Source organism: Ammospiza caudacuta, chromosome Z (genome assembly GCF_027887145.1).
Source record: "Ammospiza caudacuta isolate bAmmCau1 chromosome Z, bAmmCau1.pri, whole genome shotgun sequence".
Lineage (NCBI taxonomy): Eukaryota > Metazoa > Chordata > Aves > Passeriformes > Passerellidae > Ammospiza > Ammospiza caudacuta.
The window spans coordinates 74,056,787-74,171,310 of record NC_080632.1 but is presented as its reverse complement, the minus strand read 5'-3'; the positions used below and the strand labels follow the sequence as shown (position 1 = coordinate 74,171,310).

General features: G+C 41.3%; 1 protein-coding gene across 1 annotated transcript; it reads right to left on the bottom strand.

Annotated features, from left to right (window-relative positions):
- Nucleotides 1-923: 923 nt before the first annotated feature.
- On the bottom strand, nt 924-74,362 carry PLCXD3 (phosphatidylinositol specific phospholipase C X domain containing 3). The gene is made up of 3 exons (XM_058824211.1): nt 74,260-74,362; nt 26,575-27,283; nt 924-1,080 (listed from the first exon to the last, which is right to left on the bottom strand). Exons 1-3 carry the CDS (start codon nt 74,360-74,362, stop codon nt 924-926), a joined length of 969 nt encoding a protein of 322 aa, XP_058680194.1.
- Nucleotides 74,363-114,524: the final 40,162 nt, after the last annotated feature.

The following is a 114,524-nucleotide window of genomic DNA, read 5'->3' as shown; positions in this document are numbered from 1 at the left end:
GGAAAAAATTCTTTGCTGTGAGGGTGATGAGGCACTAGAACTTGTTGCCAAGAGAAGCTGTGGATGCCCATGCCTGAAAATGTGTAAAGCAAGGCTTTGGATGGAGCTCGGAGCAACCTGGTCTAGTGAAAAGTGTCCTGCCAATGGCCAGAGTGTTAGAACTAAATAATCTTTAAGGTTCCAACCCAGGCCTATCTGTGATTACAGAGTTAGGCCAGTATCACATACCTGCTGGCTTGACCTGAGGCAGAGACATTGGAAAACCCCCTTTTGAGAATGAAAAACAAGCAGGATTCCATCTGTGCTTTGTGCAAGCTACACAGTACATGATGTCTACTGTCCACTGATTCTGGTACATAGCATGTCATGTTTACTGTCACTGATTATGCATGTGTTAGAAGCATGACTTTGGATTTACATCACAAAGGCGTTTAAACCTGCAGCTCATTGATAAATATGATCAGTTAAACCACCTAACAGATGAAATGTAGCAGCTTAAAATTTTTGTGCCAGATATACTGTCCTCAGTCTCCTGGTGCAATGCTCACACCATTGGGAATCCTGCTGTGAGCAGGAAGAGGACAATATATACATCCCCTTGCTCTGAAAACAACAAATTTCTTGGCACTGTTCATAACCACAGAAGACACATGAATCACATTTGGTACCTCATGGAGAACCAGTAAATGGCCTTCTTTTATCAAACACTGTAAACATGTTTAGTTTTGCTCTTCACACTAAACACAAATATGAAAAATGATCCTAAATGATGAAAACATTTCCCTTATGCCCACCCACTAAAGCCCTAAACACCTCAGTGTGTTACAAGAAGATGAGTGTTTTACAATAGAATCCTTTTAGAATACAATCTTTCTTTTTTTTCAAATTCTGAATAACACAACAACACACATATCACAGTACTATCAAGTAGTGTCATCTTCACCTTCATCCAGAGAATAGTTGAGCTTTATGACTGTGCTGATAAAGTCACCAAGTTCTACAAAATCTGCAGTGATAATATTCACACCACTCTCTCCTGCCTTCTGAGTTCGGACCCACTCCATCATTGCAGGAAGAGCCCTGAGGAGAAAAGAGGAACAATAATTACTCATAAATGACTGAGACAAATGCATCAAGGCAGGTTCTACTGACGGTGTCTCCCATCAATCTTACTTGGTTCCTAAGGGAAAGAAACCAAGTGAGACAGGACACAGGTGACTGCTCAAGCTTTTTGAAAATTCTTTTTAATTTTCATTCTCTGGGGAAATAATATGTTCACTGCACTTCAACTTCGCAGTGGAAAAGAATGGAAGGAAGATAATGCAGACTTAGAGTAATTATTGATTTTGCCTAGGCACAAGGCAAAATTGGACCATGGATAAGATACTTTTTGATATCATCAAAATATGACTCCAAGGGATTTGCTTATGGAAAAAACAGTAACAGAGAACTCAAGCCATTTGCAAAGCATGCTTGACACGCACAAGGAAATGCTGAAAATAGTACTTTGAGGAACACAGAAACAACCATGATTCCTACTGTATAAGTACAGCATATACCAAAAACCCTTTCTTCACCAGTACTGATACCCAAGCCATGAATTAATTAGACTTAATCATAAACCAGTGGTTGGTAACTGAAACAGAAAGCACCATAGTCATATCAACTCTTTTCTAAGATGGCAGATTTTAATTATGTCAGATCCTTAGCACAGGAATACTGGGGTCTAAAGGATATCTGCCTAACTGTGCTTCTGAATATAAAGAAATTTTTCTGACATTTTTCTGCACAAATACAAACTAACAATCACAAGAAACATCTTTGAGAAAAATAAAAGGCTCCTTAGTCCTGCTGAGGCTGTCAAGCAGCAAAATCCAGGATTTAGGAGAAAGAAGTTAACAGAGTTCCAAAAAATAAGGTACACATTTTTCAGGGAAAGTGTATTTTTCAGAGAAAGGGCATTTTTCAGAGAAAGGGTAATTGACCATTGGTACAAAATCCCAATGACTGTGACAAACTCTGCAGCAGTCTTTAAATCAAGCCTGGGTATCGTTCCAAAATTATACTTTTGGTCAACCCCAAGCTGCTGAGTTAAATAAAAGAACCTAAAGTCTGGGCAGGACTGCAGTCAGTTTAGATGAACATTGTGTTCTCCCTTCGCTCTAAGATCTATAAATCTGTGGTTTCCCCTAAAACAGCATGTTGTGCAGCCTTTTTCACAGACATGGAAAATTTTGGTCTGAGAGTAATTTAAATGAAGGTGAACATGTTGAATCTATATCTTTTCTCACAAGCTTTAGGAAAACTGGTCTAAAGAAAAGAGAACTATTAGCAGACAGAGATTGTACTTGTCAGTGGCTACTAGAATCAGTCAGTTTTAAAAATAATTTAATACAGAATAAAACCCAAGCAGCTAAAATTATTCCTCTATGTGATTTCACAGAAGAATACCAAGGTTTTCTTTCACCAAAATGTACTTGAATCTACTGTAAGACCCACATATCAGCAATACATTTTATTTCAGTCATTGATTCAGTATGACTGAAGCGCTTATATGTACGCACACAGCTCATAAAACCAGACTCAAGCATTCTGCTGCGTATGAGCCGAGCCAGCACCTTCAGATGTAAGTTTATGTAATGCTGAAAAGCTGCACTCTGCACAACTGTAACGGGACACAGGTCAGGTGTTAAATACCTGGCAATGCCTGGACTGCTTGGAAAGATCTGCAATCAACCAGAACCAAGACAGATCTCAGCGGAACAGCACAGACCACCAAGGTGACAAAAGACAGCTCACAGCAGCTGTAAACTCCACTGAACTCTGCTCAAAGATACAAGGACAAACCTACGAGAATGGCAATATCCATTCCTTCCTTCCTTCCTTCCTTCCTTCCTTCCTTCCTTCCTTCCTTCCTTCCTTCCTTCCTTCCTTCCTTCCTTCCTTCCTTCCTTCCTTCCTTCCTTCCTTCCTTCCTTCCTTCCTTCCTTCCTTCCTTCCTTCCTTCCTTCCTTCCTTCCTTCCTTCCTTCCTTCCTTCCTTCCTTCCTTCCTTCCTTCCTTCCTTCCTTCCTTCCTTCCTTCCTTCCTTCCTTCCTTCCTTCCTTCCTTCCTTCCTTCCTTCCTTCCTTCCTTCCTTCCTTCCTTCCTTCCTTCCTTCCTTCCTTCCTTCCTTCCTTCCTTCCTTCCTTCCTTCCTCCCTCCCTCCCTCCCTCCCTCCCTCCCTCCCTCCCTCCCTCCCTCCCTCCCTCCCTCATAACCTTGCTATTTTACTCCCCATTGAGGCATAATTAACTCCTTTTGGTGTCTTTTACTTGTTCTGAAGCTGGTTCTGATATCATTCTTTCTTCACAGCTTACAGTTTGCTGTCCATACACTTACCCATATCGACCAAAATACTGATTTCCTTTTCCTGATGTGTTCTTAGTAAGTCAGACTCCACCAAAAAGCCATGCCTCCTTTTGATCAGTGCTTTATCCTACAGTCAGCCTGCCTTGCCCTTTCATCCACAGCTGGCTTTGTTAGTTGAACGGGTTATTTTTGTTTTACTGATATTTCATACAGGACACAGTTGCATGACCCTCTGCTTGTACATAAATTGCTAGATAAAGTCACAGAAATCTTTTGTTCATGAGACTAGAAAGCATTTAAAGATAAGTCAGAAATGAATCACATTATCAAACAAAAAGCTTATTTGCATAGCAATGCCAAATAACACAATCCTATTAAAAAAAAAAGATAGCTGAAGAAAACATTCCACTGACCTTAAAGATTTGATGTCGGCTCTATAGCTCTCTTTATGACAAAAGTTAATGCAAAAACCATACAGATAATCTCTTCCCCATGTGCCATCCTGAGAGTGGATTACACCAATGACTCTAAAAACCACATGTTGCTCAGTTTCAGTGTTTATCTGAAATGCTCACAATAATTATTAGAATAAGCCTGCTTTAATATTCCTCGGGGTGCCTTTGTGGTAGCAGTACAAACCTTGCTCACCCTGCCTTGTAATTTCCAAATTGTGCCTCAAACTAGTGATTGTTTTCACCAAGGGTTTTACTCAGGCGAACAAACCACCTATATGACTGAGCTCACAAAAGACCAGTACCTACCATAGTCCTCATAAATATTCTTATGTGGTTCTCTGTCAGACATGGGGGAAGCTTCTAGAAGCTTCTCACAGAAGCCATCCGTGTAGCATCCCCCTCTACCAAAACCATACTACTCAAACTCAACCCATCCTGCTGGGACTCTAAGAAATTATTTTATGCATGAGCATATAGGCAGAAGCCTCTCAGCCTGCAAACCCTAGGAGCATCACTGCCTCTATGTTAGGCAGGTCCTGGCTCTCCTGTGGAGGATGTCTTTAGTGTGCCTCCCACAGCTGGTACAGTCCAGCTCTTATGGCCATTCCCAGTTCTCACAAGGAATAATTTCTAACCTCTCTGGGTTCCAAAGCCACCATGTCACCCAGAGCCACATGTACAGAAGGTGCTTCTTGTCTTTGCACAGAGCCAGGGAGGAGAGCAGGCATGCTCCTCCACAAGAGCTGTGCCAGGAGAAAGAGAGGAGTCCTCTCCTCTTACCTCTCCTCCTGTTTTCATTCTGCTGCAGTTCCTCTGACCTGGGCTGGAGTTGGCCAGATCTGATCCTGCCAGGCCAGTGCAGCACTGCTCCACAGACCAGCATTTGAAGTCAATTAGTTTTTCCACATCCCTGGTGGAAGCAGAGGGGTAGTCTAGGGAGGGCAAAGACACAAGGCTGGGGGGCTTGAGTACTGGCAGGGAAGGAGGTGAATGGCATGTTACCTTGATTTGACTATGAATGGAGATCAGAAATCTTGGTGATAAATTTTCTGGCCTGAATGAATGTGTGGAGTATCTCATTTCCTTTCACAAACTGGAAACGAGGAGGTGCCAGACAGCTGCCCCTCACTGCCAGGATGGTGGGAGTGAAGCCAGTGACTGACTGATGTGGAAGGACCTCATGGCAAGGGCTGTGGGCCAGCCCCAGCCACCACCACTACACCTCCACAGAAGCAGACAGATCCACCACCAGTGGTGCCCAGCAGTGCTCTGGAGCAGCATTTCCATCTGCCAAAGTCTGCATGAGAAGGGGGAGAGTAGAGGAGATCTGGGTGGTAGGGACCTATCTGTGCTGGACAATCAAAGTCACACAGAGGTGCTTGATGTGGCTGCATTTCTTCTGAGATCTAAGTTTATATCTCAGGTGGCACCTCACTAGCTTAGTCAGGTACTCATAACTTGGGCATGACCTGGGTATCAAGATGGTTCACACCATGACTTCAAGCATGCCCTACATCACCACTCTCAGCTGTTTTGTTATTTTTGAAGGGCCATATACTTTCTCATACAGCATAGCTACAGCAGTTTTCACTTACAATCCAGTAAAATCTAGGCTCAGCTTTGACACTTATTTTATTACCTCTATTTTCCCTGTTCTGCTTGCTTGCTTGTATAAACAGAAATATGCACATATTTAAGTTTTTCTCATTTTTCAGGAACCATTTTCTGATGCATTAGAGATCTGCTGAGAAATACTGACCTCAACTACAAAACAGGCATAGCCCTTTTTAACGTTACTGAATATTCAAGACCTCTTTCTTCTTTTTTTTTTTAATCTATCAAAGCTCTCAAGTGACTTCAATGGCATTGAATTTTGTTCAAAAATAATAATTAAGCATTCAAGTTGCTTCAGTTCAAGCAGTAAAATCATTACTCCCATTAAAATCTTTCAGAAAGAAAATATGACCTAATTATTTGTATTAAGATTTGCTTTTAAAAAACTGTTCTTAGGCTATTTTAGTTCCGAAAGAGGGTTGGTTATTTGGTATTTTTAATGCCTGAGTCATGAAAGCCTGACAGTGTGACAGAAGACTAATAACAGCAGTGCTGTAAGACAGGACCTCCCATGGCGGAACAGCCGCTCGTCTCTGCAGAGTTTTCACAGGAGAGGAGAAGGAAAAGCAACTTCACAAACACAAAACAGAATGGCCATTCACTATTTAATGAGAGTTTGATCACTAAAGGCAGAGAACACGTTTTCTTCTGGAGTGCAGGGAGTCAGTACAACCTAATCCACAGTGAGAAATTGGTCCCATTCACGTGGTGTGATGCTGCTGAGCATTAAGTGCCCATTCCCAGTAACACCAGTGAGAACTGCAGCAGGTCTCCATGCCCAGGGCAAAGTGACATGTGGCATTTCTTCCCTCTCCAGTGAAGCACACACCCTGTTCCCTGCAGCCTTTTGCAAATAGGTGTTATGGCTGAACAAAACCAGCACTCCTTTGCAGGAGGCTGTGCTTACTCGAGCCTGACTGAGAGTTCCTATATTCCTTGATTTCCCTGCTCTCCATTCAATTTTACTGTCTGCAGCAATACTGAATTCTAGAGCCATAATTCAGCATATGGTCACCTTGGCTTTTCAAGGATACTGAGAATTCATTGCTCCAGTGGGAGCAGTGGATTTCCTGTGTGTCACTGAAGCATGAAATCACAACTGGAAAGAACTTTGCAAAGTCATCCAAGTTCATGCAGCCCACCTTGAACAGGATCAGCTACACTAAGATCAGTGATACAAACCACTCCTGGTTCACTTTAATCTATTTACAAGCCCTCAGTGAGGGAGAATACCTTTCTATGTATTCAGAGCACCCCCATACAGAAATCCTTATACATCCTCATTTGTTTCACCTGGAGCACCCAGAAATAATGGCAATGTGGCATGCTGCTCAAGAGTGTTCACCATGCCCTCACTCTGCTCCTGCTGAAGATTTACTCTGCATCTGTAAATAAGATTCCCTGCAAAGGATGAGCCTGAGGTACCATTCCACAGTACACCATTCTACCATAATTTTCTCTGTGGCAAAACTACTTTAAAAGGTCCTCCTCTTTTATATGCTAGCCGTTTGTTTTCACTCTCTGATCAAAATTTACAATTCTCTCAGTTATGCTAATAGACCTGTAGAGACAAAATTAACACAGCACATGGAAATAGTCTGAATTAACAGAAACAGAACAAGTGGTTTTGCTCTCCCTCTGTACCTGACTCATTGACAGGTTTTGGTTTGTAACATGTCCTCACTAATTGTTGAAATGTGACAAACAAGGAACAAATGAACTGAAGCACAGAGATTTACACGAGCCCAGCACAAAAAGGCTGGAAAGGAACTCCTCAGATGCACTTCCACAACTCTTGGATCCTCTTTAGGCAGCAGTCACACTGCCATAAAATTGGCACCACCAAGGTCAGGTTGACTCAAACCAGAAAATTTGGGCAACATTGCGTGGGAATTGCTTTCCCTGGATCTTGAGTGGTCATTATATAATGTAGGTTGTTCTTGCAACGTGAGCTGCCATGTTGCAAGAACAACCTACATTATTATCTAACAACCTTTAATTTATTCTTCTGAAAAACTTGTCTTAATTTAGTCATCCTCAATTGCTTTATACAATTTGGAAATGCATCCATTCAAATGACACAGACAAGCATGCTGGGGTCACATGCATCTTTTAATGTAATTATTTTAGCAGCATATTCCTTAGAGTTGTCAAGGGCCAGATGTCTTCCTTCTTAGATTGAACTGGTGTTGGCTTTCTGGGTTCATTTGTAAAATGAATTTGTTAAACCTACATCTTGTACAAAAATGTAATGGGATAGTTAATAGCAGCAAATGGTGGTTTCTGGAGATAATTAATGTTCAACATCCCATTCTTCCCTTTTCCCCCCTTTTTGGCCATTGCATCTAGAGCATTAACTAATAGCATTAGGAATACAGGCAGGAGGAAAAAGACTCATTGGACACTGTAATACAAGAGCTCTCTTTAAGGAGATAACTCTAGTATTTTGGCTACTCTTGGTTAATGCAGTAGGGAACTGAAGCAGCAAAGACAGAGCTAAAAGTTTGAGCTGCTGCCATACAAACCATGGTGTTTGGCTTTTACGTTATGACTGAAAAAGGCTGTAAAACATGTAGTTACCCTTGCATGGAAAATACACACTAGCCAAAGGATTTAAAGGAAAAGTACTACTTGCTATGAGGATGTCTCTGTTCAAAGGCTGGTTTTTCTCAGTGATTCAGCAGATCAAATTAGACAATCTCATCAACTGCTTCTCTAACCTGGAGCTGTGCAAAGCATTTGACATGGTCATGGCATCCTTGTGTCTAAATTGAAGAGACATGGATTTGGTGGATGGATCACTTGGTGGACTGGAATTGGCTGGATAGTCACACTTAAAGAGTTGTAGTCAGTGGCTTAATGTCCACATGGAAAGCTGTGTCAAGTGGTGCTCCCTGAGGGCTGGCATTGGGACTGGTGCTATTTAACATCTTTGCTGGTCACATGGACAGTGGGATTGAGGATTCCCTCAGCAAGTTTGCTGATGACACTGAGCTGTGTGGGGCAATCAACACACGGGACGGAAGGGATGGCATCCGGGGGACCTCGACAGGCTTGAGACAGGCCTGTGCAAACTTCATGAAGTTTAAGGTCAAATGCAAGGTTCTGCACATGGGTCAGGGCAAACTCCAGGCTGGGGACTGATGGGATTGAGAGCAGTCCTGCAGGGATGCATTTTGGAGTGTTGGTGGATGAGAAGTTCAACATGGCTTAGCAAGGTGCACCTGCGTCCCAGAAAGCCAAGCTGGGCTGCACCCAGAGCACTGTGGCCAGGAGGCTGGAGTAGGGGATTCTGCCCCTCAGTTCCACTGGGGTGAAACCCCACCTGGGCTGCTGCATCCAGGTCTGGAGCCCCCAAAATAATAAGAAGAAAATGGAACCTTGGAGTAAGTCCAGAGGAGGCCATGAAGATGATGGACTGAAGCAGAAGGCTGGAGTACCTCTCCTGTGAACACATCTGAGAGAATAGTTCAGCATCAAGAGAAGGCTTTAGGGAGACCATAGAGCTCATTCCAGTACCTAAATGAGGCCTATAGGAAAGCTAAATAGGGATTCTTCACAAGGGCATGGAGTGACAAGACAAGAGGAATGGCATCAAACTGAAAAATAGCAGGTTTAGATTAGATGTTAGGAAGCAATTTTTTACCATAAGGGTGGTGAAGCAGGGAAGTCACAGCTGCCCCATACCTGGAAGTGTTCAAGTCCAGCTTGGATGGGGCTTTGAGCAACCAAATCTAGCGGAAGGTGTCCCTGCCCATGGCAGGATCTGGACTAGGATGACCTTTAAAAAGCTTCTTACAACACAAACCATTCTATGATTCTATGTTAATCAGTTATCTCTTGCAGATCACAGAGTGGTGATCAGGGAGGTCAGAGCAGTGTTCAGTCATTACCCCTTTTAACCTCTTGTAGCCCAAACACAAAGCCTGAACAGTCATTAACACAGGTGTGTGGATGAGGCATATTTTATCTGTGTGAGACAGCTGGTCCTGCTCCCAGTTCCACATAGAAATCTGAGTGTTCAAGAAACATTAAAAAATTCACATAAATGACAATATGCCTGGAATATGGAAACTGGAATTGGAACTTATTCCACTGTCTGTGAAACAGAAAACCGCTGCTTTACAGAAGAAAATATCTGTCACCAATTAAAGGAACAGCTACAGGTTTGGGGTTTTTTTCCTCCCCCATGTTTTAGTTCTTTAAAAAAATAGATATGATTTATTCATACACCCATTACACTTGAATCACTGCATTAAAGCATTCAAGTCAAGTGTTAGAATCTGACAGCAGAGCTGGAACTCCTTTGACACAGATGTATTGTAGTCAGTACCAGACCATTCACAACCAAGGTTTCCTCCACAAGACTCTGCCAAGGGCTTTGTTTTCTCCAGGAGCCACCGTGTGTTATCTGGGATCTTTCAATGAGCTCTCCTGCTGAGGAACTTATTTGGGTACTCGAGGCATAGAACTGTTCAGCTACCCCCCACTCTGGAGTTTCACTTGCTACTGGTGGCTCATTTCCTTGTTACAAAACTCACATTCTTGAAAACGTAAAATTTGAATGATTCAAGAAAGAAGACAGAGATTTAGAGAGGAAAAAAAATAGAAGGTAGTGCATGGAGGAAATACTTTGAAATTTAATGTGGAGAACAATAAAAGAAAATCTGCCGCATCAATGTAGAAGAAGTGATTTTTACAAGCATTTAGCCCTGCCCAGAACCTTAAAACACAGAAGAATTAGCAGAGTGATTATGAAAATCCCACTTTTGAGTAACAGGAAAAGTTAGTAAAACAGGTATGTAACACTAGCAGAGAAAGCAGAGCAGTTAGATGGAGGGCAAGGTTTAGTAAGAAACTTCTGGCTGCCAGCACTATTTCTCTGCTGTACGACTTGTAACAGAATTTCATACATCATTTCAGTTTCCACTGACATCATTGCTGCAACAAATCTAAATTACTTAAGTAAATAGATAAAACACACATTTTTTTCAGACTAATGGTGTAGTCTGGAAAACTGTTTCTTCCTGCAGATACCTTAAATGAAAGTGAATCTCGCCAATATTTTAATTCTTTGCTATTGAATATAGAGACAACCAAAAAGGAAAAATGTGCAGGTGACTGTTTGCCGTAGTATCTTATTCAGTATATTCCACAATATGTTATTCAGAAAGACATATGGAGAATAATTCATTTGGAAGGCAAAGTTGAAAAATGCAAGGAAAATAACCATATTCAAATAATAGAAAGTTACAGTAAAGAGATGCATCTTATGGTTTCCTGGAGTTTAATACTTTCTTACTGTTTAGAATAAAGGTGAAAATGTGTTTTGTTCATGAAACATTCAGCAAACAGATTATGATGAAGCAATCCACCTAATAAAGTTGAAAGGGAAAATTATAAGAGAAAGAATTACCTCCAAAGAAGGGAAATGGAAGTTTTTCATCCCTAGTGCTATTTGGACAGCAAGAAGCAAAGAATATAGTAAGGGTTTCAGGCAGCACATCCAAGTAACAGAAATTGGGCATAATTACAGCTCTGATTTGAATGATGTTGTGATTAAAACAAGTCAGAAAATTAGATGGTGGAAACAAAATGACATAGGAACATACAGTTTTTCAGTTAATTAAAAATATATTAAATGTGTAGCTCATGTTCAGCATAGCAAATTAAACATTCTTTTCTCACTCTTTGGTCTCTTAAAATTGTCAAAACACTTCAATATTTCTAAAACACTAAGGTTGAAACCATCACATGTAAATGTTTTCTTACATATTTTTCTCATATACAACTAGTCTTCAAGTTTGTTCCCATTTCACAAACAGAATCGACAACATTCACAATTCTGTTTTCCAGTACATTTAATTTAGCCCACAAACTCCTCTCTGCTGTACCTCTCCACACCTGAGGCATCACTTCTTCTGCCAGCCTGGTGCCTGGACCACAGGCACACACCTATTAACTCTTCCACAAAACATGCTTCACCTCACCACAGAGAAGGATCAAGCTGCTTATTATAATTTATACATCTTCTGGCTTCTAGCTCTGGACTCCCACAGCTAAACCATCTTTGTTAATCAGCTGGATCCCAGAGGCACTATCCTCCTAAACAGCATCCTGGGCATTGCTGTGAATCATTTACCAGGAGCAGCCTTCCCAGAGCTATTCCTCATTCCTTCTACTTTCCTCACAACCTAGAATTAACAAGCCCAAAGCATTCATATGATAAACCCTTTACTATGCCAATTATAATTATGTAAAATATAGTACCCAGGAGATATTACAAAATAGTCACTGCTCTTTTACAGTGAGAAATGTTTGTCCTGGATACAGCTGGTGGAGACAGGCTCACCAGGTTATCTTTCTGCTGAGGTGGGAACTGTGCCCCTAACACAGACTTCTCTGACTTCTCAATAATCACTGGGATCATGAAAGAATACTGCAAGAGCACCTCTTTCCCCACCCCCCTGGGGGAGTCCCCATCCTCTGTCTCAAGACCAGAGTTCCCCCAGGGCTCCCACAAGCAGGCCAGCGGGGAGCAGAGCACAGTGAGTGATGTTCTCCCATCTCCATAAGTGCCACGGTAAGGCAGGTTAGCAGCCACAACATTCTCTTGTAGAATGGTGTCCGGGAGGAACTTGTTAACTAGTGATCTCTGTTCCTTTTTCAAAAGTTGATGAAGGTCATCTTAAAAGCAATCACTTTTCTCACTCCCGCTTTTCCAGCTGGAAAACTTCACTGTAGGGAGCCCTTCTCGCACTTCCAGCTTAAATTTATTTAGTCAGTGTTGCTCTTCTAAGAATGCTGGCCCTTAGCCTAAACTGTTTTCCCTCACTGGTATTTATTCCCATGATATTTACAGCGAGTAGGTAATCATAGAATCTCTCAGGATTCACTGTGCCAGGATAAACAAGACAAGCTTTCTCAATGCCTTCAGCAATTCACTCCCTGCTTATCCTAGTTGTAGTCCCTCTCTGCAGCTGTGCCAGTATCTACTCAGAACAAGGATGACCAAAATTGCATTGAACATCCAAAAAGATATCCTATCATACCTCAGCATCTTTCTGTGCATGCTGTAAATGTCTAGGTGCATAACACAAGGATACCACCCTTTCTTCTACACCGTTTCCACCAAGGGCTAAGATTTAGCCAACCATGGGTGACACTACAGCAGCTACTTTGCCTGGCAATCCCAGCTGATGAGATCCTGCCTTAACAGAGCATGGTCCCATCATCATGACATTACATTTTATACCACTGGATTTCATCTCACTTCTCCTGCAGGCATCCAGGTCTTGCTATATGTCACCCCTCAGCTTTCCTCAGTTACAATGACAGACTCTTACTTTGTGTTAGCAGCAAACTCCCTTATTTACTGCAGAATTCAAAGTCCTTACTGGCAAAATTAAAGACAACCAGGGTCTTTGAGGACAGCTACCATTTCTACAGTCTGGTACTTCTAACAAGTCCAACTTAATTTCTGATTTTCAAACTCCATTTCAGTTGATAATACACTACTTTACACTTTACCAACTGCATTATGCATTATTTACCAGCTGCACCAGGCCATCCCAGGGGTGACAAACAGGTCAAGGGAGGTAATTATGGCCCTCTGCCCTCATGACACCTCACCTGGAGCACTGTGTCCAGCTCTCAGGTCCTCAGCACAGGAAAGACATGTACCTGTTGGAGTGGATCCAGAGGAGGCCACAAAGACGATTGGTATGATCAGTATGAGAGAGGTGGGGTTATTCTGCCTAGAGGAGAGAAGGCTTTGGGGAGGCATTGGAGGAAATAATATCTGCTTCTTTCATTCTGTTAGATAGTTCTGCTGACCTCTGAGCAACCCTTTCTAGCATTCATTACTGGCATATTTTGTAATCAAACAATAATACTCATCCTTTCTTTTAACTCAAACTTATAGCAACCAGTCTTGAAAAGTCAGATGTTACCATCAATAGCGTCACAACATGACAGACTGCAGTCAGTCAAAAAGCTAAGTCAGACTCTTCCACATTTCATAGTCCTGAATCACTACCTCTAGACTACATCTGCCAATATGCTGTCTGCCTTGAGTTCAAATAATCTTCAATTTTAGAGAAGGTAGTTGGGTCATCCAAAATAAAGCAGTTGGATAATTTAACTTCTATCCAAAATAAAGCAGTTGAACTTTCTCAGAGAAAAATTAAGGACAGATTCTGACTTATTTCTCCCGCAAAACAGTAAAGCATCCTGAAATGTGCCACAGTATTACTTAAACAATAGAGTCTCCCTGAAGAATTATATCATTCCACACTGTTTATGATTGTGCATACCATGTTAATTAATATTGTGAATAGTACTGCTGCTTTGCTGGGCTGGTGGTATTCACCTTCCAGACAGCAGAAAAAACTGTAAGTTCTAATAGTCATGAGCAAGGTTAAAATGGATATGGAGAATGGGACATAAAGACTGCCACTTGATCAACCGTGATACCAAGGGGCAGGCAAAAGCTGGATGCTTCAGGGCTAGACATCCACTGTGGTACTAAAGAGATGTGAAACCAAAATTCTGAAACCAAGAACTGCTGTTCCGTGAAACTCCAGCATTTCAAAATGTGATTTTGTTTCATATTAGAAAGCAAAACAAAAATTTTGGCCTTTCCACAAAACAACGTCCAAGAACTATTTCTGAATAAAAAAATGAAAAGCTGTAAATATAGAAACAGCATTAAATATTGCAATTAAGAGTGTAACATAAATCTAAAGACAAGACAGAACTAATAGGAGTGAAAATTGAAATACTTTGACGTGTTTTTCTAAAATAGACTTTTCCCTGGGGAAAAACACTGAAAGGAACATTCTTGGGACAAAAAAAAGTAAAAAGAGTAGACTTTTAAATACCTGTAGTTGTCAATAAAAAGTGGCATTGATGGGAAAAAGAAAAAATGCCTTTGTAATCTTTGGGTTGAAAAAAGTCACAGAAACGTGCACTTGATGTCACATCTAAAAACTAACAACTGGAGACCAAATTCTTTACAAAGGAAATAAAATATTAAACAATATACCACTGATTCGATCTCAAATTAGCATTAAAGACAAAAATTATTTGTTGATTTGGAGCACTCTTACTGGTTCTGATCAGCACTAAAAATAGGCAGACATTGTGAGAACTTCCAGTAATACTGATAACTTTTGAATTGATCTCATATTTTATTTAACAAGAACTCCACAGCAATGAACCATGGTTACCAACCACAGGGAAAGGTAGACTAAAAAATACATTATGTATCTTGTAAAAATTTACCAAGGGACTACAGAGGATGCATCAGCAATAAAGTAAAATCCCCATGGAGAGAAGAAAAGAGAGGTACTTGGTTGAGAAACACTTCAGCAAAGAGGTCATAGAATAACTGAACTGTTTGGGTTAAAATGGATGTTTAAAAGTCATCTGAGGGACACAACTTGTCACTGATGTCCATCAGGAGGACTCTGAGCTGTTAACAACTCTCCTCTGGATATCTATCCAAGCCATTCCTCATTCACCAAAGTCTACTCATCAAATCCATCTCTGATTTAGAGAGAAAGATGTTGTGGGGAACCATGTAAAAGATTTTACACAAGCCCACACAGATGACATCCCCTGCCCACTGTTTTGGTCATTCCATCACAGAAGCCTAGCAGGCTGGCCAGGCAATACCTGCCCTCAGTGAAGCTGTGATGGCTGTCTTGAATCACCTCCCTGTCCTCCCAGTGACTTAGTGTAACTTCCATGAGGAACTCTTTCATCATATTCCGTGGCACAGATGGGAGGCTGACAGGACAGAGTTCCCAGGGTCGTCCCTTCTACCCTTCTTAACAATGGGCACAATATTTCCCTTTTTCCAATTACCTGGGACTTCCCCGGACAGCCATGAATTTTCAAACACCATGGACAGCAGCTTGGCAGCTCCAACAGCCAATTCCCTCAGGACTTTAGGATGCATCTCATCAGGTCCCATACACTTACATACTACCAAGTTCCTGAAAAGAACACAGATCTGATCTCCCTCTTATAGTGATTTTCCTCCCTGCTTTAATGCCAGTTTGCTCGAGATACCTGGGAAGAAAGGCTGCCAAGAGAAGCCATTCCCTTCTCCATCATCATAGCATTGAGCCATGCTGCTTCATCAGCTCAAGGAAAAGCAGACCTGCCACCTCAGCCACGCGTGGTGCCTGAGAGTCGTGCAGGGGCTCACGCTCATCTCGCGGGCTGCAGACCAGGCTGCACATCCATCACAGAGATGCTGCACTCCTCTTCCTCCAGTAAACCTCTCACACCAGAGGCTAACAGTGGTCAGTGTTGCCTACGAAGTTGCCTTGCATCAAAGACCAGCAGACAGACCTTGCACAGCTCTGCCTCAGCACAGACTGGGGTAGATCTGCACAACCTCTGTCACTGTCACCCAGTGCACTGGGGTAACGAGTGTCAACAGAGACATTACTTATGAGACAACACGAGTTCACAAAGCATGGCCTGGAGAAAAACACACACCACTTCAACAAGTAGATGTGAATGTATCTCCAGAGATACACCTCTCTTCTCACAAGAGCTGGGAGCAGGTATGGTCAGTGCTGGCTGTCAGCAGCAGAGGAATACAGAAAGTTACTGAGAAGAAATTACAGTAACTGACCCTGGATGTCAGTCCATCCAATGCATTATTTCATAGAATCATAGAATATCTTGACTTGGAAGGAACCCACAAGAATCATTGAAATCCAACTCCTGGCCTGCACAAGACAACCCCAAGAGTCACACCATGCGCCTGAGAGCATTGCCCAAACTTTCCCTGGACTCTGTCACATTTGGTGCTGTGATCAATGCCCTGAGGAGCTGTTCCAGTGTCTGACCACCCTCCAGGTAAAGAACCTTGTCCTGATATCTAACCTAAACCTTCCCTGACACAGCCTCATGCCATTCCCATGGTCCTGTCACTGGAGAACAGAGAGAAGAGACTGGTGCCTGCCTCTCCATTTCCCCTTGTGACAAAGCCCCAGTCTGCTATAAGGTCTTCTCTGAGACTCCTCCAGGCTGAACAAGCCAAGTGAACTCAGCCTCTCTTCATACAGTATCTCCTCTAGACTCTTCAGCATCTTTGTTGCTCTCCTTTGGATACTTATTCTTGCAGTTACTAAAGGAAAAACAATGTCCTTCCAGAGCTGAAAAGTATTTTTCAAACAGTCCACTTGTATTTCTTACGAGAAATAGCTTAGAAGAAAAAAAACCAAAACAAACAAAACCAAAACCAGGTGTTCATCATATGGATTAATACTTCCACAAATGTTCCTCAGACTGCTGAGCTCAAATGAGGGTGCTTTCCACCAAGAGAAAACCTATTACAGCGGCCTGAGTGGGTCGCTGCTGGTGAGAGAGAGACGGTGAATCTTGTATCTTGATCAGAAGGCTGAATTTATTAATATATGATATAATACATTATAATTATACTAAAAAGAATATAGAGAGAGGTTTTCAGAGCTGCTAGCTAAGCTAAGAATAGATAGAAAAGAATCCACAACAAAGTTGTGTCCAGGGACTCAGTCCCCTGGCTTGCACTGATGATTGGCCCTTAATTATAAACATAGAAAATGAGCCAATCAAGGTGAATCCTATTGCATTCCACAGCAGCTGATAATAATTGTTTACCTTCTCTTCGGGGGCCTCTGGCTCCCGAAGACACAGAAATATGAAAGAAAAGGATTTCTGTGGAGAAATGTCTGCGACAAAAACCATTCATCTGGATTTACGTCTCTCCTGTTCCAGCACAGCCAGACACTAACAGCAGTGAAACGCTGTCTGATGGAGAGAGGAAGCCAGCAGCAAATGCCACCAGGCAAGAAAGATCATTATCAGCCAAATGTTCTGAGCTGCAATTAGCAACAGGCTCAGAAGAACTCGTTGTGCCTGGTGTGAAAACAGGGCAAGAAGCAAGGCACTGCTCTTGTTTGCAGCGCCACTGCAGGGACCTTGCTGACATCTCTGAGCTGAGTCCTATCCTTTACCTCTAGCAGAAGGACGCTTAACAAACTGGGCACAGACACTCCCCGTGCCATGTGCTCGTAGTCTTCATGGACACAGCGCCAGTCCTGGACAACACACAAGCACCTTGATGACATTCCAGCAACGAGCTTCAGGACCACCTGCCTGGCACCTGACAACAGCCTGAAACAGCACCCCTGGGTATGAAACATCCTTTCCTAAATCTTTACCATCTTTAAAAGCTGTCAACATTCTGGCTTCAGGCTTATATTTTCACCCTGATTACCCAAACCCTAACCAGCATCTCACATGCAGCTGAAGTAGAAATTAAGATTGCTGGGGTGACTGCTTGCAATAGTTTAGAAGAAAAAAGCAAATCTAATTAAAAAGAGCATGTGAGAGGAGAGAGGTGAAGAAAGGGGCTAAGGAAAGGATGTGACAACAGTGCTCCTTTAGCAGAGGCAGAGCCTCCTCCTGACACAGGGTGGTTGGCACAAGACCAACATAGCTGGAGGTCAGCTGAGAGAGTATGGAAAGTCATGAGGAGCCAAGTCTTCACTGTTTCAGCATTTTCCTCAGCCAAAAGCAGGAAACAGAGAAATGGCCCTGTAGTTGTTTTCTCTGGTAAGACATGCAAATCCAAGACAAATCGTAATGACCTTAGCTCTGAGAAAAAAGCCTGCTCATAAGGAGGCAAGTTTCTTTTCAATATCCACTCAAACCCTGAGAAACAGCAGTGAACACTCTGGACAAAATGACCACTTTCCCATTATTTAAGCACTACCACAACTGCAGGAATCATTTGGGATTACAGCCTTGCCTCAGAGCTGTAATTTGAACAGGTCTCACTGGAAAAGCAAAGAAGCCAGTTTCAGACATCAGAGTGTGTAAATAGGTTGGGTTGGAGTGTTGATCTGCTGGAGGGCAGGAAGACTCTGCAGAGGGATTTGGACAGGCTGGATCGATGGCCTAAGGCCAGTGGTGTGAAGTCCAACAAGGCAAAGTGCTGAGTCCTGAGCGCTGCCCTTGGGTCACAGCAGCCCCAGGCAGTGCCACAGGTGGGGGCAGAGTGGCTGGAAAGGACCTGGGGGTGCTGGTGACAGCAGCTGAACATGAGCCAGGCTGTGCCCAGGTGGCCAAGAAGGCCAATGGCATCCTGGCCTGGATCAGCAATGGTGTGGCCAGCAGGGCCAGGCAGGGACTGTCCCCCTGTGCTGGGCACTGGTGAGGCTGCATCTCGAATCCTGTGCCCAGCTTTGGGCCTCTCACCTGGAAAAAGGCATGGAGATGCTGGACGGAGTCAGAGCTGAGAAAGGGTTTAGAGAGTAAGTCAAGTGAGGAGTGGCTGAGTGAGTGGGGTTGTTTTGCCTGCAGAAAAAGAGCCTCAGCAGGCAAAGTTTTGCTCTCTACAAAGCTGTACAGGTTGCAACATGGTGGGGTTAACCTGCTGTACCAGGCAACCAGTGACAGGACACGAGGAAATGGCCCCAAGGTGCACCAGAGGAGGTTCAGGTTGGACATCAGGAGGTTCAGGAAGAACATCTTCACTGATAGGTGATTAGGGATTGGAACCGGCTGCCCAAAGGGATGCTGGAATCACCATCCCTGGAAGTGTCCAGGAAACTACTGGGCATGGCACTTTATGGTGCAGTTTACTTGTCATGATGGTATTCGGTCAAAGGCTGGACTCGATCTTTGAGATCTCCTCCAAGCTTTTTGAGTCTTTGATTCTAAACCCAAGTAAGAAGAGAATAAAGATCCATGGCAGTCCCTCTTTGCTGTTCATCAGCAAAATTAATGTGTCCATTACTCAAGATCAAGTTTCATACTTGATTTACTACACAACAGTGTCTGCTCACAGAACTGAGAGTGCAGGGTGCAGGTTTCAATACCCCACCATGGAAGAAATCATGGTAAGGTTCATCCTTTGTGCTATAACTCTGAAAAAAAGAATGTTCAATAGGAAAGTGCCTGCATCTCACCATGGCTCCTATTTCACTCTAACTACTTCATCTCCTTCATATCTTAATACTCTTTTATGATATAATACATTCTGGATGACAGTTGCTTAGCTACAAAAACCCTCAGATCAACAGCTACAGTATTAAAATATTGCCAAAGGTCAAATCCCACTGTATGATCATTCAGCATCTTATAGATATGTCTTTTATTATTTTTTCTTAGTGTCTGAAATAAATACTGAAAGACATTTTAATATAACAGGCTGTGCTCTCTAGGACAACTGTACAACCCAGGACAATACATGCAATTATATCATTATAATTACAGTTAAATTCTTATTATAAACTTTGACTACATTAAGTTTGTGTACTAGACCTAGCTCTCCCCACCCCCTCCAAAAAAACCAATCATTCCTGGAGAAAAATATAATTATTAAAAATGTGCCTAAAAGTAAAGTTGTAAAGAAAAGATCAATAAAAGGAGGCTGGATATTTGAAGGATTTGTATTCATGAAACCAGCATCTTTCACAGTGACAGTGGCACTTAAAGAAAAAATTGCATTGCAGCCCACAGACATTACCAAATTCCTAGGGAAAAGACTGTATCATCCCTGCTTTAACAGAAGAAAAGCATGGGCATTTTTACAGCTTATGCAAATTCTGCATTATACAGAAGGTGGTACATCAACAAGACATTTGGCCTGCCTGCCTTCACTATTTCCAGCCCCCCTGTTGCAGTGATCTCTTTGTACGATTGTGGCAGCAGTGTGCCAGAATCCCTACTGCTTCCTCTGCAGGCTTTATCCAACACATCTCTGGCTGTAGCCTGCATGGCCAACTGCTCACTCAGCCCACAAGGGCTACTTGCTTGTAAGCGCAGGGAAATGTGTAAGTAAATTAATTGTAGGCTTGGTGTATCTGCTGAAAATGGATTTAAGGGGTTTCTGTCTCTAAGGCTCCTTTAACACCCTTCCTGTCTTAAATCTTTCCTACCAGCCAAGTGGAAATACCTGCTGGAGAAGCTGGGCATATGCAGGTGACTTCTCCAGAGACAGTGTGGATACATTCTCTCCAGATTGCATTTGAAAGCCCTCTAAGGTTTTAGAGACTGCTGAGAATTGCTCAAACCAATCAAAAATGATACAGCGTGTTCAACATGGTTTTACAAGCTGACAGGATTTTGTTTTGACATTTCTATTCACATCCTACCCCTCTAGGATCATGGAGCAGCAACAGAAGGTTAAAAATGGAAGGGGTTTTTTTTGGAAGTTTGATCCAAACATATAATGAGCATGTTAGTTCTTGGAGAACTGTCCAGTTCTCTGCTTAAACTGTGACAAGGATGTGCATATACATCTACTTATAAAACCCTATAAGTAAACTAGCATGGTTTGCAGCATGCAGAGCTAACACAACACAGAGACACGGATGTTGCCCTATCTGCTGAGTTTGTTTTTGCTTGTGTTTATGTGAAACATCTTTGCTTTACACAAAATTACTACCAACTTGAACACCACCCTGTGAATATAGCTGGAAAAGCTTGTTTGTGTAAATTTCTGTGCTCATTTTGTCCCTTATAACTGAAGAGCAGAAGGATCAACCCATCAAGGAACCATTTCCTTCACAATGAGGTGGAAGCAGCTACACAGACCCAGGCCCAACATTAGCAAATGTATTTTCCCTGGGGTCAGCATTTGTTAGCATCTATTAGCTTTTGAGTTTCCTTAGTGATCTGAGTAATGCAGAAAGATCAAAGAAAACCCAAGTGACTTAATGAGACATTTGCAATTTCACTACAGCAGCCATAAAGAGTGAAGTGTGAAATCTTTGAGACAAGTAGATGTTAGAGACAGCTTACAGCAGTGAGGCTGAGAGAATTAACATTTCCTTTTTTGTGATGAAAAGTACTTGCTGCTGTGTGTATGTGCAGGGCCACACTGTGCCCAGAGTGCAACGACAGGAAAACATAAATATATTTACAAGTAGTCACACAGCACACACAGTAACTGTAAGCAGGTGTTTTGATGCCCAACATTATAAAACTCATAAGCACACCAAGCAGAGGGAAAAACTGTGAGACACCAGTACCTGCCTCAAGAAAACATCAGAATAACTACCCCAAACAAACAACCAGAAGCCAAGCCACTGATCACAGATGTCACCGTGGTGGTCACGGCGCCAATCTTCTTCCTCCACCAAATCCCACAGGCTACTACTGGGTATGTTGACAAATACCATTAAAGCAAAGCCATTAAAAACCTGTGCTCCTGTATTTTGTGACAATTTAATACTGTTCCAAGTTCATGACCAGAGCCATCAGACACAACTACACAGCCCTTCCTGTGGGAATGCTGTACTGAAATTCTCATGCAGACAGATGGTCAGTGATGAAATGCCACTACCCATACACAGCCCATTGGGGGTTTCATTGTGCTGGCCTGTAGACGTGGTGGATAGATTCTTCCAAAGAAATCTCCCTGCGCTGTTCTGTATGCAAAGCACAGTGACTGCCTGTTGTGTAGAAAGACTGGAAAAGTAATTAAGCACAGTTTGAGGAAGAATACTAAGGGTTTGTCAGGATTGCCCAGAGTTCTTTTGAATAGCTTGCTAATATACCAGAATGCCATTGTGTGCCTTCTGTGGTCAGGAAATAATAACCAAAAAAAAAAAGGAAAAAAAGGAAAAGCCAGCTGCGTCCCAAGGCAAACATGTGTGGTCAGGCGTGCTTGTACCACACACATTAGCGAGGGACTGAGGCTCCCCTCACCTCCCAGCTAAAGAGCTGACACATCAGCTTCGAGTCCTAAAATTGGAACCAGCTCACTGGAGCCTGCTCCTCTCCTGCAAATCTATAGCGGAGACAGACATCAAGGTTACAGTCAAGAAGGATGCAGAAAATTAGAAAAACATAGTTGCCATTTCTGTTGTTTTTCTTTTTCATATAAAATAGTTTAAGAATGACATCAGTCAATATGGAGTGCAGATTAAAATATGATCAATTCCCACTCTTCCTGTCACACAGAAACTCAAAAATTCAGCTGACGGAGGTGTGGCACCATCAGCAACTGACTCAAAAAATCCTACTTCTGGCAACTTCAGGAATCATTTTCCACACAATATCCACCTAATCATCTAATATCCATACCCTAGCTAAATCTGACTCTCCTTAGTTCATGACTGTACCCAGAGATGGATTTTCTCCTGACAGTTACTGTGGCCTACTTACCACCCCTTCTGTTAATATTGTGAATTGGATGCTTTGCCTCCATTTCAAAAGGTTTTATTCTCATGTGCAGGATATTTTTTTTTAAATTTGGTTTGGTTGCTAAGGAGGAAGCTTTAGCAGGGTAGGCAAGGATTTAGTCATATGTGAGCCACAGGGAACATTATCCTTAGAGATTAATTTGGAAATCAAGTGACAATTGGCAGGATATGTGTTTACTTTCTATTTTTTGAAAGCTTTACAAGTACCATAGGATTTCTGCATCCTCTGAAGGAGATCTATTCTTCTGTGACATTAATAAACGACAGAGACAACAAAGAGAGTATCACACTTGTCTCAAGTGTCATAGATAAAATTAGCAATTTCACTGCAAATCAGAAAGCAAACTAGATTATTAGGAACAGCTCTACACTAATCAAAAGGGTGTCTCACAACCACCTTTCAGATATACTGAAGGCAGCTGCCTCACTATGAAGTTAATTCAATGAGCACAGCAAATGTAATTCATTTGGCATATATTGTTTGCTAATCAAAGAGCATTTCTTGGCATCTAAACTGCATGTGTGACAGAATGTTAAGCCTGGAAACACATTGATAGTCCTCAAAGTTTTTAATCAAATCCAAGAAACATAATGTGCACACATGCAAGCAATTCTCCTCATTCAAGTAGTGAAGGTGAAATCTGTATTACCAAGTGTTGTTACACTGAACTGTGGTCCTAGGAAGACCTTACAAAAAATAGCTTTGCCCTCACGTATTTGTGCAGGACAGAAAGCTTCAAAACTTTTAATTTCTCCTTCTTTCTAATTACCATAACACAGAATACTTACTACCTGTTATGACAGCAAACCTTTGAGCAAACATTATCAGTAGAAAACTCCTGGTATATCTTCACTGAATTGAGTCGTAGGAGCATGAAAATGTTTTGGGCTTTGGATATTTTTTTTTTAATTGAGGTTATTTTGGGCCTCATATCTTGCATACCTGAGCTCTAGGGAACAGGCTATAGAATAACATCTCTACCCTTTCTGAAATATATTGCCTTGGAAGGCTTCTCTACTACAGTGTGAGCGTGGACCTCTACCATCACAGGCAATCACGATGAAAAGCCATTAAGCCAACCATTTGGCTGAGAGGAATATTTCACTGTGTTCTTTCCCAAAGAAAGCTGCAAAACAGCAGAATGGAGTCCGGATGGGATTGCTGTATGGAGTCTGCTCACAGATTCCCTAGTCCAATGGATGCTATGACTGAGGGAAACCATGCTCTCCCTCTAAGGCAGCCACTGCTCTTCAAATCATAAACAATTTCATTATTAAAAACAACTTCAGAGATCAAAACCTGACATGTTTCATTGTATCTGAGGCGATCTACACTTTGCCCTATTTTCAAAACAAAGTCAATATGTAAAAGGCCACTGTGCAGGTGGAGAAATAAAACAAAATAAATTACTACATGTTTTATTCAAAATGCAAAAGGAACATTTCTTAAATGCAATACTTAATTTAGGAGAAAAACCAAACCAAACAACAAACCCTCACATCAGGATTATTTGAAAAATTCAACCTTATTCATTTGAATTCAGAACTTTTAAATTCAATGAGAGGGAAGAATCCCATCCAAGTATGGTTACAAAACTGCTTCCAAAATCAAGATAACTACATTCTTAATGTAAGGCTCTACACCACCATTTCTTAAAAAGGAGAAAACAGTGTAATGTATAAGTCTATGCAGTAACTGGCAACAAAAGCACATATGTTACCCACCTGGACACAAAGATGGGATTTGGTCTGGACATTTATTTTGAAAAGAACAAAATAATATTTTTACTGAGTGATGGTTCAAGGTGACAAACATAGCACAGCTGGAACGTATGTCTTGTTACCTTTGGTGTGGATATTTTTAAGCTACTGAAACATTAAGGCAGGGTAGACTGAAGACAACTGTGCAAATTCTACTGTGAAAATAGTACTTCATCTTTTAATTGCTTGCCTATTTATTTTTAACAGAATCTTCATAAAATGAGGAGCACTTCTGAATATATTTGATGTTTACTTTTAGAGCAGTTAACTCAAAATACAGGCTCAGTTTCTATCAATATTATCATAAATTTCAAACTTACATATTATCATATCAAACCAATATTATCATAAATTTCTTCCCACAGTCTATTTTTGTTTTAAAATAAAAATTAAAAATGAGATGCCATACTTAAGACTAAATATTGGCCTTGGAGATTATTTTAAAGATCCATTTCTCTCATAAGTGCTAAAAGAATTATACAAAAAAGGAAACAACTTTTCATGTAGAAATGTGACTACACACTCGGGGACCATGTGAAAAATATCAGTTAAAATCTGGCATAACAACATTTCCAGGTTTTTCTGCCCAATTACTTATTGGCTTTTGAAGGTAGTTATAATTTCAAGATTTGCTGTTGGGAAAGGCACACTGAGAGTTCAACGGCTCTGGATATTCAAAACTCAGTCAAACATTTTCAGCATCTATTTCAAGTCTTTGCTTTACAAACAGCTTCTAAGAAGCACATTAGAAGCCAAAGATGAAGAAAATGAGGTTTGATGGCTATTTTATTGATACAAAAAGCTTTAAGAACAACCTGTTAGCTTCCTGATTGTCCTACTTCATGTTCTAAAGAACAATCAGGAAGATGTTTACCAGAGGAAAAAGTTCCCTAACAACAAGGTGTTTATCGGTAAAATCCATCAACAAAGCAGTGTTTTAGTGCAGAGAAGTGCTCTTCAGACTCAGGAGAGAGGGAGACTCCCCAGCCTGATGGAGCCCCTAAAACAGAGATGAAGGATATACCAACAGCTGCAAGTGCAGTCACACAAGTGCTTCTAAATCCTGTTCCACTGCCTGTAAAACCTTCCAAGTCAGTGTTTTACCGTGTCAGGTGAGGTTTTTACCTATTTTTTCCAGTCAAGAGCTGCTTTGGAAAACTGCCGTAAAAACAGCTCAACCTTTCCCAAATATGAGGCATGTTTTCTTTGCAGACACTGCATTTTTCATAGAAGGGGTTATGCTCCCAACAGACCTTCCTGTCACAGGCACATCCCTGAAGAGACCAAAACATTAGCAGGACACTGACCCTCATTGTAATTTTTTTACACTCTGCAACCCTTCTTTATTTTCAAGGAGAAAAAGAAAATAGCTCTTGCATCCTGGCATTAAGTTTCAGTTTTCCTACCAAGTTGTCAAGAACATAGTCACACATATATGCCTTTAAGCTCAAAACTGGCTGTGATTTATCAAAGTCAGAATGGTATAAATAATGCATGTCTTGCACAGGTGGCTTTTTTTGTAATAGAACAACTAATGGCCTGTCAATAAGCTATTCCATATACAGAAGCTATATGATAGTCTGCCATCTCTTTCCTGTATGGTAAATGAAGAAAGACTTTAAGGAGTCAAATTCTCTCTAATGGTGTCCTGCTGTCTTTGATACGATGTGTGATGGTACAGAGACAGAGAAACCATGCATCTTTGCGTAATGGCAAATCCTGCAGCATCAGGCTTTGCTGATGAGCCAGGACAGGTTTTTTTTTAATCCAATATCTGAAGCCTGATGAACAAACAAAAGATTACCTAGATCATACAGATAGATTTGTCTAGATAATACAGATAAGATTTTCCAGTACAGAAATCCTAGACATGATATTCAGTGATTATGGTAAGAAACCACATTTGGAAAACAAAGCAAATAAGCAAAACCTGCATTCAGAAAAAAAGAGAAGGTTAAGCCAATAAGGCTTATTGGCAGATTTTCTTTCAAGATGCAAAAGTTTGTCCTTCAATGTGTTTCTCTTTAAATATTTTAGGATTATGCCAAGTTCTGACTGGCCCACAGTAGCATGGAAGAAATGCATCTGCTAGAGTGCCTTTAAAAGGAATTGGAAGAACAGCACTACCAACACACATTCAGCACAGTCAGCACACCTTACCAGCCACAAACTCACCTCTCTGTGATCGTTTCTCTGAGACCACTTGCAACCCCTTTCACCACTGTACTAGCCTTTGGTGTCAGCACTACTTGAGATATGAAAAAGGAGCCTTTCTTCCTTCTTTCAGTGATTGATGCCTGCAGGAACTGAATCAGCTTTTCCGTATCTGTTGTGTTTGCCCATGGAGCTGGCATCATCTGGCCTGGCCACAGGAAGGCCACCTCGACGGCCACAGGACTGTGGTAGAACACGAGCACTTGGTGCTCCTTTTCCCACAGGTACTGGAGGCTGACTTCATGGGCAAATATAGCAGGACACATTTTGTTTCCGTATGTGTCCTTGAGCATCTGGACAAGCTTTTCATGATGGCATTTCTGCATCCCGTAGAAATGATTGAAGTCCAAGAAGACCACTTCCTTTGGGTGCTCAGAGAGAAACGCGTTGATCTCCTCCAGACCTTCCTTGACTTTGGCACTGAATAAACCGTGGGCGAAGTAGAGTTCATTGTCTGGGTCTCTGGGCTTGGTGGAAATTCTGAGATCAAAATACCGTATACCTGCCCCCAGCTGGCTGGTGAAGTTCATGGTCTGTGTAGCCAGCCACTTCCTCATCAGCTTTTTAGCCACAGTCCCAAAAACTGACACAAAATTCTGGACCGTCTCTGGCTGTTCAGGCCCAACTGGAGAGGCTTCATCAATGTAGAAGCTAAAAGAGTCATGAGACCCTAAAATACAAGAGAGAAAAATTATAAAAAATATATTAAAAGCCTTTAGTGGTTTTTCTCAATGAAAATAATTTTCTGACCTCTACCAACACCCACCAACCAACCCTCACACCCGTTCCCTCAACAACAGTACATTTGTCTGGCAGCATTTGCCCCAACAACACTTTGTAGGAGCTTGAAAGAAAGTCTGTTTCACTGCTTGTCTGGATGCTCAGTCACTCTCTTCCAGCTCTTACTTATGCCTTTAGGATCAATGAACCCAGTGGCCTCTGAAGATCAAAGCAATTCTGGTAGCAAAGCAAAACAATAAATCCCTTGAGCCAAGGAGGAGAGTTTGGCCCTGCACACTGAATTGTGCACTGTTTAGTCTGTAGAACCAAAGGAAAAAACCAAAACAAACCAATATCCTTCCACACATACCTTTATAGCCAGATAAAATAGGAGTTGGAAAAATGTCAAGGAACATAAATATTTTATGTTCTATCTTAAATCAAGTCTCATCTGGTCATACACAAGGTTACTAAATGGTTTTCCTTCTTAAATTTACTTCTAAAATTCTTTACTTTCTTTTGCTAAATAAGTACAAGACGTAGAGCGAAGAACAGCATTGCATTCCACTGATAAAATTCAGAAACTCAGACAAAAGCCTCAGCATTCAGACAAAAACTCAGCATTCAGACATCAACATGAAAGCAGTTATATGGAGTTATAAGCTGACCCTAGGAGATGCTTATCATCTTCGTCAATCATTACCCTGCTGAACACCTGGTGTTTGCACCTGGCAGTTTGCACAGAAACACTGTCCAGCTGCGGGCAGAGCCACACTCCTGCCATTCCAGCCATAGATGGTTCTGGTCAGACTCGCAGCAGCAAGCAGGTCTGCTGCTCAGCCTGACACACACTGCTTGCAAAACTCCTTCAAAGTCAGCAGGACTTGTATTCTGGAAATGGACTCCAGTACTAGGTGCTCAGAGATCCAAACCCTACATCAAAATGAGTTCACAGCACTGGTCTTGTCTGTCACCAATGCTTTTGCAGGTGCTTTTCCAAATTGCTTTCCAAAGCACGCATGCTGTAGCAAGTAAGTATCACAGTAATGAAATTCTGCCAGTCAGTCATTTCTGAGAGTGATGCTACTTTACCTGAACTGGAATAAACCCTATAAACTGAAGCAGCAGCTATAACATTTTCTTCTTTAACAACAAATGGAGTCATGACAAATCATCCTAGACTCTGGCTTGGATTTGGCTTTGTTTAATCTGAGAAATATCTTGAAATTTTGTACACACCTACTTCTTCTGGTTGCCTCTTTGAACTGCATTTTGCTTTAAATATTAAATAACTTTTCCATTTTGATGAAGCTTTCTACTGCTAGGTGTTGAAGTGATAATGTATTTCTTGCAGCACCTGATTAGATCACGCAGTATCTGGTTACACATTGATATCCTTGGGGACTAGATCTGCATACAGAATTCTAATGGTAAAACAAATTATTAGAGCAATGGCCTGTGTATCAACAGTATTACAGGGAAAATCAATGAGATGCATTAAATGTTCTGCTCAGTGTAACCTGCACTAATCTAGAAATCAAAGTAAATCCAGTCTTGTTTAAAACAAGGCACAGCCACTGATATTAGGAAGGGATGGATTTTGCAAACCCCCCCTTTGCCCATTGAAGCCCATTTTATTTTTGTAGAGTTTTATGCCAGATTAAGTACCTGTGTAAACCTGATCAACTGATTAGAGCAGTAGGCTCAAAATGGTATTAAGACTAATTAAACCATTTGTCTCTGATCTTCTTGTCTGCAGACATGGGCAACCTGAAGTTGCAGAAAACGCAGTAGCTAAAGTTGACCCCAGCACTGCCAGTGGGCACATATTGGTTTAAAATTCTTCTTAAAACTACTTTAGTCAAGAAAAGCAGCACAATTCCAATTCTCACAGCAGAAACCAAGGTGAACAACCTGTCAACAGGTACCTTTTAGCTACTGGTGATGCAAAACACAGAGAAGTGTGTGTGTGTGTGTGTGTGTGTGTGTGTGAGTGTGCGTGAATGTGTGTGTGTGTGTGTGTGTGTGTGTGTGTGTGTGTGTGTGTGAACATCACAGCTAGAAATACCTGAACACTGCAAGTTGGACAGGTCAGAAAAATATTTTTTCCTCATTAAAGTCTTTGTGCACATATTTGAGCCTAAAAATAGGTGTTTCTATGTGGATGGTGATGAGAAAACTGCACAGTGTTCAGTGAATTTTCATGTTTTGTAACCCAAACAAGGAAGCCCTACAGGATAATACAAAAAGGAAATAAGGCTTAACTTGGTTGACGAAAAATGAAGCAGAGGTCAGCTGTTCAAAAGTATGTAGACATTCATCCTGAACAAAACATACAGCAAATATTTTGTCTTTTCATATGTATAACTACTTGGAACAGGTCAATTAAATATTAATTTTCATCATGCACTCATCTATATTTCCTTTTGCCTTAATCATGCCTTGTTGTCTCAGATAGCTTACTGGTGTAACTCACAGAAATTCAAAATCCTTACACTTAGCAGAGTAAATTAGGGTATAATCTTTTCCACTGTCATGCCCAAAATCACTATATTCCTGGTAATGAGGGAATCCTGTAAAAACATGCTTTTGGCAACCATGTTTCCTTCCAAATCTTTCTTTTGTGCACAGGGACATTCCCCTCCTACATTTTCACTGGAAAGTGTTTTTGCAGGTTCTCTCTACCACCAAAGTTCAGCCTCCATGAAGAGAGGACACAGGTTACACTGAGGAACACAAATGCTATGATGCCTGCAATCTTTGGAAGGTGGTGGCCCTTGCACATCATCTATCTCTGTTATGGCAGGTCTGTCCAACAGACTTCACAGTCTGAGACCTGGAGAAGCAAAAAGGGCAAATTACTCATCCCAAGTAATTCAGGGAGCAAAAGAAGATATTCCTCTTGTGTGCAGACATAGTTTCTCACCATGCACACTGTTTTCCCACTATTTCAACAACCCAGCCTATCCAAGAAGTCAAGGATAAAGGCTCATGGATCAGCATGATGGGGATAGCAAACAAGGGGTTAATGTGGAGTGCACATACTATAGACTGCCCAGTCAAGAAAAGAAAGTGGATGAAGCCTTTAAACAACTGGAAGAAGCTTCATAACTACATGTTTTCATGGGGGAATTTTGAGACATTTGCTGGCAGAGCAGAACAGCAAAGTGAAGGACATTCAGAGAGCACCAGAAACTTATTTTTTCTGCAGATACTCCTTTTAGTAGTGAAGTTGCACTGCTGGATGTTGTATGAATTAAGGAAGAAATTGATAGGGACATAAAGGCTGATGACAGCCTTAGACTGAGTGACTACAAGGAGAAATAAGAATTTGAAATACTCAGGAAAGCAATGAAGGCAAAAAGCAGAACAAATATCCTGGATTTCAGAGCAACTGTCTTGGCTTGTTCAGGAAATTGGTAAGTGGTAGCCTGGAAGAACTCAATTACCTTAAATGCCAAGGGACTCAGCAGAAAGGGCTGAACTTGGAAAGTAACTTCTCTAAAACATATGAATAGAGTGTGAAGAAACAAGGAGGTAATGCAGGAGGCAAGTTTGTCTGGAGGAGTAACTTCTGAGTGGCATCAAACTTAAGAAGCCATTACAGAAGGTTTTAGCAAGGACAGATTGCCAGGGAGGAACAGAGGACAAAGGCACAGAGGGAGTTAAGAAGGGCACAGCTGTGAAGGGAAACCTGCAAGGAATGGGAAAGGCAACATGCAGCTTCTGCTGATATATCAACAACAAAAAAAGCACAGAGAAAACAGGTCCACTACAGAACATGGCAGGAGACCTGAAGGATGGAATGCCATCCAGAGGGATCTGGACAGGTTTGAGAAGTAACCCATGAGAATATAATGAGGTTTAACAAGGCCAAGTGCTGGTGCTGCACCTGGGTAGGAACAACCTCACTATCAGCCCAGGCTGGGCATGAGCAGCCCCAGAGCAGCCGTGCCCAGAAGGGCTTGGGGGTGCTGTGGGTGAGAGGCTGCACATGGCCCAGCCATGGCACTCCCAGCACAGAGAGCCAAACGTGTCCTGGGCGGCACCCAGAGCCCCGTGGGCAGCAGGGCAGGGAGGGGATTCTGCCCCTCTGCTCTGCTCTGCTGAGACCCACCTGGAGCACTGCATCCAGAGCTGGGGTCCTCTGAACAGGAGGGACAGGGACCGGCTGGAGCAAGCCCAGAGCAGCACCTTTGATCATAAAGATGATGAAAGGGCTTCTTCTCTGAGAACAGCTTGAGAAAGCTGGGGTTGTTAAGCTTGGGAAACAGGAAGCTGCTGAATAGCAGCTTTCCAGTACCTAAAGGGGTCTTATTTAGAAGAGAGAGAGCAAGTTTTCAAATGGACAGCCACAGGACTAGGAAGAACAGTTTTAAATTAAAGAGGAGAAATTTAGATTAGATGTCAGGAAGAGGGCAGTGTTACTCAGAGAGCAGTGAGGCACTGCATCAGGTTGCCCAAGGAAGTTGTGGATACCCCATCCCTGGAAGTATTCAAGGCCAAGTGCTGGCTAGCATTTGTAATCTGGTCTAGTGAAACATGTACCTGACCTCAGCAAAGGGGTTGGAAAAAATGACCTTTAAGATTCTTTCCAAGTCAAACCATTCCATTATTCCATAAGAAATTACCAAGAGACACCTAAAGTGTCTACACCAGCCATGACTCAAAGAACAGAAGTGGTCTGTTTCAACCACTGAGACACTAAATTTTCATAAATGGGATATTAAAGAATAAATTGTGCAGTATCACTTAGATTGCTAGAAATCCCCTGCTAGTATTTTTACTAGGGAGAACTGTCTACTGTTTTCTTTCCTGGATTCCTGTAATAGGGCAATTGGGAATATTTAACCCACTACCACTCACTATGGACATATTTATGGTTTCCCTGGAGGGCTAACCCCCCCATTTAAAAAGTAATTGGGCTTCATGCTGAAAGAAGTCCCTAAGGGAGAATACATTTTAGTTCAGAATAGTTTCTTCAGTCTCTTGGAGATTTACATAGAGGCATGGCAAATCTATTTTTGGTGGCTAAGCTTAAATATATCATTCACAAAGCCAACAAGTATACGTGAACTTTGCCATGCCTTTCCTTGCTTCCCTGTCATCTCTGGCCATCCCTTGGCAAATACAGCCTTGTAAACAGCACCTAGAATTGAACAGCACCTAGAATTGAATGAGCAATATCCTTCCAACAGCAGCTATCACACCCTGATGATCCACAAGTACCAGAAAAAAAAAAAAAAAACACAAACAAAGAGAAGAAACAATTCACAGGTTTTAGGATGTTTTGGTCTTCCTTTTCTTCCATGGATCTCTTGTCTCTATGCTAGGAGTTATCCAATAGCTTTTGGAAGTGGAATTTTTACTAGTACTTTAAGTGTCACTAAAAGCTTTACCTGTGGTCTTTCTGTATTTAGGAGATGTCATCCCTTTGTGACTATTGCTGAAATGTCACATGCAGTGCCACATAATTCCTTTAAAGACATCCTTATCAAAGAGGGCTCTACAGTGACTGACAGCTGGTAACATGTTTCTTGGATGGTGTAGAGAATAGCTAGAACAAAGCCCATGACCTCTAGTACACAGGAGTTCAATGGAAATGTTCTTGCAGTCTCATTTGGTCTGTTCTACCTGTCTTTTTTGACCTTAAAAATCAATCAGCCAAGGGAGAAGCCTTATGAATTGTCAGCTAGTTGCACTGCCACTTCAAGGAACAGCAAAGCCTAGTCATGAACCCTACAGTTAATGCACCTCAGTACTGTGTTCTGCCTTCTTTTTGAGATGGCTGAGTGCTGCTCTCCTCATCAAAGCCACAGCACATCTCAGGAAGTCAAAAGGTGCTGCCAAGAGCAGTCCAGTCCCCTTTAGCTTGCAAACTGCTTGGGTGATATCAGCTTTGTTTGATAAAAACACTAAACAGGCAAACAAAACCAAAACTGGAAGAAACAGAGAGATTATAGATTGCCCAGTGTCCAAGTGTCCACACAGGTAACTGCCTCACTTTCCAGCTGTTCTTCCAGTGTTCATCACCAGCAGTGTGTCCCTGACCCCAATTGAAGGTCACAGCTTAGTCACATATTCACACTTAAGAGTCCACAATCTAAAGGCGTGGGAAGAAAGGTAGATATTACCTCTGATAAAGCAAAAATCCAGATACTGAACAAGTCCCAAGAACAGGAATACTGGCATGATATTAAAAATTGGCATACATGTACATGTATACAGCATATATAAATAAATATACTCCTGTCCTCCAAGAAATTGCACTCTTCTGGTACTTGTATCCCATTCTGCCTTGAAAACATTGGTTATAATGTGTGAAACAGTGAGGAAAGGAAATGTTTGCTTCCTTCTTGCCCCATAACTTCCCAGAAGTGACAGCTCCCCCTGCCTCCCCCCGCATATTCTCTCCACCACCAGGTGAGTTCTGGACCAGCCACTGGAATTGCATATAAAGGTAACTTGGACTCTGGTCCTGTGCATGGGAATACATCATTGGGAGTCTGGACTGTGCTGCTTTATTGAGACTGTCCTGCAGACAAAAGGGACAATCTGAGAAACCAGGCAGGAGCGCAGGCACCACCATGCAACCATTTTAATGTGGTTTGCTTGCACAGGTGAGCTGAACTACTTTGTATTGTATTTTGGAACCTCTGCCTGGGTTTCTAATGCTATTTCTGCCATGCATGGAACTCAGCATTACCCAGCCAAAGCCCCTCAGCTGGAGCCCCTCAGTCCATATCAAATGTCCAAGCACAACTTTAACAGACTCACCAGCTACTGGACTGATCTAGGACACAGCCTAGAACTGCATGTACAAAACATTCAAAACCCAGCACAAAGCATCTGCTTCTTGTTCAGTGTGATACAGAATAGAGAGTTTATTTTCAGGGATTCAAAGAACAGGTCAGTTTGGAAGAAAACTCTGGAGGTCATCTGGTCCAATCTTCCCTCCTCCTGAGTGAAATAAAGAAAAATATGCAGACTTGACCACAGATCATTGAAGACTTCTCAAAAACACCTTGCCGAAGCAGCTCCTTAGCCAGGAAGAAAGAAGAGCTGGTAGGCCATCAGTCAAGAAATGGCATTCCATATCTAATGACCAACTTTCATACCTGGAATGACTTTGTTTTGTCCTCCCTATAAAAAAAGAAAATTTTCATGCAACAAGAGAGGATTTTAAACAATTACTTGCTCTTGTTCCTCTTACATGTCCTTATCACCTGTGAAATACTCTTGAGAATCATTTTGGTTTGTACTTTTGAACATGTCTATACTTGCTTCCACGGGGAGAATACTACTGTTGATATTGCCAGTACCCCATGACCATGATGAACTGCTCCTCACTCAGGCCAAGGTTGTTACTTACCATTTGAAGCTGTTAAGAAACAGCTTATAAAATATGGCAGTGCCTGCACTGGGAAGTGTTTCTGGTCACTGGACTGAGCCAAGATCAGTGCCTTGCCTAAGCTCTGCTTCTTTCCCACAAAGAACTCACTTCTCAAAAATAAAACAGGTTGGGAGGTGGGGAGGGATCTGCTTGGTATTAAGGCCCTAGGTAGCTAGTAATTATCACAGTATGACAGACAAGCTTGGCTACAAATCTGATTAGATTACTCATTATTCAATTCATACTAATGTTTGGTGTATAGAAAAGTACCCACATGCAATTTCTCAAAACTTCCCTCCTGCCAACACAAAGACCAGCTCCCATTCCTTTTAGAACACTGTATCAGTCAACTCCACTTTTCATATTCTCAATACTGTGTTGAAAAGTAGAGAGAAAAAAAACCCCCAAGCTGTAATTATATTTCTAGCTCTCCAAACTGTGCGAGCACATTCACAATCACGGCCACCACAAGCTTAGTTTTGCTAAAGAAACTGTTCTTTAACAGAAGTTTAGCACATGCTGCCTTCCTGAGAGTTTTCCTTCTTACTTACTAACTTCTTTACTATCCTGAAATTGTTTGTGTAGGGTGAGATGAAATAACTTTTCCTGAGACACTGCCAAGTGCAGATAGCCTCCCACTTCTTCCCAGGCAAACCACCTCCTGACAGATTTCCTTGGAGGTTTCATGCAGCCAGCACTCAGAAGGCAGCATGGTGCAGCATCACATGGACAGCAGGGACTTTCTAAGAGTCCCAGATGGTGTATTCTAAAAGCTCACCTTTAAGTGAATAACTAGTTAATCAAATGCAGATCTAAACAAGGCAGATATTACACAGGCAAATGTAAGATTAACACAGCTGAGAATCAGTAAAAGGGCAGCGAGGCCAGGACACAGCACAGGGAGGAGAAGGCTCCGTCTCCTTTTTGCCCAGCGCAGCAGAGCCCTCGCCCAGGGCTGCAGGAGCAGCAGGGCAACTCAGGGCAGCAGGCAGGAGTGGGGCAGCAGTGTTGCAGTGTGTTGCAATTTCCTGTTTTAAACTTCCCAGTCCCTTCCCAGGTGTGGCAATACCTCTCTTCCCCTTCCCCTCACCCCCGGCTGGTTTGTCAGTCAGTCTTAAACATTCCAGCAAGGCCATTGTGGGGTCCCTCGAGTTCAAAGGATGCCCTTCAGGCCTGGGAGTCATTGGCCTGTCTATGTGTCCCTCGTCCCCTGAGACCCTCCTCCTCCCACCTGGTTGGTGCTCACCTGTCCCTTCCCCTCCCCCTGTCCCTGGGCTTAAATTGAGCCAGAACCATGTGCTCGGCATTCTGTTGGACCTGATACTAAGATTCAGACATCTGTGACCATGGAATAAAACTCTGGATATTAAACTTCCAGCAGAATTCGTCTCCTTTTCCTCTTCACCGTAGCCTGCAGCCTTTCCACCCAAGGTAAACTGAGTTTCTACAAGCCTGGACTTGTTTCAGTGCCCAGAAGCAACATCCAGCCAGCCAAAAGAGTTTCTGAGGTGAAATACCACAGTTCCGCCTTTGGCCCAGCAGCAAGGGTCAGACGAGCCCAGGCACAATCTACCTGGTAATATTGGGATCCTATTCCAAAACAGCAGGGCAGCTCAGGGCAGCAGCACTGCTCTCCATGCCCAGAGCACTCCCCACTGCTCATCCAGAGCGAGTCAGGCCACCAGAACTCCTGCCAGCACTCAAAGACAAACAGAAGTGTGGGGAACATTTTTGCATTATACATGTAAAAGTGGAAAGGATCATGCTGAGGGCTGAGAGATTCAGCTGGTGTGTCTTCTCCACTGTTTTTTTTCCAAATGTGGTCTAAACATCATATCTGTACGCAGAAGAAAAGGTGAAGGAGAAAGGCAGTGATACTACTTGTGCATATACCACATTAAAAAAACACCCTGTTGAACATTTGGGCACTGCATTGAAAATTTTAAAAAGTGCAAAAGGCTTTAAACTTTAAAAACCTGCCCACAACAAGCCACTAAAAAAGTTATTTTTATTTGTTCAGTCAAGCAAAACTGCAAACATGATTTCACAGTGTTTTGTGAGCAGACACAAAGCACAAATTCTGTAATAGAAGAAGGTTCCCTTCACCTATCAGGCTAAAACACAGCAGAATTCATGGAAATACTTCAACCCAAACTTAAAAAAATTAGTAAACCAGGTCCTCATTTTTGGCAGAGCAAGAGTGAAAAAAAAAAAAAATCTAAGTTTCTAAAAATAATCTTTACATTAGAAATGACCAAGCATCTAAAACATATGGTTTAAGGTCATCAGAATTTATAACTTCAGCAGCAGACTGGACATAGCACCACAGCTTGCATGGGGCAGGTCAAGTGCTGTAGCATGCAGAGTGGCATGGTCTTCTTGTTTATTTGTTTCCATATATGGAGATTGTACAGAATATTCTAGATCACATAAATTAGCATCACATATAACCTTGTATTTTATGCCCAACTATAATTTGAATACAAATTAACTACCTAATCCCTGGGAAATCAAATTCATTGGGGCAGAGCTGTAGCTGCTATCTATTACCCAAACCCCACAAATGAAAATTCTTTTAAGTCTTTGCTTTTCTGTGAACTGTGCAAACAAATCTGGTATTACATGTTTTCTTTTCACTCTGCAAGCTCACTGCTGCTCTGATGTATGAGATCTCTATCAGATCTCACATTTTAGTTAAAGACTAGTCTCAGAAATACCATAATAGCTATTTTTCATCTTAATTTAGGGACCAGCAGACAGGAATGTGAAAGAAGGAAGGAAAGAAAAAGGGAGGAAAAAATAGCAAGAGATATATCTGATTCTAAGCATAAAATTAATGTGCCAGGAATAGTTTGGGGCGTATTTTGTTCCAGCACCAGCTCAGTCTGTCTATGTCATCAGCATCCTAGTCATATCTCCTGGGGCAATCAGAAGCACTAGAATTGTGAGCCAATAGCTTTGGGACTAGTGAGAGGCTGTGATGATCCCAGGCAGCTTCGCTGAGCCTGCAAAATGGCATCTGCCAACAGTGAGCACCTTCTGACCATAATTCTGGTTCATGATCCAAATGCATTGGCAGAAAAGGCTTGAAGGACAGCATGCACCTAAGAAAGCTCCTAAAAGAGAGAACGCTCATATTTCTATCTCTCCGTGCACACGAAAAGCACAGGTAATTCAATGTTCACACTCTAAAATAGCATCAAATCAGACAACTTCTGCTTCTTGAGCTTTTATTTGATTTACTTTCATGAAAAACATTCTTTAGTACCTTGAAACATGAGAAATTTCCCTTAAAATAACTGCCTTTGATTACACTGATATATGTCTTGCCACCTATTGTTTCTTTTTGGCAATGTAGAAGGTTTTGGATACTTGATTTTGCCTTTCCCTCACCTCTTGCATATGCCCTCTTCTTTGATTTTTTTTATCTCTGAAATACACAGTGCAGCTTTTTCCTAACTCACGACTGCATTGACACATCTACTAGCCTCAGTATAGCTCTTACTTCACTAAGCTCTTCATTCTATTTAAAAATCAGTAACAGTAATTTAAAAAACCCAACAAAATGAAAAAGGTGCAGCATTTTCTACTGAATCTAAGCATCCCTTCTAAACAGTTCTAGTGATCTTGTAGGTAACAGAAACTACTTGCACAGCATATATGGTTTCTGCATATCTTTACCCATAATTTTAGCCAAGAAAATGGCAAGAGCTGTGTCTGGACAAAATGAAACCGCATTGCAAAGCCAGTGGAAAGAATGATCACTTCAGTTAGGTTGTCTGTTTATTTTAAGATCCCTACAAGACAAGCACTGTGATCTGAGATGGATCACCACAAGAAATTTAAAAGGTAAGATTTTTCAATTTTACAAATATCAAACTGTGCTGCAAGAACCTCTGCAATGCAGAGAAAAAAGACTCTTCCTGCACTGAATTGAGTGCACTGGCCATCAGTTCACCAGAACTCTAGAATGGGACGGCTTAAAGACAATATGGATAAAGTTTTCTATTACCACACAAGAAATCCAGACTAGCTTTCTTTGCTTTTTCTCAGTCACCAAGTTTGAAAAACTGAGGCAAATCTGAGCAGCTCACCTGATGCCTAGGGAGAAAAGCTGCAAAATATATACCGTGTGATAGGAGAAATATTTTACCTTTTTCTGAGTCCGTTTGCAAAGGCTTTCATGAAGAAACACTCTTAAAGCATCATTTCAAAAACCTGTACATAAAGACTTAGCTGACTGACCACATCATGCCTGAGAGACAGCAAAAGGATGTAAAATACTGCAAAGTAAGAAGAGTTAAGATGGAAGCTTGTCAGGTGTTTTATATTTTGACTACTGCCCTTGTTACATACCCTTCCTTGTCATTTCGTTGCCTCAAATGTTCACATTAGACATCGCTCTACTTTTGTGCACTGCTTGGCAGATTTGAGGAAGAGCTTTAAACAAAGTTACTCCCTAAGCCAATCTGTAGAATGCAAGACTCATCCTCTGAGACCAGGTGCTCTAAAAGAAGTCTCTCATCCAAGGTCCTCTCAACCATAAGCAAAGACATCGTAAAGTTCAACTTCATGTACCCTAGAGGAAAATACTGAAGCAATTTCCCTAGGACCCTGAGATACAGATAGAAAACACTATGTCCTTTCTGCCAAAGCATTTTTTTTCCTGCCAAACTCTAGAAAAATATCCTTAAGCACTTGAAGCCCAAACTTTAGGAATTCACCGGCTACACATGCTCAAATGGAGCATCCCTCCAGCCCAGGGGTCCCCACACGGTCAGGAACTGTAATTCAGGAGACTGGGCAGAGGAATGGGCAAGTGGAGCAGTCTCACCACAAGGAAGCACATGGGCTCATTCAGCTGGCCATAAATATAACCTCTCTGCCAAGTTACCACATCGTGGTGTCACCGGCCTTCTCAAGCCCAGAGGTCTGCAAATAACAGCACAGCTTCTGCTTTGTTACACACACCACTGCTTGTCTGTTAGAAAGTAACTACAGAGAAAAAAACCTTTCTAGGAGGCCTCACTGTCTCCTCCATGTAATCAGTATTTGTCTTTTACATCCAACTGCATAACAAGGAAAACAGCCTCATGAAAAAGTTTTTGTACATGAGCTGTCAAGTAGAGGCTTTCCTAATTTGCCAGCTGCAAGGCCTCATGAGCCATCAGGCAGGGACACATTCTGAGCTCGCTGGCACCCAGAGCCCACAGCAGGCGTCAGAGCACATCCTCCTCAGACAGTGCTGCCCTCACACCTTTCAGTCCTGTTCCACATTGTGCTTTGCTGCTCAGATTCTCACAGAAGTTCTCCAGTCATGTTTAGTCACTGTAGACTATCTTTTCTAGGAGCACGTGTGGAAACCAACTACAACACCTGTAAAACAGAGGATCATGCCAGAAAACAGCCTCCTTTGGTGTGGTGGTACCAAAACTGGAAGACAATGAGCCAAGAGGCTTTAGAAAGGGAAGCAGCAGAGACATGTACCTATTTGGAAAAGAAGGACCCCAAGAACACCTTTCAACAAAACTATTAATTTGGTCCTTGCTAAATGGAAATATAAGCAAAGGTGAGCTGTTTTTTTAGCCATGAAAATAAATCAAAAAGAACAGAAAACACAAGAAAACACCAGAGGTATCAATCTCAATCAACAGACAGGAAATGGGACACACTTGCATGCTATATTAGCCTGTAGGTTAAATAAAAAACAAACAATCAAAACAAACCACTACACTATGATACACTAAAGAATTAAAAGTGCCACTCTTGGAAGAATCTTAGCTAGGATTGCAAAATGTATCTATCTGCCTCATCCTTGGTCTATATCTCTGCCACCCCAGTAACATAAAACTGCTTTTAATTTCATTTTGCAAACAGAAAGTAAAGACAAGTAAGACAAGTAAAGACACATAGAATAGAGAGAACTTGAACTGTCAATACCTGTCTTCTACACATCTCTTCTAAGATCACTAAAGAGGCAATTTAAAGGTCTGCATGATCAATGAACCTAGACTCCTGTCAAACACCTTGTAACGCCTAGCAATCCAATTTCAACCAGCTCTTCTTGCATTATTTGCTGCTAACATTATCCCTGCTTGATTCAACACAGCAATCAAATAAGCCACTACACAATACGGAGGGCTGCAAGAAATGAATGAAACCAGTTATAAAACAGTATTGATGTTATTTCATTTCCTAAGTTTCCAGCCTACAATCCACACCAGATCCCCAGTTGGCATTTATCAGTATAGCCCTAATGACCCATTAGGCCAATTTAGACTGCTGCAGATCTGGCTGTTAGTGTTAGACTTTAGCATTAAGAAGTCAATGAAAAAGCACAGGTGGTACTATTGATTAACTGAAAAAAACAGACAGATGATCTGTCCTTTTTCCAGACTCAGGATACAACTAATTTACACTGGATATGCTTGTGTCTTCAAAAGCAATTATTAATTTAGCTGTTTCATACTAACACTAAGTAAAATATCATCATTTCATAGTATCTTCCTTACATGTAATTGCATACCTTTGGCATCCTTTAACTAATTTCATCTGTTTTCAAGGATTCAAAAACTAACTTCAATTCAGTAAAATTTAGAATTAGTAAACATATTGTAAGGACACTTGAAAACTGAAAATGGAATGTTTTCAGTCTTGCATATGCTCAAAAAAGAAGCCATGTCTCCTCTGAACATAACAGCAATGACTGCAGTCCACCCAGACTGACATTGTTTGGGCTTCAGTGTGACACACAGCTTAGAAGTCAAAATATTGTTATCTGCAGCAATTCCACAGCTGGTGATACTGGTAAAGTTGAGGGTATTAGTAAAGCTGACATTTACAGTGTGGTGATGATGCCAGCACATATTCTTCCATGCTTCCTTTAAATTCTCAAACAACCTATGTGTCATCCTTTACTTCTGGATAGAGATTGCCTTTATTACTTGGTCAGGAATATCACAGAATATACATGCTTAACGTCTTCTTTCTCTCCACTTTTTAGCTCTATGTCATTCTGAATATCTTCAAAGTACTTACAAGGACTTGTTAATTTCTGACCCAGTTGCATGAGAATGTGAGTGGCCTGGATGGAAGGAGACCCTTTTCCTTTTCCTTAAATCATTAAGTAATTCTTCAATAAAATTACACGGGCAGAGAGCATCTCTGTTCAACAGTTGCACCTCATAGCCAAACACGATGGCACATGTTTCACAATGTGAATGTGATACAGGTGCCATTGTGCTGTTTTTCAAGGAGACTGTCAAAGTTGCACCATGATCCGTGGCTTTTTTTTTTTATCTCTCTACCTTTTCTCCAGTTATATCTCTCTATCTTTCCTCCAGACACACACATTAATTCAGCAATTTGAAAAATTTTCAGTAACTGAGATATTTTGAAAAATAAAGTCCTGTTTACTCTTTTTGGGATCATCTCTACTGGGTAAAAAAAATACAGCAAGCAACTTGTAGTTACCTTAAAGAGGACCAACTGGCAAGAGACCCAGATCTTACATGTAACTGTGTAAAAAGCTTTTCCACAACTTTAAGCACTCTCTTGGATATAGAACTGCCCTCCTGCTGGGACACCACTGAAGCTGTGAGGCATGTGAAAGCAAAGTTCCCAGGACCTTTCATTCCTCCAACCCACAGCTGTGATCCAGAGGGAGGTGTGAAAGACAAATTCAGGATATAGCTTTGGTGAAAATCTCTTAATTGCTTAATAGTCATTTCTGCAATACTGAGCTAAAAATACACTCTCCCCCATTACAGTAATGTCCTAGTAAGAAGTGCCACATAGGAACTGGGTATTGCTGGATTTTGAGCTGGGGCAGTGTTTGTGCAGACAGACAGTGAATGTCTTCACAACGCTCTCACTATGCCAATCACGGACCACAAGAACATCCGCGCTGCCCACAGGAGAGCAGCTGCACTGCCACCCTTGAGCCTGCAAACCTGCACACCAGGGCAGCCAGGAGCCCTCAGCACTGCTGCCAGTTCATCCAGCCACAACCAGCCTCCACGGCAGCTGCAGAGCCTGTCCTCTGCCCTTACAGGCATATGGTGCTCCAGATGGTGCTGCAAGGACATTGCCCACCCCTCCTGCCCGGGAAGCGTCACGAGCCATCAGACAGATCCCACATACAACAGAGAAGGCCTTTCTTTTCGCCAAAGTTCAGTTTTGTCCTGGGCTCACGACAGTAAACCTCGTGTATGGTTAAAATGTTTCGTGTTTTAAAAAGTACGTATAAAAATAATTGCACAGCAAATTGTTTATCACCTACAAAAGCACCTAGTCTGTAAATCTTCTGTTATTAACAATATCACTGACATATAAACAAAAAATACATGCCTCTTATCAGAGTGCATGTTTTTAGATCTAAATATATTCATCAAAATTAAAATTTGTAGGAAGATCTACAATCTTTCCTACAACTGGCAACCAGCCATTTTCTGCATTAGGTTACTGCCATACTTTAATTAGCTCTAATTCACAAATTATAATCACTGTCTAGAAAAACTGTTACCTTATTCTTACAGAATTCACTAGTGCAAAAAAAGGTTTCTTTTCCCACCACGAATTATGACATACCTGTCTTCCACTTAAGTACTCTGGTTTTCTGAAAATCATGTACAAACTACTAGCTAAAAGCACGAAAATCTCTGTTCATTGGAAACAATTGGCAAAAATTGGCAAAAAGGAAAAAAAATCACTCCTTTACTACAGGGACTAGTACCTTTTTCAAATACATTTCAGGAGGACACAGAAACTAATCATCAGTTCTTTACAAAAAACCTCTTGGGTGTATCATTCTTTCTGTTCCCAAGGACCTTTGAGACCCTGACTTGTGGGATTCTGTCTATTGCTGTGAGTCAATGACATCTAGGTTCTTCCAAATGTGACAGTTTTAAGCCTGCTGGTGTATAACTAAATATGCAACAACACTCTTATTGAGGAAACACAATTTTAAAATTGAAATTAAAGATTTCAACCCTTTATAATAGTGATATAGCTGTTGGTGTTACTGAAGTTCAGGTCTCATACGGTTCTTCAACATTCAGAGTTGATTTCCCAGCATTATTCCAGGCAGTTTTATTTGAGCTCAGTTTTCAAGTGCAGAGCTTTATTCATTTGCTGGATCTGCTAGGTGAAATGTAATCTTCCTGAAGCACTAATAACAAAAACCAAACATGGTGCAGATAAGTGCAAGCCAAAAGAATAATCAGCACAAAATCTTGAGAAAAAAGGCTTTCAGATTGCAAATTCTATTGTCTGAGAAGAGACTGGCAATACAATGCCTTCTATATTTGTTGAAGTGTACTTGAAGCACAGGAACTTCTTGCTCCATGAGCTTAGCTACGCAGGAAAGCAGAAGACACATTCCACCTTTTGCCTTATTTCATCTTCCCTACCCATCTTTGACAAAGTACAAATATACATTAAACACTAATTGTTTCCTTTCACAACTCAGCATCCTTTGAAGAACTCCAGAAACAGGACAGTTCAATTATTTGCATACAAAGAGCCAGATTTCATGGCACTGACTGATTTTCACGAGACAAGCAGAAGAGAGGCACAAAAGGGCACTATGGTCTGGACAGTTAATGACATATTCAAGGATGACAAGCCAAGTGTGAATGTAAATGCTAGACATGGGTTTGTGCATGATGCCACACACAACAGTGCATGAGGAGGGAGAGCAGGCAATCTGTGCTGAAACCCACCCCTGCTGCATGCTCCTTTTAGTGGCTGCACACAGGCACATCACCCAAAAGGCTCCCCCATCCTGTGCAGCAAGAGCAGCTGCAATGGAAGCAGAATCTGGCCCTCAGAGTAGGAGGAAAAGGAACAGTGAGCAGAACAGCAGTTCCCACCCTCATGGCACCATTTAACAGTTTTGCTGGTATGTGACCTTTTGTTTGCCATCAAATCATCTCCCTAGCATTCAGATCATATGTTTGTCTATTCATCAAACCCCCTGAACATTCAAACCACATACACAAAGGCTGTTTGGATCCTTCTTGCCTCTATTGTGGCAGCTCAATAACTAAGACAGGGAGCTCCCAGCTGGGTATCAGCAGTAGAGAAATACAGCAGAGCCAGAGGGGAAAGACATGTCAGCAGAGCACACTTATATAGGGAGAAAATTATAGTCTGGAAACTCACCAAAAAGTCATCCCTTTTCTTCTCAGTGTCATAAAAAAGATGCTCAAAATAATTACTACACTAGCAGTGTTTAAATGTTAATTTGTACAGTACTCTGTGGAGCATACAGTTCTGATTGACATTTTGGCTAGAAAAGGAACCTTACTTAGGAATCTCTGCTGAATTAAAGCATTAATAGAGGCAGTTTGATAAAAACTATGTCACCCTGTTTGAAACTAAGCCAAAGGAAAGATATGCTTTTATGACTTGGCCCCGGCAATTGTAGTGATATTTAGACCTAGAGAGTTTTAGGATGGATTTGAATCCTCACCATAAAGAATTAGGGACTCAGAAATCACTACAAAATTATAGCACTAAAACTGCCCTCAGCTGAAGAAGTTCTGTGTGCAGAAGCAGCAATTTATTGGGTATTTAATTTCATCACACAGTAGCACATTCACTTAGCTGACCCATGCTTATCACATCAACTATTTCATCAAGTTGCAAACACTTAAAAATGAAGCTTCTTGTCTAAACTGATATGGGTTATCTAAATTCCTTCTGAGGTGAAAGAGAAAGACCTCTGGTGTCTATTTACCTTGTTCACATATCTGTGACTAATGTAAGTTAGGACACTTCATTAGTGAAAGTGATTCTTTTTCTCCCTCTTCAAATGAGGAAAAAACAGCTCACTTCAGTCAGCTAAAATTAGGTGAGATGTATCCCAGCATATATATCTCTGCTACTAATTAATGAGTCTTTAAGGGGAGGGAAATATTATCCCTTTGTTACTAATGGGCAAATTAGGGTCTGAGAGGCTGTAAATTGTACTTTCAAAGAATTTAAAGTCCATCTACACTGAATGTGGACATTTAAATTCTAAAAGTGTAACCCTGAAAACCCCTCTGTGGCAGGTAATGAATAGAAAGTCTTATCTCTTTTCTGTCTCACTGAGGTCCAATTATAGCAGTTACACCTGTACAGGGCAGCTTGAAGTGTTCAACAAGAAGCATGTCTGTTTTGCTGTGGGTAGGAGCTGGAGAAACTTCCACAGAGACATAACACAGGGATGCTTTTGTTATTGCTGGGCAGGGCTTATGCAGAACCAAGGGCTTTTCTGCTTTTCTGTTTTTCGTAGTGCCATGCTAGCAAGGATCCAGCATGGGAGGCTGGAGGCAGACACAGGCGGGACACATGATCCCAGCTGACCAAAAGGATGTTCCAGACCATATGACATCATGCTTAGGATATAAGGTAGGGGGAAAGACAAAGAAAGTGGGGGAGATATTTGGAGTGATGGCATTTGTCTTACAAAGTAAACATCCCATGTGATAGAGCCCTGCTTTCCTGGAGTTGGCTGAACACCTGACTGTCCATGGGAAGCGGTGGGTGAGTTCTTCATGTTGCTTTGTTTGTACATGTGGGTTTTTCTTTCTCTGACAAACTGTCTTTATCTCTGAATTTTCCAGCTTTTAGTCTTCCAATTCTCCCCCTGATTCTGCTAGTGGGGCAATGAGCAAGCAGCTGTGTGATACTTACTTAGTGGCTGCCTGAGGCTAAACCATGACAGACTCCCAGTACAAAACAGTGTACAGTGTACTCCACCACAGTAACACACAGAAGCATAAAAGATAAAAGATGATCATGTTTTGTGGGAAATGCTGACTCAGGTTCAAGAGCAGAGGCCATTACTAAAGGGATGCAGGCAAGAACCAACTCTCCACAGCTACCTGGACTCACCAGATGGACAGAGGCAAGCTGGGCTCTGAAACCAGGTGTGAGCACCCTGTGCTGGGTGTTGTGGGCAGGAAAGTGTGCAAAGAACAAAAGGAGGGAGAGTCTACAAGACCAGAGTTGCTGCTACAGGTCCTCCAGAGACACCTGTAGGGAAACAAACACCTCTGCATATTTGCTGTACGTGAGTGGTGTTGGGACAAATGTACACAGCTTCACATAGCCCAGAGAAATCCACCATAACCCTCAACTGTTCTCTGTAAGCTACAAGAGAGACAGAAATCCTATTGGGAGAAAGAGCGTACCATAACACTTTCTGCTTGACAAACTAAAATTACACAAGCCAATTTGGTATTTCTCCCAACATGACACCAGAACAATGCCCAGATGGTCATTCCTTGCTGTACTGAGGGAAAGCATTTTTTGGAACACAGTCAGCACAACCCAGGCTGGAATACACTCAATATCCAGACAGTAACACTTTCAGGTTTCACAGACAGAGCTATTCAGACTGCGTATATTCTTAGACAGCACTAGTATTAGTGTCAGGTTGTATTTTTGTATATAACTTGAAGTCTGCTGCTTCCATTTCAGGCCTCAAGAAAGCTTTCTGTATCCAAAAGTTTATCCAATTTTTTCCAATTATAGCTGCTGGTCGTCAAAAGTTATTACCTTTCCTACGTGCCTGGGACCATCACCATCATAAGGAAACTACTGCAATACGGGAAGATACTGAATTTAGTATTGAATGGAGATTGTGCAACATGAAGAAAAATGAAATCACATTACCTCTTAATTCTCAAATTTGCACACCATGCCCAGAAGACCTATACATCTAAACCTCTAAGTATTACTCATTTTTAACTATTACATACAACTAAGTAGAGAACTTCAAACAGAGTGAAATCATCTGTTTCACTCAGCGAACTCAACTCCTCAGGAAATAAAAGAAACAAGAAAAGTGCTCCCAAACACTTAAACATGCATGCAACAAAACTAAGCACTACATAGCAAAGTCTGTTACACTGCCAAAATAATCTGGTAACAGACAAAACAGAGAAAAAAAACTCATTAAGAGGAAAATACGTCACTGCCAGCAACAAATTAACCTGGAATCCCTACAAATGCATAAAGAAGCAACACCCTTGGACACAAACCTAAAGTCCTTAAAAAATTTCTTCAATAGAAGGAGACTAATAAAAACCCAAACCTCCTAAACCTTTAATATTTTTTGTTAACTCTAAATTATTCATTAAGCTAATCCCTGTAATGCCTGGTCAATAAACCCAACTGTCAGATTTTAACAATACAGGTAACAACAGTCAGTGCTAGAAGTTTACATTTTCCCTCTGCCAAGTAAATAACCTCTGAACTAAGACTGATCTGATATCAAAGGCTCCATTTTTCAGATGAGAAAGAAATGACAGAGGATGTGTGAACCGTCAGCATACAGAGGTTGCACTTTTTGGGAGGTAGAGCCCTTCTCCCTCAGTCACCTCCACCAGCCCTCCCTACTAACAATTCCAACTTTTTGCTTTGATATGCTACTGACACCTGGGGGGAGACACAGCCTCACAGGCAGCTCATGGTCCAACAGAAAAGAAATACATCTATAAATAAAAAGCGTTACACATTGGCAAATGTGCTGATATTTCGTCTGTGTGCATCTTCCCACCTGCATAGCACTGGAAATCAACATTTTCTCAATTTGCTTGAAGAAACACACAGAAGGTCCGCTCGATCTTGTGATTTCTATGGATTATATTACCTGACTTGAATGCCAAACACAGTTTGGTATTTCCAAATATAGACCTTGCATGTATTTTTCTGAACAGTCTCAGCAAAGGGCTGGACAAAATTTGATTTTCCTTCTTCCCAAAACTGATTATGCTCAGTGGCATATCCACTCCTATACACTCCCTCCCCATCCCTCTCAATTCTCTCAACCTTCTGTTTCCAGCAAAGAAACAAGAGGAAATTATAACCAACATCAGCTACATTTCCACTGAAGCCTGTAACAGCATTTTTCCACAAATCTATTGGTTATTTCCCATTAATTATTTATTCATGCATTTGTAGCCAAATAGACAATGGTTTATATCACAAAGGGTGCACAAAATGGACAGATAACTATACAGTTTCTTAATCTGGCCGCATTCCTCCTGCAAAAGGTGGCTGTAGCTTTTCAGAAAACACAATGCAAAGGTACAATGGTGACTTGAAAGGTCAATCTGACCTTCACTTTGACAGGTTTTAGACATTAAAGGTTAATACACCCAGAAGATGCTAGCTCTGTCTCAAAGCCCCTTTTCCAAGCACTCTTTTGTGTACAGAAACAATGTTTCTATATAGCACCACAGAATCATTTGCGTTGGAAAATACTTACAAGACCATCGAATCCAACCACATACACTGCTGGGTGCCGAGCCGACCAAAGAGAGGCACAAGCACAAGCAAGTGTGCCATTTTTAAGTGGCTTTGTGTAAATTAATGCAAGCGTGTCAGAGGACACCGACACCGGCAGATGCAGTTCAGACGGTGGAATGCTGCAGGACACTGTGGCCACACACGGCGCTCTCCTCCACCCACCCTGCGAGGGACCTGCATCCCACAGCACCTGCAGGGGATGCACCCAGGGCCTCCCAACCCTGCATGCTCCCTCCACGCCACAGAAACCCTTCCAGTAACGATACATCCTAACCTCATTTTTCCTGACCAGGTTTATCTTCTTGCCATTACAGACGCAATAATTAGTCAACAAGGAGGACCTGCCGTAGCTGAAAGGCTAAGTTGTAACACAAGAACCCAACTGGCATGAACTACATTTCAAAATCTGAGTGGAGCCATATCATCTGTTGTTTAATGGAAGACTTTGCAGCTCTGTCACACTGAAGTTTCTGCATTTGCATTTGATACTACAGATACACTTTCCACCCCGCACCTCCTCCCCAGAAATGTATACTTCTAAAGGAAAAGAGGGTATCAATTCAAAGATGGATGGAAATTTAATTCCACCAAAACTGGAAAATTTTGAATAGAATAGTTTTATCTAGGTAGTATTTGTGAGCCAGAATTCTGACAAGGACATATTGTAAACTCAAAAAAAATCCCTCATTCCTGTTCTAAAATAAAAGCAGTGCTATTTAATTACTTCACCATTTTCTCCTCTGGCAAAAGCATCAGCTAAGCAAACAAAATATTTTAGTACAGAGCTGTGATTCCGTATGGCTTTAGCCAGGTTGACAAATAAAACTAGCATAAACCTCAAAACCTGGGAGGGAAACAGTTATCTCATTAAAGTGCAGCACATTAACTTGCCATCAGCTCTGCTGCGTGCTGTGCTGTGAATAAATTAAATGTGAATTCAGAAGAATTCTGACTGTCTGTGTCTGACAAGCTTTATTACTGTGCATATACCAGCAATCATCTCTCCAGTTTTGCAGGGAAAAAAAACCACAAAAAAACATTAAGGAGGCAAGAGCAAAACAGTCCAAGTTTGTCTCTTGTGGCAGTGAAGGTTTATAAGCTAAGCTTACAATGCCAGAGATGGCCTCACATAAATGCTTTCATGGCAAATGTGTAAATGGAGCCAATCTTTTGGACCCACCTGTGAAGAAGATATTTTGGTGACCTACCCTTAGCAGTTCTCCTTGTGGCCAAACCTACTGAGAGTCCATGATTCATGCAAATGCAATCGAAGTTCTCTCAAACAGAAATGCAACCTGAGCACTGACTCTGATGGATTTTGGCTCAGTCAGGCACAGGGGAGGTCACTGAATAATATATTTTCCTGGGGCAGTAGGAAACATTTCCTTACCTTCTGAAGTTCTTTGTCCTTTTTTCTTGAACTGTTGCTTAATCTTGGAGCATGAAGAGGCTCCAATGCATTAACTGTGTGTCATGCATTTCAATAAGACAACATTTGACCATGAAAAGCAGGTAGTAGCATTTTTTTTTCCATTACATTTTCTTAAGTTATATCTCACAAATAAAAATCAGGATTTGTGACCATCTTCATGTATTTCAAAATACAAATATAATATAAATGAATGCATTTTAATCAGGCAAAACCATCAAAGAACCAAAACACAAATGAGGACAGAAATGAGACAACTATCACTCTAGCTGGCTCAGGTCTCCCAAGACACTACCAGAAATGCAAGTATTCAAGACTGGAAGCCATTGATCCAGCACAAAGAAGGAATGTGCAATTATGTACGTTTTGCATCTGTGCCTACATTATACTATTCTTCAGATATGCTCAATAATAATGCATTAATATATAATTTCTGGCATGAGCTTTTTAAGACCTTATGGCTGGTTTAGCTCAATGGGTGCAGCATTACGTGACGACCATCGAAGGGTAAGCAAGAGCAGAAAAAATCTGGGGCATGGGCACAACTACGCATAGTAGCACAGGGTAAGAAAGAGTTTGATGTCCTGGAGCATGTCCAGAGAGGGGCATCAAAGTGAAGGGTGTGGAGCATAGGTCTTGTCAGAAGTGGCTGAGGGAGTGGAGTGGTTTGTCTTGGAGAAGAGGAGGCTCAGGGGGAACTTCATTGCTCTCTACTACTCCCTGAAAGGAAGATGTAGCCAGGTGGGGGTCCACCTCTTCCTCCAAGTAACAAATTTAATGAAAAGGAGAAATGGCCTCGAATTGTGCCAGGGAAGGTTTAGATTGGGTACTGGGAAGAACTTCTTCACTGAAGGGATTGCAGGCATTGGAACCAGCTACCCAGGGAAGCAGCAGTCACCATCATTGGAGGTATTTGAAAGATGGGCAGATGTGGCATTAAGGGACATGGCTTTGTAGCGAATCTGGTAGTTTTAGGTTAATGGTTGACTTGACAATTATAGAGGTCTTTTCCAACTGAAATGATTCTATGATTTTCTTCTATTGCAAAAAGCACCTTGGTTTTTGGCAAAATAAAATCCTGTAGCTCCATGCTCATTTAACTTGCAGATGCATTAAACCATATAATGTCAGCAAGTCTCTTGGACAGAAGCACACTGAATTTCTAGCAGTTCAGACTGATGGGGAATTAAAAATTAACCTTTTACTCATCAATATTTCAATGCCCTATTAGGTTCCATTCAATAGAGAATGTCCTTAGCACATGTCCTTACAAAAGAATCACAGCAAAACTGGAGAGGATGACAAGCATTTAACTGAAGAAATTACAAGGACACAGAATTATGATCCATTTCATTGCTAAAAGTTACGTTGCTTCAGATAACACAAGTTAATCTACAGATAAAATCTGTGCGTTCCATAGAAGATTCCCTTTGAGGTTGGTGAGAAGTCCTGAAGGAGCTCACCCTTCTTTGCTGACCAAACAGAGACAGCACCTTCCCAGGGACGTTTTAGCTACTAAGGAGGCTTGGATGCAGAGAAATGGCATTTGATCTGTGGCCCTAAATCCTACAGTTTTATCACTGTAGAGACAAAGAGACAAAGAGACAAAGCATCAACTCCAAGTCACTCACAGGGAACATGTCTCTGACAGGGTTACTGAGCTGAATGCAATCTTACAAAAATGTAAATTCACAGTATGGGGATGCTGAAAGTGCCCGTACCTATCTGCAGCAGGAAAGTGGGTTGTACCTCTCACACAAAGGGCTTCTGGGAAATTAAAGCTCACGCACAGCAAAACGCAATTCCCTTATCTAGTTTTTTCCCCCCTACCAGATTTCTCCAGCCAAATCAGACAGGTATTGTACAGGTGTTGAGAGAAAGGAAACAACTATAATGTATCTTTTAAATGAGAGTTGTCCAGACACTATGTGATCTGGTGAGTTAAATTAACTTCTCTGGCATTTACAAGTGGTAAAGAGGTCAAAATATTAAATACCTAGTAAATAATTTGCCTTGACTGACTAATATGCTGGTTTTCTTTGGCAAACAGTACAGGAATCATCACTATAATGTACCTGAGCAGACACAACTTATCCATGTTCTCTGAGAGGTTCTACATGGGTTCTTGCTGCTCAACTGCTTCTGCACTACCTGGGGCAGGGCACCAATGCGTGCAACTGCCACACACACTGAAAACAGTGGAACAGAGAACTGCGAAAACAGTGGCAATGTTCACTCGGGAAAAGGATTGTTGAGATTGTCAGGGTTTCCTGCAGGAAACCCTGTTTCTAAACAGGTCCTCCTTTTCTAACTTGTTCATCTATCACTTGATTTGTCCCATATTCTTTGTGCAACTTGCAAAATAGAGTTTCATCCCTTATAAACTTCCAACAGGGAGTTGTCACCTGAAGGAAAAAAACACAGAAAAATACATGTGCACATATGCAAACACCCATACACACACACACATTGGAGTCAATGCAATGATTAAAACACACCCAAATTATTGTACCCACTAACCAAGTGACTACTGTACACCACGCAAAACCATACTCTTTACAAATTGACAGGGAAATCTCCGTTCTTGGGGAGGAAAAGCTTTCTCTTGTCTTCAAAAACACAGATTTTGAAAGAACCAGGATTTGGCCCAGGAATAGTTTTTCAGTTCCTGAGGTCTCTGCTCTCTCTCACTCAATCCAAAAAGCCCAGCAGCCAATCCAATACAAAGTGTGGCTCGTTATCCTGTTTGGTTTTGGAGTGGGGCTTTTCTGTTAGTTTGTTTGTGTTGTGAAGTTTTTGTGGTTTTGATCTGTTTTGTTGTTTAGAGGGTTTTTTATAAATAATTTTAAAATTTACTAAAATTACCCCTGTGTAGAACTGAAGTTTGCCAAGTCTGCTCTGGGTATCTTACAGTCTACAAGGAGAAGAAATGGACAGACAAAAAAAGTGCAGAGGAAGAGAAAGAAAACTACTGGTGGCAGTCAAAATGAAGAGAAATTTCAAATCCCTGCTCATGTTAATGTTGGCTTGGCCTGCTATATCCCACACAGGAAGAGGAACCCTCTTCAGCTCTCCTACATGAAAGGATGGTTTAACAAGGACCTGACTCAAAGTAAGACCATGTTCATCTCTGGCAAGTGTTCTCTTATGAAAATGCCCCTGCTTATTGCAGAGGGTTTGGATGAGATCAACTTCCAAGCTCCCTTCCACATGAAACTATTCTGTGACTCTACGATTCTAAGCAGCTTCACAAATTCAGCAAGACTTAAAAGAGCACTCCTTTCAGCACACAAGGCCTGTGCCCAAGTCCCGTGCAGATCTTTGATCTTCAAGCCCTCAAGTAGAACACCCAAGTGAGAACACTCAGGTTTGCAGAGGGGGCAGAGGGGCAGGTTGGTCCTGTGACTCCCTTTTTAACAATGTCTTTTAAAGAGCTGACTTCCATAATCAAAAAAAGAAAGCCCAGGGACTGAAGCATCTCTGTAGTAAAGTGAGTGAGTTGTCTTGAAGCCCAGGCATGACTGATATTAGTCCTCTCACTCAGATTCAAGGAGATAAATTAGCTACAAAGCTCTGTGTTCAGCTGGTTACAATACTTAAGGAAGAGAAGGTTTATCTTTCAGGTACTTTTAACAACCACCTCTCAAATCAGTGGCACAGATTGGTGCCTGACAAAAGTATGGACACCAAATACTGACAGCTCCAATGTATCAATTAAGTAGTGATAACTCTGAGAAGAAGAGCCATACTGTCTTTTAACCTCTGTACCCCAAAGAGCTATATCAGAGGATAATTAATTGCTCAGATCACTATAGGTGAAAGCCTAACTCAGCTGCTGGAAAAAGCCATGAATGAATGAATTACCTACAAATATATACGGATAGATATATACACACACACACATAAATATATATAGATATATATATACGTATATACACAAATTGTTAAAAAAATTCTGCCTACATACATATGTGTATATATATACATATACACACACACACATACATACACACACACACACACACACACACACACACATATATATATATATATGAATTAAAAAGTTCGCAAGACTCCTTTGAATGTGAGCCTAAAGAGTACACCTGCATGCAACATGTACAGACACCTTCAAAAGGCTGGGATGGATCCTTGCAATCATTTGTCACATTCTAATCCCACTCCCTGTCCTTTCCAGGAATTAGAAAATGCATGGTGAAATTAGCAAGACATACAGACTGAGACAGACTGTAGTCCGCCCTGCATTAGGAAGAGGGAAACACCCTGAACATGGTCACAAAATGGGGTCACTTTTAAAATGTCTTGAAAACATAAAAAATTCTGTCCACAGGGGAGCCCACATGTATTTGCTTAAGGTTCAAGTGGGTCAGCTTAGGGCAACATGTTCACGGACCTCAGCAGCGACCTAACTCTGACTTCTTGAAAGCATGGTTTCATGAATTCCAGATGCATTTAGAAATTCAAATTTGAACTTTTACCAGTTCCATGAAAGTTAAATCAGATATCCATATTACCTGAGCAAGTCAGCCAAAATCCCAAAGAGCACTTTTTAAAGACATCGTGTCACAGAAAAATATTTGCATTTTGTTAATCTTCACTTGATATTAAAAAAGTGGAAGTCTGAAAATACATACAGATATTTGTTTCTTCTGACACCAGTGCTAGTCATAAACAAGGAATTTAAAATGTTTTCATTAACTTTACTCTTCGGCTGATCACCTACTAAAAAGGTTCCCTGTCTTTATATGGCTTGTATGCATTTATTCATTATGTCAAAGCTCAGCTGTTCACATTCCAGGCATAGGATTCACTGTTCATATTATGTATCTTAGTCCACAGTTTGCTTTTAAATAGTGAATTTGGCTGGGATTAATAGTACTGTCTGAACTTTGCAGCCTATTAATCAGTCAGATTCATCAATTTATTCTCCTATGGGCAGTGGTAAGTAAACTCACAGTAATTGTTGTCCCACACAATTGTTTTGTATAAGAAATGTTAGGCAAGTGTTCAGGGAAGTTCACTTGGTCAGTGCATTCAAGAAGGACCTTTTTGTAATTTTAATTTAGTACCTCCCAAATTAAATGTTTGTAAGCTACTGAACCAGGGTCACAGTCACACTGCACCCTATTCACATTCTGACTTTTCCTGTTTTGAGCACATGGGTAAGCACTTAGAATTAAGCTTCTATAAAACATTTTGAGAACAAAGCTCAACCTAAGCAATCCTGATGACGAAAGGATCATACTTTAGACAGAAAAACTGAATAGAAAGTATTGCTGAGAACAATGTGTTTCCTTATTGCTATACCTTGCTCTGTCTAACCCCATCTACCCCACTGCAGTCTATGTTTATAAATTCATTCTAAACAGTCTCCATATTTGACATCTTACTCTGCTGCAGGGAATGTAAAAATCCAAAGAAAAACCCTGAACAAACATTACTTTTTTCTTCCAAAAAAGGATTAGAAGATAAAGCACCTAATTCCAACGCTATAAAATAAAAGTTTGATTTTTAAAATATTGAAGAGGAAAAAATATCACAACTAAGGTGAAAAGACAATAAGTTTACAGAAAACAAAAATTCTGCAAGTCAATGTGATTACACTATCTGTTATGCAAAGCAAATAATTAAGTCTAATAACTATGAAGGGAAGAAATAAAGTAAGAAAAAAAAAGTTATAAGAAATTGTTGAAGCCATGATTAAATGTCCTTGATTAACTGTTCCACAACTACTATTCCTTGTTCAGTCTGGAGAGCAATTTTATCCCGGCCTACATACTCTCTGTATAATGTCTAATTGAATATTTTCAGGTATCACTGCCTGCTTCTGGCTCCTAAAAACCCAATTTCTGCTCCTAAAGGCCAAAAAATGATTCAGTGCTTCAGGGCATGTACAGGTGAAGCAATTATTTAGTCATCTAGGTGATACTCTTCCTGAAGCAGACAGCAAAATTGGCATTGCAGTGAAATATCCTTTCATAACCCTGCCAGAAGTAGCCTCTGTCTCTTGAAGAATTTTTAAAAATTTTATTTATTTAATAAAAAGTAGTGAAAATGGTTTGGTTTCCAACAGAAATCTCTGCAAAGTGGTGAGACTACAATACAATATTTCCTGTATTATTTAAGTCACTAAGAAATAACATTAATTTTTTATGTGTGTTCAACTATCAATCTACACTTACACATTCTATTGTTCAAGAGTACCTGAAAGGTAGTATTTTAGAGAAAAGTAATTTTACATGGTTGGTTTACAGAACAGAATAACCCAAGGGGATTAACAGACAAAATCAATAGATTCACACCAAAATCATATTAGAATAGGTTGTTCAACAAACATAGATTGTAACAGCTAGCTCCACAAGAGAAGTAACTTTAAAACACTGGAGGCTGAAATACACTTTAATTCTTGAGTATTGAGTATTTCCAGCTCATCTTGGCTCTTCGCCAGGAGTTTCCGTCCCATGACTCCTGTTTCTGATCTAAGTCCATACTCATAAAAAACTGAAGTATGAAACATAAGCAGTTAAAAACAAAATTTAAAAAATAATTTCAGACATCACAGAAAGGAAGCTTTCAACAAGAAATTTTTCATTTTTGAATGAGAGAATGCCTACAATCCGTCCCAAATAGAATATTCCTTTTTTGCAGTTTTTCGCCAACTGTGGATGAAGAAACGCATTTGTTACTTTCCAAGTTCTTTTCCTCACAATACAGCATTTACTGGAAAACGGACAAAAACAGTAAGGGCATTTCAGATCAAGGTTGCTTCACCTCTAAGGCCACAAGAGGTAATGGTTATTGATGCTGGACTGTTGCCTTGCATGGAAGAAATCAGTTCAAGCCATGGAATAATTCAATTTAATAGACTCTACAGCAACCCTGAAACCTCATACTAAGATGGAGTGCTTTTTCTGGAAAGAACTCTGATGTCACTTTTAACAGATTTCTCTTCTCAATCTATCAGTTGTTCTAGCAGTCTCATTGGTAAAAACATTCAGTTTAATTTCAAGCTGAATATATATGGAGAAAAATGACATTTATATTTCACTTCTTGACTACCCCCAGAGTATGCTGTGATAGTTATAATCCTACCAGAAAGCCATTCTGAAAAATCATTGCTCATATTCTTTAATCAGACTCAGAAACATTTTCATACCCTGTAGGAAGAGACAGCCCCATCAAAAATATGACTCTCACAGGGTCTCTAACACCAACTTTCTTCATGGTCTTGATGTAGCAAATGGTCTCTTCAGGATTTCATAATTTCTAGTATCGGAATAAAATGTGTCATTAAAAGCTTTAAAAGGACAGCTCATGGAACAGCTTACAGGACATCATCTTCAACTGGCACCCAAGGATACAGACTGAAATGCACAGGCAGGGCAAAGATCTCAACATCTTCTCCTGGTATCCTCAGCCTCCTCCTCTTCCCTTTAGCTGAGATAAGCAATCCCTCATCATTTGCTCTTCCTGAGGCTTTCAAATTCAGCTTTGACATACTAAACAGCAATACCCTCTTTCCAGACAACCAGAGAACTATGATTATGGAGCACAGCATAGGCAGAAAACATACATTTATACAGAATTACAGTGTCACATACCTGGACCTCAAGCACACTTTGAAAGCCATAACACCTTTATGAGAGTAAAAAGAGGATTGCATTGAAGGTGAAAGGGCTGTTCAAGCAGAATGAACAGAGTAACAAATACTGTGGTGATTGTGGGGTTTTGGCTTGGTTCTTTCTTTCATTTGCAGATACAGGGACAGCTCAGAAAGTCAGCATCACTGCCTAAAAAAGAAGATGATAATTTGGTATCAAGTGGACTCCCCAATATGTATCCCAGCATTTTAACGCACATATTCAGAAACTGTGCAAATTTAAAGTAACAGGAATTCTTTTTCAGTGCATATTACAAGAAAAGCTTCAGAGAGGGAGACACTAGCCATTTTTTCCGCATCACCAGATTTTTCATTAATCTTATGGAAGTATTTCTACAACACAAAACATGACTAGCACCCCAGAACAATTCATGGAGAGATCAAATTTTCTGTCTGGATCTTGCAGGGCTTAAGGATGCTGCCAGAGAATAACAACAGTGTAGGTAGTACCCAAAAATAATAGTTGAGCCAGCCTAGCTGAGATCTGATGGGAAGTGAACTACAGACAACAGATAGGGAACTGCCTGATACAGTATGTGGTCAGGTGTGTCCCATGGGTCAGGGACAGCTAACCTCAAAGTACATCTGCATATTGAAAAGTAGCATTACTTTTAATTGTTAATATATTTTCTTGCGTCTTCCCTACTTTACATTTTCTTCTAGAATAGAATGTGCTTTGACTCCAGCAAATAACTAAAATATAAATTTACTTTTCACTGAGTTAAGGCAATGACTAATTAAGGCCCAACTGGAGGTTGTCATCCTCCAGTTATAGTATAAACATATACGACACCTCACTGGTAAGAGAAAAAGAATGCAAGATTTGCTGCTTGTTAAGTAGTGACTTCTGCATAATCGTCAGGCTGTAATTCCATTGGTTCAGATTCTGCCACACGCACAACAACCCAGACACAGGCTCCATGGTGACAGATGTTGTCTCTTTACCAGACAGAGATACTCATCACAAAACTTCACTATAAAAGAGTACTGCATTTTGATAGAGCTTAAGATGCCCCCTGCAAAGAAGAGCTCAGGGAATATATCAAGTCATGTACAAAAATTCAGTCTTCCAATGCCTGCCCAGAGTTCTCATATGGTATGGGAAAACCATTTACCAAGGCATTCACAGCATCAAGTTTTATACAGCAACAGCTGTGGCAAGTCACCCATAGTCTGGATTAGCAGCAAAGTCTCTAAATTTACAATATTCTTCCAAACGTGTCCCTGATAAAGAAATATAAATGCATCTTAATTGCTACTCTCTAAACTACTTCTAAATGCTTCCTGCTAGAAAGTAATCGCAACTCAAGAGAAATCAACAAAGCATGGATGAGCATTTTTCATCTCTTAAGAAGTTTCTGTGTTTGGTGGAGAGTTCCCTCATGAGTAAACTTCACCAACATGCTGCCAACATGCAGCAGACAGGTGCATCAGCTGCAACAGACGACGGCCAGTGCTCCTGGGATCCATCTGACATTATCCACATGCAGCGTAACATGTGATTCTTAGGGATGATCCTGTGCAGGGCCTTGCCAGACCCTCCTAACTCAGCTCATTCTGTGAATGCCACATCTCATTTGCAACCACACCAGACCCACCTCCTCTTCATTAACCATCACAGTTCTGAGCACATGGCTGTCTTAGGTTGCAAATGCAAGATATACCTAGGGGTGTGCATTCTATTGCCATCTGTTAGAGGTGGGGCAGTCGTCTTCTGTTAATTGGGCCACGTGCTAAAACCAGGTGGAGCAGTTTTCTTTATCTCTTCCACTACCAATTCTCCCTCCAGATATATCTTCTGTTCATGGGCCATTGAGTCTCACTGTGTGACTGATAAAATTACATCATCCCATTGGGAGACGCTCTGCCCAGGGGGAGGAGCCAAGCATTCCCACCTGGATATAATCTGAGCCTTGGAACACCACAGGCATCCTTTTCCCACTGGATTCCCAGAGGAAGACCAGGCCCATCTACACCACCACTCGACCTCCAGAGGAGAGCTACACCCTTCTACTGGATCAGTGCTTCAACAGAACCACACCTGTGACTGCAGGAGGGCTGCAGCCACCATTTAATTGGGCTACTACCACAGGGTGTCAGGTTGTATTCTCACTCTGTCAGTGTTGTTTCATATTACTGCATTTTTATTTTTCCTAATAAAGAACTGTTATTCCTACTCCCATATCTTTGCTTGAAAGCACTTTAATTTCAAAACTGTAATAATTCAGATGGAGGGGGTTTACATTTTCCATTTCAAGAGAGGCTCCTGCCCTCCTTAGCAGACACCTGTCTTTTCAAACCCCAACAGAGGATAACAATAGCAGTGGTGATTTCTTCCCCAGCTGCCTCACCTGCCATAATACCCACTTTTGCCACCCTCCAAGTCTCTTCCTGAATTTAACATGCTTAAAATCCCCTTAAAAAAAAAAAAACAACCCTGACTCTCCGTTATTTTTATCCAACTCAAGTCCATTTCCCTGTGATGCAAGACAGGCTGCTTTTTTCATGTGCTTCTTTACATTGGTATTCCTTGTATGCTTCAATAATGAGCTTGTTATCAGCTAGGTTGTTAGTGAAAAAAAAATTTAATTAAAACAGGACCCAAACATTGCAGCAATGAAGAAGCACCATGTTCAGTACTCAGTTTTAGCAGTTCAGTGCTGCCTTCACCAGCAGCCATTCAGACTGACTGCAAACACTGCTACCAAGATTTATTTTGGATATTTTAGGAAGTATCATGCACAACAGGACAACTGTAAAGAAATTTTAACCAATTGCTTTGACAAAGTCATTAATCAGCCTCACTCTTCATCCCCAAAGAAATTCCTTGAAGCTTATTTTTCTGAAATCATGAATTCATTGCCAAGAAGAGCAGCAGGAAGTGTCTAACAGTAGGCAAAGGCCTACTGGCAAAAATCCTTTTAGGGCTTCAGTAATTTGATATTCTGATTGAAATTAAAGTTATAAAAAATTAAAAGCTATAAAAAAAATTTGTCAACAGTTTTCACTTTATACATCGAAGCTTGGCATTCATAAAGTATTTCAAGACTGCAACATTGCTTGATCGCAGCACCAAATAATCAGAACACAGCCCCGTTCTGCTGTGAGCTTGCAGAAATCTTTCACCTGCATGGTTTACCATTCACTTTACTCAAACTTCACAGCAAATTCTCTCACACTCACATTTTTTTTAAATAAGGCCTGGGCTGCAATGGTATATAGATCGTTTTCTCCAAACAGGGGTCCTGAATACAAAATTTATTAGACAGGCTATCGCAGCAATGTGTATTTTTGGAACACACATAAGAACAGCAGAAGTAAAATAGTCTTTTCAGATCCCACAAAAAACTTAGCAGCTGGTGAAATGCCTGGGTATATCGTGTTATTTAGCAGTAAAATGTGGGCCTTGTTACTGTAAATTTCACTTATTTTCCCCAACAGTCGTGTAATTAATACCTGTGTCCCTCTTTCTGAGCACAAATTTTCCTTAACTTTGCTGAAGTCTTCAAAGCAAAATCAGCCAACAAAAGACTCCTGGGCTATGCTCTAGATGCTTTCTGAAGCAATGCTTTGCAAAGAGATGGAGCTAAATCTGGCAGTGCTCACCCCCTAATCTCCAGGCAAAGATTTAGGGTAGTAACCTAAACAGCTCATCTGCATCCCTCCAGCCCTCAGAATATTTATTTCTTTTTTTTTTTCACTTTATTCTCTCTTGCATCATTTTGGAGCATGGATGAAAATACTGGTGCCTTCATGCCTTCAGGCAATGCTTATGAGGCGTCCAAGTGCTCACACCCTGCCTCTCAACCCACTAGAATACACTAAAGATTACAGCAATATGCAACTTGCTTAACAACCTTCACATCAGGAAACAACTCCCCACGATGCAGATAAAACCACCTGTCTGTGGTTCCCAGACTGAAAGGGGAAGAAGTGCTGCCAGATGCCACTAGGGAACATCCAGTGCAGGGCTGAGGCGGTGCTTGTATATAACTCCAAGACAGCACATGCAACCTTAAATGTAACTCAGAATGTGCTGCTAACTGGCCTCCCTTGCTCTGTAGAGCTTGCAAGCCTCCAGTTCAGCTGCAGCTGCTGTAACCCTTTATTTGATTCTCAAGTGAGGCCAGAAACCTTATCTCCTGCAGCTCACCCTCCAATCCATGGAGATCTGCCAAACCACTTAGAGCCTGGTTTCACCTCTGACTGGTCCCTCTTTTCTGACACCACTGGAGAGGTGGGTGATGCAATGCAGTGCTCTGCATGCCATCAGATCTGATGCACATGTTCCTTTCCTGTGAAAAATGTTTCCTTTCCTTGCTGGTATGACATAGTGCAAAGCACACAAATCTCAGGTACAAAACATAAAAAACCTGATGTATCTGCTGTCAAAAGAAGCTTTTCTCCTCTATGTTTGGGAAAATGCATGGCTTAAAGGTCAAGTCACTAAATTAAGATCTATAAAACACAGATTCATTTTCTATTCCTGCCTCAGCATCCCTTATTTTAATCAAGTAATTTAGTTTTCCTGTCAACAAAACATAGAAAACATCCTGTCATGACAGAGAAAATGAGTCCTTTATAATTTGTGTTTAATACGAAGGCTATGGAGATGTATAAAACATGCACACACTTTCCATGTTCTGACCATTTTTTTCTGACAAGCTTTAAGCCTATGTCTTTGGCTCAAGCATCAGCAAAAGGCAGAAGTCAGAAGCCCCAGACCAGCCCCACCACTAGTCACCAGTGTTTTCACATGCTGGTATAGACCTGTATCAACTCGGCAGGACTAATGTCAAAGTCACCATGTCTGATCACTTGCACTGTGATGTCTCAAGGATCTCCAGCTCTACTATTCTTCTCAGTGCCCAGCCCAGGTATCAAAAACTCCATGAATCCTTATCTTCAATGCAATACAGAAATCCACGTAGTGTTTTTGACAGCTACTCTTCTATTCTCCCCACCATAATTTAAAATATGTATTTTCAAGCCATCACATAGCAATGCAACATGAAAATCCAGCCTAGATCAGAGACCAAAGGAATTGGTCTTTTGGAAGAAGCTGTTCAAAAAAGGTATGATGACCCTTGGTGTTCCAGGGCTTCAGAAAACAGAGCAATACTGCTGTTATGAAAGAACCGTATGCAGCCTCAAATAATCCAAATTTTAAAGCCCTTTCTTGAAGAGTATTTTCTGTTTCAATGCCTATCTCAATTCCATAGTAATTCCAGGAAAAAAATCACTACATCTTTGGGAGACAAAACCCAGAAATTTCAACCTTTACTTACTGTAGTTCCAAGAGTTCTCCAGACTTCAATTACATCAGCATCTTAAAAGATATGTTGAGACTTTGAAAATAAGTTACCTTGTCTTTGAAATACTTTGGTCTAAATATTAAAGCATGTTATTACAAATAAATGTTAATGCACCATATTTTCTACAATAAAAAGGAGCAAGTCTGTGAAAGGCCTGCTACCTCAAACACCATTACAATACAGATAAAATGCAAAATGTTACTTAGTGGTGTTTCAGCTTCAAAATAATCAATTAGACTATATGCTATTTCCTCCCTTTCTGTACATAAGGGTTTGATCTAGCACCATTAGTCATCACAATGCATGTGTCAGCTGATTTTGCCATGCAATAGGTAAAATCCCCAAACTTGCTTATCTCTTGCTGTTCCCTGATTTATATTTGGGTCATAAGCAAAGACAATGGAATTTTTGGATAAAGCTGAACTGTAAATCTTGTGATTTTTTTACACTCTGAAGATAGATTATTTTTTCTTTAATGTAGCCATTTAATAAAGGTTCACTTAAAGACTATAAGCAACATAAGCTAGTACTTTTCTTTCTGACACATGCATTACAGTGGGTATTTTAGAGGGCCATATTTAAGTTCATCATCTAGTCAGCATTGCTTTCTTCAGCTGTTCAGAGCAATTTATTCATCAAGAGCTAACTGAGGCAGACTCAGTTCCACCCTACATAGTGCACAAAGTAAAAATACAGTTACTGCTCTAATTTAGTGCCATTTCATACAGATCTGCATTTACACATGGTATAAGGCAGTGGAAAACCATACTCAGTTAGATTCATGTTAAAATTTCTCCTCTTGTGAGTGAATCCTGTTATCCAAAAAACTGCTGAAAATTAATCCGAAGGAAAAAAAGGCACCTGAACCATGAACTGAGTAGAACTTATGAAAAAAAGTTCACTTTAAACACAGTAGTTCTCTTCTTTTATCCTGGATCTTTCCTGGTATGTCTGTAAGTTGGTGCAAATTTTAAAAACACATTATTTTGTCATATATAGTGTCTTTTAAGCACTGTTTTAATCTAGCAGGCAGAAAAAACAGGCATGTTATCCTATCTCCATTTACTTTCAAGTGTCATTTCCAATTAGAATACTTCTCCATATCTCTATTGGTTTTACATATTCTCTAAGTATTTCTGCCCTGTATCCCACTCTTAAGGCAGAGCAGAAGTAACACCTGATGGAAAGTGAGATGTAAAAGGGATTGCATTTTGCTTCTTGGCTTCTGCACTGCAAGAACAGAATGCTCTTGTAGACAATAGCAATTCCAAAATGAAAAGGCATTATCTCTCACTTGACTTGGAGAAGCTGCTTTCAGGGAATTTAATTTATTTATCAGCACTTCTGTATACCTTTTGAAATACAAAACCAATTAATACACCCTAAAAATTACAACAAAACACCATCATCATCTTTCTCCATGGGAAAATTCAAGGTAATTCACAGCCTAAGATACCTGGCTTGAAGATTAAGAAACATTATCTCTCTTAACATATCTGAGAGAGCCATGCTGAAAAAAGGTAAAATCCAGTTTCGAAAAGTACACAGGCCAGAAGAGTAAAGGGATATTTATAGAGGGGAATATCTCCTTTTTCTCACCTGGTCGTTAAGCCTCTTTTGTGCTATAGATCAGAGATGATACCAGAGCCAAGGCACTGAACTTACTGCACCTTTGATGAACCTTCAACACAGCACTTCTCCCTGGTCCTAAACCTCCACCTTCACCCACTTTAACCCTTTTTCAATCCAGATACAAACAGGGCTCTCCTGCAAATCTGAAGTCACTTTCCAATAGCATCGATTACTCTTGGTTGCATGAAGGATGTGGCCTCAAAGGAAACAGTAAGAATTCTGTGGTGTACAAAGCATATTAATAAGCAGCTAGGAACTGAAATCCCAACACGGACCAGATCACCCAGCCTTACAGTGGCTTGTTCTGACCCCTGTAGAGCAGGAGGATGTGACAGAGCCAAATACATAATGGCACAAAAGCCAACCATTTCTCTGCAGCACCAGAAAAACGCCATCATCTTAAGCTCTCAAAGAAGTCAGTGTTAGTTTTATTGGTTTGTATACTGTTTTCAGCAAGGAGAGTCCGAAGCATTGCTGGCCAGTTCATTAAAATTCATCGTAGAAATCCCAGTTTTCTCCATATTCCACACTCTGATTTCTAAAGGAAATCCTGCCTCATGCACACCAGAAGCAACAGCATTCATTTGTTCAAGTGCAGTTCACGTCCTTCACAGTGTCCCTTGGCTTGTTTCCCCTATTATACATCCAAAAATTACTGAAGCTGGCTTGTTTTCTCCTTATGTATTGTCAACTTATAAAGTGTTTCTCAAAACACTCACTCGGCACACGGACTAAATAACACTCGGCTAACGGCAGGAGTCCAGATCCCGCTCACAGCAAGAGCCTGCACTCCTAGATAAGCCTTGAGCATGTCTAGACATGTGTTCCCCATTCCCATCATGGACAGCACCTGTTTTGAGGTGATCTCTCCTATTGGAAAGAAGAACAGCTGTCAATTTTGCACCAGAAGCAGAGGAAGGCAGAACTCCAACTGAGCAATGCTTTGCAGGTTACAATTCATCAAAACTGTGTATTTCCATACCACTGGCAAAGTTTCACTTCAACCATGGAAATGGTGAGATAACTGTACAAGGTGGATGAAAGATTAAAGCATTAAAAACAAAACAAAACAAACAAACTAACTAACTAACTAACTAACACATAAACATGGTCCAAAACAATTCCAGGTTTAGATTCACATGGTCTAAGTGTCCTGAATTTAAACATACCAAAATATATACCAAATACATACCAATCTATTAAAAAAAATACTGATGCAACCCCTTAAAAGTGATTTTATTAGTGCAAGGAGGATGCAGATGAATACAGACAAATACAGCATCTGCTACTCAGTGTCCAACCTAGATCTTTGCCTCTTCCAATTAATATCCTCCCCCTTTTTGTGGCTTAGGTTAACTGGGAATTTCTGTCCAAAACCAGTTTCATCCAGCCTGTTCACCCCAGTGAATTAATTACTCCTACCATTGTGCCATGCTGAGTGCCAACACAATCTTCATTGCTTTCCAGCAATGGAAAAAGTAACTGGCAACTGCCTCCTGCAGCAGCTTCAAAGTGATCTCCTGATCTGCCCACCACACACAGATGAGCTCCCTTGGAGATGCAGGCACTTCAAGTCTCAGGGAACCCATCCAAGTGTTTCCCATTTTTTGATCACATGATAGGAATACATGAAAATCATCCTCACACATGAAATACACTACCCCAACTTGCATGGCTTCTGATACAGTATTCGTGAACATGAGCTACACAATTAGAACAGTCTCACAAAATCTGAGAGTTTCAACAGAAAGAAAGAAGACTAAACCTAAAACAGCAATCTCTTGGGATTCCTGTGTTAGCACCTAGAATGAGCACCTGCTCAAACTTCTCCATTGACAAAGCGACTTTTGAGTAGTATGCACAATGGATGGAAAGCAGAACTCCACCAAAAGCTTTTGTGAGCTTTGCAGTAGAAAACAAAACAACTTTACTTCCAAAGTGCAGCCTAGGGGTCAATGAAATCTTCCATAACCCACTGAGCAGACTTCCTAACCCAGCTTACTATGAGCAAGGCCAGCCTCAGTATCAGTGGGCTCCTTGAGATTAGAGCAGGATTTAGCAAAGCTAGCAAACTAATAACCTTTGAGGCTCTAAAGCATCAATTTGATTGCACAGCACTACATGTAACTCACCTTTTCTACATTTTTCTTACTCTCACTTAAATCCCAGTTTAGAAACCTTTCATAATTATAAAACCAAGCTGCCAATATATAAAGAAAAGGGTTTAATAGGATTTAAAAAAAATTTCTATTCAAACACAAAACTACTATGGATGACAGCATGACAACAATGTAAAGCATGAAGTATACTATTCATCTCACTGGAGTTTGTTCAGTTAAAAAAATGGCTACAGAATTTATTAAAGGCTAGATTAGTTCAGTGGCCTTTATCCTGGGTTTTTTTAATTACAAGCAAAATTCATAATGCAGTAGACTTCATAGATAGGTGTTTGCCTTGATGGCAGCAGCACATGTCATGTATCTCCAATCATCTGACACATCCTAAGTGACATACACAGAAGGGAGCAAAGCCTGGAACCAAAACAAAGGAAATCTGTTTCTTCTTTACATCCTCTATCTTTTAAAAGTACTCTACAACATTTTATTTTCATAGTTGAAACACTAAATAGTTAAGCATGAGGTATGTGAGCTAACCAGGTAAGAGACTGAATGAGCCAAAGATTAACTTTTTTCAATATTGAGACACCATTTCAAAAAATGGCAAAGCATCTGAAAACTGTTTTAGCAATTTGTTTCAAATTAGATTACGGTGAAAACTGAGATGGTGTTAAAATAGACAGAAAAATAGAAACCGGGACTTTCTAAAATGAAATTGCATATTTCGGCCTTTACGTATCATTATTAGCTGACACTATATAGCTGTTCAAAGTAATGGAAAAGATTAAATCAAGGTTTGCTACAGTAGGTCAAATGAAAAACCATTCAACTTTGCAAAAATTTAGATTAAAATCCAAACCTTCAGATTTTGAACCACATTTTTTCCCAATTATATTTTTTGCAGTGTCCCAAGGGCTATACTGTAGGGATTGCACAAGGAGATCCGTACACAAATTAAGCACCTATAATTTCAAGCTACTTTGAAGAAAGGGTAAGATGGGAATTAAAGTTATTCTCCCTGGAACTGGCTGCTCTTTGAAGAGCAGAACAGTCAAACAGAAATCTGTCTACTAAATCTGAATGCTATTTAAATTCTATACATTATATTTGAATGCTATATAAATAAATTATATACATTATATTTGAATGCTATATAAATTGCATACAATTAATTTCTAAAAAGCAGTGTGCATTTTAATTATTATTTCTATACAGAACAGTAGAAGAGATTGCACAGCACTCTTAGGGGGTTTAAAGTTACAGTCTGCAAAACTTTGTCTACCTAGGATCTGCATTTTAAACTACTTACACAGTTGAGAGCAGGTCACAGTTGAGCATCTTCAAAGGAAAATCCATTTTGCATGAAAGACAAGAGTTCAAGTTGCAGTATATTAAGAACCATAGGAAATTACCAAATATAAAACACACACCAAACACAAAGTTAAAGACTGTCAGAAGGTAAGGGCAGTTTGGATACACAGAACAGTCAAGAAATTTTCAGACAAGAGATTAAAAACCCCAGCAGTTCATTGAGTTGGAAAGACAGAAATAATTCCAGATGGCAACAAAGCTGTTCCCTCTGCCACACCTGCCACGGTGGCAGGATGCAAGGCAGGTTGGAGAAGGCAGTTCTGCTGGAACTGAGCCGCAGGAGACACGGTGGACAGAGATGGCTGGATTAATAAACAGCCCCTGTTGGGAAACCAAGCAAAGGCAGTTTCGAATTACCTCTGGTAGCAGATGGGCAAGTAACTGAAGGGTTCAAACTGTTTGATTTTTACGGCAGTGGGAATAAACAAACAGCTTTATTTTGTGTGTGCTAGAAACATGTCACAGCAGGAGAAATTAATGGCGAATGCCACAGGAAACTGTATCACACAGAAATATTTCTGAAAGGGTTGGAAATGACACATTAGCACGTGCAAGGCCAGTGAGAAACTGTTTTGTGGATAAAAGTGATTGATTTAAAAAGATCGTCAACAAATTAAAACAGAGCTATCCTAAAGAAAAGTTGTAAGGATATTTGCTCATTTTCTGATCAGAAAAAAAGAAAGCATAAGGTACTTACTTCTGGTAGAAAACCACTGAAAATTGAGTGCAACGCACAGTGGAAAAGAAAGAACTCTTCCAGGTACATATACATGTCAAAAGCTAATGGGCAACTTACATTATAGTTTTATTTATAAGTTTACCTGTATCATCAGTTTAGAGCTCTAGGCAAAGCTAATTTTGTACAGAAAAAAATTGGACCCAGGCAAGTGAAGCAGAGGTATTCTGCTGACCGGGAGCAGACAGAAAAGGCTGAAACAGATCCCACATCTCAAAGACAATCACCCTTCATTCTTCAGCCAAATCCAAATCATTGGCTATTCAAGATCAAAATTAAAGAGTTTCCTAATAACATTTAAACAGTGAAAATGCTGTGTGTCTACGTAACTAAAAGGAAGAAGTTCTAGACTTTTTTAAGGTGAAAGAATTTCCCCAAGGGAATGAGAATGGGAAATGTCTATCCAAGAAACAAAATATCACTTGAGCATTTGCAAGTTATTACAATGGAAGTTAAAATATTTGAAACAGACCTGTTCTGTTAACACAGCAGTGCTATTGTTCACAAAAAAGGCCAAAAGATTCCAGTTGCACTAACTTTCTTCTCCCAAGTCTCCCCCAACCATCTTCAATATCCTAATATATCTTTGATATTTGACTTTACTACACATCCTCCTCTTTGTGAAATAACTCCCTATGAGGTCTTGGTCTTTCTTTGCAAAGTATGATGATAGTGGGAAATAGAAATTTCAAGTCTCTGAGCCTTTTTCTAAAGATGGGTAGTACTAAAAATTTCCACCTGACACTTCTTATTTGAGGTGAGCCAAGCTAGCTCTGCTGTGTCTAGCAACTGCTTTCCAGTTGATGGACAAAGAAAGTTATATGTCAAAACTAAAAAAAAATTAAAATCCCATCTGAAAAATGACAGAAGCCAAAGAGGTCCTGGGAAAATACTTTTCACAAGAATTGTATTGTTCATGTTGCATTTTCAAGCAAAAAGAACATATGCTGAGGTCACAGGTTTCATCTGCACAAGGAAATCAGAAACAAAAGCCTGAATAATCACAGCTCCAGAAAGTTATGCACTCAAGAGATATTCTGAGTCTTAAATTCATTCAAAAGATTTTACCCATACTTTACAGACATGACCCTAGCATGCATTATGACTGCTCATATGGCAGAATCTTGGGCTAGTACCAGTTTTGGTGGAGATATGAGTTACTTACGGAAGAAAATATTCTTTTCAATCATAAATTATTCTCGTGGACTTCTCAGAATCTTGGAATATTAGCACCAGGGGAAAAGGCAACAATGATTGCACAAATTATTCATACAAAGACTCTGATATTAAACTAGACACATATTTAAAGACTGTCAGTGAGAAAGTTTATTGATCAATAAGTGGAACAATTCATAAGAAAATGCTGCCTACTGATGTCTATTTACTGCACTGCATGTAACTGATATGATCAGCTCAGATTAAGGCAGGTGCATTGACACAGCAGAACACACAGGCTCGCCATACCTCATCTTTCCGCCTCAGCTTGGGAGCATGATGATTTCAGTCCTATAAACATGCAATGCCTCCAAAAACCTACTTCTTATCCTGGTCAAAGAAGCACAGGCACTGACAAAGCCACATTTTATAAACTACTGAAAGACACCCTTCCCTCAAAGACCAGAACCCACAGTCCTCCGCCTTTTTCTTAGACAAACTGTTGAGAGCTCAGCCAGGCAGATCCTTTAACACAAGAGGCAGTCTGCAAGCACTAGAAGATGTACACCTTGACCCAAAGTCCTTAGAATATATCCTTTCATTATTCTAATTGTCATAGCAATAGAAGATTAAATTTGTGTGGCATTTTCTGGAAACTAACAGATCATCTAATTTCCAAAGATTGTATACTGTTATTTGCTACCATTATCACTTGAGGAAAATCTGCCACTTGCAGCATAAGAGAACACAGATATAGTCAACTCAAACAAAGACAAAAACCTCATAGAAAATGCATCATCCTCATATGTGGAAGAAATTAAAATAGAAAAGTTTATGATCCACAAAGCTGGCACAAGCTATATTAGAGATTTCTGTCTCATCTAAAGGGTTCCTGCAATTGGGAAAACAAAAGGACCCACCTTGAACCATGGAGAATGGAATGAGTAGAAGAACTTACTGAAATATGAGAAAAATCCAGCACAGATTTGTTATTTATAAAAGTATAAGGGGTGGTAAATAGTATAAATTTGTACCTGCATAAGCTTAGCAACTGAACAATAAAAAAGTATGAGCACAATTTTTAAACAGATTATGAACAGAAAATTCCTTCAACAATATAGTTTAAATACAATCACGACAGAGTATTATGGGACTTGTGCTTCTCTTTGCAACAGCTAAAATAATACAAGCATGTCTGTGCAAAGACAACTGAGTGTATCACCTCAGTTCCAAGCCCTCCTTCTAGACAATGAGAAATGTACTGATGATTCATAAAACAACACTTCCCCCCTAATACAGAGGAACACCCTTTGTAATGGAAAATTCATTCTAACATTTTCAAGCTAATAGTTTGTTTTCTTCAACATTAACATTGTTGGACTCTGCTCCAGAACTGAATTTCATCCAGCTGAAATAAGGTCAAAATCAGTATTCCTACTGCACAAGGGAAGTTTAAATCCTGCTGGAAAAAAAACAGAAAAAAATGTACTGTTAACTTCTTTTGGTATGGGAAAAAAAAAAGACAATGTAAAAAATTACTATGAATATTTTAGTTCTTAAACACTAACTTCAAAAACAGTGAAAAATTCACAAGTTAATGCCACCTTGACACATGAAGGTTTGGATAACACACATTCCTTGCATTAACTACTTGAATACTAGTTACATGCTAACAGCTACTATGTACCTGTTATTAATGCTCAGTTGTAGACATATGGGAGAAACCTTTCATATAAATATTAAGAATGTCCAAAAGGTTATCTCTTCTAAAAGGATGAAACCAATCCCATGTTAGCCCTTTTCCTCACTATTGTGCATGTCCACACTGTATGTTGAATATAATAATAAATCTATTGTTAAAAGATAGTGCTTAAACTACACTAATACCTATAGTCTGTGTGCCATGCTCCCTAGCTGGAAAATTCACATGAACTATATTGCTACCCTCCCCATAAGGCTCTATTTGCCAAACCTAGCATTTTAAAAGTGAGACAGGCAGATAAAAGTCTGTGTCAATTTACACTAACAGAAGGGCAAATTTCAAAGGTCTTAACGCTATGCCACTCAAATCATGTAAGTTTTTCTGCTAATTTCACAAAAAGCAAGTCTGCGTGCATTGCTGTTACATCAACAAAATAGTTCTGCCAATGTAAGGGCTCAGTCTCTGCCCCTTACAGCCTGCAGAACTTGCTCACTGTTAAATGCTATATTGGGATTAACCAGAACAGCCCACTGTAAATTGGTTGGTTTGTTTGTTTTTAATTTAAACAAGGTGTGAAAGCTTGCATTATTACTGAGAAAGCTCTGAGAAATGTCCACTTCAAAAAATTGTGGACAGTAAGAGAGCAACAGAGAGATGTAGGTGAGATAGATGTACCAGTAACAGCCTCATGATGCTTCCTTCGGTAAAGGAAGTCACTTAATGGTGATGCATAACAAAGGCAATTTTTTGCATCTGGAAGCAAGTTAAGTTTTATCATTTCTCCTCAAACCTGGAAAAAGTCTCTAAAACAATACATCTAACCGGGAAAACCACCATGCATCCCAAAGAGAATAATTTCTCATCATGCCAATATTCCATAAGAGCATTCCACAGTTTGTGGGTTAATGAAAAGTTATTACACTGGAAGACTTTTACAGCTCCAACAGAATTTGGTGGAACAATTGCAGATGCTGGGTTCTTATGCCTTGGAGGGACACAATTTTATACAGGATATATTCAACCAACAGCAACACTCAGCGTAGCTAGTGAAATGCTAGATATAGCTTGTGTAAACCATAAGAAACTAAGAGACATTTAATTCTAGAAGGGCACACCTGCGTCTAAATGAAACTATAGAAAACACATTATCACAAATTTCAGTTGCTATTACATTGTATTAAAGTATCTTTAGTACTATAACAACTGGTGTAACACGAGCACCTACTACACGAAACTTGCAAGAAGTGATCATTTCTCATAAGAAGCTTAAAAGACATTAGAGTTTCAACATCTCTGAAACCTCATTCCAGTTAGACACTTTAGAGAGGAAGGATGCTGGTAAAGAGGTCTTGCAAAACCTTGAGGTGCTCCTTCAAACCAGAGATCATCTGAAACAATTACTGGTTTGCATTCTAACATGTATTTTGCCTAAGACTACAACCATACTTAAAATCTTACAAAAAAAAAAATACTGAGGCAGGACAGGAAACAAACAGTTCGTAGTCTGAATACCATCACCTGCCATCCCTTATCTTATTTAGAATTGTGTTGAGATCGAACGTTTTCTGACAGCGACATGACACGAAGCCGCACACTGCCGCAGCCTGCCTCCCCTCCCGCAGCCGCAGCCCTGCGTCCGTCTCCGCTCCGACCGACCTCGCCGCACAAGTTTATGGGGAAAGGGGCAGTATGTGGCATTTGGGTCCTAGGCGAGGTTTACTGCTCGGGCTGCTACGCCAGTCCGGCGGTACAGGAACAGGCTCCCTTCCCTCCCCGACCCCAGGCACAGCCGCGCACTCCGCGCCCGCCGCCCCACAGCCGCTCACAGCGCGGGGCCGCCGGAGCCGCGTCCCGCCGGCGCCTCTGCCCGCACCTGCCCCGCTGGCTCCCACCCACTCCCACAGGCAGTGCAAGGCGGCGCGGCGAGGGACGGGCACGGAGCCCCGCGGCAGCGCGGTAAGGGATCTCGGCGGAACCCCGCGGCAGCACGGCCGGGGCGCGCCGCCTCCCCAGAGAGTGGAGCGCTGAACCGCGCCGAGCGCTTCGCCTTCCCGGCGCAGGGCGACCGCGGGGCGGGCAGCCGGGAGCACCCACCGGGGATGGCCAGGTTGGTGAGCGGGGTGCTGTGGAGGCTGCCCGGCAGCGCTGCCATCCAGTCGGCGAAGAGCAGTTCGTTCTTCCCCTGCGACGAAGCCATGCTGCCGCCGCAGCTGTACCGCCGCCGCCGCTCGCTCCAACTCGCCCAGTCCCGGCCACGGCCACCGCCACTGCCACAGCCCCGCCGAGCCCGGGCCCCGCCCGCCTAGCACCGCCTCCCCCCGCCCCGCCGAGCCCCCGCCACCTCCCCGCGGCGCGGCGTGAGAGCCCTCGGGGCCGGCACCGAGCGTGGCGCGACCGGACGGCACCGTCGGGCTCGGCCCGGACACTCGGTGCGCGATCCCGCCCCAAGTACCGCGGGGGTCCGGGGAGCGAGCGGCGTCACGGCCCGGTCGTGGCGGGTCCGCACCGCCCCGGCCCCAGCGCCCCGGCCCGGGCCGGGAACCCGCAGCAGAGCCCGCCCCCGGAGCGCGGGGCTCGGCCCGGGCCGGGAGCCACAGCAGAGCCCGCCCCGGGAGCGCGGTCTGTGCCTGGGATGGCGGTCGGGGCCCCGGCTGGCGGCTGGTGGCCCTGGGCCTCAGCAGAACCTCCCTGACCTTGGCGATGGCTCGGCTGAACGCCCCGCGCCGGGATCTGGCATCCCTCGCAGGCGGCTCCCGGGCAGTTTCATCTGCCCCAGATACGAACGTCTCTGTTTGCAATGTGTTGTTCATACGAAAAATAATCGGTGCACCTTAGTTGAACATGCCCTGCAGATCGAATTTTTTGGCAATAATTTTTTAATGATCCAAAGTAGTATCTTCTATTACCATCTCCAGCCTGTCTTTGGAGAAACATCTTAGCGTTGGCAGTAAGGAAGCATTTGTGTGGTTGCCTCAGGATGGATGGATGAATGAACCTTATAAAGCTCTGTGAGCCATTTCAAACTGTTAGAACAAACGTGGCCTTTTCACCTTCAGCATTACCCATTTTTGTGAAAGTTGTTTATACGTGTGTAGAAGTTCATATGGTAGAGCTGTCAAAAACAGTGCCTAGAGAGAGCCATGACTGAGGCAGGTTCACTTTATCAGTTCATCTTGAATTCTTATGAGGGTCAGCTCTGGTTCTGTAGCTTGTGTTCTTACTCAAACCCTTCTATAACAGCTGAGTTTGAAAATAAAACTTAAGGGAACAACTAATAATCGCCCTCCCTTCACTTTCTGTCTAAAGTTTCCAGAGCAAGTATAATGAGAAACTCATCCTTTGGCCGCAATTTCGTGAAAAGTGAGTGACTATTTCTGAGATATTTAAATAAAAGAAATTTTGCTGACTCACTTTTTGCAATAGAAATAGCTCTTGAGGAGAGATTTGACTGGGGAAATGTGATCATATAGTTGACCTTGGGGGAGATGTTGAGTCTGATTTGAACAATACATGAAAAACGGAGAGGCGAAAGCAAACAGCCACCAAGGCCTGTCAAGTTTTTGCAGTCCTGCTTCCTGTGTATGAAGCTGCTAATCTGCCCTTTCCAAAATGACTGGTATTAGCAAGCATGAAAAAAAAAGACAGATCCACATTCTGGATATGAAGACATAAGACTCACTAAAAACATGGAAGATACTACTTACATAAAGGTGGAAGGTGTTACATTACATCATCTTCAGAGAATGGAAGAAATTTTAGTAAAAATTTCAAGATTTTTAAAGAGCATTTCATAAGGGGCAATTAATATTTCGAACAACATGATTAAATCAAATTAGATATTTTATTTAAGGGGTAAAATTGTTTATGCATTGCACTGGTCACTTGGAAAATTGCTGATGAACTTTCATCCATTTCACTATGTAGCCTACCTTTTCTGAGACAAAACTGAAGTAATCTTTTTGAAAGATTAAACATGTTGTTCATGTTGTTGATCTCTTATGGTCTCTGAAGCTTGGGGATAACTCAGAGCCAAATAAATACCAGCAAACTCGTCACTTTAAAATGTATTAATATGTATAATGTCTAAAACTACCTTTCAGTAGTGCTTTCTACACTAATGAAGACCTGTAAATATCCCTTTCTGCACTGACTAGAAACCTGTTGGCATTTGCTTCTGCAAGTAATTTGGGCTTTTATATCTTCTTTTTTTTTAACACCCGAAGTATTATTCCTCATAGTCTGGATTTTAAAACCATGGATACTGTGCTTCATGAAAACTGGCCCACTCTAACATGTCTCACACAAATCATGCTTGAAGAGGTCTGCCTCTATTTCTAGTGCAATATAACTGCTACAATAGCAGACTTAAAATCTGTCATTGAGTCGCTGTGGATTTGGGAATCACAGGCTTAAAACACAGGCTGAATTTGAAGTGAGGTGGGATAGGAAAGGAGACTTTTATGGGACAGAATGTGAGAAACATTTATAGAGCAAACTAAGAAACACTGATTTGGAAGCTTTGATATCAAATAAAAAGGTATTTTTTTAGCTTTTCAGTGGTATGAAAAACATTTTTTTATCTGCTTGGGAGGTGTTTAATAAAAAAAAGGCAAACCATTTATCTTGATTAAAGAGCATTTTATTGTGGTTTAGTTTGAACCTGTTATCTGACTCATTTTCACTGATTTATAAACAATGATAGCCTGTAAATCAAAGGCAGAACATCCATACAAGCTTTTGTTCCTATTTAAAAACAGTAAGAAACCAAAAAAAATCACATGTTTGGCTATATTTTTGAAATCGTCACACATAGCAAGTCTGAACTGTTAAAGAAAGTAGATTCCAGGAATGAAATTATTTAAAACCTTGAAAATACCAGGTAAAATGAAAATTAAAAGCAAAAACCAAGAAAATACCATCTTTGCTTTTTTATTCACAGCTATGCTGAGCTCACTGAAGATGCCATGAAGAGATGGAAAATTGAAATTGTGCTATCTGTTCATCATGTACTGTGTTCTCCCCAGTCTGCAGTGTGTATGAATAGAGACACCTCTGCTTCCATGGAATGGAATAGAGTAATTTAGCCAATAGGAATGTCGCTTCAGCATTCAAAACTAATTACACTATTTAAAAAGACTTCCTGTTGTTTTTATTCTCCTAAAAAAATAGCATTTTTACAGTATACATTCACTGTTACACTTTTTCATTTTAGCAATCACACAGTTTGCTTTTTCATATGTCCTTGGCATCTGTTTTAATCGTGTGAATAACAAAGGACTAACAGGATCTTTTTGTGTAAGTTACATAAAGTACATTCCACTCTGAAAGGTAAAAGAAAAAATTACTTAATTGGGCATTGTATTTCTGTGACTATCCTATTATATAGAAAAATTATTTATCTACTTTAAATATATTGTTAATAAATTCAAAATGAGTCTTGGAACTGAAGAATTAGTATTGTTTAAATAGTTGAACTTTTTCAGTGGATTATGCTTCTGAGGTTGGTTTCTTCCTCCTTCTTACTACCCATTTCTATTATTAGAAGTTTTTCAGAACAAATCCTGGCTGCCATCCCATGTTTGCATCTCTCATGGCTTTCAGTGACTCTATCAGTAACACTTGGGCAGTAAAGCCTTTCCAGTTGTTTGCAGCTGAGTTGCTAATTATATTTTTGTTCTTGGAAAGGCAGTGGATCCACGATTTTCTCAATTTTGCTACTTCTCATGGCTAACAGGTATAACAAGTGGGACAAGTACTTAAAGTCTCAAAGAGTCAAAGTAGATTGAATGAGATAATTTATTCAATAGTCATATGGGTGAATAGAAGTTGTTACAGGTATTTTGTTGTCATTTTTTACTTTGTGTGGCTACTTTGAGAATCTCATCCTGCATTCATTAAGCAATCTCTGTTTAGCAGTATTTGTTTTGTCAAAACAGATTACAAAATTCCTCAGTAGTCAGAAACCTTGTAGAAACAGGAAAATAGTATTTTTTTCATTTTGTCTGAAAGAATAAATCTGTTTCTGATTTTCAATCAGAAGAAAATGTGGTTTATTCTGTACTCTGATTGTTATTCTCTACTGAGAAAACTGAAGCATCCTTGCTTGTGCCAGTAATGAATCTAAGAAACAATATTTGTTCCAAGCAGCTGACAAATTTCAGGATGATGCTAATGTTATCCCTACTCTCTTGTGGTAAATTACACTGACTGGGACAGTGGTGGGTTAATACAAAGGTACAACACATGTTTTTACTTGCATACTTTATAACCAAAGCAAAGACATGAAAAAAATATACAGAAAATTAAATAAGGTGTATAACAAGACAGTTTGTTATAGTTAACCAAATTCTGGAAGCTTGAAATAAAGAAGATAAACGGCAAATTAGAGTCTTTGTATCCAATCCTCAGGTGGAAATCAATTTCACCTTAGATACTTCTTTCCAAATAGTGTTTATCAGGTTTCTAGAAGAAGGTTTGTTTTGTCTTTTTTAACATTTTCAAGCAGAATCCTGCTATGTCTCACCTAGCATCAAAGCACACCACTGGCTACTTTTTTACCTGGTTAAAATCAAGGTGGTTTGGTTGTGTTGGCATTACTGAAAAGACTCTAATGGCATTATCAAGAACAGCAGTGGCAGAGCATGAAAAACCCTATTTTCTCAAAGCCAGTGCTATCAGATCACAGCAAAGTATGCAAATTTGGTGCAGGGAAGGGTGAGATAGAGATTGCTTTTTATTTCTAGACCAACTTGACCATGTTTAAAAGCCTCTGTAGAAGCTCATGAACATTTTGTCATGAATAAGTGTTTCTGAAGCTTGAAGGCCCCGCGTTTGGCATGGTAAGGAATTTGCAGGGAAAGCTTGATTCAAGAATTTGAATGCGAGCTCATTCTCTAGGTAGAAAACTGTTGTTTTATTGAAAACAAAAGCAAAATGAGATGGTTTAGTGGTGGGCTTACCACAGGGAATGCAGAAAGAAGCAACAGTACTGAACATAATCCTTGTAGCCTCCCAAACGCAGCGTTGGCATGGTCACAAAAGACCTTATCAACATGAAAATATCTAACTTCAGTTAAAAAAAAGAAAGCTTGAAAGACCCAAAACAACCTTTCCTCTGCTATGTTTCCCAGCCCTATCAAAAAGGAATGAGAAGTTTTTGAGGCAGTTAGATACTCCATGACTCTACTTAGTTTTGTCAGAAAATACAGCCCTTTGCATGAATACAAAATTTTGAACAGTTTAACTAAAACTTTCACTAAAAAGTAATAATAGACAAAACATTCCAGAAGATTGTTTGGATGATGTTATGTCTACTTGGGCATTGTAACCAGCACAGGCAAATTAGGAATGTTCAAGGTAGGGTAAAGACTGTTAAAAATGTAAGACCAGACCAGGTGAAATAAAAAATTTATTTTCATGGACCACATAGTGTGTTATCACATAGTGGTAAATAAAAACAAGTCCATATGTAGAAAAATCCTTGAAAATTGCAAGAATTAAATGGATGTGATGCAATCTGCTTGTATGTGTAAACCATTTAGGATGTAGTTCAAAACTACCATGCACAGTATTAAGAAAGGAGAGAAAAGAGGAAAATAGTATTTCTGAATAGATATTAAAGTACTTTTTGATTTGTCAAGGTATGGAAATTAATTGCTATAAAAAGAAACACTCATTTTACAACTGTTTCTTTACCATCAAGATACTTAGAGTGGCATTTTGTAATTTATTCTGGATTTGACTAGCAGCAGATATGTACTATTACATAGTTCCCATCTCGTTGCTGTATGATTACTTTTAAAAGAGCAGACATCTGTCAAACAGTTCATGATCTGTAGTAAGTGTTTTTTAAAACATTTTAAAGGAAACAGGAACTTCATTAAATGAGAAAATAGCAAAAGCAAACAAATGTATAATGACTGCTCAAGCAATGAGCCTTAAGCAATATTAAGTATTTTTATTTCTGTGCCTGTTGGAGAACAGTCCAAAATCAGTGAGATTATGAAAATACTCCACTGAATTTGGATCTCCTGCATGTAAAACTAATATCAGTTGGTTAATAGCTGATGCACCTACTGCACTTATATCCTAAGCCACTGGAGATGAAAAGTCTTCTCTGTTTTTAAGTAGAAAAGATGATGGATGACACGGAAGACTTTTCAACAGGAGCTGCAGTGTGTTAACAGTGGTCACTTCTGCTCTTGGCAACTGGAGTCATGTTACATGAAAGATGCATGTCTGCATCCCAGTTGAGGCTTTCCAAACAAGCTCTTGCTGACTGCATGGTAATGAAGCATTCCCAAAGGTGTTGAAAATAGTCAGCAGGACTGGTAAGATTTTTAGCACATAACTCAAATCAGTATGCCAGCCACATTTCACGGGCTGCAGTTGGTGCCTGCTGAGTGGATGAGAGGTCATGTTCCTTTGTAATTACACATATCCCATGATCGGTGAGTGGTGCTGTTTTTTCAGCCTGACATTTGCAGGTTGGGTAGTACAGGGTGCAGGGCAATGTCTCAATCCCAAGCAAAAGGGTTCTGAAGTCATCACACTTCTCTAGGGGAACAGGTTGGCACAAACGCTAGAGAAAGGGAGGTGACAATTACATGTAAGAAGAAAGCTTTTGCATGGTCTGCTCTTCCCCACTCCACTTTGTGATGTGGTGGAACACTACGTGGTCATTACTCAAGGCAACACATAAAACTTCTTCCCTGAAGCCACGGAGTCTTATTTTTGTAGCACAAGAAAATAGGGTGGGAGAGAATAGAAGATAGAACAGCAGAATGGAAAATGTGGGTATAGTAAAGAAAGGAAAGGTGTCCCCCATAAGCTTGGAGAAAGCTGATATCCAAAGGTGGTGGTATCACCAAGAGCTTAGAAATCAAGTTCTGGATTCATGTCTGCCTCTGGTCATTCATTCTCAGGGACAATGGAGTGGAGGAGCTGGTCTTGCTTTTCATCTAGAGGGTGTCTGTTCCACTGCCATCTAACTCTTGGTTTTACTGGTTTTATCTCCATGTCTCACCACTTTGAATTGCTGCCTCACTGTTGGACTTCACGGCAAATTAAATTACACACCTAACACTTTAATTTCATGACTGCACAGTACCTAGTGAACCATTCCAAAAATCTGTAAATATTTCTAGCTAGAGACCAGAAATCAGACATCAGTTTCTGAAAGAATTCTCTGCCTTCAGGACTGGGCTCTAATTGCTGTTCATTGCAACTTGCTACTTGTTAAAAACAGTTTCATTAAATGCAGCGCAGCTCAGGATTATCAAGATAATTAAGTTTGCAATGATCCATATGACACTGAGTGAATAAAAGCTATCAGGAATTCCTAATATGAGTACAATCCCCTTAAGACTAAAATTCATTATTCTTTGCAATATAAACTCAAACATTTTAGTGTCTAGGCCACAAAGTATTTTCCCAATTTTCTTGGGGGAAAATTTGAGATTACATAGGCCGAGGGATTAAATAGGATCAGAGGCTTTTCACCAGGTAACCAAAAGGCATCATAAACCAATGCAAAGGACAGAAGGTGCAGTCTTGCTCTGGCTGGCCTCCTTCATCTGCTCATCAGCAGGAAGGAGAGCCTGCAGTTCACCCTCCAATATGCTGCATATGCTGCACGATTCCAGCAGCTCATAAAGGTTGCAGCTTTAATACATTGCCTTTGACAACCTGACAGTATTTTAGCAGTGTTCTCCCATTTAACCATTTTTACCCTTTTTCATTTCATGCAGTAGCTCAGTAATCAGAACAATGCCTTCATCCACTGAAGCAACTACTATGGTAATAGTCTAACAAAGAGGGTTTCAGGACCTGCTTTTTGGGATTCAAGATGATAAAGTCTGGTTGTGTTTTATTGACGTCCCGAGTCCTGAGGAAATATACACATTGGTCAAATTAAAAGTCTTTGGACATGACTAAGTCAAACAGGGCCCAGTGAAGATGGATCACAGCAGCACAGCAGAGAGAGGAATGAGGCCATTTGAGATGAGCAGCTGGAGGAAACAAGTGCTTGCACCCTTGCCAACAGGACTGGTATGGAGCTGGGAGTGTGGCTGTTTCTGCTTTATCCCAACAACAACCACAGCAAGCATTGTGGGTCATCCACTGTATTTATTTAAGGGAGGAGGATTACTCATCAAAAGTGGAGTCTAAATTCCAAGGCTCAGCTGCAGATCCAGAGCATCACCCCAATGATCAAACAAAGCCCCACTGCTTCCCACAATAGCACTGGGTAACTCCTTTCCTTGACACATAGGCTGAACTCAGCATACCATCACTTCACTTCACATATATGTCTGAGTAGTTGTGAGGATTTTTTTCAGATATTCAGCTTTCTATTTACAAGTTTTAAGGGCAATAGAGAAAAGCAATTCTTTATAGAAATAGATATTCCCTGTCCTATCCATAAACCAGCCACTTTAACAGGTGCTTTGCAAGGGCTGGACAGGTCAGAGCATGACTGTGCTATAATGTGCAGCGTCTGCTCTTCTTCACGTTGGCTCCAGGCCCTTTGGAGATTAGTGGGGGCTCAGCCAGACAAGACAATGAAAAGCAAAAGAATTCTGGGCAAATCTGCACACAGACACACCGACCTCACCAAAATACTTTTTCTTGTGTGTGTGTGAAGCAACAGGTTTCCAATTTCTGCTGCTATGGAAAACAGAAACTTAATTCAACCAGTGAACATGCTGTTTTCATTCACCCGGGGGAGATCCAAGGTATTTTCCTCATGGTGATTAAAAGCTTTGCAATCCACCAGTGCCTGCAAAGGCACTGTGAAACAAGGCTTAGATGGACTTGGAGGAGTGGAAGAAGCTTGAGATGAAGGCCCAGTGTTCAGTTTCATTACTCTGCAGACTAAAGAAAAAATCTTTCTGAGCAGATTACGTATGTAATCATGTCAAAATCAGAAAACACATATTTATGAGTAGAAGAAAACATACATTGATTCTAGGCATAAGTATTCTGCTTGAAATCTCTGTGTGGAAATGATTCAGCAGCAGCTGAATTGTAAAGGTAGAATGCTGAAGTCTCCTCACTGTTGTGTTAAGCTTATACTATCTGAGAAACATGAGCATTGATGTGCTATTCCACAAGCCATATGAAGGGAGAGAAATACCAAAATTGTGTCCTGTTTTTAGAATTCAGTTTTTGGAAGAATTTTCCACTGCTGAAAGGGAAGTAGCAGTGGGAGTTTTGTGAATGGTCTAGATGATAAATAACTTGAATCACACACAGACTGAGGAGTCACAGTGGTTCAAATCCTCCCCGCTCTGAAGTTGATGGGAGACAGCCAACCTGCACAAGTGCTCTTTTGGCTTTCCCTACAATGTTGCAAGAGTTTTGTACATAATTTTGTTCGCTAAACAGACCAAATGTTGTGGAAGGAGAAGGAAAAGCAGGAGCTACTTTTCCTATTGCAGATGACAGTCAGAAACACTCACTGATCTGCGTCAGTTTTATTCCCTGGCACCAGATTTTAGATCTCAGGTTGAAAATTGTCTTGCATGAGGAGAGACAGATGTCTTTAAGACGTGAAACTAAAGAAAAGCTTTGAAACCAAGCTGCCCCCAGGAACAGCATTTTGAGAAACATGGCTCAAGCACACATACATGCATTTGGAAGCCCATCTGAATGTAGTTCACCACTCACACTAAAGGGGTTTTAACACTATGAGAGAATAACACCTATTAGTCACCACCAGAACTCTTTTTTCCAATACTTCTTTCTAGAAAATATTCTAGAAATTCTCCTTATAGGGAGAAGTTGTTTGAGCAACTTTCAATAAATTAGAGAAGTTTAGTTGAGATTGGTTTGAAGCACCACCTTCTTTCTGCTGCATGTTGAGGAACTGTAGGACAAAGAAGGAGGATAATTAGAAAAAATGTGAGAGCAAAGGATTTCAGAAGTTGTGTGTGTGCCAGCAGTGGGTAAATGGTTTGCTGATTGAAGTATAATGCCTTTGGGGAAAAAAATCCTCACAAAAGTACATTGGTATAATCTGAATGCCCTTTTACTGTGCACCCATTACCTGAAAAAAAGGAAGTCTTACTAAATACAGAAGGAAATTCTGGCATTTCATTTACACACATAAAAAAATGTTTGACAACATTAGTATGAAAAGGCAATGAATCTCTGCTGAAACTGTCTGTGTCTGTAAGAGATAAGAGGGCAGGAGGAAGGAGAAAGAACAGTAATTTCTTTTAAATTATTCTTGTAATCCCTTTACTTACAGCACAGCACCTACAAAACACCTTGCAATGACTGGGCAGATGCTCTGGCAGAAAGAAGAACTCTCACTGTTCCCTCACTTTTCCATTTCCTTGCAATTCACTTTTTTTTTCTAAAGTAGTGAATTCTTCAGCTCAGGTATTGTTCATAGTGACATGCTAATAGGGACCTCTACTCATCAATGCAATAGAAATTATTAACATGAAGGAATTATTACCATACTACTATTCATGTGGGTAAACATGCATGTGAAGACTTTGGTGGGTTTTGCTTTGCAATCTCTACAGCTCAACTTGGTGGCTCCCACAGCTTCACAGTCCTCTGTAGGGGGGAAACCTGCAGAACTTCTGCCAGGACTGACCATTCAAGACCTTTCCCTGCAGTAGAGGGGTGGAGTTACTGGGGAAGATTTGTCTTGTTTAACATTATTGTTTTGCCCAAAGAAAGATATTCTGGTCAAGCCTATGAAGCCCAGCTCTATTCTGGAATTTTGAAAGAAAAACTTCTCAGAAGGATGAACAATGGGCATTTAAGTGTCCACTTATTGTCTTTAAAGGATTTGTAAGAGGGAATAAGTGTTGCTTGTGCTACATCTGATAAAGCTTGAGAAGTGTCAAATATATCTCAAAAGTTATGAGGAAGGCTTAGGTACAGTCAGTGAGGCACAAACAGCAGCAGGGACAGCAGTGGCAGCTACAGTAAGTTCTGGGGGCTGAGCATGAGGATGAGCAGGGCAGAGGGTTCCTGAAGTCAGGGACATCCAAGCAAGGGCCCAAAGAAGTCATACAAGGAGCTGCTTTCACTTGGCTTGTTCAGCCTGGCCAAGAGGAGACTTCATAGCTGCCTGCAGATTCCTCACAAGGAGAAGCAGAGGGGCAGGCAGTGACAGAACCCAAGGGAAAAGCAGGAAGTTGTGTCAGGAAAGGTTCAGGTTGGGTGTCAGGAAGTGGTTCTTCACCTGGAGGGTGGTTGGGCACTGGAACAGGTTCCCAAGGGAGGTGGTCACAGCACCAAGCCTGACAGAGTTCAAGAAGCATTTGAACATTCTCAGGCCCAATTCTTGGGATGGGGCTTGTGTGATAGACACAATGATCCTGATAAGTCCCTTTGAACTCAAGAGATTCTGTGGTTCACTGAAGAGATGAGAGACCCGGAGGCAGCTCACTCCAGCAGGGTGATGTGTCAAGGGTGTTGCCACAGGCAGCCATGACATATTTCAGTGACACAGGAATCTTCCTTTGGTGAGGGGAGCAGTAACAGTGGTGGGTAACATAGGACTGAACAGGAGAAGAAGTTGGGCAGGGAGACCAAGAAAGGACCCCTGGTGGTCGAGGTCACATACAGGCCGCTGATCCAGAGGAGTCTGTTGATGAGGCCTTCTTGGTTTGGCTGCAGGGCACATCATCCTCACCCCCTCTCATCCTGATAGGGGGGTACAGCCACCCAGACATCTGCTGGCAGAGCAATACAGCCAGCTGTAAGCAATCCAGCACACTCTTGGAGTGTGCAAAGGACAACTTTGGGTCTAGGTACTGGCCAGACCAACCGAGGAGAAGCGTGGCCGGGCCTGGTGCTCACTAATGCGGATGAGCTCATTTTAGGGGTTAAGTCTGCACGCAGCCTGGGCTGTGGTGACCATGCCCTGGTGAAATGTGTGATCTCATGGAGCATGGGCCTGGCAAGGAGAATGGTCAGGACTCTGAAGGTTAGAAGAGAAAACTTCAACCTGTTTAAGGAGTTGGTGAATGAGATGCCTTGGGAAACTGTCCTTAAGGACACAGGGGCTGACCCGAGCTGGCAGCACTCTCAGGCCATTTTTCTTAGAGCACAAGAGCTCACCATCATGGTGTGTAGAAAATCTTACCAGGCAGGCAAGAAAATTGCATGGCTGAGCAAAGATCTGCTCCTCAAATTGAGAAAAAAGAAGAAAATGCACAGTGGAGGAGAGACAGGTGACTTGGGAATAGTACTGGGATATGGTTCGGGTGTATAGGGACAGCATGAGGAAAGCCAAGGCACACATGGAACTGGGCTCGGCAAGACATATGAAGAACAACAAGAAGGAATTCTATTAAGGATATAGGTAAGAATGGAAAGGCCAAGGAAATAATGGTCCCTTATAAGTGAGAATGGGGAACTAGTAACAACAGATACAGAGAAAGCTGACTTACTCAATGAGTTCCTCCTCTCAGTATTTGCTGGCTTGTAGTCAGCTTACCACACTTCTCAAGTTCTTGAACTTTAGATGGGAGCTGGGGAACTGAATCTGTGAGCAGAGAGCAGGTTTTGTACCACTTGATGAAACTAAACAACCACGAGTCTATGGAATCTGACAACATGCATCCCAGGGAAATCCCATTCTTGAGGGGAGCTGAGTGCTGCTGTTGGCAAACATTTGTATTTGAAATCTTGGCAAACATTGTATTTGAAAAGTGATGGCAGTGACACCAAGTACCTGGCAATGAGAAAAAGGGAAACATTGCTCCATTTTTAAGAAGGGAAGTAAGGAACGTGTGGGGAATTACAAACCTCTCAGTCTGATCTCTGTGCCTGGTAATTTAATGTTGCAGATCCTCCTGGAAGCACTGTTAAATCACATACAAGAAAGGTGATCAAGGAGGTGATCTGAGACAAAACAGCATGGCCTTACAAAGGGCAGGTCATGCCTGACCACTCTGCTGACCTTCTATGATGGAGCGACTGCAAGAGTCAACAGCTCCCAACCTGTACAATTTGATGCACATCAGTGCAGTGAGTGAGCCAGTAGACAACTTGGTCCTGATCTGAATTCCTAACTCGTCTGCACTGTGGCAGTCCTAGTCACAGAGTGTATAGAGTAGAAGAAAACTGTAGTTCAATACAAAAATTGAATACAGTTTGTCTTGGCCCAGTAATTAATTTTTTTATCACCTCTGTCTTACTTGAAAGTAAAAGTATTCACCATTGTTTTTAAGTTATTTTGGTAGTCTTTGGATGTCAGCTGGGGTCTGTAGCCTGTACTGCCATTAGGGATATTAAAGGTGAGGCTCTACAAAGAGCATACCATGCATCACTCTGCTGTGATACAGAAGAATAGTTGTAAATCCATTTCCGTTTTCACTGCCATCTTGTGAGAAAACTGGTAAGGAGAAGATATTCTGGGTGACATCTGAAGTAAAGTATAAAAAATGGGTGGTGTGAAAGGACAAGATGCTTTCCAGTAAGACATTGGTGTTGCTGGCACCAGAGCAGAAAGGATTTCTCTCCTTTTATTTTCAGCTGGTCATAATATGGAAATGCAATATAATGAGAAATATCATGGCCATAGGAAATATTCAGTATAAGCTCTTATAGGTAAGTGTAAGATAGAAGAGGATGAGAAAAGCCGCAGGCAAACTTCCAGCCTGTTACCCTCATATCCTTCAGCATCATTGCAAGGTTCTCTTTAGATTTTCCAGAGCATTTTGTAGCAGACATTAGATTCCTGAGCCCAGATTTGATGGCTGGAATTAACTTTATTTTTGGAATTATTAGTAGAACCAAATTTGGCATAAAGTAGTATAATTTGTGACCCTAGTAGCAGGACATACAGTAGTACCCTTCCTGGTAGGGTGTGCTACCTTTCCCTATGTTGCTCAGAGGTGTAGGATGTCCGCCGGAATCTATGAGATCGTCTGCTTGTTGCCTGGGATTCCCTGGAGGGATCCCATTGTGCCCGCTGACGGTGCTCACTCCTCCCCAGGCCCACTGAGACATCCTGTTCATGCCTTGCAGCTCGGTTCCAACCATGAGGAGTTTCAGAAGCCACGTCCCGAGCCCTGCTACGCTGCCATCTCCTGCTGCTTGAGGGGTCAAAACTCTGGCTCTGCTGACCCCTGCTGCGGCCATCAGGGTTCCACCTCCGGGACCTGCTTCGGTCCCTTTCCCAGTCTGTGGCACGGCTATTGCCACGCTCTCTGCTGGGAGATCTGTGGTGCCCGTGGTCTGCAGAATGATGCCTCCTCCTGTCTGCAGAGTGGCGACGATATCTCCTTCCTCGATTATATCTGGTGGAGCTGGTGTAGTGCCCTATCGAGTACACCTCATAGCTATTGTCTCCCACTTTGCGTAGGAGGTATCTGAAAGGCTCCCGGCAAATAGGACAAACAGGTCTATTGCGGGACCATTCCAGTATGCAAGGAAAGCAGAAAGCATGGCTGCACCAGCTCACTGAGACTGGGTTGTTAATGATGTCCAGGCAGATTGGGCACATTTGATTCTCGGAGTTATGTGGAGACTCAGCCTGGAGCTCCTGGTTGTCGCTGGCAAGAGAGGAAGAGGTGCCGTCTTCTGCCAAGCCCTTCTCCATCGCCACCTGGCAATGCAAACCAAAGAGACACAAGGCTCCTGGCCTGCCCTGAAGACACAATCCAGAGATGCAGTCTGCAGACAGCAGCCAAGCTGTCCACACCAAGCACTGAAGAGCTAGCTGTCCTTTCTACCTTGAGGCTGTGCTTGAGCTGCCACAAGGGCCAGGGACTATCCTGAGGCAGACAAGTGACACCAGAAGTGTCTCTGCGTGTGGCAGCTCTCAGGGCAGGGCAGTGACTGACCTCTCTGGCATGTGCAAGCAGGAATTGTGAAGGTGTGTAAGAGCAGTTTCTGGCCTCTCAGCAACAGCAGCTGAAGCCTGGGAATGTGGCAGGTTGGGACCAGCTCCCCAGGTCCTGCTGCTGTTACTGCACAGGAAATCCTTTCTATGCCTTCAGAAGGCAGCCAATAGGATGGGGGTCCATCCTTCCCCCCCACCTGCCAATGTCTGTCCTCTTTGGAGGAGGGCAGGCATTCTGGCCCTTCAGGGCTGCTGCACACTACAAAAGGGATTGATGTCACACATGTCACAATGACTCTGATGACCCACAGGGCTTTCAGGAACTACACACAGAAGACACAAGCTCTGACCTCAGGGAACAAAAGTTTCCCAAGTATTTTGTCTCACTAGTCTGCCTTGCTAACAAGGAGTTTCCTCTTTCTGTATTTTTTTATAAAGTCACAGGTTTTACCATTCATACCCAGCACTATGTTTTGGTTTAGGAATAAACCAGCTTAAGGTGTTTTTTCTAGCTTCTACCTACACTATCTCGTTATCCTCTTAACCTTGGACACCCTTACGTAGGTCTCTAGATTTTTGGGTCTGTTTTTTGATGGAGGAGAGATTCTATGCTCCAAGCTTGATGGTTGGAATTGACTTTATTTTAGGAATTGTTAGTAGGACCAGTTTTGGTGCAAAGTGGTATAATTTGTGACACAAGTAGCAGGACATACAGTAGTACCCTTTGTGGTAGGGTGTGCTACCTTTTCCTGTCCCACTCAGGGCTGTGGGATGTCCATCAGGATTGATGGGATTGACTCCTTGTTGCCTGGGGTTCACTGGAGGAAACCGATTGTGACGGCTGATTGGGCTCACTCCTCCCTGAGGAGCGGGGGACATCCTGTTCAGGCCTTGCAGGTTGTCCCTCATTTTGATCCCTCTGCCTTTGCTCTTCTCTTCGAATTTGTCGCCAAATATGGTGGGCCCTCCTCCGAGATCGTCTGCTTGTTGCCAGGGATGCCCTGAAGGGATCCCATTGTTCCTGCTGACGGTGCTCACTCCTCCCCAAGCGCACTGAGACATCCTGTTCATGCCTTGCAGCTCGGTTCCAACCATGAGGAGTTTCAGAAGCCATGTCCCGAGCCCTGCTACGCTGCCATCTCCTGCTGCTTGAGGGGTCAAAACTCTGGCTCTGCTGACCCCTGCTGCGGCCATCAGGGTTCCACCTCCGGGACCTGCTTCGGTCCCTTTCCCAGTCTATGGCACGGCTATTGCCACGCTCTCTGCTGGGAGATCTGCGGCGCCTATGGCCTGCGGAATGACGCCTCCTCCAGTATCTCCTTCCTTGATTACGTCTGATGGAGCTGGCGTAGTACACATCATAGAAATTGTCTCCCACCTTGCGGAAGAGGTATCGGAAGGGCTCCTGGCAGACTGGGCAAATAGATCTGATGCGGCACCATTCCAGTATGCAAGAAAAGCAGAAAGCATGTCTACACCAGCTCACGGAGGTTTCATCCTCAATGGTGTCCAGGCAGATTGGGCAAATAAAAGCTCTTCGAGGGATAGGCAGGAGCTCCTGGTTGTTGCTGGTAGTAGAGGAAGAGGAGTCACCTTCTGAGACACCCTCCTCCATCGCCACCTGGCAATGCAAACCAAAGAGACACAAGGCTCCTGGCCTGCCCTGAAGACACAATCCAGAGATGCAGTCTGCAGACAGCAGCCAAGCTGTCCACATCAAGCACTGAAGAGCTAGCTGTCCTTTCTACCTTGAGGCTGTGCTTGAGCTGCCACAAGGGCCAGGGACTATCCTGAGGCAGACAAGTGACACCAGAAGTGTCTCTGCGTGTGGCAGCTCTCAGGGCAGGGCAGTGACTGACCTCTCTGGCATGTGCAAGCAGGAATTGTGAAGGTGTGTAAGAGCAGTTTCTGGCCTCTCAGCAACAGCAGCTGAAGCCTGGGAATGTAGCAGGTTGGACCAGCTCCCCAGATCCTGCCCTTATTGCTGCATAACAAATCCCCTCTCACATATGGATTTCCCCAGTGGAGGAGGGCAGGCATTCTGGCCCTTCAGGGCTGCTGCACACTGCAAAAGGGATTGATGTCACACATGTCACAATGACCTTCTGGTGACACCACAGGGCTTTCAGGAACTAATGCACAGAACTCACAAGCTCTGGCCTCAGGTAACTAAAAGTTCCCAGCTTCAGTAGGCTGCCTTGCTATCAAGCAATATCCTCTTTCTGTGTTTTTTATATATAGTCCAGTTTTTAGCATTCATACCCAGCACTATGCTTTGTTAGAAATAAATCATGTTGAGGCATTTCTTACTCTGCTGGCTTTGCAGGTCTGACTCAACTCCTCATGCTCAGCACTGAGGAGGCCACACCTGGAGTACTGTGTCCATTGTGAGACTCACCCTCATGAGAGTGGGGTGGATATACAGGAGAGCACTAGAGAAATTGCTCAAGAATAATGAAGGAACTAGAGCATCTCCCCCATTAGGAAGTGCTGAAAGTGCTGCCTACAAACTCTTCAACCTGAAGAAGACTCTGAATGGGGTAATTTTTCAAGGTATATCCATACCTGATGGAAAGGTGCAGAGAAGACTGAGCCAGGCTCTTTTAAGGAATGCCCAGTGACAATGGGCACAAAGCAAAACACTGCAAAGCAAAAATCTTCCCTCTGAACATCAGGAAACCTTTTTTTTGCTGTCACAGTGACTGAGCAGTGACAGATCTAGCCCAGGGTGCTCATGGGATCTCCTTCCTTAGAGAAACTCAGAAGCTGTGTGACTGTGGTCTCTGGCCTTCATCTTTCAGTGGCTCTGCTTGAGCAGGGGAGCTTGGACCAGTTGACATCTGGTGGTCCTTTTTCACTTCAGTCATACTGAGGTGATTCTGTGAGTCAAAGCACACTTGTGCAAGCTAAGAAAGCCTGTTGAGGTTGCCTGATGTGGGAAGATTTCAATGCTTCTTTATGCTCATGAAGAGTCAGGTTTGCCTCGTAAAAGTCAATCATTCATGAATCTGCAACTTTTTTACCTCCAGGGGCTTTATTAGTGACTGCACAGAAAACTAACAAGCAGATTGAAAGCATGAGGGCTGTAAAGGGTTAAAGGCATTGGTATGTTTTCATAGTGTGCATTGCACATGACCATAGTTTTCCCAGGTGCTTGTCAAGTCACAGTTTACAATTAACTCGCTGCGTGTCAGCGCTGTGAAAGAAAGTGGACAACTTGATCCTGATGTGAATTACTTGATGGCAGCATCCTAGTCATTCTGCTCTGTGACAGTCCTAGTCATAGAGTGACACAAAGAGAGTATAGAGTCAAGGACAACTGTAGTTCAGTACAAAATTTGAATATAGTTTGTATTCAATCAAAGTTTGGATCACCTTTATCTTTTGACAAAGCTCCTCTTCATACCAGTCTTACTGAAAAGTAAAAATTTTCAAAACTTGCAGTAGAACTGTTGAAACCTTATCTCCCCACACTTCCAAACTGAGCCCCATGTGATCAAAGATATAGACCAACAAAATCTGCTATTTAGGCCTTCATGGACACTCAAACAAGTGGAATTATTAGCACAGAATCTGCAATTAAACCTGCCTACTCATCATTCCTGAGCACATCTTACACAGGATGATTTTCATTGTTCTGTGTACTGACCTCTCCAAAATGATCAAGGAGAGATGTGACTGGTATCCTGGGGACAGCATTAGGACTATTATAGAGCATGAATGCTGAAGTCCTAGTAAACAAAATAAACTCAGTATCAAGTGTTTTATACCAATTGAAACCAATTGCTCTTATCAGGTATATTGCCTCAATGGGAAAGGATTGATGGAAAGGATTGCCAGCTTATTTAATGACTATTCTAGGTACCACCTGTACCAATACCTATTAGTTGTATCCAAACTCAGTTGTGGATACAACTTCCTACAGCATCAATTAAAAGGGAAGGCAAGGTACCTTGCCCACCAAAATTCATAAAATCATCTGGGATGATGCAAATAAATTTCAAAGAGAATTTCCCTTTTAGTGGTATCTAGTTAACTTCATCTATGACCCTTCTAGCTAGTAAAGATTTTATTCTAATACGCAGTGCTTCAGCATATATCACATAATCATTGTAGTGGGGTTAAATAATTGTGGAATTATTACCTATCTGTTATTGCACAGAGTATAGGTCCAGCAAAATGGGAAACAAAAAACAAACCGTTCATGTTGATGCATGCATTGCAAGGGAACAACAAGGACTTATTGGTGGAAGTAACACCATTAAAGCCCATCAAGGCATTTGTCTTGACACTGAACAAAATGTTTGTCAGTTTGAAGTCAATCCTGATGAAATCCTTGGAACTGTGCTTATAAACATTGGAAAGGGATGTGTTTGTATGAGAATTATGAGAATTATTCCTGATTCCATATTGAGAGACAACATCTCTACAGAAATAAGCAAACATCTGCTTTCATAATTTTACTTAAATTGATGATTCTGTCACAACCCACAAATTGCTACACATCCTGTCAAGATTTGTTGCCCATCCTCATTGGAATGAACCTTGCACTGGTAAAAAAACTACTACAGCACAACAACGTGTATTGGCTACTGGAACGCACCTGAAGCAATGGACAATGGACACAGAACTTAATCATCCTTCATTCTGGTTTAGAAGAGGTACACCATATCTTGGAAAGAGTGAAGAAAGATGGATAACATCACAAGTGGGTCATTTTGTTCAGCCAGTCACCACTGTCTTAGGTTGCAAGGTGTGGCCGGGGGTGTGCATCCTATTGCCATCTGTTAGAGGTGGGGCAGTTGTTCTCTGTTAATTGGGCCACCTGATAAAACCAGGTGGGGCAGTTTTCTTTATCTCTTCCACAAAAAATCCTCCCTTCAGGGAGATATCTTCTGTTCATGGGCCATTGAGTCTCACTGGATGACTGAGGAAATTACATCATCCCATTGGGAAATGCTCTGCCCAGGGGGAGGAGCCAAGCATTCCCACCTGGATATAATCTGAGCCTTGGAACACCACAGGCAGCCTTTTCCCACTGGATTCCCAGAGGAAGACCAGGCCCATCTACACCACCACTGGACCTTCAGAGGAAAACTACACCCTTCTACTGGATCAGTGCTTCAACAGAACCTTCAACAGCTGCCACTCCAGGAAGATTGCAGCCGCCATTTAATGTTGTTTTATTGCTGCTTTTTTATTATTTATTTCCTAATAAAGAACTGTTATTCCCACTCCCATATCTTTGTCTGAGAGCCCCTTAATTTCAAAATTACAGTAATTTGGAGGAGGGGGTTTACATTTTCCATTTCAAGAGAGGCTCCTGCCTTCTTTAGCAGACACCTGTCTTTTCAAACCAAGACAACCACCAACAGCAGGAATTCTTAATCTAATGTTGCACACTATCAATAATTTTGTGGTTTTCTGACATGTTAAGCTTATTGTTAAATATTGTTATGTATGTTAGAGTGTGCCTACTAGCACTATTGCATGCATCTCCTCATATAATATTGTTCTAACACGTTCCATAAGGTCTTAAAAAAATTAAATCTGGTAACCTGATCAAAATTTTCCTTCAGTTTATAATTGAAGTTTAATATATCTCTGTTTACAACTACAGAGGCAAGAGGGTGACTGCACCATCATTCACCAAAGCAAGAAAGAAATTGACTTTATTAATGGATTGTGCTGGTGCTGGGGAGAAACAGAGTGACAGACAAATCCCTTCTAGCCTTCCTTGTCTTCCCAGGTACACTAAAACAATTGGTATAAGTCTCTGAAACTTGAGGGGCAGGCAAATGATACAGTAGACAAAGATCCATCCAGGGGGACTAGTCAGTGAACCCCATTCATTACAACTGTTTCAAGTTCAATTTTTGCCAAAGTCAAGTTTTGAGTAGCAAAAGCTGGTTTTTCATTCCTTTGAAACTCCATAAACATTAGGGTGAGCAGCAGGCACTGCTTTGCAATTTTAAAAGCCTTCCAAACAAAGTTTATGGAGTTTTTATGCCCCAAATCCAGATTGTGTCTAATTATTTTCCTCTATTACAAAACCTGTTCAAATTCTATGCTTCCAGTAATCACCTCCAGAAGAATGAAAATTCTGTATTTTTCCCCAGGAAAACTGTTACGGATTGCATTACATAGTTTCCTTTTTTCCTTTTGTTAAATTAAAGCGATATTTTAAATATCCTGAATATAAATTTCTCTTTCTTCACTTACTATTAGGTTTGAAGAAAAAAAAAGAGATGGTCTTATTTCCTTAGCAACAGAGTCAGGTGTGATTTATGCCACTGTGTGTTCCTGCAGCTGTCTCCAAGCAACAAAACAAACTGCAATGCCAACTCTTGTAAGCACAATGTATGGAGGGGACTGAGGGAAAACTTTGGAGCCTGTATACGCATCCCTGGCATCAAACAGGAGGCAAGACTGAACAGACATGTAGTTTTCCTAGAAAAAGGAATCAATCCAATATTCTGAACATATCAGTTCAGCCTGACAAATGCCCAGTATGCAAAGAGTAACCTATTTTAAACCAGTCTGTGTTTAGGAGACAGATGTAGATGTGTCTTAACACTTTACCAAGGTTTTGACTTAGTTTATGAAAGTGGTACCACTGTGTTTGTTGTCTCTGAGCTCAGAGGAGGCTTCTCAGAGTCTCTGCACAGCAAGAGCTCTTGTGAAAAACAGAGTAATTGCATGGGAAAAAATCAGTAATAATTCACTGTTAAAGTAGTTGCCAAAATTTGCCAAACTTAATTTGCCATTTCAAAGCTGTTTCCTCTTTGAAGTCAAGAGGCTTGCATCTACAATTGTATAATGTTGGCAAACACTGTGTCTCTAAATAGCAACTTTAAAGCTGGTGAGGCTTGCCAAATGCAATCATGACAGATAACACTATTTCCCTGAAAAAAAATTACAGTTTTCGTTAAGGTAAAATTTGCTTTAGAATCTGAGGTTTTATGAGCAAAAGCTGCAGTTTGTGCATCAGTCTCCACAAGTCAATACCTTTTAGATGCTTGTCAGGTGCAGAGCTAGGACCTGAACATGAAAGCAAGAATGCAAGCAACCCTCCCTTGTGTAAATACTTCATCCCCACTGCTATCTTACTCATACTGGAAATCCACAAAACCTCTGAAATCCAGGGATTTGCCCAGTGATGGAGTCAGTGCACCCATGTTTCACACCTCTGAGCACATTCTGTCCATGCCAGCCCGAATGCAGAAGAAGAGTAGGCATCACCCCTCCCTGGAGTTTCTCTGCCATGTCAGTGTGAACTTAGTGTGTTCTTTCAGCCTTTGAGAAATGGAAAATACCCACAGACCAGGGCCTTCCACTCATTGTTGGTTGCAACACCTGATCCATGGCTTGCAATACCAGCATGCAGAGGGGAAAGGATTTGTAAAGACCACTAGACCACCCCTCATTTTTAGGGGCCAGCTTCAAAATGGCACAAAGATCTCTTAAGAACCAGATTGCTGAGGCCAGGTATGTATCACTGCTTCTGGCGGTGCTGGTCAGGGTTCATCCCAGCCTGGTAACCAATTAACTGCAGTTTCTGTCCTTCCCAGGCAGAAATCAATTTACCATCATCCTTCAAACTTTCAAGTTTTCAGTTCCTGGGCATCTACCTAAGCAGTTGTGCTCTGAAACCAACCTGCCTAATTGCACATTAGGCAATAGCCACCTTGCCTTATATTTGTGAAAATTGCTTGGGGTTTTTTGTTTTTTTTTTTCAATAGGTTTGTGCTAAATGGTTTTTTCCTCCTTTTTCTCTTCTTTTTCTTTTGGTTTGGTTTGGTTTGGTTTGGGGGTTTTTTGATTTTTTTTGTTTTGGTTTGGTCATTTTTTGGTGTGGTTTTCTTTGGTTTTGTTTGTGTTTATTTTTTTTTTAACTTGTCTTTGGGCCTCGTCCTTTAGGAAGAGGAACAGCAGTCTTACAACAGAACATTTAGAGCATTTCCTACTTTTTAGACCATTCCCCTTTACTTCAAATATTTGTCCTGAATTTAAATGTCATGTTTCTGCAGACTTTCTCTAGAAGAGCTCTCACTGAAACATTTTTATGATACTCTACCAAAATTTTCATCATCTGGCAGCTGTTCCTTAATTTAAAAAGAGCATAAAGCTGTAATGCATAATGTTGATTTTTTTTTTAATAACATTTTGACCTGAAGTGATAGATTGTATATCACCCTGGATTTATGCTGAATATTGGATGAAAAAAACATTACGGATTTGCTAGCAGTCTGCACATACACACTCCCATTGACACTGTTTCTGTAGATCAGATCTCACTGCAAGTTTCAATATTTAAAAAGAAAATATACTACATCTTTGAGACATGATGCGCTACCGAAATCAGGCTTGTTCTCCCATTCCCTTTTTTTTACCCAGTGTAATCAAACATAGAATTTTACAGGAAGAAGCAATCCCTAGGAGCTTCAAGAAATGCTACTTGGCCCTATCTCTAAAAAACTAATAAACATGAATCTAATTTCTTTTGTGAGCTACAAAAATTTTAATCATATGATTCCTATCACCAAATCTATGGAACTACCTCCATATCTGGTGCTGTCAGAAAGCTCAAATAACTTTTTCTTTAATTTGATATGGAAATTCTGATTCTGCTTTATAGCATACACCTGTCTCCTACTCTCTGTGGTGAGGCAGGCTGCTTCCCATTGTAAAATGGCACAAGGTGAAAGGATTGAGAAGCCAATTCTCTCTAAAACACAAGGAAATGCTACCTGGGTCTCCCAAATGGTCCTCAAAGTGTCTTTAGGTCCTTCAGTTCAAAATTGTGAATGCCCTTCTTGAATGTATAAATACATGGATATGAATAAGGTTTTTTAGTATAAAACTTCTCTGAAAGGAAAACCAGACCTGTAGGAAATGCAAACCCATTTCAAATGTTTTAATACTTACCTGCTTATTATTTGTATATGTATTTTTAAAAAAAATTATATACTTTTGAAGTGTTAAAGTATCAAAATGGAAATAAAACTCTCTTTTTTGCTTTCTCTGAATTGCAGTTTTATACTTAAAAGAATTTTAGAAGTGCCTCAAGATACCTGATTTTTAGTTTGGATGGTTGGGGCTTTTTTTGCTTTGATAATCCCTCCTGCAGGTGTATTTAAAGGATGACTTAGAAGTGTCAAAAATTTTATTATTCATCAGCAGGCTGTCCTTTTCATTAGTTATTATGTCTCATCTGCACTTGTTTGCTTATAGGAAGCTCATTTTAAATGGCATATCTTTGTAATTGTTCATTATTTAAATTAAAATAAGTATCCTACAATTGTTAGAGCTAAGTTTTTATCTTAATCTTTTACCTTTTCATTTGTTCAGAAATAACAATTTCTTCAGTGTCCTAGTGAGGCTTTTCAGTCTGTGCTTAGTGCTTCATATCCAGAAGTCTGACTATGGGATATTAGAAGACTGATTTCTACACTGCCTCATACCAGTCCTTGTAGAACTAATTAAATTTAGAGCTGAAACAGGTTGTCAGCAAGTCTGCATGTTGCAGTTCTCTTAGAAGAGATGGAGATAGTATTTTCCATCAGAATGCTGCAGTATCACCTCAGTTCTAGGAGCAAGTTGGTGCAAAAGAGTCATGACTGAATCTGAGAAACCTGGGAGGAAGATGAGTTTAAAGCAACCCAGACACAGCCACAAGGTCTGTATGGAAATTGTGGCCCACAAGTCTGGACAGCAGCATCAGGGGACCCAAGCACAGCCAGCAACTCCAGACTGGTAGATGCCCACTCTAAAATGCACATTCTTCACATCCCTCTCCACATCCCTCTCCACATCCCTCTCCACATTCCTCTCCTCTCCTCTCCTCTCCTCTCCTCTCCTCTCCTCTCCTCTCCTCTCCTCTCCTCTCCTCTCCTCTCCTCTCCTCTCCTCTCCTCTCCTCTCCTCTCCTCTCCTCTCCTCTCCTCTCCTCTCCTCTCCTCTCCTCTCCTCTCCTCTCCTCTCCTCTCCTCTCCTCTCGCATACTTAAGGTCCACCAGGCACCTCCTATCCGGGAAAATCCACAAAGCTATGATTTGTCATGGGGGGAGAGGTCAAGAGAAGAGCACTGTCATATGTCCCCTCTCTTTGTTGACCTAAAGGATCAGATGGGATGATGGCAGACAAGCACTCCCTCTCGCAGAGTGACTCAGTACCCCCAGGAAAGTAACAGTAAACAGGCCCTGCTTCTGAACCCTTCAGGGCAGCTCAAAATTGGATCCTTTATGTCCCAAAATCTACACTTTTTGCCTTTCCTTCCCTTCCCATTGTCATAGACCATGAAAAGGCATCTGTGAAATGTCTGTGCTTGATATTTCTGAGATGAGTTTCCAGCTCTTGTAGCAGCATTAAGTGTGTATATGGCAGTTTGGAGGAGAGAGGGGGGAGAAGATTTGGGACTGGTTTGGTTTGGTTTTTTCTTTTTTTTTAACTTCTATTGAACTGTGCTGTAGATTTGCAAATTTCTCTCAATGACAGACACATTCTTTCCTGAACATTTTTCTCCAGTATATGTAACTTGAAAAAGTGCATAATGAAATGGTCTTCTGTGCCTGCACCATAAACACACGTTAGCCCTAGAGGTACCAATTCCCAGCTGATACACAAAACCCATCTTCAAGCTCTTGCTTCTTTACTCACTGTCTAAAAGAGTAATTTCTCATTCCCTGATGAAGCTTTAACCAGTAAAGGATCACAATGGCTCCATTTAAAATTTCCCTAAACAGCAATAAAACATTATTAATCCCTGCTCCCTCTCTCGTCCCAGATCAACTAACAGCCATCATAAACACAGCAAACTGGGCTATTTGTCTATGCTTCAGCTCATGTAGGAATAATTTTCTGTTTGATTCTTCAATCAGATCTGCAGACTTTCCATCAGCTGCCTCCTTTATTCTCAGCACACACAAGACAGTAAAATTGTCATCTTTTAAAAGCAAATATTGTACCTTTCCAGTTACATTTTCATTTAAAAAATAAATCAATAGAGTTTGCAACTGATAACCAGATTGTGATTGCTTTTAAGATTCTGCTATCTTTCCCATGAGATAATCAGCACAACAAAATACATCTATTTATTATGAGGAAAACTCACATATTCAATCAGCCTGTTTTAAAAGGGGCCATAAATGAGATTTAGGATTTTAGACAGCCTGGGTAACTTTCCGTCCTCTCAATTTCCAGTAACTTCCAGTTAAGTCCTTCTTCCCTGAGAAAGGTTTTTAAGAATGTTTTAAGACTTTTATTTATTTATGTACTTACTTGTGGATATGCATGCCCCTACTCATATAATTAAGAAACTTATTTTAGTGTTTCTTTTACAGAAACTAAAAAGAGGTGAGCCACTTTGCTCTCTGCACAGCTTATCTCAAGACATCCCCTCTCTACATTGTCCCTCTCTACAATCTTCACCAGCTGCCTAAACGCAAGCACTGATCCCTGCCTTGAAACACTCCTTCTGCAATCAACCCAAAGGCAGAAGCAAAGATCTCTAAAATAATTACCTCAAAGAGTGTCCTAGCACACTTTGTCTTGCAGCATGGGGCTGTTGTGCTTTCACAATACAGGGGAAATGTTTTCACTCTGGATTTGGAAAGGAAAATGGATGAAAAGGAAGACAGAAGATGCATGCAAATATATTTTGCATAGGTTTCTGTAACACTTTAAAACACCGCTCATTGGGTGTTTCTACTTAAGTCCGAACAGATTCACTGGGGATTTTGTCATTAAAGAAGAGTTGGGTCTCAAGTGCGATATTCTTCATGCTTTAATGCTACAACATTTCATTGAAAGATTCAGGTGTAGACATCCTACCTGTGATTATCTCCTGCTGAGGACCTGAAGAGGCTGAGTGAAGGCATTTGCCATCCTCCCAGCATGTGGCCCATGATTCCCCTCATTTCTTGAACTCTCTGGCAGGGACTAACAACGAGAGTCATGATGCAACAGTGAACTGCCCTACAGCATGGCACAACCCTCAGTGCCAGCAACAAAACTGAGTGCCAAACTCCTCCTTTCACCTGGTAACCTTGCTGGAAAGCCATAGTGCTTTAAATGGATAAAGATAGGAAAAATACAGTGGTAGGAACTCTGATAGGTTTTCTTTCTTTTCCTTTTCTCCCCTATATTGTGTTCTGGTTTTATGACTGCTGATATTACTACGGGCACCTAATCAGAATCAGGCTAATCCCATTGCAATGGGAGCAGTGCTGTAATGTTGGAAAAGGCCAGAAAGGCACCCTTCTGGAAGCAGGAGTTCTCCCCGGATTGAGAGACATCTTTAGTGCCAGAGACCCCAGAGTTAAGCCACTTACATCCAACTCCCCATTTTATGAGTGGAAAAGTTGCCCATTTTTTTAAAAGCTTGCAGAGTTCACAGGTTGGGCTAGTTGCTGCTAGGGTGGAATTCTAACTGTTTGTTATTGTAATCACCTGTCATTTTCGTTAACTACCTGTTGTTGATGGTTAAAAATTCCCCCTTTTGTCGAACGTCACCCTGCTGCTGCCTGGAGGATGGCACCCGGGATGGTGAAGAGGAGGGGAAGCAGCAGCGGCATGGGCGGAACCTGTCAGTTCTTCCCACCCGAGCTGATTTTCAATAAAGGCATTAAAAAGGAGAAAGATCTCCTGCCCTATTTATTTCGCCGCAGATGGAACAACAGCAGTCAGAGTGCACTCTCTGTTAGAAATATTACAAGCTCTGTATGTTAAAGCATTCCTGTGCTGCTCCTTGGCCCAAGTCAGCCCTGCAGTGCTAAAACTCAAAGGCAGGCGAGGGGAGCGCTGCTGGCTCATCCCCTGCATCACTGCTTGGGGGTTGCACCAACTCTGGCCACCTCAAGGTTACAGCTACTTTTACATTCATACTTTCTCAGAACCGGCTTAATCCGAGATGCAGGTTAAACTTTATTCAGTTTTAGAAGTGCTTGTTCCAAGCAGTTTGGTATCATTGTGGGCTCCTTCCTGCAGTGGTTTCCAGCACAGCCGGTGACCCTGCGCTGCTCAGGAGCTGCGCACACCGTCCCAGCGCTGCACGGCTACGGGCGCTGCTCTTGCTGCGCCGCAGCTGGCAGGAGCAGATGCCTCATGTGGGACGTCCTGGGGAAAACAGACACGTACTCAAGCCCCATTCGCACATTTCTTCCCGCAGCTTCCAATGTTTGTTTCTCCTGCGGTGCTCTGATTGCTTAGGAGGGTTAAGTGCGTTTCACTGCTACTTGCCGAAGGCAGAGACACACCCCACCGCGCCGGTGTTATTGTATACAACACTCCATAATGCTCAAATTACACCAGACCGAGTCAAAAGCCTGATCTACATGGTATGTTCAGGATGAATTGATATAAAATACCATACCAACACCACAAAAGAACTATTCATTCGTGTTGTTATGCATTTTAGTCTTGTTCTCTTTTTGTTTTGCTAATGCAAAGTTGACTTACGTTCTGAAGCTATAATTATGTGTGGATTTTCATCTGCTATACGTCTCTCACTTCTCTAGTTCCCTCACTAGATTTTATAATTCTTGATAACAGAAGGACCTATACAATGTCTTCACAAGATTAAATAAGGCCAGTTAACTGTGCTAAGCTAGTTCAATAGCTGCCTGCACAAATGTAAACATCATGTGCCCTCTCTCTAAGAAACTTTGTTTTTTTTTACATCAAAGCAACATTTAAATGGAAATGGGAAATCAGATAAATTACATGTAGAAGAATTTAAGACTAGTTTTGTTTGATAAATTACCTTGAATATGCTGGACACAAAAGAAAAAATAGCTTATAAAATAATATTCCACATTAAAAACTAATTTATTATGAAATACTATGAACTGAACAGATTGCTCCTGGTGACTATGTCTTCCAAAAGCTTAGAAACAATAAATTTCTCTGAGTTCCCCTCCTTGAGCTTGGTGGTGACAGGGTAGGAGATCCATCGTTTCTTGAGGTGTGGATGGTGGGTGTGCCTGTCTAGGGGATGGTACAGTCTGGCTCCACCAGCCAGTCTCCTTCTCAGGGCTCCCTTTTAAAACTTCTTGGCCTTTCTACTTGTCCCCTCAGCTCTGGCACCAGCCTGAGCAGATGGTCCATCTGGTTGCACCTTACACGGCTGGTGTCTCTGCACCTGACAGGCTCTGGCACTTTTTGCTCTTTTGAACAGCGCCAGGCTCTGGCACTCCCTGCACCGAGACCAGAGCCCCGCACACGTTCGTGGGCGCTCGCTCCGTCCTTTCTGATGCACACAGGGGTAATATATGGTAGAAATAATTCATGCTATTAAAGAATGTATGTTATATGAATATTTTAAAATCCAAAAACCTGTCTCTGACCACCCCGGCCCGAGAGCAGATGTGTATTCAGATGCCAACGAATTCCCGGACACAGATAAGATAATGATCTACGCTTTAGTGTAAGAACAGACGCTTCCAGGACGATGATCACCGGTATCTCAAGTCATTGGAAACTGCCTAAGAGCGATCATTACTTTGCCAATTGCATCAGTCAAGATAGCCAGCGACGCCAGAATTGTATTTCTGAATGCATGGCTTCCCCGGAACCCATCAACGCTGACTACACTGACTACGCACCTGGAGCACACCTTTGCCCAGCTCTGCACACTGAAAAGAACAGAGACGAATGTGAAGAGTTATAAAAGAACTCCTTCGCCTCGGGCACAATAAACTGTATAAAACCTCGCAGCAAGAACTGGCATTTGTGAACGAGGGTGATTCTGACGTCGTAGGTCAGGTCCAGGTTCACCCAGCGCCGATCCCGGGCTCGACGCTGCCTCTTTGGTTGTGGTGGTTTTGGAGACCATAATTCGGTCGCGCAGAAAGATTAATAAATCTTTTCGAAATTTTTTGATAATTTGGCTCACGATTGATCATTTATAACACACGGGATGTGACCTCTGGAAAATGGACGGATTTGGATTCGTGGAGTTTTGACAAGTCTGAGCTCCTTGAACAGCGCTGGACCACCATCCGAGCTCAGTGCCGGGGCCCTGTGCACCCTCCGGCAGCGGCACCCACGCTGTTCTGCGCCCCACGATGTTTGTGCAGGTCCCTGCACTGTCCCTGCGCGGTCCCTGCGCCGTCAGGGCTCCTCTGGGCCACAGCTCCACCATGTCCCGCTGGGGTGCCCATCTCTGCTCCAGTATCGAGGGCTTGCCAGGTAGGAAAGCTCCGCCTGCTCGGTGCCCTGAGGCACAGGGATGTGACTCACTCCAGCTTCGAGGTCCAGGAGGGACCCCAGGCTGGGCAAAGGCTGCTTTGTAATCTGTTCCTAAGCAAGCACCCGAGGAAATCTTCACACCAGCATTTGGGGATAAGCTTCAAGAGCTTCAAGCTCCTGCATATTTCCCCACTCCTCTTCCTTCTCCTTGTTCCTCTCCTCTCTTCTTTCCTCCACTTTCCCCAAACACTTTTGGGAACTTTGAAGCTGGCAGATCAGCAGGGTAGCTCAAGAAGGTGATGTTTAGTTTAGAGTAATTACAGCATCAGATGTACATTCCCTGTGTGAAAGGGGATGCAGCCTATCACTCAAAATATGTAGCACTGACTTGCACATTTGACATGTAACTTCATGGTGTAGTTTTCTGGCTCTTCCTGTTTTATACTCATTTATGCTCTATTCTGTCCCTTTCACTTCTCTGCTGCTCAAGACCGCAATTCACAAATAGTTCTGCAACATTACCATTTGCTTGCAAAATAATAATGGTTCCAACCTTTCCTCATAAACTCAGATGCAGCTCAGAATTCAATGAAGGTGTCATCAGAATAAGTAAAATCAGAATTGCTATGCATGGATCTTAAAAGCAATTATTGAAGTCCCTTCATCTGAAGGAAGTAATTTCTCTAAAGGTTATTTAGCAGTCATTGTCCAAATACAGGAACTCACAGCATTTCTCATGCCTTTTATTACAGTGGTTTATCCCCTGTCAAGGGGGATAAAATCTTAAGAACAAAATAGCACTATAGCATCTTATGATTTGATTTTTAACTCTGCTAGCATCTCTGTGTTTGCTTATGCATAAATAACAAAATTGTTCTCTGCAGTTTCATGTGGGAACCCCCGCTGGCACCTTATGTTTCTCAAGCTGTAGGAAAAAATTGTGACCTTCTTGTCCTCAACCATACAACCAAGGGAGCTGCAGCTAAGACCTTTATTGGTCTTAAAGAATCCTTAACGCTTCAAAGCTAGGCAGTGTAGGTCCAGAAGACCAAACAACCCTTTCAAAACCCAACAGATTTAAATGTCAGAATAAAGTCACTTCAAGTTCCTGGTGATATTCAAAAATTTCCACAAGACTGGATGAAAACTATCCTCTTCTCTGACATGCCCCAGTACTTGTAGTCATGTACAGTCCAGACCAGAGGCTTCTAGAAAAAAAGAAAAGTCGAAACAATTTTCAATGTGGCTGGAGAAATTATGTGGTTACCAGGCTGTTGGTAAGCCAAGTGCCAAGAAGCATGGCTGTGAGGAAATAAAACTCAGTGAACAACTCAGGGCACTACCTTATGGGCATCCTTTCCTCTTGATGGCTCAAGAATAGCATAGTGTATGCAGTCTCTTTGGAGGAGGAAAGTACAAATGCTGACTCTTACTTGAGCTCCAGGAACTAGAGAATATTATGAAGACTTCCAGAAAAACACCCCTAGTGATGGTCCACTCTGGGATCGATACAATATCAAACCAAACTGCACAGATGGGAGAAAAAACTTGGCTCCGTGTTTTCTGTCCCCAAGAGCAAGACAGCAACATGATAGAAATAATGGAGACACATCATTAGTCATATTAATAGAGTGAAATGGGTCTTCCCAGAGTCCCAACAGAAGGATTTTTTAAAAGACTGGACAAACAGTATTTCCTGTGTTGCAGCAGTAATTATTGGGAATGGAGGGAAGTGGAGCACTAAGGAAGGAGGTGGTTTAAAAATAGGAATATGTAAATGAGAGAAATATAACACAGACAATACCTCAGCAAATCACAAACAAATTGACCTACAATGACAGAAAAAGTGCAAAGAAATAGCTTTCCAATTGATAGAAATTGCAGCAAGAAGCAAAAAGAATTGGAAATATCTTATTTTAGAAAAAACACTTAATAGACATTGCAGAAAACTAGTGGGAGGAATTGCATGTCTAGAATGTTAAAACAACTGCTTTTAACTTGGTTAAGAGAAATAAAACAGGTATAACACAAGTGGAACAATTACAGCATGTATCACAGGAGCCATTGCTCACCTTAGACACTTTAAACTACAGTCCAGAGTGCACACACACACACACACACACACACACACACACACACACACACAATGACTGAACATTAGTTATATCACCTATTAATTGGTTTGATTTTCTTTTTTAGCTAATTTTTCCATATTTGACACATACAAGAAAATTGAATGTTGTAAACCAACAAGAAGAGTACCTATATAGACAATAAGGCTTGTTTTATATTGCTATTCTGAAATTGGCATCTTCAACCTTAATGCTACCTGATGCTGCTGGATGCTGTCTGTTCTGTTCCTATCCCATCTGTTCATCCCTTCAGACTGCTAAATGGTATTTCCCTGGGTTTGTTTGGGTTTTGGTTTGGGGGTTTTTTGGTTTTTTGGGTTTTTTGGTTTGTTTTTTTTTTTTTTTTTTTTTTTGTGGGGGGTGGTGGTGTTAAGCTTTCTGTAAATGTTAACACATTTTATTTTGTGTTAAAAGGTAACTGAGAAAAAGTTGGGTTTTTTCTCCCTAAAGTTTCATTGTATACATTCCCACTTGGAAATCTTCAAGGTCAAACAGTTTTAATTGTTCTAGCTCTTTCTGACTCTTAAGATTCTTTCTGAAGGTTCAGGGATTAGTGACAGTGACAGTGATAAAAGGGAGACAGTTCTTCTATTGCATATGAGGATGGTTTTAGCCAGCTTCATTTCAAAGAGAGGACCAGTCAAAAGAGAAGGAACAAGAATGGGTATTGTCATTCTTTGAGAAAAGTTTTATATGGTCAAAAAGCTACAATTAGGGCAGAGAAATTTTTTTGGTCAAATAAATACAGACCAGATAGAAGTTCTGTATACAAAAAATAGACAAGAAGGAATAGGTACAATTAATATGTTGTCTAGCTCAGAGTATAGGAAGGTGTAATAAGGGAAGTTAATATGTTACATAAAGGTTTATGGCAGGCTTGGCAAAGAACAAAATAACTTCCATTTAATGTTTTAAGAAAAAAAAATGAAATCAAGATGGGCACCTGTTTAATGAATGCCTCTTTCTATTCCATTAGGAGCAATCTTTATAAAATAATTTGCTACTTTGTATCTGGAAAAAGGCAAGATGAGGTACTTGCAGTATTTTCCTGACAAAGATGAAAAGGCCGGCAGAAGAAGAAGCACACTAATCTTACAGCAGATACACACTTGAGACAACAAGGCCAAGTAACTTTTTCCCAAGTCATGTAGTGAATTTTCTGTGGAATGTTCTAGAGAGTTGATTTTATACAGAAAATAAGTTCTAGCAGAGGCCAGAGAAAATGTCTGATGCCTGGAAGATCTGCAACATTGTCCACACTTGAGTCAGAGCAAACAGAATGACAGATGGTGGCTTAATTTGATAGCAATCTCAGGCAAAATAGTGGAAAATCAAATAATCAATTGTAGGAGATTCAGCCGACAGAAAATGAGCCATCTTGCATCTACCATGGCAACACATCTGCCACTGCTGTTCTTTAATCTGCCTAAATGCTCAGTGAAGGTTTTTTGCTTGGCAGGCAAGGAGATACAGCTAATCTCAAAGGCTAAGGTCTTTGTGGTGTTACCCTCAGCTTTCTGTATTCTCCATGTTCCTTTCTCCCTTTCTTCCATTTTCCAGAGTCAATGCTCTTTAGATTTAGCTGGAGAAACAGCTTGTCCATTGAACTTGGAAAACAAGTTTTGCCAGATGGTGGATTTAATTAGTGAGTGGCAGAAGGTAAAGATAACTTCAAGTCTTGAATGGTGGTGGTAAATTGTGCTTGGCTCTTTGTAAAGTCACAAGTGAAAAATTAGTGTTCTAAGATATCTTCAAAGTGCTGGCTATGTGTTGGAATATTTCTTCTAAGATTATAGGAAAAATGTTACCTGACGTCTAAAAAATCATCATCAGCTGCAGTTGCTAGAGCTCCAGTGCACAGCAGCTTGCTTGTAACCTAAGCAATGAGCTAAAACATGAAACAGACTGAATTACAGAGTAAGTTTGCATGATAGCAGCAGAAGACTGTTAACAAGACACAGTGCATTTGAGAAATCAGCAGAAAGCAGAAATGCACAGCAGAATCCTCACTGAGGTAATCCCCAAGCTGTGAAAATTCAATCATAGAAGAAACACTCTTTTGACCTAACTACAAATTCAAATACATTCTGCACCAATCTTACAGTATGAGCTTTATGGCACCCAGGGATCCAGTTGAGTTTTGAAGACCAATCATTCTGATCAGATAAAAGAAAGAACATCATGTTGTTAGTCAGAGGGGCGTGTGTATATGTGTGCACGTCCGTGTGTGTATGTGTATGTACATGTTTATGTAAAAGACTGTTTGCAGGACCTGATGGAACATCTTGAGCTTCTTAGCTTTTGAGAAAGAAATGTTTCTTCAGGAAGTTTTGAGATACCAAAAAATATGACATGAGTGTGTCACAGCATGAGTCAGACATGGAGTGGAAAACGGGCTAGCAAGGATTTTCGTACTATAAATTGGTTTAAAAAACAGAGTGAATAAGTAGAAAAAGAATCTTACATGGATAGGACTGGAAGAGACTGCAAATAGTCATGGCACAGAGGTGTCCCTGTTCTCTTTTCTAAAGAGCTTTTGTAACCCAGTCTGGAAGAGATGATGATACCCAGTGCAGCCATCTGCTCAAAACAGCAGCAGCAAGGAGGTCAGATCATGTGGCTTGGGTTTTTTCTCCAAAGCAATCCTGAAAGCTCCAAGAACACAGACCCCACTGCCTCTCTTAGCAACCTGCTCTACTCTGGATTGTCCCTAAAAGGAAAAGGGTTTCCCTTTGGATATAATGTGGACTCCTTCTGTTTCAGCTTAGACGCGCACTCTCTCGTCCTGCTGCCTTGCACTGTTGCAGAAAGCACGGCTCCATCTTCTCAGTGACCTGCCCAGAGGCAAAAGGGGCTCTCAGGTGCCCTCCCTTCTCCAGTGAGGAGCAGTCCTCTCTGTCAGGCTCCCCTTGCCAGGCTCACTCTACCTACTCAACCTCTTCTTCAGATTTTGTTATTCTATAAAAAGCCAAAAAGATTCTCCAATTAATTTCAGAGATTTATAATTTAAAATGGACTACTGTTGATCTGATGGTATTAGGAGAGAGATATTGTGTTCATTGCTTACGCAAACCTGTAACAGCTCCATTGTTCAGACAATATCAGTAAGGAAATAATAATTTCCATTTCAGCACGCTGACAATTATTGGTCTTGGTATCTTGTAAAAAACCCTTTTATAATTAAAAAGATTGGGCTGCTACCAGCTGTGAATAGAGGCAATTCTGGCTGGACAGGACATAAATTCATCAAACTTTTTCAGAGTAATGAGTAAGATTTATTTTCTAATTTGGGAAGTTGATTAGTTAATCTAGGCCAAGTACTGCTGAGAAGAAGAAAACCTCAGTAAAACAAAACAAACAATCAAAAACAACCACCACCACTACCAGCCTATGTGTGATTATTCTAAGATTGTACAATAATTTCACCTGAACACAATGGGGTCTCATTGTATTCATAAATACAATATTTGTGAGTATTCTGTTCATCTAGTCTGTTAATTTACTCTATTATTCATTCTTTTACTCTGTGGTCTAACAAGAAAAGCACTGATGTTAAGGTGCTTGGAGATGCAAAACCCTTGGCCTGGCAACTTAGACTTAAATGCCATGCAAGACATGCATTATATTAAAACAACTCAAGAAAATTGCTTTTTAAGACTACCTACTCATCAAAGCAATTATTTCAAACATACATTTAATAGTAAATAGGAATTTTATAGTAGATACTAAATCAAATAGATCTCGATTTCTGGACAATAGAAAGTGAAAATACATTGTTCTGAATATGTATAATTTTCTCCAAGACCCACATGCATATCTCTTACTCTGATATATCAATTTCCTCCTTCACCTCTCCTTTTTTATGCTCAAGCCAAAACACTGATCCCAATGTAAGCTGCTTCTTAAAAATTTACTTCAGATTAAAGTAATTGATAATTGTAACCATCTTTTATTTTTGACATGGTGGAAACAACAGAAACATCACAGCAGAGATACTACGTTCCCAGAATACATCTTCTGAAATGAGAATCAGATTCACCCAGAATGAATACACCCATGATAGATGCAGTGCACATTGTGCTCAGAGAAAGCAGTTCTCTTCCACTGTGAAAGGGGCCTTATTAACTAATTACACAGTAATAACCAGAACATGCTGATCCCAGGGAGTAATGACCAGAAGGGTGTGATTTTGTCTATGCACACCTTGACCCAGCAGGCCCTGAGTCATTCATCCTCAGGAAACTGCAGTATTTTTATTGGCAAATTAAACTGCATATGAGAGCAGAGCCTGCAGGTGTATGGGCAGCATAATTTAATTGGCTACTGTGGAAATAGTTGTGTGTAAGCAAAGGGAATGAATGCCCTGTATGTCAAATATTGTGTTTGTCAAATGTTATGTATGTCAGATTAATTGAGAATAATTCCCAGACATTCTAGTTGCTTGATAATCACTACAGATTTTCCAGAAGTAACACGACTGATTTCATTTCACACCACTGTACTTATTACAGTCTTTTTTTTTTTAATAACAGTGGTCTATATGAAACCTGAAATCTCTGGTGCTTACTGATTTCAAAATAGTAATTGCAGTCATTCACAAAATTAAAAAAACTTTGAAGAGAGAAAGAGCAAAAAAGGAAGTAGCTGAATTTTTTCTGCTGCCAGCAGGACTTGCTTTCACAGAGAGGAGTGTCTCCCATTAATTAACAGCAAATAGAACCATGATCCCAAAGTTCCTGGAGAGCTGTGGAATGGCAAGTCCTTGCAGTCAACAGCCTCTTTCCTGAGGGAAGAAAGCATTAGGGAAGGGCACAGCTGAATTCAGCTTTCCTGCTGAATATGTTTTTCCTTCAACATGATTTTCCACAACACAAAATATAATAGAACTGCTTTGTTAAATCTCAGCTAGACTAAGTAATTTCTTGCAACATGGTTTTCCAAGACAAAATAAAAGGAGTTGAACATATTCCCAGACTTGAAATACATTGCTAGTGCTATTACATCTAAAACTAGAGCTAAAGACTTGTTTTGTGACAAGTAGTTTTAGTGTATGGTTTCTTCAGCTCTGCATTTTTCAGCAGCAGTTATTCCTGGAGGTTTAACCAAGACATAGACTGCTACAGGCAGCAATGGCTTGGTCACATTTGTCAGCACAGTGGGACACACACCATTGTGGTAACTTTTCAGACAAACACAAGTGGAACATATGCTCTGGACTTGTGCTGTTTTTGGAAACAATCATCTTATCATTTATGAAAGAAACAGTATCAAAGCATTGAACACACCTTCTTGAGAAAGGCAGAATGATAAAAATTGGAAAGCTGCTACTCCCTAATCTAGCATAGAAATATGAGAATGAACAATTCTATGGTGACATTCAGCCAAGGTGCTCCAAGGAGTTTCATTAAATATATCTTGAATTTTTTACTTGTCCAACATTTGTAATTTTAGAAAACAATCTTTTATATTCACGCATTAAGTTTGATTTTATCTGAGTAGACTGTAGATTCAAAAGCTAGTAGTATTTTTCCCATCATTATGTTATTCCAGTCCCTAACAATCATTCATTGACATAATTTAATTTCCTGTGAATAAAAGACAAAAGCAATATTTCAAGCCATAATTTTACAAATGAGATAGCAAGGTCCAGAAAGAATTAAAAAATGGACAAGAAGAGCCTGGGGACAGCAACTTGATCACAGGATCTGCTTCCTGCTTGCCTGGCCTGTTTCCTTGCCTGCTGCAGGGTGTGAACGTACAAAGAAAGAGGCTTGGTGTCTTGGTTTTGGTTTCGGTTGTTTTTTTGTGTTTTGGGGGTTTTTTTGGTTTTTTGGTTTTTGGGGTTTTTTTTTGTTTTGTTTTGGTTTTGGTTTGGTTTGTTTTGGTTTTTTGTGGTTTTTTTTGTGGGTTTTTTTTGTAGGTTTTTTTTTGTATGTGCTATAACCACAGAATGGTTTGGGTTGGAAGCAGTCGTAGAGATGATGTAGTTCCAACCCCTCTGCCGTGGTATTGGTTTTAATACCAATCCTTGGGCTTAAAGAAAAGTGTGCTATATACTTCACAGTAAGGCTCATGTTCAGCCCACACCTCCCTCTTCTACAGGGGTACTCAAGTGAAGATTCCCTGTGTGCCTCAAGAACCTGTCCCAGAAGCATTATCTTGCCTGGAGCATGGAATTTTCTGGATGATAGAGAAGTCCCTCAAGCAGAAAGCCCATGATTACTCTGGCAGTGATTTTATCAATGAAGATGAGGATTTTTGAATTCTGATATGAAATTTAATTGCTCAACTTGTATGTCATTGTTTTTGAGACATGTTAGCTGCATAGGCTTCTCACAGCATTCATATTAAGACAGAGGAAAAAGGAGTTGTGAGAACCTATACTAGACATGACAAAAATAAGGATCAATAGAGATGTTCCTTTACTGGAAAAACAAAATAAAAACTTCCTGACCAAAACACGAACACAATGCTGTACTTACTTTGCTAGCCTGGTTTGAGCTGCTTAAAATACTGGTGAGACAAAAAGATGAATTTCAATCCCTAAGTGTTTCCTAACACTGGTACAAAACTACTAATGTCTCCGTAGGTCTTGTCTGGGTAAAAGCTCCACCAGCTGGTCTCTGCCCATAGGTTTTGAATTTCCAAGATCTTTGGTTTCTGCCAAAAGGAAAGGATGGAAAACTACTTGTCATCTCTACAGAAGCATGGCATAAATGTCTTGCTTCCCATCCCTCAGGATGCACAGTGGGAGGGAGGGAACAAAGTGGGGAAAATAGAGCCTGGGTGACTCACTAGTATACAGACCTACATAAACAAAAGTGTCTGTCTAACTAGGATCAAGAAAGTTTTCCCTCTGTGCATGGAGATTTTTAAGTCCTCACTTATGGTCTGTTACACACCTTGGTATTACAGGGTGGCAGATGGCGGGTCAGGCACAGCACACCAGAGAGATGCAGGTACTCTTTATGTCCCATGCTACGGAGAGGGATTCAGCAGACCAAGAACAGTCTTCTGCATTTTTGTTGGGAGAGGACAGATCTAAGTTTCAGTAAGGCCATTTCTTGAGTTTGTTAGGTCTAGGCAAAAATCACTATAATTTTACCTTAGAAACAAGAGGAGAAACCTGACAGCATAACTGTCAGGCAGGACTAATCACTCTATGTGTGCCACACAGAGCTATTAGAGTAGCTAGGATTTGCCTGATACAGTTGTGCCTGAGAAAGAGATTATTTATATACCTGTTGCAATGGCAATACAGAAAGACATAAAGAGTTATCAGCTGTGCTTATTTTGAGTCAGAATGACTTTTCTTCAGGGATGCTGATCTGATGAAGAATTGTGGGGCCATTGAGGTGTAGTGGATTAACTGGGGCAGATGCCAGGCCCCACCAAAGCTGCTCACTCACCCCCCTCTGCAGCTGGACACGGGAGAGAAAATTTAATGAAGGGTGCATGGGTTGGGATAATGACTGGGAGAGATCACTCACCAAATGCCATCAGAGGCAAAACAGGCTCAGCTTAGAGTGTGAAGTCAAAATGACAGCAGGATAGTGAGAAGTAAAATGAACCCTTAAAAACAGCTTCCCCACCCTATTCCCTCCTTCCCAGTTCTACCTCCTACCCCAGCAGTGCGAGAAGACAGGGAACGGGGGTTGTGGTCAGTTCATCACCTGGGGCTCCTCTCCCTGCTGAGGAAGGTGAGTTGTTCCCCTGCTGCACTCTAGGGTTCTCCATTAACTTCTCCAGTGTGAGTCTATCCCATGGGCAACAGCTCCCTGCAAACTACTGCAATGTGAGTCCATCCCACAGGCAGCACCTCCCTCAAACTGCTGCACTGGGTCATTCTTCCATAGGTGCAGTCCTTCAGGGACAGTCTGCTCCAAAATGGGAGCTGGGCTTGTCTCTCCACGGGTCTCCCACAGGCTCACAGCCTCCTCCAGGTATCCACCTGCTTGGTGTGGGTCTCCTCTAAGGCCGGCAGGTAGATGTCTGCATCCCCAGGACCCTGAACATCTCATCACCCAGACCAACATGGCTGGATCAGCACTGGAACCAGGATCAGCATCCCATCAGCTGGATCACCACTGGAACCAGGATCAGCATCCCATCAGCTGGATCAGTGCTGGAACCAGGATCAGCATCCCATCAGCTGGATCAGTGCTGGAACCAGGATCAGCATCCCATCAGCTGGGTCACCGCTGGAACCAGGATCAACA

Coding starts and splice junctions, on each gene's coding strand:
- PLCXD3 (XM_058824211.1), bottom strand. CDS start 74,362: ATGGCTTCGTCGCAGGGGAAGAACGAACTGCTCTTCGCCGACTGGATG. Junction 27,284..74,259: donor CACCAACCTGGCCATCCCCG/GTGGGTGCTCCC, acceptor CTTGTATTTTAG/GGTCTCATGACTCTTTTAGC. Junction 1,081..26,574: donor AGAGAAACGATCACAGAGAG/GTGAGTTTGTGG, acceptor TTTTCTCCTCAG/GGCTCTTCCTGCAATGATGG.